The following is a 144179-nucleotide window of genomic DNA, read 5'->3' as shown; positions in this document are numbered from 1 at the left end:
GCACTTTTATAAATGGTTACTGAATAAAAAAGGTGAATGATGTACAAATACTTTATCCTTTGAGGTTGGTGAAGACATCAGAAAAAGAAAGAGATGAAGTAGCCTTATTAAGGAGGTGATGATGAAAAACAAAATCATTTTCCTAATTAAAAATGCCTTTGCTTCGATTTCGATTGATGGAGGAAATAAGAGAAACAATGATCATAGAAAGACATGCAACAAGGAGAATAGCAGAAGCCACAATCCCTCGAACAAAAAACTTGTCATATGTCTTCCTTGTAGGGTCACTCTTTGGGGTACCCACAGAGTCAAATATGTCATCAAAGAACTTTTTAAATTCCAAACACACTCCAAACCCTACACCAACTCCTGTGCCCAGAAGAACACAAATTACCTGCAATTTCACACAACTTTTAGTATTTAAAATAATTTTAATTAAATTTTTGAGGATATAGAAAACAAAAATAAGAAAATTTAGGACCTTGTCTCCATAGAAATCAAATTCAGGTAAGAATCCATTGCGTATCAACCTCTTCTGCTTTACTGCATAATATATGGCAAATGGTAGCTGCAGTATACAATATGCACCACCAATTATTCCAACCACTGCTTCATACCTGCATTTTTCAACAAATTAAGGTTATTTTCACTCACAAATTATTATATTAGAGTTTGGTTTATATGCATTTTCTAACTATTTATGCATGTTAGAAATTTACACTATAAGATTTATGAAATTTATTTTTTGCCTCTAAATTAAACTATGTATGTTTTTTCCCTTTCTGTATTTACGAAAGTTACGTAAAAAAATCTCTTAATAAGCTCCATATAGAATGTTTTTCATGTAATAAATGGAGTTTTACAGTAATTATAATATAATTTTGTTAAGAAAATAACTTTAAGTTTAATTTTATTTCACAAAATCGACTTATAAAGTGAGATTCGGAGTCATATACATATTTTAAATTGGTTTTATCTCTAATCGATACGTTCAATGCACTTGAATGCAGAATTCTTACCTGAATGAATAGAAATCTTGAAATCTGAGCTTCGTTCCATCATCAAATTTGACTTTGTTCGTAAACAGTAAGGCTACAGATGCAGCTGAGGCTGCAAGAGCAACAATCCTCAGAAAAAGCATCGAGTTGGCCACAGGTTTTGACACCATGTTTGCTTCAAATTAAGCTATTCTTCTTACAATCTTGTGCACTAAAAAATCCCTTTTATATGCAAAACTAATAACCAAGACTCGGTTAATTTCTTTGTCTTTTCTTCGTTAGCTCCAATGCCATTTGTTTTATATAATCTGCAAAACCTCATTTGGATGAATGTTGGAGCAAACAGCAATGCCAATATATATATATATATATATATATATATATATATATATATATATATATATATATATATATATATATATATATATATATATATATATATATATATATATTGTTCAATTAATCACTACCCTAATTTTTACAATTATTTCATTCAAAGATATTGTTTCTAGCTTAATAGAACACTTAAAACAGTTTTTTTTTTGACCAAAAAGCAAAACCTAAACACCATTTGATAATAGTACTGAAAATTAATAGTAGTATGTTGTAATCCAACACTTTATAATTGTTTAACCATGCAAATATAGGATCTTTATCAATAGTATTTGGATAAAAAAATTGAAGATTTTTTTTTCAAATTGATTTTAAAAATCAGATGAAAAAACATTCAAACCAAAACCTTTGATTAAAAAAATAGTTTTCCTTTGGGGGAAATGACAAAGAAAATGGATACGTGTTGTTTTCGGAAAAGCCGAGGGATTTCAAAGAAATAGTGGAAAATAGAAACATTCTTTGTGTTTGTCTGATTCCAAATTAATTTACGATAGGAAGTGATTTTTTGTGAGCTGTGCTAATAATTTGAATTTGTCTCTCATAGGACTCTGCCAAACATTTGAAAATCACTATGACTTAGGTTTTCACTCTATCTTCTTCACCACCACCGGCTAATTACGGCAAGTATTTATTATAATTACAAGTCAAATTATTATTATTTTTCTTTATATTTGTAATTTGTTGAGTATGTGTTGAAATTTTACATTAGATGCAAATGTGAAAAATAATATATAAAGAGAAAATATTGTTAAATTTATTATTTTAAGATTTCGAATTAAAAATGGATTTTACTCTCTTATACAAGTTATGCTCAAAGCAGAAAGAATCTAATAGGATAATATTTTTCAAGCAACTGCTGAGAAAGATTAATTAAATGGAGGAGAAAAAAAACATAAAAATATTTGTAATTTCGTGAAATTTAATAATGATTAGTTTAATTTATTTAAAATTTTACTATAAAATACTTTCTGTCTTTTATATCTGTCTTTTGTTTCACATATATTCTTAATATTATCGCTAAAATGTATTCAAGAATAAGTTTTCTACGTAAGGATAAAATTACATTCAATGAAAATTAAAAGGTGAAAATGACCCAAAAATCACTTTGACACCAATCACGTGATTCTGGATCAACGGCCCAAAAAAAAATTGTGATCCATTGTGGAATTAGTTCTACAACGTTCAGGCAGGTTCTTCCTGCACTCCATAAATTTCTTTCTGTACCTCATAAATTATTGTATTTAGAATTATAATCCAGAATGTATGTAAATTTTGTATTCTGAAGTATATAATTCGAAATACTTTTTTATTTTTTATTTTAAAATATAAAAAATGATATTTTTAATTATCCATTCTGAAATACAAAAATTTATGGTAGTGCATGTTGAAATAATGGAGGTAGAGGAAGAAATTGCTCAATTCGCTGCAAAATGACATAAATGGGCTTTGAATTTCTCACGTTGATTGGGTAGTAAATACACTGGAAAAAAATTGTGTATCCTAAGCTTAACATTCTTCTTAATCACACCCATATTTGTTTGTGCACTCCTTGTCGAATTTTTTGTATGCTATTGTAAATATCCTTTTATTCAAACTAATTTATAAAATGTTATGTTTTACTTTTACAAACAGTATCCAAATGAGTGTGTCTCAGTTCACAACACATTAAGTTCGTATAGGAAGACCCTATTTTAATTTCTATAGAATACATCACTAGAGTGAAAAAGACCACAATTATGGTGATAATTAAAAAGTTTCATGATTAGAACTATTTTTGTATGGTTTAAAATATTAATATATAAAATATAGCTAATTTATGTGAGATATAGGAGAAAAGGTACGTGTGAAGGGGGAGGGTTAACTTGTCCAAGTGAGTAAAGTTGGTTCCCACAAATTGATTATCCATGAATTGAATTAAAACGAATCAATTTAATTTGGTCCACTTTTTACCGAATAATTTTATTTTTAACCAAACTTAACACTAAAGCATGTGTTTCTTTTGACATGTTTACTATTCATGCATATAAAAGAGAGAATGACATACACTGCATCAAAAATATATAATTCTTTTGGGGCGTTTTCTAGTTGGGGTTTGAAAACCTCCAATAAGAAGTATACATAGTAGAAGTTTTTTAAATCTCAAGTTTAAGGGATTTCTTAAAAAATCCTCTGAAAAATTATTCTCACACTTATTTGTTTAATTTTTCAAAATTTTTAATTTGTCTACAAACTTTTTTCTTTCTCTTTCACGGTGTCTCTTTCTCTTTTTCGGTCTCTCTCAAACTCAAGGTTCATAGCACTCATTCTATCATTTTTTCTTTTGATTTCATCAACAAACTTTGTTGATTTCATAATCAGTAAAGAGAGTGTTACTTTGTGATTTCAATTTCGTGTCCTAGGAGGAGGAAGATGAAGCAGTTGTGGCTCATGTCGTAGGAGGAGGACAAAATATAGAAAATACATATAATACTATATTTTATACACACTAAAAGTACTTAAATTTTGCAAAACAAAATAAAACGAAAAATATGCATGTGTGAGTGTGAAGGTGAAAATGTGAGAAGAGATAATGTAATTTTCACAACATTTTGGATTCAAAATTAGGGTGAAAGGCCTAAGACATGAAGACGAGAAAAAAAAGTCAAGGCTTCCCCTCTCGTTTTTCATTCTCTAGTGACTATATAATAACGTGGCAGTAACAAGAATTTTGAGCAGTAGCGAGGGTTTTGTAAACTTCCAATAAATTGCGCTAGTTCTAGGGATTACTAAAAATAACCGGTAATCGGTTAGTCACGTTGTCTCTTTTAGAAAAAATTGCAAATCCTTGATAAAATCATTAGTAGGGGATTAATACCCCAGAAATGTCAAATTTAACTCCCACTAAAAATAACTATTTTTGTAGTGATACTTGTATGTTATAAGGTATTTGCACTTATTCGAGAAAGATTAGCTAGGGGATGAGAGTAAAGATTGATTCTCACAACAGCGAAAAAAATTTGAGGATAAACACTTTTTTCATCTGTGTAGTTACCAAAATATTTTTAACTTTTTTTCCAAATTCTATTATGCATGCTAATAATAATAATGAAAAAAAAATATTTTTAAAAATAATATTAATGAAAAAATAGTATAACATATAAATAAAATAGAAATAAAATTAATAATGATAATAATAATAAATTAATAATAATATTAAATTTTATTGTACTTTAATAATTAATTAAAATCATTTTAAACCAATTATATTTTATTTCAAACTAATCACACTAGTAAATGTTTTTGTTTAAAAATATTCATATTTTCTTTCAAATTTAATTTAATTAATTACATCTTATTTTATATTATTTTTAACTATAATGGTAAAATTTTAATCTTACTTTTTCATCTATTAAAGACACTTTTTTATTTATGATATCCATCGAATCGTTCAGAAACTCTAACAAATCTTACATTCAAATTTCTTCACTATCGTCTCTTTATCGTTTAAAATAAATAACACTTTCGGTCTCTCTTTATCCCCTTAAATTCATCTATTTTCTTTTCCTAAAATTCATTGCTTTAGGCAAAAAGATCCTATTTTTACTTTTACGAATAATGTTACGACTTGTGTTAATAGTAATAAAGCATTAAACAATAAAAACGTGTTGTATATTAAGCTATAAAAATACTTTACAAGTAATTTGATTTTTAATTCCAAATCACATTCACATCAAAACAATTAACTTATATCGAGGTTCCTAAAGCTACGAACAACATTGTAGTGATGGAAGACTTTGTATTTAGTTCATTAACATGATTTATCGGACATAATGTCTTTTTTCAGAGAAAAATAATGTCAACTATCAGTTTATTCGCTACTTTAGTTGGCTTATCAACTTGAAACTTGTAAGTTATCATCAAATAACTTATTAGATAATTTTGCGAAAACAAACTCCAAATCATATGTAAAATAAACAAGAATTAAATGTTGATCGATTACATGCATATCAATGAAGTATGAGTTAGCATGTTCTTGAAAGAACAATAAATAATAAAACTCTTATTTACTCTTTCTCTTAACCTCTAAATTGGATGTTGTGTTATGAAAGAACAATGGTATAGGGTTTGCATGAGAAGAGCAATGAGGAATGGGCAATGTTTGAAGGTATTGAATTCAATCCAAAGAAAAGAGAAGAAGTATAGTATTAGTGATTCCTTGGACACACTAAGGACAAATGTTTGAAGCTCCATTGTATATCCCCTGGACACAAAAACAATCCAACCCCTACCTCTTCTAAATCTTTAACAATCATGTCATCTTCACTTAGTGTTTTTCATACCTTATATAGTACAAAATTTTATTATTTTTCATGTATTAAAGTGCTGTGGTGAATAAAGTTGTACAACTTCTTATCACTATTCATAGCATGGCTTAAACAAGACAGTGACACAATGGCTAACTTTATGAAAAATACAGCAAGACAAATGGAGCCCCTCCTCACGTTGCTGTTGCCTATCATGTTTTTTAATTAATTCTTTCAAAACTTTATACTTCTGCATAAATGTTAACCAGCTTCACATTCTTTTCACTCCATAACTATTTTATATAGCACGTGGACTCTCAAGCCCAAACTTTTACTAGGGCTAATTTTCTGTTTCATGATCCAAACCACTAAGTTCAATATTACCCTCTTCACACTCATCAAAATAAAATGAAAAGAGTAAAACAATGTTAGGTTTATAGAGAGGGTTTCATAGGAAAATACAACACTAATGAGACTTGAGCCCAATCACATAAGACATCAACACCACTCTCAACCCAAAACCTTAAGGTAATGGGTTTATGGATCTTTATTCTTATATAGTGTTCTATTTTTTCATTTCTAATCAATGTGAGACTTAGACTCACATTTGAATTCCTAACAAATGGTTATTTTTTTAGGAAATTCATCGAAAAGATATAACATCAATGTAATATAAATCTAATCATATAAAAATCCACATTGATTTTAACAAAAAAAAATATTAAAACAATGAGTTTATGAGTATTCTTTCTAAGATCTGTTGACCAACTTTCTCATCTTTATTTAATATGAGACTCTTAAATTCACATAAATCATGACATTTTAGCTTTGTTTATGTGTTTGTGTGTATTTGTTTGTGCATTGTTGCAATGTTCTTCCTTTAACTTTTATGTTGTTATAAGCATTGTTGGGTATTTTCAATACATTTTTTATCATTAAGAAAAAAAAGAAACTTACAATTTAAACATCTATGTCCCATCTATGAATGTTGAGCTTGAAAATGAAAAAAAAAAAAAATTACCCAGTTTTCCCTTTTACTTGGTAATATGCAAAGTTTGGACCACATTGATTTTTGGGTGATGAAGGCATGGAATTTACTTAGAAATGTAGGCCTGATTAGAATGGAAAATGTGTACGAAAGCACTTGAATGAAGTAGGTCCAGTTACAATGATGACTTTGAGTATGGAATCCTTTGCACCTTCCTTCCAAACTATGGACCCATGAATAATATGTGTGTTTCTGCTTAATTATTGATTTGGATCATTCATTGCTCAATTTGGGCCTCATATCTCTTTTTTACAATCACACATTTTTTCTTTCAACCTCAAAATTTCCTTGTGTATGAAAAAAAAAGATTAAAATTTTTATGTGGGTGTTGGTTGGAAAATATCTTTGATATTTATACATTAAAAAAAAGAAGAAAAAGAGGAAGAAGAAGAACCCTAATGATTCGATCCAACTTTACCTTATGAAACCAACCATTTTGTAGAGTTATCTGATCACCAACCACTGAAATTTATTCCATTCCAGTGTATGTTGTTGGTTAACTGAATTTGATTGGTTTTGATTTTCTTTCTTTTTCTCCTTAAAGTGAAAATTTTGAAGGCCCACTTGATCTTACATTTACCGGCTAAACTGCTTGAGACATAACACTTTTTCTCCCTTTTTCTCACTAAAGCCACAACTCTAGCATTCAGCTCAGGCTTTTTGGATGGAGTCACAAAATAGCCACAAACTCAGTGCACTATGCTATCACCTATGATACATAAACCCTAGTCGTTGCTTTACGATGTTGGTTAGAAGTAAATTTTAAATCTAACTCAATTTTATAAAATTGATTTGTAAGATGAGATTTACACTCCACTTATATATTATGAAATTTTCTTATCTTTAGTCGATGTGAAACTTCCAACTATGTTTGCTTAATTATGCATATACTTTTTTTGTTGAGTAGTACATAATTGATGATGATGGAAAAGGGAAATATTCAATGAACATTTTTTTTTAGTTTTAATTACCTATTAATTTAGTATAAAACTTTTTAATTTTGGTGATGGAAAGTTATATCTATAGTTGGAAAAGAACCCTAATTGTGATAGAGGATATTGGATTTGGGAAATTTGGTTATTTAAAAAGACATATAACTAAACATGATAATCACATGTCAAGATCCAAATAACCAAACCTATATTTTTGTTTTGTCCTTCTTCCCATCCTTTAATTATTTTCCCTTTGTTTCTTAATCATTCCAACACTTTTGCATAGAAGTCAAGGCTCATAATACACTCACAATTCTTACCTTTCAAATCTAGGGAGATTCTTCTCTTGCTCCTTTCTTCATCAAGCTTTCAAACAGATAACAAATAGTTACCTATAACTTTTCCCTGTTCTTATCCCTACAACATATATATAATATAAACATTTTTTTTCTCTTATGTACAAACTATGGTAAAGAAACATTACAATGTGTTGAAAATCTCACATCGACTAGAAATAAGTCAATTTCATAATATATAAATGAGATGCAAACCTTATCTTATAAACTGGTTTTGTAGAGTTAAGTGTGACTTAAAGCTCACTTCTAACATGATATCAAAGTCATTTTTAACGAAATTTTTTGGACATTCTATTCCCCATAATATATAAGCCCACTGGTAAATTTCAGACAAAACTAAAACATAAAATAATTTTATCATCAATGAGTGTAAAACAATTTAGAAAATATGAATTGCTTCTCGTCTCCTTTTTTTTTTTAACAAAAAGTTCCTTAAAGCATAAAACTCAACAACTGTTTAATTTCTATGTATTGTCAATGTAAAATAATTTACATTGCCGATCAACCACAAATCATCGTTGATATTTTTTTTAGTTAATTATTGTAAAAGTAAACAAACATAAATGCTAATTTGTAATTAAATATTAATATAAGTGTTTTTTTTTAAATGTTGGAAGTTGAAATTTAATATGATATCAGTGTCTCAAATCCTAGAATGCAGTACATATATCTATTTAAGCTGAAATTTAATAAATACAAACATTTTTACTTGTTTATTAATATAAAGTTCAAAAATTATTATCGAAACGTGAAATAGATAATTCTTAAATCTTGTAAAAGTTTACGTTATTAATAATTGCCACTTTCTGAAACATACAAGTTAGATACAATTATTGATGTGAAGTTGGATCGACGAGAGTGATTTTTATTTTATTTTTACGTATGAAAATCTTGAATTTAATAGAGAATATTTTAGTATTTTTTATATATGACAAAAGGTACGAAATTATTTTCTATTTATTTATGTATAATTGGTGAAAACATTAAAAAGATTTAACAATAAATCTATAACACTTGCCTGGTAATTTGTGATAGATACTAGTGAGACAAGTTAATTTTATGGATTGAATTTGTTATAGGGATCAAAGGGAATTAGGTATAATATTTTTCTTTTTATAATATGATGAACCATAAGGTTGGAATTTCTACCAAATATATTCTCATATTTAGTGTTCAAGTGCATCTTCAAAATACATGCTTTGTGTCTTTTTTGGAAAAAGCTTTTTTCTTTTTCACATAGATAATAAAAATGTTTTACTTCATCATAATTTATAGAAAATTCAACTGAATGAATCCATATTTGATTTGAAATGATGTTACCTTTGAACTAGTGTAATTAATTTATTAAAAACAATAAATAAAATCATCCTTACATGTTTTAAGAGTGATATTCGACAGTAAAAAAAACATTTGTAAAAAGGGTGAATTAACTTATTTATTACCCAAAAAAAAAAATACTAACTTAAGGATAAAATGAATTTTTCGTTATCTTAAAATATCTAAAGCCAAGTTTTAGTATATTTAAAAACATTATATCTACTTTGGTTCTTCTAACTTTGTAATGCACAATTTTTTAGTCCCCTAAACACTATCTAAACTTCTTTATAACCCCAATGGTTTATTTAAAAATTTGAAGAACTGAAAATAGACAAAAATATTTTAAAGGACTAAAGTTATACTTTAAAAATTCTCGAAGAAGCAAAACCGTATTTTACCATTTATTTAGTTATTAAATATCATTTTTTTTTATTTCTTATTATCACAAACTACAGTTGAAAATAGTTCTATATATGTTTTATACCAATGGTTATGTTAATATTACCAACATGGTGTGTTTTTAGTTGATATATGATAATAAGTTTTTTTTTCTTCTCAGAAATGTAGTCATATTTTTATAATTCCTAAAAAAATGGTTGATTTTATATACCTGTAATGTTTTTTTCATATTGCTCCTTGTCCTTTTTTCCCTGTATTTTATTTTTGTTTTTTCCCTATATAATATGTAGATTATTTGCTATTCATTATCATATTTTTCAAAGGAATAATTCAAAATGGACACAATATTATAGGCTAAATACAAAACAATAAAGAATGAAAAAAAAAACAAAATTCAAATGTTTTGAGGGTCTGAAAATAAAATATTATTTAAACTATAATAATATTGTACTTAACTTAAGTAGTCTCTGAAGTTTCATATCATAATATGTTTATAATAAAATATTTCTTAAAAGAGATCACTGTAAAAAAAAAAAAAAAAACTTTAAAGAGTTTAATTATCCTTAACACATTTGGTAATAGATTATTTTGGTCCAGTTAAAAGAAACTGCTATAATTGGTACTTAATTAAAGGTTCAACATAATAAATATTTATTAGAAAATTTGTTCCTAATTGAGATATTTCACATGTTAATACTCATAACTACTCAAATCAATGAAACAAGTATTAGGTTGATTGATAACTAAATTCACTTAATTGATATGATTGATGGTAGTTTAAACCAAATTTAAGAAATCATTCGAATTAGCGTTGCATACAAAATTTGAATAACACTCATCACAATTTTTATAAAGTCATACTACAACATTTGAACGGGTCACAAAAAAGAAAAAGTGATACTTGATCTCAAAAGTTAGGTAAAGGTTTTTGACTAATTATAATCGTTAAAGTCAAAAAATTGATACCAATAATAAAACATGATGTGTTTATGGGTCTTTATTTTTGTATACGAATCCAATTCATATAAACAATCAAAATAATTGTGGTTTCATATGGTTATATGACATTAGTCTTAATGATATAAGACATTTGACTCCACTTTTACCTCAAAACCTTAAGGCAATGATGTTATGGGTCTTTATTCTTATATAGTGTTTAACTTTATCTATTTTATCTGATGTGGAACTTTGACTCACACTTGGACTATTTCCAACCGTATTCAATATGAACACTTCAATTTCTGTTATGAAAACAATTAATCGATATGAAAAAGAAAAATACATGGTATTGATGTTAACTCCATATATATGTGACAAGTTCATCTGAGTTTATAGTATTAAGACTGTGTGAAGGGATTTAGCCCCAAAATGTAATAGGATATCCTTGTTTTACGGGGTTATGTCAATGTGAAGCCAGGACAATTTTGGTGCAACAAAGCTGTATCCATGGAGGGGTCTTTTTCCTTCTTTTTTCTTATTTTTACCCTCTTTTCCCCTTCCATTATATCTATCTTCAGGTCCTTCTAAAATGCTCATTGTTCTTCTTCTTCACTACATCTTTATCCTCTAAGATCAATCATATCAAGACTTGTCAAAACTAAAAAAAAAATTAAAAAAAATATTATCAAAACATGCCACTTTGGAATATATTTTAAATCAATTTCATAAATTTGTCAAGGAGCTTGTTGTTTAAGAATAGAAGAATAGTTCATTTGTGACTACCAATCCAAGCAATGATTGATAAGCTGGAAAATAGAAAATAGAAAATGAAAAATAAAAATAAATAAAATAAAAAAGTAGGGTTTTATGTATGTGCTAGGTTTGTACATACATAGCACTCAATTAACCTTGCTTCAATTGTTTTTCTTTCCCTTTCAACTCTTTTATGATTTGTATTGTATATTGAGTAAGGAGCCCTAGCATTCCATGTATGTTTTGTTATTTTGGCTATGCCATACACATGATTGATTGCATCTCCATACCAAAGAATCTACACTCCACTTTTGTTTTTTGTTTGCTTCTTAAACATATGTCTATTATATGTTGAAATCTTAAGATGTGCTACTACCATCACCATTTATAAATAAGAACTGTTTTTTTTTTTCTTTCTTTTTATCAATATTTAAAAACTCAGATTTCTAAGTACGTAACCTAAAAAAGAAATATATTATATAAATTTGTGTTTAATCTTTTAATGAAGCATCTATCCTTTTTCTTTTGATGAAAAAGTACTACTTCTCTCCCTTCAAAAAAGAGCCTTTTCAAAAAAAAAAAATGTTTGTCACTTTTTAATTACAAGTTATTCAAAAATATTGTCTTTTTTATTAATTATTTTTCATAAAAAATATAAATGCTTAAAATTTTATCGTCAATAAATAATAATACTGTAAACACTATAAAATAATAAGATATATTCATATGAAAATTAGAAAAAAAATTACTTATACATAATATTTTGTACATTTTTTTTAGTTGGATTAATTCCTAAAACCCTTTGGAATTATAATTTTTTTATGTATCTATATTCGACTTTGTATATAACTTACGACATCTAAGTCTTTTTTTTATTAATTTACTTGTTATCACTGATAAAAAAATGTAAAAAAATAAAGGTAATATATGTTTTTCTAAAGTAAAAGTGAAACTTTTAACATTTAACCACCATTCTGGTGTGTAATTTCTTATAATTTTTGTGAACAACAACACATTTTAAATGAACACACACTTTATGACAGCACAGTGGTTGATAAGATTAGAGTGTGAAGAGAAAGTGGTGTAGTATAAGTACATGTTTGGAAGCGTTTTAAAGCTACTTAGACAATGGATTTGGAAAAAGAAGATGATTTGTGGAGTTAGAGTAGTGGAAGAAGAAGATGGTATTTTACCCTAGTTTTTTGTTTTTATTTCCTAATTGATCCTAGAAGAATGGGGAGAATGAGTGGGTTGAGATAGCAAAAAGGGTTTGAAAATCGAACTCAACCCACCCACTAGGAGACTTAATGTGAAGTGAGCCAGGCAAAGTTACACTAGGTCCCCTCAGCCAGAGAGACACTGCAACCTTCCACTTTCATAATAATTGTACAGCAATTTTGTGCACCAGCAGGTAATAGTGGAGACTGATATGTATGCTGAGGCTAGCAAGCAATTACATATAATCGCAGGAGAAGAAGAAGCACGTGGTCCAATGGGAAAAGGAAAAAGCTACACTACCAAAACAACATACACAAATTAATACACCATACCACCACCACCTTCACCCTTCTCGTCTTTTTTTGTACAGATTCTATTAACCCAGTTTATACATGGTTCAAATATGATTACAGGTTTAAGAAAAAGTGAAACTTGTTGAGATGTAACAGTGTAAAATATATACGAAGAAGAGTGAGACGTTGGTTATATATATGAGATATGAGTGTGACTAGTTGTGGGGATAGAAAGAACTGGAGTGTGTGTGTGAATGTGACAAGGTGTTGCTGTTGTCCTTTTGAAAAGAAAAAAAGAGAAAAAAAAAAATGGTTTTGGGTTTGTTAAATTTTGACAGTAGAGGCAATAGCTTTGAAAGTGGGAGGGTTTGAATGGTCTCTGCATATATGGAAAGATGCTGGTGGTTCTGGTTCTGCCTTAATTCTGCTGTGGTGCGCCCACTTGGCTCTGATTCTTATGCAAGAGACGTGAAGGTGATCATCATGAATGGAGTTTGTTTGTGTCTGTGTGCCTTTGAGAGGGACGACTGAGTCCCTGCACTGTCATTAACCCCTTACAACAGTGGCACTGAAAAACATGCAAGCTGCTTTTCATTCACATTTATAAGTCGCCAGAATAGTTGCACAGCCCAAAAGGAAGGACACTCTTTCTCTCTCTAAATCAATATATATATATATGTATATATATATATATATATATATATATATACATGCATGTAATGTATATATATGAGTGAGAGTGACTATGACTATGACACTGCCCTTGTATTCATTTTCTCTCTGAAGCATTTGGTCTCCCTTTTTATTTTTGTCAGTACACTTCTTTAATGCTCATCAAACAGTCTTCTCCGTTTTCTGCCCTACGCAACAAAGATCTACACATAGTCCAAACACAAAATCCAAAACAACCAAAACTTTAGGGTAGCAATTTTTCAGTGTTCGCCCTGACCCCTTATTCATTGCAGCAAAACCTCACTCTACGTATGTATATATATATATTTAAACTCAAACAACCTATATATATATATATACATTAATTTGTTAGTACAATGTGTATATATGTATGTACAATACTACTATACATCCACACGCTCACGCAATAATCATTACGCCACGGACGATGTTAAATAGTAATTAATATAGCTGGAAAGAAAGCACAGAATGAAAAGTTAATCATGTAGTTAAACCCTTTTATCATAGTCTGCATTTATACCAAATTTAATTAACAAATAACATGGCACAATAAACTGCAAGTTACACGAAGAATTACACTCTTTAATTTCTCCATCACGTGCGCTATTATACTCCCACTTACATAATCAACTTCACTCACCTTCACTTGGTATACCAATTCACAAAAGATATTAGCGGTTGCATTGGGAAAAAAGGGGTATTAAGTATTAACCCGTAGAAAGGAGGACATAGAAAAATAAAATACAGAATAAAGTTTGGTTTAGAGAGAAAGATGATGTTGATGAAGATGATTATCTCTCTCTAAGTAGAGTTAGTTGTTTTTGCCATGCTCTTTTCCATTATCGTTTTCGACTTCTCCTCCTTCTGTGGTTATGGCAGAAGACACGTAGCTCAAGACCAAGGAATTCTCGTCGGGGGTTGCATTTCGAGCTTGGAATTGTTGTTTGCAAGCGTGGCAAGTGATTTGGAGCATGGTGGAGTTGATTTGCTTCATTGCATGTTCTTTCAAGGCGTAGGCCTTGTCTAGTTCGGCTTGTGCCTGTTGTCTTATCCTCTTGGCGTTTGTGAACTCTTGTTCCGCAAGTTCAATCTGCCTCTTGGCTTGTTTCCTTGCTTCCTCAGCATATGCTTTCTCAGCCATGGCTATCCTCAAGTGCTCCCTAGCTTGCTCTTGAACCCTCAACAAGGCCATGTTGGACGGCTTCCCATTGTTGCTGTTGCTGCTCTTCTCCGATGAGTTCCTGTTTGATTCATTTTTGTCACTCACATCTGATGACCCAATTGAGAGTTGCAGATGGGTTGAGTGGTTCTCATGATGATGATGATGATCCCTCTTAGGTGATAGTGATGTTGATATGGAAGCATCGATGGGGTTTGCAGTATTTGAACTGTTGTTGTTGTTGTTGATGATGATGTTGTTGTTGTTGTTGTTGGTATTGGTGGGAGTTGAGAGTTGGAGATCCAAGTTGGGGTGGAGTTTGTGGTTCTTGGATGAGGTTTCAGCAGTGATGATATTATGAGCAGTAGGGTTATTCATGAAAATTGTGGGTGGTTCTGTTGGCTTTGGTATTATGATCCTTGTTGGCCAAGGAGCTGTGCTGAAATTGGTTTCGCTTGAAGGACTTGGGCTTGAGGCTGTTCTAGAAAGGCACGCAGAGGGTTGAAGTGGCTGAGATTCTGGCCTGAGCCTCCCCATGTTGCAAGCATCTTGGTGCTCAATGAAACTCTCCACCCTATGAGATGATGAGAAAGAATATATACATACAAACAGTTGTTAGCGTTACTATTATTAGCCTTGAACCACTCAAAAGGGTTTTGCATAATGATTCTTGTTTGTGGGTGTGGAGATGAGCATTATATAGAGCTATAGAAGAAAAAAAAAACATGTAAAAGGAAGAAGGAAAAGGAGACAAAGGAAAAAGTGGACATAAAAGGTGGTTGGAAAAGGTCTTTAAAAAATGGTGGGGGAAGAGGTTCCAGTTTCCACTAAGTAAAGGACAAAAGAAAGTCAAGAATTCATGCCATTTCTTAGATTTATGATGCAGTAGTGTGGTGGTGATCGAAGAAAATGCAACATGTTAATCGCACGAATGATCACACAAAACGCAAAAAGATGCTGGAATGCAATTGTAGAAGGAAAACTTTGAGCCAACACACAACAACAACAGTTAATATGTGTGCGACCAACGGAAAACGGAGCTTTGGAAACCGTGTTACCCCAACTGTCAATGAACAGTACCAGCTCGTGAAAAAAAATTGGATTGAGGTTCCATCAGTCAAATATATTTTATTTTCTTTTTTTCTTTTAATTATATATCCCTTTAGTTTTTCTACCTCCATTGTTCACTTTACATTCCATTCCAAAAAATATATTTCCCTTTTTTCAAGTCAAATCCCAAGTAAAACAAGAACCCTCGCAAGTTCTGCTCGATCGATACACATTCACGAGATTCAAAAATGGTGAAAGTAGAAAACAAAAAGCAACCTTGTACATATAACACATGAAATAGCTAGCTATAGATAGATAGATATAGAGAGATATATATATATAGAGAGAGAGAGAGAGAGGAGAAAATAAAGCAATGAAAATCAATCCCACCAGCACCCCCAAAGAGATAGATAGATAGATCAGTGTTTTTCTTTGACATACTCATTATCAAATTGTGAAAAGCATTTGGCGAATCATGTTAAAGAAATGGTGATATATGAGGAGAGATAGATGATGAATCAATAAGAAATCTTACTGATAATTAAGCAAACGAACCTTGAGAAAACGCGGCCACAATCACAGGAGTGGCCCCGGGTGCCGCAGGTTTTGAGATGTGCTTTGTAATCAGACTGCACTGCATAGCCTTTGGAGCATCTTTCACAGACCCATTGTTTGTGATTGCTGTGCTTTCTCCTGAAATGCTTCTTTATCCCAACAAGATCACCCAAGGCATGACAAGGGTCATGGTGCAAACAGGTTGGTTCAGGACACACAAACACTCTCTTCCTCACCACCGGTGTCTCTCTCTTCAATAGCTTCCACGGCACCTTGTGCCTCCTCCTATGCATCTGAAGGTTCTGGTCCCTCTGGAACCCCTGGTTGCAGATCTCACACACATAACGATCCGATTCCAACAAAGTCTTGGGCGAGAGGGACACCACCTCTGCATCTGGATCTGCATACACACAACAAACCATAATCAATTACCATCTGGTATATCATATATACTTGTTTCAGATAGAGATAGAAAGAGATACGGTAAGTATGAGTATGTGTTTTGGATTTGGTGTTATATATATATATATATATAACATAGGTGGTTTTGATGAAATTGATTAAAGTGAATATAAAGTGAGGAGTGAGGGATAGCAAAAATGGATGATAATTGTGCACCTGGAGTTCCTGCGGGCCTTCTCTTCCTTTTATTGGTGGCAGTGGCATTTTCAGTGCAGGGAAAAGGCTCAGAAGTGGGAACTGACGATGGAGATAAGTTATTGGCTAACATGGTACACTCTATGGGGAGTGTGGTTGATGATGTGGTTATAATATATGGTGTTTGTGTGAGAGTGAGAGAGAGAATGATGATAATAAGGCCTAAGAAGAGAAGAGAGGAGTGGCTATGTTGGTGTCTGAGGCTATGTTGGTGATAGAATTAAGGAAGGTAGAAGAAGAGAGGGAAGAGAGGGAAAGAGAGAAGAGAGAAGAGAGAAAGGAAAAGAAAAGAAGAGAAAAGAAAAGAAGAAAAAGGGTGTTTTTCTTTTTTCTTGTTCCTTTCGGTTTCCTCAGCTTTCTTTTAAGTTGCTTTTAAAGTTTCAGCTTTTGCATCAGCTTTCTTTCTTTCTTTGTATGAGAATGCTTTTTAGTTTCTCTCTCTGGGTTGCTCTCTTCTCTTGCTTGGTTCCAACCCTGATGTTGAGCAGGGATTGTCTGTAATAGCCCTCCTTAATAAACTTTCAAAAAGAGAGTGTGTGTGAGACCCAATCACAATGCTCCAAACCTGATCCCACAAGCACCTCAATGGGCTCCATTACAGAAAAAGAAATATCCCCACAAGGAAACAAAACCCTCATAATTTCCTCACACAGTAATTTTTTTTGCTTTGCATGCATAAATACAGGCCAAGCCCCCCAATACACACGTAAGCTTCCTATTCTGTCACTCTCCCCCTTTCCACACACACACACATTCTAATTCTAATGTAATCCCTCTTATCTAATTATTACAATCATCTAACAATGGAATTTCACTTCCACATACCTTCTTCAACAACCCTAATCTTTATGAAAAGTTAAACACCATAAACACATTCTTTTAAATTTTAGGTTAAAAGTATATGATCGATTTAAATCTATGTTTCATTCATATTCTTGAATTCTTCTTCAAAACATTCATAAATGAATACAAAATTTAGTGTTTCAAAAGTAATAAAAGGCAATTCAACTGGAATTAGTTTGTCATGTAATAAATATATACAAGTCATGTAAGAGTCAATATATGCAATCATATTTTCCATTAAATAATATATATATGTGTGTGTTTTCTCTAAGAATATATGTTCATAACTCTTCTTTTTTTCATGAGTAAGACACAAGTAGTTTGTAAATTTTGACCTATGACTAAAATCTAGTGAGGTGAGTAGTATATGGAGAAAGAAAAATAAATCGTGAGTATTAAATATGTGGATTAATCCATTAATGTATATAGTAGCATAAATGAAGGTTGTTGTGTGAATTAAATTGATACGAATGTATATCATTTATGTGTATATAAAGTTATTTTTGTCACAGTGCCAACTCATAGAGATTTAAATTATGAGTATTTAATATTTTGATCCTTAATTGAGAGGAGTATCTGTTGAAGATATAGACGAGAGTACCCATACTCGTAAGTGTGCAGAAGCTCTAATTAATTTCACTGGAAGCAGCTTTTATAAAGGTGATAATGAGGATGTAAAGTCACCCTCAGAGGGCATTGTAGTCAATGGGGGTCATAATTTTTTCTGCTCAAGATGCTTTGCTTTTTGGTAAAATGGTAGCATCAACTTAACAGTGCCAGGTTAAAATCCCCAACATTGTCTCTTCTAAATTCTTCAAATCTCAAATATTTACAATTACTTTCTTTTTCCTTCACTTCAACACCATATATATGGCCAAGAAAAACAGAGAGAGAAATAAAAGTGTACAAAAGAAACGATTTTGAGGTTGAAATTTATTTTCCTTTTTTACTTACTAACTATATTATAATGTGATATATATATATATATATATATATATATATATATATATATATATAACATTGGTGTATTTATATACATTATGCCAAAACGATGGTTGTACAATTTATACTTCAATACACTAACCTTTCAGCTGTGCCTTTATCACATTCATCTAAAAACGTGCTGAGTTTGATCCAAATGAAGCCAAATTCATACATTTTCAGGAACCTATTTTTTGAATGGTTGAAATGAACTTTAATTTTACGCCAACACCTCTGTCCAAAGTATAATTAAGTTCTTAGTGATTTTGCCCAAACCAAAACAAAAAAATAGTTAGTGAATATGTTCCGTACATATATATATATATATATATATATATATATATATATATATTGTTGCAGGTGACATCAATTATTACGTGATTAAAACTAAGTAATTCGAGTCACAATCGAATCGTGACGCTTGAACTTGTATTATACTCTTAAGTATAAAAAATTAAATTCTAACTAAAAACTATAGATTTTGATCTAGTGATAAATATTTGATCATAACAATTGATATCAGAAATAAGATCACAAAGATTAATTGAAGGTGACGTCCAAAAAAATACTGAGATAACAATTGATATATAATTACTTTTCACCATTTTAGTAGTGGTTAGGTTTATTTGACATAGTATTTGTATAAAAAATCAAATTGCTGGTATATAGATATTATAAAATAATAATATACTATCTCACATAATATTTTCTTAAAAGAAAGGTACCTAGTAATTATGCAAACAAAACAGTCCAATAATAACTCAATAATTTTCAAGGTAAATATTTCTCGTGGAATTAATCAGTATGTTTAATTAAAGTTATGTGTTGAGGTTTTCTTAAAATCTAAGCAATGCCATGAACAGTATGAATATATATGGACGAAATGGAAACCCCAAATAATGCCATTATTGTAAGTACAAGAGACTATAATTTTTCATTGTATGCATTATATAATAATAAAAAAAATGACCATATTTTGAGAAAAAAAAAAGTTTGAAGATGAAGGAGTTGCCTTGGTTGTCTCATTGGAGAAATTTCTATTACATCACTGTTACCTTTTTACCTTCTTTGTCCCATTGGAGAAAAAAAAATCCAAAATATTTGTTTGCATATTGTGGGAAAAATCAATGGAAGAAAACTGAAGAGATTGTTAATTAATAGCCGCCAAGGTTATAAATTTAACTCAGAATAATAATTGTTGCAATGAAGTTTGTGTTGGGTTTTGCATAATTCACCCAAACATTCGTGTGGATATATATCTGACACCATGTGCATCGTTGAAGAGGTTTTTCTCCTTAATCTCACAAACAAGAAAGAAAACAAATCAATAACAAAATCATTAAATATAAAGTACATTTAATTTTAGATCATTACAAAACAAAAACCTTTTATTTCATTTCTGTAATGAGTACAGTGCGGGATTCAAGGATTTTTTATTTAAGAAAAAACTCATAACATTTTTAATATATGATTTTTTTTTCTTCTTATATTTGTTATCAAATGACGATTTTGTCGCAAAGCATCATTTATGTCAAATAAAACAAGTATAATATGGGTCGACGGCGCCACCCAATGATTCATATACTTATTGATGCGTTTTATATGAACAACAAAACAACATAAATAGAATAAGAAAAATGCGTATGATTTTTGACATACACAAAGAAATTAGTAAGTATAATTCATGTGTATGGAAAACAAGTTGAAACCTTACAAATGAAATAATTCGAAAAATTTTGGACAATTTATGTGACATAAACAACTCAAAGGTCGTTTAATTAATAAAAGAATTCATATTTCCTCTAATTTTGTTTTAAAATTTTTTTAGTAAAAATACTTGTAAATTTTGTTATAGAAAAATTATAAGAAACTCTTACCAAATTCTTTTAGAAAATATTTTATATAAAATATTTTAAAAAATAATTATAAAAAATACTTACGAATTTTAAAATTTTGTAAGAAATAATTAATTATGAAAAATTTACCTGTTAATTAAGATTTTTCATTACTAAAAAAATTCATATTTTACCATTTTTGTTTTGAATTCTGTTTTAGGAAATACTTATAAATTTTGTTATGAAAAAAAAATTGCAGAAAATTGCTGCCAATTGTTTTGCAAAATATTTTGTATAAAACACTTTTCGCAACAAATTTTGTAGGAAATACTTGTGAATTTTATTGTTTTGTAGGAAATAATTATCCACAAAAGAATTACCTACCAATTAAAATTCTTAAAAAAATAGCAGGAAAAAATATTTTTTTACAAATTTTTTTAACAAATTTGAAAAAAAATTCCTATGTAACATGAGAATTTTTAATAGTGTTTGAAAAAAGTGATAAAAAAAGATTTGTTTTAGTAATTTTTTTAATAAATTTGCAAGAAAATTTTTATGTAATATAAAAAAATTTAATAGTGGAAGTGATTTTTGTAAAATTTTATGATTTAAAATGAAAATGTTTTCTCTCACATTTTGGTTTTCCTTTTTTTTTAAAATAAATGAGTTAAAGAAAAAAAAATATAAGTTTTGTTTTATATTAATTTGTTTCACAAGTTCAAATATAAACTTTGTTTACTCGAAATTTTTTACAAACACTTCTACGAATATTATTTCACATTGTTATACAACTAATATTTCATTTTATTCTTTATATAATTATCTAATTATTTTTCGTTGGTAAAATCTCATTATTAAATTTTACAACTTTAAAATTAGACAAGTAATTTTAGATTATCATTTGAGAATTGAATAGAATAATGGAATGGTCTGAGAGGATTTAAAATGTTTTTTAGATTATTGAGAATAAACAAGTATTGTAAATGCAAGTTATAAGTAATCTAATACTACTCATGGGTAAAGTTGTCCTGATTTAATTTGATGTGTTATATTTTTAAATGAAGTTGGGTGAACATATAATTAGTTTTTCAGCTTTTTAAGACTTCACAGTTTTATTTATGCTTAGGTTATTGAAGTCATTTATGCATATATATATATATATATATATATATATATATATATATATATATATATATATATATATATATATATATATATATATATATATGGTTAAATATGTTTAAGTTTTTTGTCGTGTCTAAAACTTTAATACATTTTTATCTTTAAACTTTAAAAATGAATGAATAGTTCTTTTAACTTAATTATGCCGAATTTTCTTCAAGTGTAAAATACATTGTATACTAGCATTTGAGTTGTTTGCATTTTTACACGTTCCTACTTCAATATCTGTTAGGAAACGTGTTTGACCCATCAAACAGAAACGTGTCAAGCAGTAAACAACTCAAATTCTAGCATGAAATGTGTTTAACACAAAAAAAAATTAACTTAATTGAGTTAAAAATACTGTATTCATTCATTTGTAAAGTTTGAGGACCAACATATATCAAAGTTTCGGACAGTGACGAGTTCCAATTTTGAGTCAAGGTTTAAAAACTAAAAACATATTAAACCCTTTATCTTTACACTTCGTAAGTTTTGTTTGAAGATCTGTTATTGTTTCATAATAGGTATAGTTTGTCTATGCTTCGTGAAATATAATTTTTATCATGCGTTTGGTGCAGTCCCCCATGCTTTCTATTATTTTATTTTATTATTATTTTTATTAAATTTTCATGTGATGACATTACAACAAAAACCACTTTAGGCTACAACATAAAACCGTAGCCTAAAGCATGAAAATCGTGGTCTAATCTTTAGGCTACGGTTTTTGTTCTTGTTCCGGTAAAGGTATATATATATATATATATATATATATATATATATATATATATATATATATATATATATATATATATATATATATATATATATATATATATATATATATATATATATTGTTAGGAATCCAAGTGAGTTTAAGTTTTCCATTGGTTAAAAATGAGAAAGTAGAACACTATATAAGAATAAAGACCCATAAACTCATTGTGTTAAAGTTTTGGGTTAAAAGTGGTGTTATTGCTTTATATAGTCGGGCTCAGATCTAATTGGTGTTTGTTCTTCTCAATGAAACCCCATCTTCTATAAACCTAACACACACACACATATATATATATATATATATATATATATATATATATATATTAAGAACTCCATTAATCCATATACATATATCATGTGCAAAGAAACAAATAAAACTAAAAATTGGATACAATAAATCACCTCCAATATTCTCACCCTTGCTATTAATAATATTACACCAAGAAAGTTCTTATAATCTTTTTTTTCAAAAGAGTCAATTATGCTTATCATATAAAAGTAACCCAAAATAAGGCAATTTGTTATCCCTTCTCACATGTTTTCTCAACCTTTAATGCTATATTTATATATAGAATGTCTAAAAGTGTTTGAAGAGTCAAACATTAATTATAACAGAGTTCTAACAATTTTAAATTAGTGATGTGATGATTTATTTCATTTGATACATATTTAATTTTTATCCTTAAAAGTAAAAGTTATTTCTGTTTACCATTATAATATATTCACTAAATACTTGTGTATTCAATGAAATGTTAAGCGATAAATTCATGGTGGTACCTACTAATACCATGTTAGTATATTATACTTTTATAATTCTTTTCTATGTTAAAATAAATGTTATTAATGTATTTGAAAAAATGAACATTAAAAACCAAAATATTGATTTTTTTTTATACTTTAAAAGGATGAACAAGAATTATAAAATTAAAATTCACTTATTTATAGAGCTGAAAAGCGTCCATTTCAAATGTTGAACGATAAAAAAAAATGTTTCACATTGGAAAAAAAAATCGTAATTTATTAGTTTTAGATAGATCAAAATATCGTTAATTCTAAAAGTATAATTTAAAATGATTTATAGGTTTTTTTTACCTGCAAGATTGGAAGATAAAAATTTACTTATTCATATTAAAAGCCACTTCTAGAAACAAAGAATTTTTTTCAAATTGAGAAAAATAAAATAAAATAAATTTAAATCTAAAAAATATAATTTAACATGATTTATACATTTTTTTTACTAGCGTGTAAAAAATATGTAGAGAGAATTTTAAATACGATTTGTCACGGTGGTTGAAATTTCTCACGTACACACACACACACACATATATATATATATATATATATATATATATATATATATATATATATATATATATATATATATATATAATTAATATGAAAGGTCATTTTCATTCAACTAATATTGTTACACCTTTTTTTCATCCAAAAATGCCTAAAATGTTGAGAACAAATTTTGAACTAAAATACTGAATAGTGAATGCAAAATTCTACTTTTGTCCTATTCTTCTACCAAGTACGCATAGCCCAGTCTATTTTCCATTATTAATTATGAATCTTTGATTTTTTTTCCTCAATTATGAAAGAATCTTTATACTATTTCCTATCCGAATATTTTATAATTTAAACTAGCATTATTTGTGTTCGTAATTTTGTTTCACTTCTCTGACAACAAAATATTCGAGTTTAATAATTGACATCAAAGTTGAATTTTTTATTAAAAAAAAACAGAAAAAAACATTTTACGTTCATCGTATCAAGTTTCAGTCTTTGAATACTGTATCACTTCAATTTTATAAAATAAAACATGAATAAATGTGTTTTTTTTTTTGGGTAAAACTAAATCAGTTATTTATCCTTAAAAAAGAAATTCTGAAAAGGTGGTTGTTTCGAAGTAATTTCGTAGAGTAGATTAAGCGTACATTATTGTCAGTGTGAACGTGTAGAAATGATTACTCGCGTTTTTATCAAAGTGCTATTGCAGCTATTCCTCAGCTTTTAACGTAACAAGGATTTGATGTTCACCACTAAGATTCACATAACCTCATTCAACTCAAGTTTTTTAGGGCTCACCCTATTGCAATATCAAAACCTCAATAATAAATTCTATTTTTTTACTCATTTTAATTTGCTTGGCTCATTAAATTAATATAATAAATTCATAAAATAAGTCAATTAAATATATAAATTAAATATTTATTGTCAAAATATTGAAGCACTTTGTGCAATAAAGTAATGGATTTATAATTTTTTTATCAATAATGTTGAAGATCTCTCATTAAACGAAGATATAAGATAAATTGGTACAAATTTTATTTTATAAATTAATTGTTTCATGAAATTAAATTAAATTTAAAGTTCGATTCGTAAGATGATGTCAGAGTTATTTAAAAAAATTTATCTTAATAAGATTCGTTATTTAATGTGTTAGAAATTGACTTTAAATCTAACTCAATCCTATAAATTTAGTTTGTGATGAGGTTTGCACCTATTTATCTATTATGAAATTATTTAATCTCTAGTTAATATGAGATCTCCAGTACTCTATCACGCTAGGCATATACATCTCGAGCATGAAACTGAATATAATGTGTGGTCTGATAGCAGGTAACACGATATGTTGAAAGTTACATAAGACAATTTCATAGTATATAAGTGAGGTACAAATCTCACCTTACAAGCCGATTTTGTGGGATTGAATTAGGCCTAAAGTCCACTTCTAACATGGTATCAGAATATTGTTTAAAAAATAAAAGTCTATCCAAGCGAGATTTCTAGGACATTCAGTTCCACCTGCTATCGGGTCGCTATCAGACTACCCATTAATTTCTGGTCTGACGCACGAGATGTATATAACTCGGCACCACCCATTGATTATGAACAATTTGATTTATTGAAAGTTGTTTTCGAGGTGTAAAATGTATTTTGTTTAATTATTGAAAAAGAAAAATTTTGTTTGGAAAAGCATGGAAAGATGGATGGATTAGGGTAAATGGACGGTGGTGATGGGTGTGATGGAGGAAAGTTAGGGTGTGGTGGCAGCAGATAGTATATGAAAGAGAAAGTGAAAGAGATGAAGTAAGTAAGAATAAAGGAGTGGAAGCCAAAAATGAGGGCTTCTGTTGTGTTTGGTGGCTGCTGGGCCAAAAGGAGTGGGCCCCTTTTCTTCCTTCTTTCACTCTTTACCATAATTTTCACTATTCTTTATCATCCTTATCTTTTTTCTATTCATTCCCTATTTTACTATTTATCACCTAACAATAACACCGTAAACAAAATAATATGCTTTAAATTTTATTTTTTTATTATTCAGACACTCAATTTTAAAATTTATGAAACTATAAATATTAATTAATGCGTACAATTTGAGTTAAAGAGAGTACTATTGCACATGAGTTAAAGTTTTTGGTGTTTACATAAATAAGTGAAGTTAAAGTGTGAAGGTACAAATGCAATTAAACTTATACAATCACGAGATATTCTCAAGAAAATAAAACGCCATTGTCGTTAAAATTAATGTAAATACACTTTTCAACAAATACCTTTACATAAAAAGAATTAAATTTTTTTTTTTGCATAAGTCAAATTTAATACACATACTTTTTTAAATTTCACTTTTTCTTATCTAGCCAATTTTTTAAAAGTAAAACAAGCCAAATAAATCATATAGTAATGCTGAAAAGAAACTTCCTATAATAATTTAATAGGTAATGAAGACCCCAAAAAAATCCATGGTGACGGAATATGTTCTTTCTCTGTTTCACATAGTAACTTCTTAACTAAGTTATATTATTTAAAGTAAAGACAAAAAAGTGTGATTAATTTATATAAGAAAATAACATTTAGGAGTAAAGCCCTCATGGTCTATGAGAATAAAATATTTACCATTACTATAGAAGCAAGAAGGACAAAAATTCAGACACTCAAATTAATAAACACCTAAAAAACCTGAATTACATCACACTTGGTTAAGCTTTGCTTTCATAGAATATAAATATATATATATATATATATATATATATATATATATATATATATAGCATTTTTGGAAATCATGATAAAAAGAATTACTAGCAGTTATTCTTTAATATTATAATTAAATGGTAAGTAATAATTAAGAGAAAGGTTTTTCGCTAAAAAAATATAGACTCTTGAAACTAGGAAAGTTCCCAAATAATTGACTTTATTTTATCACGATCCCTCTTAGGTAGAAATATTTATGGTTACATTAATAATCTCTTTGATTCGTTTTAACTAAAGAAATTGAGTCAGAGAATAGTTCAGACAATATTTGAACTAAACTTTATCTAATTTTGGGTAGAGGTATATTAGTTCAAAGTGGAACCTTAAAATACACGTAGACTAGATTCGTATAAAAAATTCCTTAAAGTTTTTCTATCATATTAGACCTACTTGTGTTGTATCGACATTAATATCACAATTGAACTGTAAAATATTCCAAAATGATCAAAATAACGACCCTTGTATAAATTAGTTATATACTATCGCAATTTAATTAAGTGATTTACATGGATATCCATTTAAAAAATTATAATAGGTTTATAAAATCTCCTTTGTTAATTCGTGTGGCCTCCTCTTAAAATCTACTTTAATTTAAAATACAATATACCGGCTATCCTCACTAAAAACTATAATTTATTACTCAGTTTATATATATATATATATATATATATATATATATATATATATATATATATATATATATATATATATATATATATATATATATATATATATATATATATATATATATATAAAAGTATAGGTTAATTTACAATCTCTCTTTCCGCAAACAATTGAATTGAACTCGTGATCTTGACTTTGATACTAATTGTTAGAATCGAACGCTTACCATTAAGTCAAAAATCATAGTCATTAGTTAGGAAGCAACTCTTTTAACTTAAGAATGTAACCGTCTAAGCGTCACAATTCGATTGTGACTCGACCCACTCAACATTCATCACGGGATAATTGATATCACTTACAATGGCTAGAATATGTATTAAAGATATGAATCTCTTTCAAACGAGAGAAGTGTGGTTTGTTGTTGTAATAAACCTTGTTTTGTATCATTGATTAGTTTGATAAAGTAGTTAATTAAGAATATAATAGAAGTAAGTGTGTATTAATTAATTAGGTCAAGAGAAAGTAAGGTTGGATTCGGGATCCTGAACACTTGGGAAAGATGATTGCAAAGGACAAGGTCTTAAGTAAGTTGCATGTGTTTGAGAATCCTAATCGCATCATGTTGAATGCTAAAACCAACTTTAGCAGCTTTGCTTTTTCTATGTGTTTTAATCATTATTCTATGCACATCATCAACAAAACATACGTATGAGTATGACACTATGCTTTTAAAGCATTCCAATTTTCAGAAACCACTCAGATGGGGTCATCAACATAAAAACCTCATTAATTTATATCAATTGATTCTCTTCTATATTAAAGATAATGAACCAAACATAATTAACACAAATCACCTACCAAACTTTTTTTCATTTCTCAATTTTATATTTTTTTTATTATATATATATATATATATATATATATATATATATATATATATATATATATATATATATATATATAGACTCGTAAGATGAGGTTTGCACCCGAGGTATATTCATTTTGTGCGTGAGACAAGAAATGAGTGGGTGGTCCGTCAGCAGCTCGATATTGGATGAAACAAAATGTTAAAGAAAGTTCGCTAGGATAGGCTCTAACTTGGCTTGGCTCTGATACCATGTTAGAAATGAGTTTTAAACCTAATTCAACTCCACAAAATCGACTTATAAGATGAGGTTTACACCTCATTTATATAATATAAAATTGCCTTATTTATAATCGATGTGAGACTTCTAATAAATTTTTTCTTATTATCCATGACATTTTTTTTATTTGTATTGAGAAGGAAGAAAACAAAAAAGGATCGTGTGCAAGAGGGGATAATAAATTGGTCTGCGAAAGTTGTTTTGTGGTTTGAAGTGGGCATTAATTAATCATTCTGATCCGCAGCCTTAGATAGGTGTGATATTATTATAATGTATTAAACAACATTAAATGATTAATTAATTAGTGAAAGAAACTTGTTTAGCACAAGTGAAAGTGATCCACCTATATATCTTTTTGTGTTTGTGATCATATGTGTCCATAATAAATAAAGGTTGTTCTGTTTTTAAGTCGTGGAAAGAGGAAAACGAAAGCTGATTGAATGAAACAAGACAATTAATTGATTTAAGGACGTTGTTTTATGCCACACACTGATTATTTAATAATTGTCTAAATTATTGCATTTTCCTCTCATTGTACTTCATTATTTTCTTTAAATAACCCCAGCATATTTATTCAAATATATATATATATATATATATATATATATATATAAATAAAAATACAAATATAAAGTGAAGAATTATGTGTGAACCATCGATTTAAAATAGTTTGAGTTTATAAATACTTGGATTAAATATGTTTTTAGTCCCTGATATTTGATGTGAAATTGAAATTTGTCAATGTCTCAAACTTTGATGCCATTTAGTTTTTAAACTTAAAAAAATGAATGAATATAATATTTTTAACCCAATTATCCAATTATATTAATTTTATTTGACATATCAAATGCATTTCTTAATTGACATTGAAATAAAAACTTGTCAAACGGTATAAATAACTCAAATATTAACCTGAAACACATTTGACACATTAAAAATATTTAACATAATTGAATTATAAAATTATTATATTCATTAATTTTTCAAAAGATAAAATATACCAAAGTTTGTGATAAAGACAAATTTTAATTTCACATAAAAAATTTAGGTCTAAAAACGCATTTAATCTTACATATTTTAATTAAGGTAGATTTTTCTTTTTTGAAGAAGAATTTACGATTTGTTAAGGATGTGAAAATTAATGTAAGCAATTTTTTTCAAGATTATAGTGTCTATTTTTGAAAAGTCAGTTTTGTCTATTTTCCAATTTTACATTTATTTTAATTTGTTACATGTAAATCCTAAACTTAATATATTCATTTCTGATATCATTAAAAATATATATGAAAGTAATAAAACACATACAAATATTAATATTGGACCAAATTTACATATTTTAAAATGCAAGGACTGAAATTATGAATTGGTTTAATCTTTTTTATGGGAATACAAACATGGATTAAATATCCATCAAATCCTAATTGATTTTGAAGATCCTTTGTTTAATTTAATTATTATCCTGCTGTACTCTGAACTCGTATCAACCACGATTCAGAACTAAGCCACTTAACAATGATAGCTGAATTAATTAAATAGTAACATTGCATTATTCTCTTAAGATATTCTCCCCACGTTACAATTTTATTATTGCTATCATTAACCCAAAATGAAAAAGTTAAAAGATACATTCATAATATGCATGCACGCCTTAATTTTATTTTTTTTCATCATGAAGTACTTAATTAATTAACTTGCAAAATTACAATAGTATCTTACGTTCACCAAGACTTCAAGTATACTCCTACTGTGGTTTTTATACTCCAAATTATACTAAAACAAAGACAAAGTAGGAATGTTCCACACATTATAGTTATAAGTAATTACAAAAAATCGTATTAAATTGTTAATTAATAGTTTAAGTTAGGGGTTAGTTTTATTGGAATGTAGCATGCACATACAATGCTTCAACACAAATTAATACAATAGCATGACAAGGTAATAGTGGTATTCACAAGAGTTATTTGTATTGTTTATTAGTATCCTATGCGTGTTTAGCATGGTAAAATTAAAATTAAAATATCATCAAATATTTTAAATAATAATATATTGGATCGGATGAATGAGTTACTGTGAAATCTGAAGCTGAGATATTAAATTGAAAATATCTGGTTCCTTGTTTCATGAATAAATTGTTTATAAAATTGAATATTTCAATTGATTATATAGTAATCAATATTAATATTATTTGTTTGATGATTATTGGTTGTTTATAAATTGTATTTCCGTGGAGGAGTGATGTTATTATTGTAAGATTGAAGTATTTCATAGTTGATTTGGATTAAAGTAGGTTTTGTTTTGAGTAAAAGACTGTTAAGGAGTATTATATAATTTTTTTTTTTAACTTGTGTGTTCTATTGGATGAAAGTAATGTTTGAATAATGCCTAGACAACAAAATGATAATAAATGATCATTTAAATGAAAAATTTTTTCAAGTGAAATATATCATTGATGTTGTATACAAATGATATTTCCATATTTTAATGATAGTTTAATTAATTGGATGGTATCCACTTTCGTTCAAATATGTCAATTTGGTACCCGCTTTTAAAAGTGTGTCAATCTAGTCCTAACTTTTGGAAAGATGTCTTAATCAAATCCCATTTAGACAAAAATTATTAAAGTCGTTAACTTAATTCATGACTTTTATCACTAAATTTTGATATAAATATCAATACTTAATTTTGTAAATCATTTTAAATATCAATACCGTTAACGGTGTTAATAATTTTTTTGCTGAAAGTGATTTAACTGAGACATCTTTTCAAAAGTTATGACTCAATTGACAACTTTTTAAAAGTGAATACCAAACTGATACATCTAAATGAAAGTAGGTACCATCCGATTAATTAAATCTGTAATAATTTATGTATGTTAATATATATATATATATATATATATATATATATATATATATATATATATATATATATATATATATATATATATATATATATATTGGTTACTACATAATAAGAATCCATTTTTTATTATAAATAGTCAATTTTTATGTTCTCTTGAGTAAAATAAATTGATAAAACTCCACCATACAATGTAGCTATAAAAGTTCATACATTGCAATTGTTTCTCTTTCTAGGGTTCTTGAAAATTCATCTCACCAAAGAATCATTTCTTAAAAAGACAGAGTTTGAAGATAATAAGAAAAGTGAATATTATGATAAAAGTGAGTTTGTGAAGTTAAATATGTGAAGTTGATACATAACTGAAAGTAGCATCATCTGATATATGATTTTGGGAGATTTCTCTGCTATACACTTTCTGTCAGTATTTCAGGCATGCTTGTGAAGAGACACTAATAGATTCACAGTACCGTCTCATGGATAGTGAAATCTTGATTTGACTTTAGCACCAATGAGTATATCTGAGGTGAAAATAACTCAAAAATTTATTGATAGTAGAAAAAAAATATATAACTTTAATCTATTAAATTTTAATCACGAATCAATTTATCTGTCAATCATTTGTTAAGTACACATAAAGCAATATATTTATTTAAATTAGTTTAGTTTTTAAGTGTAATAAAATGTACTATATTAATCATTTGAACAAAAATTATCAGTTAATTTTAATTTATATGAGAAAATGTGCTATTAATGAAATAGAGTATATACTAGTTACCTTAGGTATCAACTTATTGAGCAATAATTTAGACTCAAGTATTTTTACTTTTATGGAAAAGACTGTGATTAAGAGCAAAATCAGGTCAATATTAGTCTTCTAAGTTTTTTCAATATAAATTAGTGACCATTAAAAAAATTGACTACACTTTACACCAGTAATAATAATTATTTAACAAAATATACTAATAACCTTGGTTAGCTATATTAAATACGACTTCACTTAAATTTAGTTAGATTTTAATTTTAATAATTGATAGTATTTTCTGCTCATTAATCAATTGATAAATAATGTAGAGGTGTTTAAAGTAGAAAATCATTATTTTCTCCATTTTACAAAATAACCTTTTTTTTCATAAATTAAAAACATTTATTTGGAGCTTATTATTTTGATTACAATTTTTTTTACTCTCTTTCTCAATTTCTATAAATTTTTTTTTTAAGTTTGTAAATGTTTTCTTGAGTATTAGAAGGCAATAAAAAAAGCTTCAATATTTTGTTGATGATTAAAATTTCCGATGACTTTGAAAAAACTGATTGTTGAAACGACAATAACATGAACCGGTAATCATTTCAGAATACTTTTAACGAGTTTCAAACCCAAAAATAAAAAAATAAAAAATCTATAACTCAATTTTTATATTAAGTTAATTTCAAACAAGATTACTGATTTCCACATTAAATAACTTAAAATTGTGATTAATTCCAAATAGACGTGTATGACTATGTACAGTCAATGAAGTTCAATAGAATAATTCTTTAATAAATGTTCACATTAGAAGGGGTCTAAGACCCAAGAAAGTTTTATTTATAATGAATTAAAAAAATTAGAATTATGGAATTTAACAAACTTTTTACATGGCTAATTAATCACCACCCTTGGAAGGTGAGATCCCAATTCCAATAGAAAAAGTTACCAGAATAATTTCTTCCATGGCATCATAACATAAATATGCCACCACACTACACTTTATTCATTGCCACACAGTTAACGAATCTTTCAAAATTCATCTTTATCCATCTTAGTTATTATCTTCCATTGGTTTGATAGGTCACATTAAAAACCCATTCAATCAAGTTGTCAGAAGTTAGGGTAAGTATGTTCATTGTGATGATTATATTTTGGTGGAAAAATTGATCTAGTCTCATTTGTGGAAAATGTTAGGATCCGAAGTCCTTCCATCAATAGGTATAGTCCGTTTTGAAGTTTAGAGTTATGTTATGATTGATTTTTAAATAATATAGGATTATTGGATGTACCAAAACACCTCATTTGATATTTAAGAGATGACGATTTATCTCTTAATACAGGGTTAAGAGAAATCGTTTTCGTTGAAACCTAAAATTTTGTCACGATTTTATCTTTAAAAGGTACCTCAAAAGGTGGAAGAAAGAATACATGTTTAAACTGTTTTTGAATTGAGCTTCCTGCAGTCAAGTATTCAAGCTTCAAGTCATCCAAAAGCAGAAGTCAATATGCAATAACTTTGACACTTAAGTCAGAAAAAGATATTTTAATGTATAATGAGTATTAACTTAAATTACTCCATGTAATTTTTGGGGTATTTATAGGCTTTTCTTACATCTGTTAGTATAATAACTAAGATAAACTCAAAGATATAAAAACAGAATATCAAATATAATTATTGGATTTAATTTATTATAATTTGGAGTCTATTTATATTATTATAAATATCATTTTTCCTTAATTTTAAGGGCTTCAGTATTTTATATAAATCTCATATTTCAGTCTCATGCAAATTAGGTCATTTTGGATCTAACCATAATAATATATTTTAGGCTAGGTATGTACAAAAATTATTACACTTTTATGTTCGTTGGGTCATGTTCAACACACAAGTGTACTAAAACTTGATTATAGAATTTAATATATTGTATATTTATAGTGATTAAATATTATTATCTGTTTATAATTAACACCATAAAAAATTATTATATATATTATAGATGAAAAATAAACTGTAAAATAAAATTTACTAAACAAATTTTATTGACAAAGAAAAATGTATTGGTAAACTGAAATTTATTAATAAATTATAATGAGAGATTATAAAATTTTAATTACTGACATTAATATTTGTCTATAATAGACTCCTCAATCAAATTTGTTTAAAAATCTGTTACAAAATATGGTAATTCATAATTTTTGTTATTAATCGACTTTTTATTCGTAAATTTTATCGGTAAATGAGTCAAAGTTGTTACTTAAGGTTTTAACTATGTTATGATAAAATTTGTCAGTAAATCAATGAGTATTAGATTTTTTTTAAAATTTTATCAATTATTTTGTTGGTAAATTTATCGATGATTGCATTTTCTTAAAACTCATCAATAAAATCGTTAGTAATTAATTTTTTTTTAAGTCTATTAATAATTTTTGTGGATAAATCAATTCATAAAATGAGTGTCAATTTATTTGTCAAATTTGACAAAATATTTGTTATAAATAAAATGAAGATGAGTGAGATGAAGAAGAGAAGAAAAAAAAGGACAATGAGGAGGAAAAGGAAGAAAAGAAGGATTTGGAGGAAGAGGAGGCAAATGATGATGATAATAATTTCAATGACGGTCATGACGAAAATGATAAATACAACGATGAAAACAACAACATAAAATGAAGAGGAGAAAAAGAAAAATAAAAAAGAAAATGAATATGAGAAAATAAAGTCGGTGTAATAAATAGAATTCTTAGCAAATAGATTAGATGTAATAGCATAAATAACATTTAGAGGTTATCTATCATTCTATTGTTTGTATGTGTATACACATTTGTATAAAATATAATCCAAATCAGTTCTTGTTGGAATAATTAGTAGGAAAATACCTTTCGTAAAAGTTTATTTAATCAAACTCTATTTTCTCTCTTTTATTTCCTTTTTATAGAATCTTATAAAAAGGTTCTATTTATTTAATTTCCTTTACTAATAAAAAAACATTTATGTATATTTTTGAAAAAAAAAAGAGTATTTAAAAAATTCTCAAACATTTATAATTCAAGACAAAAAACAGGAAATTTTACTGAAAATTTGAGCGAAAAGTTACTCTTTTTATACTAAAAACTCATGGACATGTTTTGATATAAGTTTGGCATGGGTAGAAGATGGAAGTATATGTGAAAAATAGATAATTTGAAAAGTGACCTTTTAGTATTTATTTGAGTTGTTGTTTTATCTCACCAAATCCAGCACTACCACCTCGTAATCGATGTCGTGTTCGAAAGGAATTTTACAACTGTAGTGTCTCCGAAGTTTTAGATTATGAATGAATTAATTATGTCCATAAAACTGTGTGCGAAATAAAATAAGAGACGAAAGGGGGGTTAAGAAATGAATTAAAAAAAGAAATGAGATGATATGATTGTGCATTGGATGAGATATTGGGATATGGAGAAGGTATGAATGTTGGGTGAATAATGGTATCTTTGTCTGCTTAATAATTTGGTCATGGGTACGCAGAGTTGTTGGGTGCCCTTACCACAGTTTTCACTATTCCCTGATGCTTATTTGTCCTTTATGTATTTGTCTGTATTTGTAGGCCTCTACCATACACTTCCATACAAACAAACACACCCTCTTCTAAATCTTCTACATATACGTCATTCATATTTATCTAAAAGTTATAAGATTGTCTTAATGGTAAAAATTAGGGTTAAATACGCTATTGATATCTTAACTTTTAGTAAAAATTGAAATAAGTAATTCTTCAAAATTTTGGCCTAATTTTAGTTCTTCAACTTTAGAACAATATGGATTTAGTTATTTTAACTAAATTTTCTTAAATTTATTTAACGTTTCAAATGCGTTTCATGATAGTTTTTTAGCTAACATTGAAGCGGATATGTCTCAAATGGCGTAAATAATTCAAATACTATTATGAAATGAGTTTAAAACGTCAAATAAATTTAACAAAATTTGGTTAAAATGACTAAATTCACACAGTTCTAAAATTAGATGACTAAATTAGACTAAAGTTTTAAAGAGAGACTAATTCCAATTTTTGCTGAAAGTTAAAGGACCAAAAACATATTTAACCCTAAAATCTATAAGAAAGGTGAAAGAGATTATGGATTAAACTTCCATCATTAACGTTCGAAAGATATAAAGTTTGTTTGGCGAGTTTAAATGATAAAATGAAAAAGATTGTGAATGCAGCTCTTCCACTAATAAAATACTAACAAGTTACATTTCCTGATTAAAAAAAAAACATGCATATCTATCTAATTAGTACTATGTTTAGGTTTCATAATCATATACACACATGTACTCAACATAGAAAATGTTTATAATTTTTTTATTGAACTCCCGAGACATGGAAAGCACTTTGCATTTTTTAGTCCCTATACCATATTAGAATCCTTTTATTATCAAGCAGTAAATTTACCCTTTTTTTTTTTATGGTGCGACTAATGTGAAGTATAGGAATTGAAAAGCTATGGTAGAAAGTAATTGATGCATAGGTGGGAATGAAAAAGAAAAAGCAGTGCATAAAATTGGTGATGAACATTTGAGAACACAGAATCTTGTTTGGAGTGTGATAAACAGTGTAATTATGGAAGTGCATGTTGCAGATAGTGATGAATAGCCATAGAAGAAGACATGGAAGGTTGCATTAAGACAAGCCAAAACTAAGGGCCGTGTCTGTTGGCCGCCCACTGACAATGATTTTGACAACAACTTCTTACCCTAGATTGGGGGTGAACATTGTTCAAGGTTATTGCTTTTTGTTTTCTTATATTACTTCTTATTCCATCCAAAACAATCCTACAATTTCAATTTCTAGATAACTTAATCATTGCTTTATCATTAGTTATTAGAATCACCACCACCTGCAAATATTTTGGATTAGCTCATAATTTTGTTCAAAATTTTATATCGACCAAATCATATATAAGATCAAGTTATATAATATCAACGGATGTAAATTTTATTTCACAAGTTGGTATATATTATAAAGTTCAATGAAAGTTAAAATTTACCTTTTATATAGTAATATTAGAATTTATTATAATAAAATTTGTTATTCGTGAATATGTTATTACATCTATATTCGATCATCACGTATATTTAGTCGATTAACATAATATTAGAGTAATGCTAATGTTTATCACTACTAGAATTTTATAATAAATGTTTTTTTTTGAGTTTTAATTGACGGATTTTTTTGTAGATAATTATTTCTTACAAAATTATAACTTTACAAATATTTCTTATAAAAATTTTCATGAAAAATATTTTGTACAAAAGAATTGGTAACAATTTTTACAAATTTTTCTTTTCATAACAAACTTTTTTTGTATTTTCTACAAAAAAAAAATTCAAAATAAAAAATGTCAGGAAATATTTGTTTTTTTATAATGTATAGTAAAATTTATTGTGTAATGGGTATTGTCTCGCCTTTACCATTATTAGATCATCCATAAATATTTAGTCTTACGTTCAATTTTATACAAGTGAAAACAAATATCACTTTACAAATTAGTTTTGGAAGGTATAGTTTAACTTTAAATTGTCTTCCTAACAAATTTGTTGCATTATTTAAATATTTTTGTTTGATTGAAGAACACTTTTTAATATACGATAATTAAATCTTTAAAGCTTCTACATGAAACTTCTCTTGTGCTTTGCAAATTTAGTGTGATTAGAATATGAAATATAAGAAATATATATATATATATATATATATATATATATGACATTTTTAAATTTTGAGACTCCAATTAAATTACAAATGTGACATTTTTAATGTGAGCGAAACTTTCATTTTTCCTTACTTTACATAACAAAGTTATATATCAAACCTTTTTGTTTTCACGCGACATTTTTTACTTTAACAAACCAATAATGACAAATGTTTTTTTTTTTCTTTCTATTTCCTGAAACTTGAGTTAAATTTTACCCGTTACAGATATTCCCTGTTCTTCAATGGTGTTTGGGTTCAGTTGAATCGTCTGTGAACTATATATATATATATATATATATATATATATATATATATATATATATATATATATATATATATATATATATATATATATATATATATATATTACGAAATGTTGATTTTAATTTCACGAAGATAAGAGTCAATGATCTCTCATTTGACTACTCTCAAGTTGTACGAATTTACTTTTACATAAGTAAAGGAAATAGAATAAAGTGTATTCGTGTGAATTTATTGTATTTAAAAATTGAAGTTTCATTTTCTGGTTGATTTTCCTAGGCAGAAGAAAACGAAAATGTAAACATAGTGGTGTAAATGCTTTATAATTATAATATTGATAAACGTAGAGACACATTTTGTAGCACACGTGGGAGTGTAGAGTGCGTTACCGACATCAATATCTTTGAAGACAGGGTGTTCCACTGGCCACCCGTTTTTCTCTTCCACATAAACCTAATACATAACACAACATCACTATTATTTCTTTAGTATATATTTCAATCCAAAATCAAGTATACAAATTTATTCAAGAAATAACTTTTCATATAATATAATTTTCATTTAAATTTTTTAAGATATTGTTTCAATTTTATCATTGTATTTTGATTTTACTCTTTTTTTTCTTTTAAATTGAGATAATGTAATACTTTTATAAAATTCATAATGATAAGATTATTATAGTGATATAAATTATTTGTGTTTTTTTTTGTGTGTATACTTTGTTTTTCTCAATAACATACTAGTATTCAATATAGTGTAATGCTTTTGGTAGTTTCAATTTTTTTGCTAAATTTTATGTGCTATTTTTCTATAGTATATTTAAAATACGTTGATAAACATTATCATGTTTTAAAATATATTAAAAAATATTAATATTTATATATTTTTTAGAGTTGTCAAAATAGGTTGGAACCCGTGAATCAACCTGTTTAATCCATCAATCCGTGATGGGACGGATTAGATTCGAATTTTCTTGGCTCGCCAATAAGTGAGCTAGGTAGGATTGGCTCACTAAGTGATCAACCCGTAGTGGATCGAGCCAGACCGGGTCAAGTTACCCCTTTTGACAACTCTAATATTTTTAATACTCAATAAATGATAGTATGAAAAAATCCAACAGAAAATCTGGATCATGTGTTTCAATGTTTGTATGAAGCTAAAAAATTAAAAAGGAAAAACTACTAACCTATTTTTTTATTATATATGGAAGAGACAAGTGATCTATGATACGAAGAAAGACACTATATCTCCTTTATGGTCAAAAACCCACTACAAGATGCCCTTGCTGGTTAAAGTTTTCTGCTAAGTAAGTTGAATAAATGATTGCCTCATGTTCCACACTTATTATATACTATAATTACAACCACATACGTCACCTACATTATATGTAAACACTTTTTCTTAACCTTTTTATAACGCATGAATGAATGTGTCGTAAAATATTAATGGGGGAAGATGAAAACTAGTGATGAGATTTGAGTTTTTGATAATGTATGTGTTTGTTGTGAGCTTGCAGGTAGATAGATAGTGAATAACATGGCTACGTAATGTAACAACTTATTATTTGTGGATAACTAGAGTTAATAATGCAATCAATGTCTTCTTCTTTTTGTTTTAGTTTTATTGGTGTCTTTCTTTTGTCTTGCCGTATATATCAAAAGATGTATGAGTGTTTCGCATGCCAAACCAATGGTGTCCACATGTTGCCACCAAAACCACTTTCACTTACTCATATATCATTCACTTTCTTCTTCTTTCTAATGTACAACTTACCACATGTTACCTAGCAAAATCATATTCATGAGTAATGGATGGTGTTATTGTTGATCTTTCATACGTGTGTTAGAGAAATACAATACTAATGAGATATGAGTTTAATTTATACATGAGACTAATATTATGTCTAATTTAAAATACGAAGACAATAAAATTGAAGATCTTTTTTAAATGCTCAATTTTGTTATTTTCATTCAATGAAACTTATACTAATATGTATTTAGATTTTTCATAATTTTAATATCAATATTTACTAATACAGAAGTAATCATTTATATTACCTAATTCACATTAAATAGCAGAGAACCCACATAAAAAAGTGCAGTGAGAATTTTGTAAAAAATGTGAAAGCGATTACATCAAACTTTGTATTGTTCAAAGTAAAACATGTTATTTACGAATGTGCGACGTAAATAATATAATTTAATCAGATGATCAGAAGTTCGATGTAAGTTTTTTTATACATATTTGATACATGATTCTCCTCCTCATTTCTCATTGTGCGAAAAGTCGTATAAAATGCTCTTGTAAGTTAAGGTTTGTTCTTAAGTGATGAAATGGTGATGGTTTATGGATTCATTTATTCGTCGTTGTTGGCTTTGCTTCACAATTGAGGCTTGTTTCTTAAACTTTGCATTTTTATTTATGGTTGTGATTGTTTATAAGGAACCCAGTCATGGCTTTGCATCAACGCTTTCTTGTTTTGTTTGTTGTGTTTTGTCATTCTAAGAATATGTTATAATGGTAAAATAATTTTAAATTTTTTGACTTTCATGAAATCGAACCTCATTTCTCACATTGGTTCGTTCATTTCTACCTCTAATAATAAAAACTACAATAAAATGGATATTCCTAAACTTGTTTCGGTGTGAGGTGTTGCGTATCAAATGAAAGATTTTTTATAAAATTTAAAAAGAGTTAGTGAGTAGAAAGGTTAAACTTAGGACAGAGGTTGGACCACTCAGAGAAAAGATTGAGTTAGAATAAGTTCAAGGGTATTCAATATCTGTAGTTACTTGATAAATCTGTAGGTAATGTTTGCAACAACCACTTTACCTACATATTTTTGTCTATAAATAATTCGTAGGTAAAACTATATTGCCTACGAATTTTGTGGATTATCTGCAGATTTTTGCTAATAGGTAATGATGTTTTTTCTTGTAGTGCAAGGGTACTAAATTTGAACTTGTACAACTCAATCTTCTTGGAGTGTGGCACAAGTTCTGTCCCAAGTTTGACTTCTCAATTTACCAACTCTTCTTTAACTTTATCAACAACATTATTTGATATACAACATACTAAACCGAAACAAGCTCATAAATGTTCATTTCACTGTAGCTTTATGACAAATTTTTTTACATTAAATCTGATAATGTCCGATGTAAACTAACGCATTTACGTTAGATCCTTATAGTTTGACATAAATTTACATAACTTATTTTGCATGTGACGTAAACTTAAGTGTCCTGCAATAATATTGAATCTAAGATTGACATAAAAAGGCATAAATAACTTAAAAGTTCTTCGCAATATTAATGATTATGACAACAGTAATTATTGTTTACATATGAGCAAGGTTTTCATAGTGTCATTGTATTTTGTAAGACTTAAACCCGTCGTGAAGATATGCATGCACAACTTTGTGATCAAATATATCCTCCATATTTGTATCTACTTTTATATTTAAAGAACAATAATAGTTGTAATAGTTATGGAGATGGCATATGAACTAAACATTTTCGCACTTACAAAGGAAAATTTGATAAGTAATAAACTAAATGTTTTTGAAGTTGCTTAAGACGTTTAGGGACATTACCATTTGTTAGATCAAATTCAAAGTGGTCAAGTAAAATAGATACCTAATCAAGGAAAAAAGATATTGTGCTCTCTATCACCTTTCAAAATCACCAAGTCCTTTATATATGTTTCTGTTAATCCCGTGAGTGAGCTTATTCCATTATGGATATTACCATCAATCAGATCATTATCTTCATCCATATCACCATCCCTCAAATGATCAATATTTATTTAAAATACTTAAAATTCATATATTTATAGGACAATGATGATTAAAATCTCAAGTTATATATTTCTTATTTTAAATATGTTGTCTAACCTGTATTCTAAACTTTCTAGCCAATATTGTATTATGAAAGGACTCCTATAAAAGATTTTATATTTTACGTGAGAGACTGTAACTTATTAATTAAATATAAATGATAAAATATTATTTGAGTTTATGGGAAATCATTTTCTAATTATAATGACTACGATGAGTTTAAGAAAAATAGTATAATTTATGTTAAGGTTTAATTAATAATTTGGTTCCTAAATGTTCGAATATGGTTCACTTTGGTTTTTTATTATTTTTTACTCAATTGACATTAACGTCATTTAAAAGTATCACGTGTTAAAATCTGAATTATTTTTGACTGTAGAATCTTTCCTTTTTTTTCTCCTTTCACCTTCCTCGACCTCTCACCACCTTCCTTCACCTGACCTTCTTCCCAAATCTAAACCTCAGAAAAAAAAACCATAATTCATACATGTTTTTCAACTTCGTACAATTCAAAACTCTAACATTCTAAAAATGTTCTCACTTTGGGTATAACTTATTACTTGGAATGTTTTCTTCGATTTCGTTGTTTAAGGAGTACTAGAAGGTTACTTTGGTGGTAATTGTCTTGATGACTTTGTTTTAGTGTTTGGGTTTTGATTTTGTATGAACTTAGGTGTACCAAAGGTGGAGGGAAGTGGATGAAGGTGGTGGGAGGTTGAGAGATAAATAAAACAATAAAGATTCCAGCCACATTTTGGCATATGACATAACATTTTCAAACAGTGTTGATATCAGCTTATCGAAAAATATCGAATCAACTCTATTTAACAAATATTGAGACTCAGTTGATTTAAAGGATATAAAATTCAAAGTGAATCATAAATCGAAATAAAAGAAATCAAATTACTTAATAAATCTTATATAAATTATCAATCCAGAAATAAAGTTTTTTTATTCACAAGTAAGTTTTATTTTTCCTTTTATTTATAAATAAAATAAAAGATGATAAAAGGTCAAAAGAAATAAAATCTTAAATTGACATTCATCTTACTCTACAATACAACCATCTCTTAAATAAAAGTTTATGTTTAGTCTTTGTTGAATATTTATGAGAATGAACTAATTTTAACTTTTAATATTTTTGCAGTTATTGAACAACCCTTAACACTTTATGTTATGGTTTTATTTGATTCATAAAAATAGATAAGTAATTAAATGAGGAAGTAGCTGGTAAAAGTTAGTAAAGAGTGAGACATGCAAATAAACTTGGTGTCCAATAGTGTGAGATGCTACATGAGTTGCAGTTCATGGGCTAGCACCAGCCTTGCGGGGACCCTAAAGTGACCATAGAGTCATAAGCCTATAAGATGAGAGGGACCCTACTTCTGCTTTTCAACTTTCTAGCTTCCTTCACTCCTTTCCAATTTATATTCCCAACATTAACATTAACATTAAGACGCTCTCCTATATATGTTACAACAAGATTATAAATCGAAATGTTCTTAGATATCAGTACGTGTTTGATTTCCTAATGTAAACTCAGTTTTGATTTCTAAAATCAATTAAAAAGTAAAAAAATCACGTTGAATGAAAAATAACTAATTCTTGGTTCTACGTTGGAGAATTGATTCATCTAGAATCAATTCTCCAACGCTCAACCAAACACACCTTTTGATTAATTGTCGGTTGAACATGGGTTAAATCTTCCGCATTCTATGTTTCACTATTAAACCATTTAAGATATAAGTCAATTTGAAAATTTTTATTTTTATTTAATAATTAAGAATAAATAAAAATGATAATTAATTAATTTTAATATATATATATATATATATATATATATATATAATGCATATATAAACTTTTAAGTATTATATTTCTTTTTCGTCAAGATTAAGGAGAAATTAAGTATCTCTCATATCTAAGTAAATGAAAAGTTAAACTATATTTGAAGGGATCTCACATTAGATGAGATATGAGCGTTTCTTACGAGAGACATATGAAATGTGTTCATCATAAGATTTTTATGAATCCTAAATTTTGCAATACCAAATGAAAAATAAGGAGAAGAACATTAAATTAATTGAAGCAATACAAGCTATCAACAAAATGACTGTTGTATTATTGAGGAACCAAAGGCCTGAGGAATCAAAGGCCTGAAGAACCATTAAGTCACAAGGTTTATTTCAATTTAGAAAAAAAAAAAAAACAAACAAACCTCTTACAAAGGTTGGATTATAAATTAAGAAAATGGAGAAAATATTTCAAGTTGTGAATTGTTCTAAAAATAAAAATGTAAATTATGTTGTGCTTATGTTATTAGAAGAGACCACAAATTGATTATTAGATGGAGGGAGAATATCATAACCTAAGAAGTGGTTATAAAAATTTCTTTTTGTGGAAAATATTTTTCTAATGATGTGAAGAGAGTCAAAGAAATAAAGTTTATACAATTAAAGTACGAGAGTATGACACGAGAAAAATAGACTTCTATATATCACCCAAATGAGATAATGAAGTATATAAATTTAAGAATAAATTTATGCTTGAATTGAGAAAGGCATTGAAACACTAAAATTTAAGAAAAATATACTTCTATATATCACCCAAATATACTTTTATGTATGTAATTTTGTAAGTGTTTTTATATTATACTAAACCAGTACGAAACACTAAAACCCAGTTTAATTAATAATATCCGAATAAATAATGTTGTTGACATTATTCGACGAATATGATATCCTTGACGTACAACAAAATTCTTTCCCCTTTAATTTGGATGCATGTTTATACGAATAATGGGAGGGATCTACGAATTAATGATGGTGGTTTATTTTTTCGAATTTCGTAATTCACTTTATTTATATTCCTTAATTATATATTATTAGTATTATTATTGAGAGGAGCGATGTTGCCCAAGTCTTTATTTAATTAATTTTGATAATGATAATGAATATATATTTTTTGGATAGAATATACACTTGTGAGTTGATAGTTGAGCATAGCTAATGCAGCAATCAAGGTGAATGTCGTGAGAATAAAACAAATAAAAAAAATTCGATGAAATGCATATGAATGATTCTATCCACAGCAATATTGGTGAAGAGTTTGGTCACTGAAATAATTGGAAAAGACATCATCATGAATATTGAAGAATTTGTTTTGAAGTAATTAGAAGAATTAGGCCATTAGGTATCTAGCTACACTACTACTTTTGAATGAGAAAGACAATATTGTCTAATCATAAAGAATCCCAAAGAATGAAATGAATCACCTTCGTATAATCCACTATCTAATCAATCGGATATTAACACTATTTTCTATGAAATTGACTTCACATTACAAAGAAACAAAGCATCTAATATTATATATAATTAATTAATTAATAATAATAATAATAATAATAATATTCTCCTTAAGTAATATCTCACAACACAATTTTTTGAAAAACTCATTTGGTTGTAAAATAGGAAATATTGTTTGTTTTGGAAGATGGGGAAAAAAGAAAAAGCTAAATTGAGGAACATTATTATTATTATTATTATTATTATTATAATATGTGTAGGTTTGATTGTTAAATTGAAATGGGAAATAAAGTGGGGCTATGAAGACTCCTTGTAGGGAAAAGCTTTTTGACTTTGAAGATTGTTTATGAGGCAAGTCACCATTTTGGGTAAGAAAAGAAGCATGGATGCATGGTAATAGTAATGTTATTTCTTCTTATCAAGAAAGGAAAATTGATTGATGAAGAGACTAATGAGCTTCATGAGGGGAAATTAAAAAAAAAAAGAAAAAAAAGGGAGACATGCATGATAAAATTTGTTTAGATTTTACCTTTTGATTGCATGTATATGTATTGTAGCTTTGTTTAGGTGATCAATCAAGTTTTGACCAGTCATTATCACTAGGGTTGAAATGATGATAATGGGCAGAAAATGAATGGGTGGAAATAAGAGTGTGGTGGGGATCACAATGAAAATGAGTGGGGGTGAGATCTTTTCAATGTATTATATATTCTTAAATTGTCTTTGTCTCAATGAGGGGGAAGAGGGGCCTATATGCAATAATATTATTTTATTTTTTTATCCAACTAATTGTTATAATTATGCTGTGTGTATTATATCATTGTTTGTTGCTGTGAGGATGTCCTGATTTGAAGCCACTTGTCTTCTCATGTTTCAAGTGTTTGATAATAATGAGTGAATGGTATCCCCTTTTTTTGTTTCATTTAATTGTTTGAAATATGTATGGACAAATATAAGAGACTTCTCTGAATTCCACACATAATCTTGGATCTTTTAATCCCTTTGCACAAGACAAACATATCTTGTTCATCATCGTATCATAAACCCTATAAGGGGGTGTGAGATGTTCGCTACATCGCCATTTACTTCTTGTCTATGTCCTAATAATAATAATCATCTATTCATGCTTCTCATTTTGCCTCAATCCAAGCTGTAACCGGATTGTGTCTATAAAAGACACTCTAATGCTCAAGTCAGTTTACTAGATGATAATAAATATTATAATAAAAAACGTTATTAATGTATCTAGTAAAATGTGTTATTTATACTATTATTTGGGGAACCTTACTTGAATCGACCTCAGTCACGTGGCTTAATTACTTGTTAATTTTGTTTTAATCCTTTCTTCTTAACTTAATCATAATTTTTCAATATCAACCATTTAGTCATATGATTATTTTTTACTGAATGTGTTTGGGTTGAATACATGTCGACTTAAGTGATTGAGATGTACTCAAACAGATGCGGTATTTATACTCGAATGATTGAAGTGTGTCTGAATATATATAGTAAAATTATATTATTAGTTATCAAAAAAAATAATATCACAAAGATAATTTGTTCTTCTGAACCAAAAGAAATTTGTAAAAATTAGATTTTGTTCATTAATAAATCTATTGTAATATGTTATCTCTAAAATGTCCTATGTATTATATGACTTTATCTTTGTTTTGTATAGATTTCATAAAATGTATGATATTCTGTATGGTTTTATATTTGTTATATATAGACTTCAGAAAAGACAATACATATTTTAGATAGTATTTTTGAATTTTTTTTTCTTTTTTAAGTTTATAAGTTGTATGCCAGTACATTAATTTTTATGCGAGATAATTTTGTTTTTATAATATTAGTATTATTAGAGAATGAAAATATAAATTTGAAATCTTGTGTTTATATTTATTTTCTGATATTTATAAACACGGATTAAAATATTTCTAATATCTCATCATTTAATGTTATTATAGTTATTGTCCTTAAATTTTTTTTTAATATTATGGATCAAACAAAAACTTAATTTAGATTAAAAATAAATACATATTTATTTTCCACGTCATTCAGTCAATATGAAAACTTATAAAATATTTGACCACTAATCAGAATTTAATAATTCATTCATGCACATGCACCTAATGGATCACACTGTAGCTACCTCAAACGTTTCAATCAGTATTGGAGGGACTTCTGATTAATTGTGCATAAGATCATGATAATTATCTTTTCGAAGAACTGTGACAATGACAGAGCATAGTGTTAATCAAGAATTGATTAAGAGAATCATAATTAAATATCTAGCTTAATTATCAAAAGCATGACAAAAGAGTTGTTTTATACTTTGTCTATTAAAATAGTAAACACTAATTTTGTCATTAGTGCTTCTCAATAATTCTTATCTCATGTTCCCGGCCAACATCAAAGAAAAAAAAAGTAAGTCATATATTTTTATCTCCTTTTTATTTTTTTTCTTTACTTTATTATAATTAAGAACGAGAAGTATCATGTGTGAACAGTTTAGTATTTTTTTTTATTGTCAAATGAAGTAATATTATATAAAAACAAAAATAAAAAATATATATTTTATTTCTCGGTGTATTTTTAAAGATACAACAAAAAGAAAAAAAAAATTAACATCTCACAAATTTCTAGTTGTGCTTCAAAACCTTGTATTCTTGGTTTTCTGACTTCTAGTTAGAGTATGAACCTATATGTGTTATATAGTCTTTGCCTAAAAAATATTAATATAAACATTGCAATTTTGTACTATTCCTTCAATATTTATTCACTGTCTATGAAAAACAACTGTCACTATCAATGATTTGTAAGTAGTATTAGATATATAGCTTTGCAATTAAAGGAAATATTACAAAAAAAATCAATAATTTTATCATATATAATAATCTATTTTTTATCTGAAAATTAAGTTATAATTAAATTAAATTTATGCATGGCACGAATAAAAAATTTATCAATAGTATATATCAAATGTAATTATGAATTGCACTGTATATTAAAATGTTAATTCGTATTATTTCTGTTATAGAGAATTACTTTATTATTAGAGACAACTAAGGTTGGACCAATTTATGGAAAAATTCATAATATATCTGAAATTTTTTTTAACTAAATGAATTTTATTGTCTATTTTTGAAAAAAAAATATATCAGTGGAAAATAGTTATTTAATAAACCTATCAATTCCTCCATCACTGACGGATGGTGAAAAAAAAAAAGCTTTTGAATGCAAATTATTAGCAGTTTGGATATTATCACTTCAATAGAAACAATTATTTTTCAGCAAATTCACTTTGATTTTCCTATAGTTTATGGATTTTTTTTTTCAATTAACTGTATATATGGATATGGTTCAAAGCAAAATTAGAGAATACATAAATTTGTTTCATCTGATTAATGAATTTGGTTCAAAAGCAAAAATCAGAGAACTCAACTTGTAGTCCTTCTATCTCATTTGCATATCAGTTAACATGCTTACAATAAAATAAAATTTTCATCTTTCAATTAATTGATTTTAGTCATTTTAATATTTCTATAGATTTTTCGTTCTTATATTTTGCATAAAATTAACATGAATTTTTTTTTTGTCTTTAATAAGTGTAAGAACTAAATATAAAATATATCCAAGGAGAATCAATACCATTTTATAAAACATTTTAAAAAATAAAAATTATGTCTTAGCCATAAATACATAAAAGAAAATATTGAAGATCTCACATCAATTATAAACAAGATAAGTTTATATTATATAAGCATATACAAATTTTTACTTTATAAGTCAGTTTTGTAAGACTCAGTTCTGTTTAGAATTCATTTCTTAATATAATATCAAAACCATTTAAAAGTTTATCATGTTATCTGTTGTCGAGTCACACCGTTAAATCGTTCATAAATATTAGTTCTACTCTTGAAATGTTAAATATATACATAAAAAAAAGAATAATTAAAGTATTAAGGGGTTAAAAAGTAAGTTGGGAACATATTTTTAGTAGAATTGATGAAATGGAAAGGAAAAGTAGAAGAAGAAGATGATGGTGTTGTTGTTTTCCAATATTGCACAGTGAAGCACAAAATAAGAATGCAAAAGTATGGGATAAGAAACCCAAATTGGAACTTGGGTAATATTCTTGTCTTCCCTTTAAATTTGTGGAAGGGTATTTACTATTCAGGAATAATGGTGGGACGATGCAGCTGTGATGAGCACATGATTCAACTTTTTATCCACACAAAACCATTGGAGCAAAAATTATAAAAATCATGCATCTTTAATAATGAGGCCAAGTGTTTAAGAATACAATCATGAAAATAACTACTCAATAACACAAAGGGTGTTGTAATATATTTATATACATAAGATGCAAATTGCAATTAGATAATTAGATAAATGATTTCATCACTTTTCTTTCTTCTCCCCTCTAACATATGTCAAATAGAAAGTGACACACACAGCAAGAATTCCAGTGAATTCCTTGGAAATATTAATTTGTCAGTTTTGTGAAAAAAAAGGTGGTCTCTACTTGGATTTTTCGTACCATGGTTTGGTTTGGTTTTGGTCTACGTGATTCTTTTATGCCCTTACATTAATCGATATCTATGTTATCTTCTTTTTTTTCTCTTTCTCTTTCACTATCTAAGTGTCTCTATAACACATACCCATACACCCAACTCAGGGACAGGGTAGTGTTTGATTCCTTTATTCTTCCCAACGAGGAGAAAATGAATGAGAGTGTTGAGGAGAAGCATTATCTAGTAGGACATGGGAGCGTGGGTTGTTTTTACCTTTTTTTAAAAAGAAAAATGTTTAAACCTATTTTATTTTCCTATCTTCTTTTCATCCCTTTTCTCTTTTTCTTTTTGGTTGTAATGTGTACTCTTTTGTGGGAAGAAGACCTTTTAGTTTCCATGTGCCTCTCCATCACCTTCAACCATCATGGTGCCTGGATCATCTCACATGAAAGACAAAAGCCCTAAAAGTATGGGTTTATGATCACCCATGGGTGCACCAAGGAGAGAGAGAGAAAGAAAGTATTCTTCGTATAATTCAGATTCTCTGTTGAATTTTTTTTTTTTTTTTTGTATTGTTGTCTTTCTGTTACATATTCAAAATACACCGATGTTTAACATATCAATGTATTTTGAAAATTGAACAGAAGAACATTAGCGAAAAAAAAAAAAAAAAAACTCTTGGAATTTTGGATACACGAAGTGCATGGAGGTTTGGTGTATTGTAGGGTGTGAGAGAGCATTTTGGGAAAGTAAAACAAACAAAAAGTAACGAAAAAGAAGTTATAAGTGGTAACATGTCACACACAATGGAAAGAATAAAGATAAGGAAGGTGTTATTTACAACACAAAAGGGGTTCCAAGAATTGACACATGCTTTGCAAGGAAGGATCTAAAGGTTCCATGAATTTTGTTGTTGTTGTTGTGAAAATATGATTTTTAGAAGTGTTGATATGGTAAAGTTATGTGTGAAGAAAAAAGAAGAAAAAAAAGAGTTTAGGCAACAAACCCTAATAATGAATTTGGGTGTTGGGGCCCTTGTTAAATTTGAGGCATCTGTTGTGAAAGAGAGAATTTTGTGTTGCAAGTTGAACAGTGATAAGTGATGAAACAAAGCATGTGAGTGGGGGATACCTATCTTTAAATCCAAAAAGAGCAGTTTGCTTGTGCTAGTCCAAAAGTCAAAGCATCAAATCCCAAACATCAAAAAACTCCCATGCTTTTTACAAAACAAAAACTATCTTCATAAATTATCTCTTAATTCATTCTTTAATTAGTTTTTTTTTTCTTTTTCCTACACAGTAAAATTAAGATTACACTCCCTTGTCGTCGACCCATCCATCTTTCCAGATAAATACATACCAACTATCATCATTCTTCCTTCTTCTTCTTTATTTTTTTTTCCTCAACTTTTTGGTACTTATCAAAACCTATCTCTTTATCACTATTCATTTCAATTTTATAATATAAAATTTACATTCTTATTTCTTATCTTTAATCAATATAAAATCTTTGACAATTTTGTATTTTGATACATTCGATGTTTTAAATTATTATATAAGTTAAAATATGTCAAGCGGTATAAATAACTTAAATACTGATTTGACCTAAAATATTGTTTGACATGTAAAAGATATTTAACGTAATTGAATTAGAACAACTTTTAAAGTTACTGACCACAGTATATTAAAGTTTAAAATATAAAAAGAATTCCATGTTAAATTTAAAAATTGAAAGATATATTTGACACTGAAAAGATTGTGCTGGCTATACTCTTGTTAATAAGGTAAATCAAAGATGATGGTATTATCGAATGAACACATGCACACATCGTCGACATCTGTACACATTTCTAGACATTATTTTTCATATATATTTTATGATTTTGTAACATGGATATGACGTTTTTAATTAACGTGTTTTTGCATTAGTTCACACTCGGTGATAAGATTTTAATTCTTGTATATATATTCTATGATGTAATTGCTTAGAAATTATTTTAAAACACGATTTAGCATTTTATTCAAGATTATTTATTGTAAAATAGTAGTGTAAAAAAATTTACTTGTCATTCGTGTTTTCGTTAAGTTAAAGAAGGATTGTTTGAAAACATATATATATATATATATATATATATATATATATATATATATATATATATATATATAATCATTAATTTTTTTTCAGATAATATATTTAGATTTTTTTTTCAAGTTTTACTGTAAATAATAACATGACATTTTGATGTGTCATTCATAGTGGGGTAGTATTTTTTTTCATGAGTTTAATTTGTATACCCAAAAAGTTTTATACTTTGAATCAATAAAAATATAATAAATTTAAATTTTCATATAATAATCAATTTAAAATTTAAAAAATATATATATAATAATTATGATTAATAATGATATAAGAAATTACATTATTTGGGATGTGAATGAAGATAGGCAAGTAATGTGATGCATTTGATTATTAGGGCAAGATTATTTTATCGAAGTTGAGTTTGTTGTGTTTATGGGCATATATACTTTATATGGAAGGAAAAATGGTGTTTGATGTTGCTTAAAATTAGTAATATAAAACACAAGTTAGTGGATGCCACAATGCTTGGAATTTGGTCATCTCATACACTTCTTAACCAATGCTTACATACAAAGTAATTTAACTAACTCAATGAATTAATTCAACCAAATGTTGTGATATATTGGCAAATGCATATTCTAGAAAAAGCACAAAATTATTAGGCGCAGAAAGGCATTTAGGTTAACCAAGCCACCTTTCATATGATAAAGCACTTTAATTTCAGATTCAATTAGTCCATTTTTTCAGCTACCAAATTGTTCTCTTTATAGTTCAGTTCGAATTTGAATTTTCTGCAGGAATTTGTTGTGTTGTTCCTCTATTATGCTTTCATAATACATTAATTATTATTAATTTTGACGTCTTAAAATATATTAAAAAATATTTAAAATACTAACACAGTGTATTTTTAATACTCAGTATAGGACAACACAACAAAAATCAGTAGATTTATGTGTGTCTCATCTCAACATACTTTTTCAGATTTTACAATGTTTATCCTCAAAATTCCTCCAATTCATATGGAATGTAATATTATACTTGGAAAATTATCTTTAATGCCCTCTTGAAAAATGGATTAAGACCAAGCAAGTTCATAGAAAAAAATTATATTTGAAAGGGGTTTACGAGTATTAAATTATTTTCTATTATTGGTTTGTGATTGTGTTGTTGTTTCATTTGCACTTCTCATTTTTTGGGTGATTTTTCTATTTCATCACTTGCGTTATGGTTTGTTTAGGTTTGGTTTCTGGATTCAGAATTTTCTTTATGGCCCATTTTTTAATTGCCTTGTGGCAATTCCGGGTTTATTCCATCTAAGAGGTCATTTTTTTTAGACTTCTTCCTGCACCCCCAACTTTTCATATCCTTCCCATTTTGCCCTTAAAAATTATATATTGATTGGATTGTGTAGTTCAATGATAATTTTTGTTTATCGGATTTTGAAATCCGGTTTTGTTCCCCGGATTTGGTAGTGCTATTCGGATTTGAGATGTGATGCAAACTGGATCATGAAATGTGGCAAAAAAAATTTGGGAGTGTAATTATCGGATTTTAGAATCCGATGGATCCAAGAAAAGCATATCAAATATAAAAAATCCGATTATGAAATCCGATTTTTGTGAGTGTTCACCGAATTTGAAAATTTGGTTGAGTTAGAAATCCGATGAATGTGTACCGGATTTTAAAATCCGATATTGGGATTGTTCACCGAATTTTGAAATTCGATTGTAAATTTTGTATGGATTTCGAAATTTGGTTACGTGAAGTTATATATGTTTACCACATTTTGAAATTCGATTTTATTTGTTGGTTCCGGATTTCAAAATAATATTTATTTAATTATTTAATATATAATTTACTGTAGGGGCAAAATGAAAAGTAGCTAAATTTGGGGTGCAAAAAGAAAATAATGGGGGTGCAAGACGAAGCCCATTTCTTTACCTTGTTGCTAAAAATTAAAAAGAATCAAAGGTTTGGGCTTTTCTCAATTACGCTCAGCTTATGCTATTTGCAACTTTCTCTTACTCGTTAGACCTCCACTTTTTATATGTAAAAAATACTCTTACATTTAGGAGCCTTAAAATGGGTTCAAATATGTGAGTCAATCACCAATTGGGTTGAAAATATATAATTTTTTTAAAATTTAGGACAAATTAAACATTGTTCACTTAACCAACAATTTAAATGGTTTTTGATACAGGTTCAAAGTAGGTTAATCTAACAATTACCTTTTATAATTTTTTATATTATAATTATTTAGATTCGTAATTTTTTTTAAGTATAATCTTATTCAATAGTGTTAGAATGTTTAGCTTTTTTTTCTAATTATATAAATTAGCACTTTGATTTTTATTTACTATTTTTATAACATATTTTCCTTACCATACTTAATATTTAGTAAAATAAATGAACACCTTTGTATTATTATAAACAATAATTAAATATATTTTTGGTCTCTTACCTTTTAGTAAATTAGTAAACATTGAAGTGAAAATATATTAAACAATGTAAACAATTGAAGTATTATCATGAAACACATTTGAAACATAAATAAAAAAGTTAACAAAATTTGTTAAAATAACTAAATCCATACATTTATAAAGTTTGAGGATTAAATTGGATTAAAATTTTGAATAAAAAATAATTTCATTTTTTACTGAGACAAACACATATTTAATCCTATAAATAAGTTAGTTGAGTCCATCTATTATGATTTAATGTAATAAGATGTATGGAAGAAGTTACAAAAACCAAAATCTATTTGAGTAAGTGTGAGTAAAAAACTAGTTTGCTCAATCTGGTATTTTTCTCTTTTTCAGCTGTTGATTATCTATTTTATTATATTATTTTTTATTCATAGTTTGTATTTTATAATTTTACTAAATCAAAATCTATTTTAGAACTCGATTCAATATTTGAATCATGATTTAAATTTTGATTAAAATATTTGAATTTAAATTTAAAAAAAAAATTAAACTAGTTTTACAGAAAAGTATATATAAATATAATATTTGACCCAAATATTTGAATTTGAAATGAATTTGGATTGGATTTTTAAAATTTAAATCCATATCTACCGTTATTCATGAGTTAACTCATTAAACTTAATTTCAAAATTATTAATAATTTTTATTACACAATTTGTAAAAAAATTATTCATTTGAGCTCATATTATTATGTAAAAAATATAGATTTATTAAAGCCAACTATTTAGCGTTTTTGAAAGCAATAAAAAATTCCAAGAGAATCATGAAGGGAAAAATTTAAAAAATAAATTACAAAATTTAATAGGAAAAGATTGTCACATTTGTAATAAGGAGTTATTATGAAAAATTCTACCTGGTTAGATGCTTGTGATCAATTACTTTATATTAAAACAAAAAAGTTAAGCATTGACTTTTCCTTGTGTGTTGGATTTTCTTTTTAAGGAATTTGTTGTGTTTGTTTCTGTAAAAGGAGAAGAAAGAAAAAGTAAAAAGGGGAGATTATGATGTCGGAAAAAGAACGAAACTGAGGTTGCTGTTATGTCATTTTAAAACAAAAGAAAATAAATATTATCATATAAGCCGAGATTACCGGTGCTTATTTTTCAGTTTTTCTTTATTTTATGTATTTATCTCAATTTAAATTATATAAAAAAATATAAATTATTATTTCTATTTTTTAATATTCATTTACATTTTTTCATGTATCATCTGAACAAAATGTTGGATAAATTTTTGAACTAAAACAATATACTAATACTTTCTTTTCTTTTTTTACATAACAAGTGACAGATCTTAATCATTAATTAATTAATGTTGAAGGAGCCAAGTTAATATATATTCAAAATTTATATATTTTATTTTTATTATTAATATAAAAAATGAATTCATAACTTAAAATAATTATATCTATAAAAAAAATCACATACATCATAGTTCATATATTTGAAACTTGAAGTTTGTTCATCTTATTCCCAATATATTTTAAATTCTTTAGAGCGCTTTATAAAGTGAATATATAAAATCTATTTTAGCTTTTTTTTGTTCATTATAAGATAAATAAATAAATGTTTGTTTATAAATAAAACTAATTATAATTTTAAATATTATTTTCGATTCTTATATATATATATATATATATATATATATATTAATTATGATATATAATTTTAGATTAGTATTTTTATTTTCATCACAATTATTTGATTTATTTATATTTAAGATTAATTTTATATTTAAAAATGTGTATTTATTTTTTATATTTGAATTCTTATTCGCTAATTTTATTTAAAAGAATTTTTTTTGAAGATACTATCAACAAAATATTGTGATATAGTACTACTAGGTGTGGTGATAACAATGTTTAGATTGCAACCATGACAATGTTATTAGATATATAAATGAAGTTGACAAAATCAACAATGATACTAGATAATGTGATAATGATAAAAGCGTAAATATAGTTAAAATAATAATAATAATAATAATAATAATAATAATAATAATAATAAATATGTAGCTTTATTAACAATGAAGAAAAAAACATTATCAAAGTAATAAGAGGACATCTTTCTAATATTAAAAAACTAATATAACAGTTTTTTATTTTAAAAAATATCTAAAAGTTGTTGTGAATTAAGTTAAATATGGTTAATTTTTTTAAATATGTTTTATTTTTCTTAACAAACATAATTTATATTTAAAAATCAAATATAAAAATTATACTCATCGTAAATATTATCAGGGTCGACGAAAACAACGTATTTTTGAAACATTTCCGAAATTAATTATGTATGTTCCGGAAAGCAAAATCTGGTTTGATGGGGGTGTTGGAAGAAATATGATGGAGTGAGGAAGAAACAACCTTCACCAAATTCATATAAATATTTTTAAACTTTTTTATTGATTAATAATTGTTTTAAATTTGTTTTATTATAATTAATAATTAAAATATAATTTGAAAGTGTCAATAATCTAAATCATTAAAATTATTATATATTTATGTCATTATATTAGAAGTGAGTTTTAAGCTTAACCTAATCCCATGTGTGAATTGACCTTATCTCTAATTGATGTGGGACTTCTAAGACACTTCCTCGTGCATAGAATAAAAAATTAGTAGATGGTCCATTAACGACCCAATATTGAGTATAACAAAATATTCAAAAAAGTTAGCTAGAATGCAGATTAGTCCACAAATAATCTATTCCTTCCCTCCATTTCATGATAAGATAAATACATTAGACTAGAATATGTTCACGTGTTAAAAACACTAACTTTACTCATCAAATTTTAATCTAGTAGTGGAGGGTTTAACCCACTTTTTAACACCTATGAGAAACATCTCATGAATCACTCAAATATAAAACCATTCACATTCATTAAACATTCAAAATAAAAATAAATCACTAAACATTTAATCCTCTTATTTTTCTTCTTTTGAGAACTCCAATTTTGTTTTTCTTATTAAATGGATATAAAATTAACTATTTGTTGCAGCAAGAATCATATACTCTTTATATATTCCTATTGCCTTCGAATTACAATTTACAACTTAAAATCCATTGGTGAGTAGGTTTTTAGTTTTCATTAATCAATAACAAATGTACAACTTGCATATTACAATATATTTTTCAATAATTTTTTTATTATCGTAATAAAATGAAAATTTGACTCATCATGGTATCTGGTGTACTAAAATGGAAAAAAAAATTGAAAACACATTTAAAATGGGGCAATTTGCAGACGAAGAGGAAAGAGGGATGCGACTAAGTAAATAATTATTTATGCTGTGCTGACTGAGTATTGGTCACTGCAATTTGCACATTTTACATTTGAATACAATATTTTAAATATTACTTTAATATTAGAATCTCATAATTTTTTTTTTTATTGTTAAGATTAGATTTTAAGATGGCGTGCAGACATTTTTGTTCCTTTGCTCTCTTCATTTGCCATTCGTAGACGCCAAGAACCCTAACAGGTACTGCTCCCTTTTCCCTTTGCTCAAACATTCTCTTGCCCTCTTATTTTTTCTTCAAATCATTGCATGGCTTCACATCAAAGTCTATTTTTTCTCCCATTTTCCCACTTTCATTTTAATCTAAGATTTTGTTGATCTGTTTGGTTTTTACCTCAGAGATCTGATTTTTGCTTACTCTTTTTTTCATGCTAAAATGGATCTTGATCGAAACCCAGAAGCTGAAATATTTGGGGGAGGAGGTTTTGCATGTGTGCATTTATGGGATTTGGATAATCTACCCCGTTTTCTGGTTCGACTTTATTTGAGCTAAAACAAAGGTGAGTTTTTAGGTCAGACAATTGCATTATGCTGTTTTTGTAGTTGTAGTTGTTTCACTTTCTGTTTACCGTGTTCAATGCGTTCTGTTTTGGTTTGTGTTGGTTTCTTAGGAGAATGCAATGGACTTGGATAATCTGTGAGGATATTTAACATAGTGTACACTCACTGCATTGTATACCTGCAAATAGTTTCATCATTTGGTGTTGTGATGGATGGTGATAATGGTCTCAACATCCGCAACTGGGGTTACTATGAACCGGCCACATCGTTTAAGAGCCACCTGGGGCTGCAGCTGATGTCATCCATGCCGGAAAAGCCTTTAATCGGAGGGCGCAATGCGGCAGTTTTATCTGGCACAAATGGGGCATTTCACCACAGAGACATTGGTATGTCCCACGCTACATACCCTATGGAATACACGAGGGATGCTTGGATTAGTAGTTACAGAGACAAGTATATGAATATGATACCTACAAATCATAACTATGGTGGTATTCCGGAGACATCTTCGGCACATCAAATTCAAATGATTCCACCGCCGGAGTTGCCGAAGGAAGAAAGGGAAGTGGAAGAGGAACCTGTTGTTGAGAAGGTAACTGGGGGAACTCGTAAGAAAAGACAGAGCCCAAAGGTGCCGAAATCTCCCAAGGCTAAGAAGTCCAAGAGGGGACCTCGTGTGCCAAAGAATGAGAATGCTCCCACAGTTCATCGTGCAAGAGTTCCAAAGAAAACTACTGAAATTGTAATAAATGGAATTGACATGGATATTTCAAGTATTCCAATCCCTGTTTGTTCATGCACAGGAGCATCTCAACAGTGTTACAGATGGGGTTCTGGAGGGTGGCAATCTGCATGTTGCACAACAGGCATGTCAGTGTATCCTTTGCCTATGAGTACCAAGCGGCGTGGTGCAAGGATAGCTGGAAGAAAAATGAGTATAGGAGCATTTAAAAAAGTTTTGGAGAAACTTGCTGCTGAGGGTTATAACTTTTCTAATCCTATTGATTTGAGGACTTATTGGGCAAAACATGGCACCAACAAGTTTGTCACTATTAGGTAGGTCTGATCTATCGTCAACTAGCTTCTTATTCCTTTCGATCTGTTTGTCATGTACATATATGTGTATTTGGCCAGAGACTGAGGCTTCTTAGGTGGTTTGTAGTACCAGAATTTTCGACGTCACAAGACATTTCCTGTTCTTTTCTGACTTTACTGTCACCATTTCTTTGGATTGAGTGCCTGGGAATTCAATCTTTCGGTTGGTGGGTTGGTCCTGAAAGGAAACTAGCTGATAGCATCTTGTTTTTATTGATATTTAGAAGTAAATTTTATCAGTTCATGAAATTGCTGGTGTTTGAAAATGTTACATCCATCTCTTTTTTACTTCCAACTGGCTATGTGAGTTTAGTTGTTTAGTGTTGTATTTTTTCTTATAAAGAACACTAGAGGTGTTCATTCCAACCCTTATACAAAATCTATGCCTGAAAAAATTTTTGCAGCATAAAGATACATTATTTTATACTATTAAGAGTATAAATAACTCATAAAAAAAGCCGTATTCCTAGATTCCTACTAGACCATCACACCATAAGCTTGCAATAATACAATATTCCGATCCGAAAGTGTAATCCAAGAGCAACTTGATGAGTTCAGAAGGTCTGCACCAGTATTAGATTATGCAAAGATGAAGTTACACCTCATCCATAAATTTATCACTTCTTTTCTGTGTATCCTACCCTTGTCCCCCTCTTTGCTTCTATTCTGCTTGAAGAATGTTGGGTCCTGCAATACAGCAAGATATTGCAACCTGATCCTTGTTGATGCTGAAATAACATTTTTAGCAGCTTTGGTTTGTTATCCTGAGTCTCTTCTTCCAAATTTCACATTTCAAATTAGCCATCAAGAATTTGAACATAGTTTCTGACAACGATGGAAGGTATATCTGCACAAAACATACACAGTGAGCACCCAGAAGCCATTCTAGCTTCACTGACTCAACTTATCAGGTAGGCACTGTTAATAGCACCCTCATGGGATATCACTAAAACTGAACTCTCATCCTATATTATAAGCTTGTTTAGGATCTCTACTTGAAAACACTGCACACTGTCATAAATTGCAATGTGTTTTGAGATTGTCTGATTCCACGAATGATTCAGTTTGTTTTTGAAGAAATTGACTGGTTTGAAGTGGTAAAAGCAATATTCAGTGTTTTTTCAAAACATTTTTCCTTTTTACTGTTTTTGTTTGTAAAATGAATGACAGTGCTCTACTTCCGAGCACATGTAGTTCAACAATTTGATTGCTGCATCATTTATATGCTATTTTGTGGTAGATGCAGTTCAGCTTTTAGAGAGTCTGGTTTATTGAACATTTGTCCAGTAATTATACTTATGTCATATCTTTATTTAGTATTTATTACATATTTAAAAAATTATAATTATAATTAAGGTAACATGGTGTTATAAAAATTGTAGAATAAAAAAAATGCATAATTGTTTTCTTTAATGTCAAATAATAAACAAAATTTATAATAACATAAATTTCAAAAGAAAATATAAAATAAATTAAAAATATTTTAATAATTTAAAATAGAGACCAACAAGACTTATGCATTATATCCCATTTGAAATATTATACGTGTATTCTCATTAACATCAAGATACATTTCACTACACAAATTTATTTGACATCTCTGTATTTTAAACATGATTATAATTTATTTTTTTTGCATGTATCATAATTCGTATTATAATGAAGTTGTAACATCTTTACATGAATTTCCACATGTTTGATAATAATATTATAAAGTTTAGATTTAATCAAAAATTAGTATATATTGTAGTAATTAATTTTTCTAAAAATATTTTTCAAATAAAACTTATTTATTTTTAATTAATTTTGAACTGTTCGAAATTCATTTTAGACTCCTGCAAATGGAGAAACAACTAATTCTGTAGATTGTTTTTATATTGACCTTAAATTGGATGAGAAAGAATTTTAATAACATACTCTTTAATGTATTTTCATTTATCATTAATTAAAATTAACTTAGTACTCTTAAATTATGCATAAATCTTATAACAAAAGAGACTCGTGAAATTTTTTATTTTTAATAAATCTCTGAAAATGTCAGTCAAATAATGAATTTAAAAAGTATATGTTAAATGTGTTGTAAATACTTTTTTTAATGTGTATAATACATTTATTAAAATTTATAATAATTTCTTTAAAAATTAAATTTAATGTAATTTTGTATTCATTGACATTTTATTGAGAGCAATGTGAAATCATGGAATATATATTCTCAGTGAGGACTGCTTGTAAACTACTTAAAATTAAGTTTTAAATAGTGTTGATATTTTAATATAATATATACTTTCACTTTAATGGAAAATAAAAAAAACAGTTCTTCACGTGTACATATATAAAAAGTAACGTTTCTGTTTTTCTTTATTTTTTCGGAAATTTTGAATTTAGAAGCTAAATAACCGAAGACGAAAATAATAAATCATTCTTTATGAAATATAAAAGAATTTATTGCTCATTAAATTTGACAATGAAAGTTCAAACCGAAAAAAGTTGACAGATCAGAAATTGTTTCTCTCATTATTGAACAATTAAACGCATAAATTAAACTAATATATATTACGCAATTATTACCACTTAAATAAGACAGTGACATAACAGATAACTTTACAAAATTCAACGGCATCAATGAAAACCAGGTCTCACAATTGTTGTCGTCTTATAAATTTTAGTACTATTGTGTTTTAAGATTAATTCAGAAAGTTAGTTTTTGTTTTCTTTACATAAACTCCAAAATTTGACTATCGCTTGGGCTTTTCGTTATTGGGCCTTACTGAATGTTCGATCCAATCCAGCTGAAAGGAGAGAGGGATGAAAAGAAAAGACAGTTTCTTCCTGCACCTCTGTATTAAAGTAACATTATTCCAATTGGTCTCTTTTAATATATATTCATAATTTTGAAATATACATTTAATGCTTAAAATTTATTGTGTAGATGCTATAAAGCATTTTAAAAAACTCATTTTAATTCTAAAAATTTAAAATTTAAAGACTAAATGTATTATTTTAAATTTAAAAAACTATTTTTTTTTAATTTGAAAAGGAAAAACCAAATGTATATTAAATTTCAAAACTAGAAAATAATTTAATTCAAAACTCAAGATCATTCTATTTCAATCCATTTCATTCTCTTCCATCCATGTAAATTTGCCTCATGGTTATTATACAAAAGCTTTTGTCTTTTCACCATTAGAAGATGCAATCACCAATCCTTTCTCAAATAAAATTTGTTCCTTAACCTACAATTCAATCAAAAGGATGGAAAAAACCTACAGATTTGTTTTCTTCCTGCAATTTTTGTTCCTTAACAGTAAGTACCATTTACTTTCAGATTAATCCATAAAATTTCTCACTTTATGTCAATTAGTTCTTCAATGTCATTTTAGTCATGAATGTAACCACATTTTACTATTTTAGTAGAACATGTTTGATATCTTGAAGGTACATTGACATGCTAAAATTACATTAACTGATTTAGTAGATACTAAAATGACAGTAAATGATTATGTTGAAGAACTAAGATGACAGTAACTTAGTAAGTGAATAAATTCAAATACCAAAATGACAAAAAGTAACAAACTTAATGACAAAACTGAACTGACAGTAAATTCCAATTTCAAAGACTAAAGTGACTACTTACCAAAAATAAAACTAGGCCTTAAGTCTTCATTTTTAGAGTAAACAATTCAAAACAAGAGAAATATACCTTATTTTGAGTTGTCAAATTTGTAATAATAATAATAATAATAAGTACATACAATTCCAAACAAGAATACAAGAAATTCATGTCACTTGTCAAAGGTGCATATTATCCCAACTTGTATACCATGATAAAGAAGAAAAGGAAACATAAAATAATTCAGCCTTTTTTTTTAGCTTAAACTAATTCTCACCTTCCTATTTGAGACACAATATCAAGCTGCAATTTCTCATTTTTCACAATGACAGCCATCTTATCTTATCTTCACACAATGTTCAATAAACATGTTTCTCTAAATGCATCTATCACGAAATAGTATAAATGATTTAGCAATTAAATTGTTGAAAGTAGAACACTGTCAGTCATTTTATAAAGAAAAACAGTAAAAAGGAAAAATATATAGAGAAAGCAGTAAATAGTGCATTTACTACTTCAAACCAGTCAAGCTGAATCATTCACTGAATCAGATACTATCAAAACACATATCAATTTATCAGTGTGCAGTGTTTTCAAGTGAGCCTAGTTTTCACAGTCATTGAAATAGGCACATTCTAACTAAGTATGGATTTACACAACACTGAACAACTGAACTCACATAATTAGTTTGAACTGAAAAAGATATAACTTTCAAACACCAGTAATCTCATGAACCAATAAAATTTTACTTCTAGATATCAATAAAACAAGATGCTATATATCAACTACTTCCCTGTGAGGACCAACCCACCAACCACAAGATTGATTTTTCCAATCCAAAGAAGTGATGATAATAACATAGGAAGACTTGGAAAAGAACAGAAAATGTCTTCTGACCTCGAAATTTCTTGTACTACAACACCTAAGAAGCCTCAGTCTCTGGCCAAATACACATATATATACATGACAAACAGATTGAAAGGAATAAGAAGCTAGTTGACGATAGATCAGACCTACCTAATAGTGACAAACTTGTTGGTGCCATGTTTTGCCCAATAAGTCCTCAAATCAATAGGATTAGAAAAGTTATAACCCTCAGCAGCAAGTTTCTCCAAAACTTTCTTAAACGCTCCTATACTCATTTTCCTTCCAGCTATCCTTGCACCACGCCGCTTGGTACTCATAGGCAAAGGATACACTGACATGCCTGTTGTGCAACATGCAGATTGCCACCCTCCAGAGCCCCATCTGTAACACTGTTGAGATGCTCCTGTGCATGAACAAACAGGGATTGGAATACTTGAAATATCCATGTCAATTCCATTTATTACAATTTCAGTAGTTTTCTTTGGAACTCTTGCACGATGAACTGTGGGAGCATTCTCATTCTTTGGCACACGAGGTCCCCTCTTGGACTTCTTAGCCTTGGGAGATTTCGGCACCTTTGGGCTCTGTCTTTTCTTACGAGTTCCCCCAGTTACCTTCTCAACAACAGGTTCCTCTTCCACTTCCCTTTCTTCCTTCGGCAACTCCGGCGGTGGAATCATTTGAATTTGATGTGCCGAAGATGTCTCCGGAATACCACCATAGTTATGATTTGTAGGTATCATATTCATGTACTTGTCTCTCTGACTACTAATCCAAGCATCCCTCACGTAATCCATAGGGTATGTAGCGTGGGACATACCAATGTCTCTGTGGTGAAATGCCCCATTTGTGCCAGATAAAACCGCAGCATTGCGCCCTCCGATTAAAGGCTTCTCCGGCATGGATGACATCAGCTGCAGCCCCAGGTGGCTCTTAAACGATGTGGCCGGTTCATAGTAACCCCAGTTACGGATGTTGAGACCATTATCACCATCCATCACAACACCAAATGATGAAACTATTCGCAGGTATACAATGCAGTGAGTGTACACTATTCAAATAACCTCACAGATTATTCAAGTCCACTGCATTCTCCTAACAAACCAACACAATTGAAAACAGAACACGTTTAAGATGGGAAACAAAGAGTGAAACAAAACTATAACTACATCAACAGCAGAATGCAATTGTATGACCTAAAAACTCACCTTTGGGTGAGCTCAAACAAAGTCAAACCATAAAAGGGGATAACTTATAAAAATCCCATAAATGCACACATGCAAAACCTCCTGCCGCAAATATTTCAGCTTCTGGGTTTTGATCAAGATCCATTATAACATGAAAATATGGTAAAAGAAAAATCAGATCTTTGAAGTGAAAACCAAACAGATCAACAAAATCTAACACTAAAATGGAAGTGGAAAAATGGGTGAAAAAAGAGATTTTGATGTGAAGCCATGCAATGATTTGAAGAAAAAATAAGAGGGCAAGAGAATGTTTGAGCAGAGGGAGAAGGGAGCAGCACCTGTTAGGGTTCTTGGCCTCTACGAATGGAAAATGAAGAGAGCAAAGGAACAAAAATGTCTGCACGCCATCTTAAAATCTAATCTTAACATTAAAAAAACATTTATGAGATTCTAATATTAAAGTAATATTTAAAATATTGTATTCAAATGCAAAATGTGCAAATTGCTTAGACCAATACTGAGTCAGCGGAGCATAAATAATTATTCACTTAGTTCCTCTTTCTTCTTCCTCTGCCAATTGCCCCATTTTAAATGTGTTTTTCCATTTTAGTACACCAGACATTGTAGAGACGTGATCATGATAACTCAAATTTCCATTTTATTTTAGTGCTAAGAAAATTACTGAAAAATATAATCGTAATCTGCAAGTTGTACATCGGTGGAACATGTTGAGTATATGCTTCTTGTTGCAACAAATGTTTAATTGTATATCAATTTCATGAATCACAAAATTGGAATTGTCAAAAGAAATGAACTAATGAGGATTGAAAGTTTAATGAACTTTTTGTGGAGTATTTGAATATTTGAGTATTTTATGACATGTTTAGGATGGTTATATGTCTTTTCGTATTTGATTTTCAAAAATAAATTTTAAAATAAAGAGTTAAATATGTTTTTCTCCCGTGTCTCAAATTTCAGTGAATTTTGAAATTAGTCATTTTTTAAAATTTTATATCAATTTAGTCCTCCATCCTTATAAATGCATGGATTTAATCATTCTTATCAGAATTTGTTAAATTTATTTAACATTTTAAACACAATTATGATAATATTTGAGTTAATATTGAAGCGAAGATGTATGAAACGATGTACAACATTTAAATATTATGATGAGATGCGTTTAAAACCTCAGATAAACCTAACAAAATTTAATTAAAAGACTAAATTCACGGATTTTTAAATATGTAGGATTAAATTGGTCAAAAATTTTGAAAAAGAATTAATTTTAACTTTCACTGAAACTTGAGGAACAAAAATATATTTAACCCTAAAATAAAACATGTTTTTTAAGGAAAATTAAAATATAATATAATTTTCGGTTTTAGAAAATTGTCCTATTATTTCTTTACGGTGGTTTTTTTTTTTCATTACTAATAAATCTACATTTTTTTATTATTAATACTGTACTTTATCTACACTTTATTATTATATTAATTTAGAATTTAGATTACTTATTAATTTTTCTATGCTATTTTTTTATCGTGTTTTGAAAATACACATGACCATTAATTTTAATATTTTAAAATATATTAAAATTATTTTTAAAGTATTAAAATAATATATTCTTAATGTTCGGTCAAAGAAAAGAAAAACTAATTTATTTACTATTATTCGTACCTCCAGCACAGTATCATTTATACGATGTTATGAGTAGAACCAGTATTACCATTATCATTGGTTAGTATATTCAACTATATTTATTTTTAATTAAATTAATGAGCAAATAATTTATAGCTGAAAAAAAATATACATCTTTAAATATAAATTATTTTTTCAAAAATACAAAAAAAATAAATAAATTGTGAAGAGAGTTATCATAAAGTATTCTATATTTTGAAACCTGAAACTCTTGTCATAATTTTGTTGTCTCAGATCATTGAAAGAGAAAATTATATATAAATTTTCATTGGTTTTAATTTGTAAACGAAATAGTATAAGATCGGCTAAAAAGTAAAATAAGTAAATATTCATTTTGAACTTTAAGAAAAAAGTCTTAATTTTTTTTAGTATTAATATATATTTTTTAAATTAATTATATAATTATGTTTAAAATAAATTTATATTTATATTTTATTATTAATATATTTCTATTAAACTAATTATTGAACATGTTTAAGAAAAAGCAGACTCCAATCATAATTTGAAAACTAAAATTTTTAAATAAAGAAACTCATTTTTAAACTTAGGTCTTTTTAATTCTTGAGCTGCATGAATATATATAAGTATTATTTAGATATTAAAGAAAATGAAGTGAAAATATATATTTTTTAAATTGAATTTATAAAGCTCTCTTAAGAATTTAAAATATATTGGGGATAGAAAAACTTCAAGTTTCAAATGTCTGGAGCGATGGTAAATGTTTTTATTGTGTGTAAATTGAACTACAAATGAACATTTCATTCTATTTTATTATTATAATTTTAAATGCATTTTATTTTATAAGATTATTAGTATTTTATGCATCCGAAAAAATTCCATTGATAGCTGACCCACTTGCAACAGGCTGGGCTGGTTACAGCCTTGGGTTGGGCTACTTAACCTTATTCAATATTTCACACTTAATTCTTCTAAATCCACAAAATATATAGAGTAAAAAAAAGAGTTATATGTTAATTTTTATGATAATTATCTTTAAATTAATTTTGTACCAATTAATAATACAGATAAATATATTAATTGTACATAACCATCAAAACTGGACTTTATTAATACTACACACATAACCATCAAATCATCAAAAAGAAAGTCCCACACACAAGAAAAGTCAATGCTTAACTTTTTTATTTTATATAAAGTGTTCGTAAGTATTTAAGAATATTTATTAAAAAAATTTATTGACTATAATTTTTCAATAATTACATATTATAAAATTAATAATAACCTTTTCTTATTAAATGTGTGCTTTAATTTTTTTTCCTAGACAATTCTTCTGGATTTTTTGTTTTAAAACTACTAAATAGTTGAATTTTAATAAATTTATATTTTATTTACAGAAGAATATTAACAAAAATTTAAAAATATTTTACGATGTATTTAATGATTATTTTTAATAATTCTGAAAATTAATGTCAAAACTCTATTAATACTTTCCATGAATGACCTTGCAATACCAATTAAAAAAGCATTAAACATAAAAATGTATATCAGTGTTAAACTAAAAAAAATAAATTTGAAATAAAATATCCATTTCATAATTAAACAATGTTTCATTATTGTTTTTAAAATCATTGATAGTGAAATATATCTTTCTTTGATTGTATTTGGATTGAAGAATATAAATCTCTCAATAATTTATAGATATTATTGCGACTGGTTGAATACTCTATGGAAAAAGAAAAGAAGTCAAAGCCCAATTATTTTTTAGATTTTTTTTATTATAGTACCTCTGTGAGAAAAATGTAAAGTAATTGTCACGTGATCATTTAATTTTTTTTACATGAATTGTATAATTAGTTTTTTTTTTTTGTAAATTCATTTATATTTTCGAATTAAAAATTAAATCACTTTACTTTTAGTGTATTCTCTTCTTTCTTAATATTCTAATAATGGGAAGACTTTGATTTGAGTATATTATTTAACACCTTTTATTGCATACATAAAGTCTTTTAGAGAGATTCTCAAACTTAGATTCAAAGTTATTTTCCTACCATTCTTCTCATTTTCACTTTGTAAGACTGGGCTTTGGCCCAGTACCCTTTTCTTTAGTTTGAATGTTGACTTTCTTTTCCTTGTCCATAATGTAACTTGTTCTATTTCTACCTCTAAACCTTTTTCCTCCTTTCCTGATTTTTAATTTTGATTTTTGTTCGAATTATAATTAGTTGTCCGACAGCTATCGTTAGAAACAATCACTGCATTTTCGAAGTATTGTCCGCTTTGGAACGTTTGAGCTTCGTCACGGTTTTGTCTTTAAAAGACGTCTCGAAGGGTGGAGGGAGATATGAATATTTAAACTTCGTTTGATCTCAACTCTTAAACAATGTGAAATTTATTGAGTGTACCAGAACAATTCTCATAAATAGATCCTACAGAAGTTAACAAATTATACAAAAAATTTACTCAATTATAATTTAATTTGGAATAACTTTTTTTTTTACACTAATATATCTGGATTGTTTCTCTTTTAGTCTATTATTTGAGGATTTGATAATTTCACCAATTATGTTGTAGTTGAAAAAGTTGTTCTATGAACTATTTTATTATACTTGCCATGAGTTTCGATTTGTTAAATAATATTTCTAAGTTTCTAAAAGTGTGGATGCTTTATCATCCTTAATTTGATTGTTGAAAAAGTTGAACCTTGGAATTTATCACTTTCTTTATTTTATTCTAAAAAGTTAAAACGTAATCCCATCAAAATGAGAATGTTTTAGTAATTAAAGTGAACATTGAAATCCACCTAATCACAGTGACGATGTTGTCTATGTCATGACATTAGCAATGAATGATGTCACAGTATTTTACATTTTTTTTTTTGGATCATATATTGAGGTATAGGTTTATGATTAAAATTCATTGTTCAAAATCATAGAACAGTGAGAATAATTGACTAGTGTGATCTTGGCATGTTTTATCTGAAACAACAACATTGAGTTTGAGAACTGAAGATAAGTCTCCATCACTTGGTTGCAAATATCATGCACGTTCGATAGTCACGAACAACTCTTCAAAATCACACTCTAAATCTCATCAAATTGTATCAATGTTTACTCACACAAGACTAAATTTTAAATCAAATATACACTTTTTCGTCTAGACGAACGAAAAATTAGTGTTCATTGATATATTTTAAAATACAGTAAGAAAATAACAACAAAAAATCTAGCGGAAAATTTAAATTTTATTTAACATATATATATCTTAAAATACTTCAAATTGTTGAAAAAAACTTGGTTATTAGTAAAGTTTAGTGAAGGATTGTGTATAAAAAAGAAGAAGTAAAGTAATGGTTTGAACCCTAATTATAAAGAGAAAACACACCTTATAGTAATTATGACCATAGAACAACTAACGATAAAAGTTGTATAAATATTTTATCAACTTCAACTGCTTTTATGCTTGAGTTGGCATTGCAAGGTCAAGAATTGATAGAGGGTAGTGAAAGTGATAAGTATTTTTTTATCAGAAAACAAATGTATTAAATAAGGATAATTTAATTTACAAAGTAATATGTAAATAAATAAAGGGTTAAATAAGTTTTTTCTTTCTTGACTTTCAGTGAATTTTGGAATTAGTCCATTTTGAAACTTATTAATTTAATCATTCATCTTTTGAAATACGTAAATTTAGTCTTTTTTATCAAATTTTGTTAGGTTTATTTGATGTTTCGTATGCATTTCAAGATTGTATATTTTAGTTATTTATACTGTTTGACACATTTTTACTTTAACGTTAGGTCAAATACCATTATGAAACGTACTTGAAATGTCAAATAAACTTAACAAAATTTGATTAAAATGACTAAATCCATGTATTTCGAAAGATGAAGGACTAAATTGATCCGAAGTTTAGAAATGGACTAATTCCAAAATTCATTGAAAATTAAGGGACAAAAAACATATTTAACCCATAAATAAATAAATAAATAAATTAATATGAGAGGACGATTAATAGTTGTCCTGTAGAGATTCGTGAAGCCTAACAATGATAAGGCAATGTTTGCAGAGTGTGCCAGAGAAGGTGTTTGATTCTGTAAGCATAATCAAAGACTATAGTTCTGCCTTTTCCAACCAAAATGAGTCAAATGTCTCACAAGAACACAACACTCTCGTACTTGTTTTCCTTTTTCACATGAATATGTTATTTTCGTGGAACTTATAAATTAAGACTCTACAATATTAAATTAAGAGCTTCTTCTTCAACCTTTATAATTACTATCCAAATATATTATACTTAATCAAACATTGTTCATATCTAATATATATAAATATGCTATTTTTACTTAGCACTCATAAACACATGGTCAAAATGTGAATCAACTAAACTCTTATAAACTCTGAACACCTTTATTTTTATCTGTGTGTTCTTGAGGCTGTCTACTTAAAATATATGAGTTAAGTCGAGTTTAGGGTTAGATGCATGCAACGAATCGGTAAAATACTTTAAGCACATGCACACATGCTATTGAACCATCACAAAACATGATTTTTAATGCAAAATGAGACATAAACATGAACCACAAGACATTGTTGATTTATTATTGAAGACAGTGTATGTCCAAGTGAAAGGTTTCTAGACTAAAACTCTAACTTTTTTTTGTGATCAACATCAAACAAACGATAAGGTAGAAAGAAAAGCTTTGACTATATATTATATATATACCTCATACTATAAACATGGAATAAAGTGATATTTTGTTTGATTAACTTATCCTAACCAAGAGTGACATACAATGTTGTATATATTTTAATTACACGCCTACTAATATTCGAAAGAGAATCATAAGCCAAGATAGTTTCTTAATTTATAAACAAAACGCTGATTAAGTGTATAACTAAACTTATTTTGGAAGCTTGATTCCCAAATTTTGTAATTACCCATTTGAATTAAGGTAAGGGCTTATTAATTTCCTATGAAAATTTAAGTCATTAATTCCAAATGAGCACTACTTATTTCTAGCAATGACAATGCATTCGTACACAATCTAAAAGGTTTGAATAATTAAGGGTATTTGAAAAAAATCACTTTATCACAACATTAAGTAGGGTTTGGTAAATGTTGGAAATAGAACAAAGCATTTTTGTTTCTTCCATTTTCTTTCCTTTTTATGAGATCAACCGAGGAGAAGAGATTCACTGAAGAAACACAATGTGACCTGAGTCAAATTATAAAAGGGAATGATATCACATCTCTAACTTAAAATCTTAAAACAATGATTTTGTGAATTTTCTACTTTATATGTTACTCAATTTTCTAAGTTATCAGATGTAAAACATAAACTCACGTTTGGATTTCCAACGACTTTCATTCTTCTAAGTGTAAACTAAAATGAGCCATTGCATTATCTTATATTCTTTTCCATTAATTCATCCTTTTTTTTCATAAAATATAGAGATTAAAACTCATTTAATTTTTTTAATCCATTTTAAAATGTTCGTGAATAAATCACTACCTTAACCATGAGACACTCTTAACCACATTAGAGATTCAAACTCTTTAATTTGGCGATGAATTGTTTAATTGCATGATTATGAATTTATTATGAAGCAGGATGAGATAAGAATTTGTCTTGCATCATCACCTACAAGCTTACATTACAGCAAAGCATGTGTCCTGAAGAAGTACTTAGAGATATAATTAGGAAGAGAATAAGGTAGTTTAATGCATAATAAGGAAGATGTTTAAGGTAGAAGCGACACTTGGATAATATTCTAAGAAAAAGGTGGCAGGTTCATGAACATGGATTTGGAAATAGTTGAAAGATGGAAGAGGGTTGATGGTGGTGGACATGGATGCACCATGCTTGTCCCTAGACCTTCCCTACAACCTAGAGTTAGCTGGGTTATTTCATTAACAGACAATGCTACAACTATCACATAGATCTCTGTGTTTAAAACAAACTTCACACATATTTGTATAATCAGAAATGCATATATATATATATATATATATATATATATATATATATATATATATATATATATATAGCTTCTTCTTCACATGTCAATGACAACTTGTAAGAAAATAAATACTCAAATAATCAATGATCTATATAGTGATGATGATGGTTTTAGGTGCCTCATCCTTGTAGTTGATTGTGATGGATTTTTTAAGAAAGGATCATGACATGAGTCAATTCACATATAAGAGATTACACCACTTTTAACTAAAATTCTTAAGACGATAAGTTATAAGTCTTCATCATTCTATGACGCTCAAACTTTCTCGATTTTACTTAATATATATATATATATATATATATATATATATATATATATATATATATATATATATATATGAGTCGTAAACTTATACTTGGACTAGCATAACATATTTTCTGGAAATATTTATATACAAATGCAATTTAAATTACACCTAAATGTTAGTATGAGTTAATCACCAATTTAAATTCAAGAAAAATGATATTTTAATCAATTTTTTTGACTCGTTTTTAATCCTTCATTTGAATCACTCCTAGATCATCACATCATACCACTAAAAAAAATAAAAATAGACAATTGAAGGGTGATTTGGAATAATGACTTAAAAGTAGGTTAGAAAAAGTGGGTTAAAAAAATTAGGTCAAAATATCATTATCCTAAATTTAATTATTTTATATTTTTTTACATAGAAAAGAGGGCAGAATCAAAAGACACTTTCAATGTTATTAAGTAATTGGCCAAGAACAATAATAAGGTCTTAACTTGCTAATCCTTGGATCTTTCTAGGGCAATTATTCACAAAGTGAGATTTTAGTTCTGTGAGGAAATCTGCATTTTTGTTGTTGTTTCTTTCTAAATTTTAATTTAATAAAAAACCATTGATTTAACATTATATATATTCAAGTTTTATTTTGAACAACCATTTACATAAGTGAATGAATATTAAAGTATATTTTGAAAATTTGAAAATTATGAAGTAACTAAATATTTTAGTTTGTGTATATCGCAAAAGATAAATATTTATTTGTATATAATTATATTTTATGATTAAACAAATGTTTGAAGTAAATTGGTTATATTATATATAATTAACATTCATGAAAAATTGAATATATGGATTATATTTTAAGCTTTATAATAAGTCATTTAAAATTGTATTATAAAATTACTTTAAACTAAAAACGATATGTGATTAAGAATATAAAAAATATGTGAAGATAAAATAAGGGTATTATAAATGGTCAAGAAAGATAATACTTGTGGAGAAATCCTCTAGAAGATAAAAGACAAAGATAAGTTTGATCACAAGAGTAAAAAAATAAGATTCTAAGTATTTAAATTATCTATTCTAATACTTACAAAAGAATTAGTAGCATTTTTTGTATAAATTATTATTCATGATAAAATTTATAAGTATTTTTTAAAAAGAGTCGAATGAAAATGTGTGTACTTTTAATAATGAAAATTTTCGACTTAAAAAGAAATAATGAAATTAAATTTTTTCATTTTTAGCTTATTAGATGATAACTCATCCGGAATCAATTATTCTAAATTTATTTCAAAACTGTTTAAAAACCCACTTTGTGTCAAAATTCAACATATTTTGTAACCTAAGACAAGATTTAGAAAGAGAAATTCCTTGAGCACAACAAAAGTTGAAATATTGTATAATTCTGAAGATAGAAAATGAAATTAAACATTGAAGAAACAATTATTATACCTTCAGCTTTTTCCATGAAACTTTTGCAAAAATTACAACCATGTACCAGAATTTACAACATAATTAAAAAGCAGTGAATCATTATTTCTACCACAATCATCGTAGCAAATTAGAGCAGCTTTTTTTTTTCCCTTTCTCTGTGAGCCACAAGCTGAAACCACCCTTTCAACTTTTTCTTTTGCAACCCTTGTTGTTGCCTTATAGTATATACATATTTCAATTTGCAACTTGTTTCAAGGGAAATTTTAATCATCATTTACTGTAATGTTTTTTTTTTTCTGTTGCAGGTATTAAATAGAGAATTTTGTGATAAGATTAAGTAGAAATTAATGAAATTTGTTGGAAGTCAGTTCCGAATCAACTAGAGATAAGACAATTTTATAGTATATAAGTGAGATGCAAACCTTACCTTACAAGTTGGTTTTGTGGAGTTGAATTAGACTTAAAGTCCACTTCTAATATGTATCAGAGTCATTCTTTAAAAAGAAAAAAGTCTATCCTAACAAGTTTTTGGACATTATGTTCCACCTTCTATCAGACCGCTCATTTTATAAGTCGATTTTGTGGGTTGAGTTAGACTTAAAATCAAGTTCTAACAAAATTGAAGAAGATTTTGTTGTTGGAATGATGAGAGAATAGAGAAGTAAACGAAAAAGAGCGAAACAGAGGAAGGTGATTGTGCACCAAAAGTGGGATCTAGCTATGAGTAGGTTTGTGGGTGTTGTTGTGTACTGTAGGAAAGGTCACATACTACACTGACTGCACACTGAATGGAGAAAAGGAAACAAAGCAATTTGCTTCCTAAAAGACACTGAAACATTATAATTATTTTCCGACACATCAAGTGTTTTTCATCCTTTGCATTCTCAATTTCCGACCCACCTATTATATTATTCACTCCACACTTCTCTACCTATTCCCCCATCCCCACACCATTCCTTCTATCGCCATTATCAATGGTAACACAATAGGTCTAACAAACAACAAATCTTAGTTAGAACAAGATTCAGATGATCCTTATACCATCTTACGAATTATTTAAATTTAGTAGACCTGAAACCTCCAATAACCACTCATCTCCAAATCCATCATTTTCCTCAACAAAAATAAAGTTAATACTAGTGTTGTTAGTGATTCAAAAGAGTGCACTTGTTCTATATATTTGTTTATATACAAGGTAAATGTGATACTAGAGAAAGATAAACTCCTTTATTACTTGTACATACATAGAGAATTAACTATAATACATGCTTTGCATGGATATTGGATATTAATTAACACTAAACTTAGTTTGAAAATATTATTTTCATTCTTTAAAATTGTTGACCAAGATCCATCACTAGTCTTCCATATAGTTATATAGTGAACATAAAGTGAGTGATAAAGTGATTTAATGTTTCGAAAAATGATAAGGTGATTTAGTGTTTCGAGGAGTGATAAGGTGATTTAGTGTTTAGATGGAAGAGAAAGGAAGGAAAGGCCTCGAGTTTGATCCCCTGTTAACAATTTGGAGACATAAGGTTGGTTTAGTGGGTTTAAAAGAGAGAATGAAAGAGATTGTAGGTTCAATTCCCTTATTATAGAATTGAGAAGTGTACCAAATCGCATAAGTAATAAAATGGGAAGTGTTTAGAGTTGAAAAATGATTGAGATTTGGAAAGAAAGGAATTTGTTAATTAATTTGTGTTGAAAGTGCAGAGAAAATGATGATGGAGAAGATCTTGATGTGTGACATAGATGTTTGTGGTGTGGACAAGCATATATTCTGATTGAGTTGTGTGAGTTAGTTGTTGTATGGGCAATTTTTGACTCTTTGGAGGCTCTAACATGGGGCATCTATCCAATCTGTCACCCAATATATACTGATATTGATAAACACAACACAACAACACACCATAACTAAAACCACCATGTGCATGCCTCTGCACCATCACGCGTCCTTTTCCATTCTTCACCTTTTCTATTCATCTTCTTCAACTTTTACTTTACATCACTCTAAATTCTAAATTTACCATTCAAAATTCCCTTTTTATCTTCATTTTTTAACTCATATTCTACACGAATCAAACTAATTACATACATGTCACAACAAAAATAGTTATCAATAAAACTATTAGTTAGAAGAAAAGAAACATCAAAATTCATCCAACTATAAAAAGAAACATCCTTTTTTTTTTAACTAGAACTAAAATAAGAATAAGATGTATCCATACCAAATAGAGTTAATTTATGTAACAAGTCAAACTTGATAAAATGATACTTTTAACATTTTTTTTATGAGCGTTGAATCTTATTAAATTTTGGAAAAATATATAAATCATCAAATTTACACATTTTCACATAATTTTTGGTATTCCAGTGCCCCCATTTATTTTAATACAATGCAGATTCTAGCATTGGACTACATATTTACAAATTATTTATAATGTAATATCATATAGCATCATAAAATTCATCTGTTTGACTCATAAAATTTAATATTTAAAGAAGTTGCATCCAATACGTCATTTCACTAGTTTTATATCTTATATATATATATATATATATATATATATATGTATGATTTATTTTTAAAATACTGCTTTATATGAAGTGTGTGTGTGTGTATGAGATATAATATAATAATAAGAAGAAAAAAAAAGTTGTGGCTGAGGAGTGAAGAGAAGGATTTTATAATTTGCAAACAAACAAACGAACACGTTTCTGGAAATGAATAGTATTTGATTGCAATTTGTGGTGAATTTGATGTTAGAGTTTGTGATGGTTGATGTGTTTGTTGATAAGGGTTTATAGAGTTTTGTAAAAGTAGAAAATTCAAATTTTAAAATTATAGGTTTTGATTACATTAAAGTTTGTCTCTAATGCTTAGGAACATAACGATGTGAAGATGGGAACACTAATGGTCTTATTAGAAAAAATATATGTTTTGTCATATATCGGATATCTGTTTATGAATATGACGAATTAGTTTATATTCATAAATGTTTTTACTTTTTAAATCTTTAAATAAGAATATACCGAAATTATTTTTTAAAATATAAACTCAAATACTTTTTATTTATTTTAAAATCAAAATTTAAATAAACTGAATTGTAAAATATCGATACTATTTAAAATAATCTTTTCAAAAGTAGATTTAAACAAATTGGATAGCATATTATAATTATAAATTAATTTATATTTCATATCTAAATAACATACATAAAATTATAAAAAAAAAATCAAATAAAAATGACTGCTATAAAAATTTTAACAATTGATGAAGGATTGAGATTTTAAGAAGGCAATTGTTAATTGAATTCTTGATATGCTATCTGAAATTATAATTGTATACTTTAAATAATATTTTTTATTAGTAAATATTAATTGTTATTATCTTGTTAGTAAAACTGTCACAAGTCCCACATTGATTAAGTGAGGTGCAAATCTTACCTTACAAATCAGTTTTGTGGGATTGAGTTAGACTTAAAAATTTATTTCTAACATGATATCAAACTGTTAATGGATCACTCTTTCTTTTTTTTGTTCCACGCACGTGTTATTAGTGATTGAAATGCATATTTAATGAGTAGATGTGATGTGATGAAATTTAAATATGATTGCTTCTGATGTAAAATACATTTAATTTCCATATATCTATATTTTGTGAGGAACAATTTTTTACCGTAACAATTTTATTAACTTTTTCTCCAAGAATTCACACCATGAATTTTCTGGTTCCAAAAGTGAATTATTTGGCCCACACCGTTACCGGGGCCACTGGGCTTTCTTCTTATTTAGTTGGACGAAAAAGCCCCTGTCAGTGATTGAAAATGACAATTAGGGGACTGCTTTAGGGGTTAGAAACGAGGGATTTCTCTTACAAAACCAGACATATATTTATGTTTTCAGTAATTTGAATGGCCATTTGATTCCTTAGAAGATGCATGCATGTGTCTCAAACATCTTTCAAAATAATAGTTCAAAGTGAACACTCTTATCTCTCATTCTTTTATACAAAACATACAAATTTAATTCATTAAAATTCACAAAAAATAGCTCATTGTTATTCAATACAAATTAAAATTCTTAATATAAAAGTAAATGATATTTTCACTACTAAATTTTGACAAATTTCTTTTATAATATGAAGTATCATCTTTTAAATGATTTTGAAATATTGAAAATGAGAAAAAGTATTATTTACAAATTAGAAATTGAATTACCTCCATAGATTGAACTTAAAAATTGAATTTTTCCTTTCTTTTATCCCCTTATGTTCCCTACACCAATGTACCCTAATTTTGAAGGGAAGTTTTTGAACATTTTCCTTTGTTGTTTTTTACTTTAACTAGATGTAATGTTATCTTTGGGTACATATTGTCCTATGAAAAGCTTTATGTAGATGTTGCCTAGTTGTCTAGGACGCTAGCATGTCCACACAACGGGGAACACTGTAAATATTCTCTCCAACCATGTCCATTCTCGTCATTCTCCCACCATCTTCTCTTCACCTATACACACCAAATAAATACTCAAACCTCCACCCTTTCACACACACTAACATCATGGAAAACTCTTCTTCATCTTCATCTTCAAACTCTATCTATCGAGAGTGTCTCCGCAACCATGCAGCGAGCCTCGGCAGCTACGCTACTGATGGTTGCGGAGAATTCACTCTCGATATCGACGTCTCCTCTTCTTCCCTCCAGTGTGCTGCTTGCGGTTGTCACCGCAACTTCCACCGCAAGGTGACGTGTCCCGGTGTGATGGAAGGTCTGCAGACTGGAGGGAGTGGAGATATGATGGAATATTCGGGAGGAGACGTCGGGAGAATGGAAATGGGGGAGAGGAGCAGCAGGAAGAGGTTCAGGACGAAGTTCAGTGCAGAGCAGAAAGAGAAGATGCTGGCGTTTGCAGAGAAGCTGGGGTGGAAGCTGCAGAGGAAAGAGGTGGATGATGAGATTGAGAGGTTCTGTAAAAGTGTTGGAGTCACAAGACAGGTTTTCAAGGTGTGGATGCATAACCATAAGAACAACTCTAACTCATCTAATTCTTCTGCTAATCTTTCTTCCCTCACTCAGTGAAACTTCTTTCTTTAGTTGACACCATAACTAGGGCTTTTGACTCTCCAATATGAACTCAGAATCTGAACAAGTTACAGAGGGTACCTCTTGAAGGGTTGTTTTTCAAATGTTATTTTCAGAAATTGATGAGTGTTAGAAGGAAGAAGATAATGAGGTAGCTGAGATGAGAGATGAGAGATGAGAGAGGAGTGTTGTTTTATTTATTTATTTTGTTTAAGTTGAGGTTTGGATGTAATAATTTTGTAATTTATATGTTGTTGAATGTGTTAGCATATAAATTTGTTTTTTTTTTTTGGGAGTTTTTTAGTTGAAGAAGGAGAAGATTCATGTATGTGAAGTAATATAGAGAAAAATAGAATGAAATAGCAGGTAAAATAAATAAATAAAAATGTTGATGAGGTGAACATTATTTATCACTTGATTCTTCTGGTATAATTGACTGTGTGAAACAGGTCCACATATTTGTAGAATATTGGATTTATATTAGTTGTTACTTAGATTTTTGTTGTTCAGATTTTTATGTTTGACTTATATATTCGTATGTAATAAATAGAATTTTACCAAAAAAATTCTGAAATTAGTAGTCTTCTTTTACCTTATAAAAGATGTGTCTTCTCTTTAATACAAGTTTTTGTTTCTCAAAAAATGGCATTTGACTGCTTCACAGTTTTTTTTTTTTTTTTTTTTTCAGTGAGGAATGTATGATCTAATTTCCTTTTATATATTACTAGATGTGAAGTTATGTCTTTTAAATTAATATTATATTTTACTGCTTAATTGTTATCGTTTTTTATTTTATTATTTATATTTTCATGGTACTTTTAAATTTTTACATATTTTATCGATTTGTTACTTTTGAAAAAACATAATTTTATCATAATTTTTTTGCAAAATAACGTCTTTTTTTACACGTTATTCGTTAGGAATTAAATGGACCAACAAAATGGACGAAAATTGAAAAGTTTGATGGTCAAATATGAAAAAAAACAGAGAAAAATTTATGAAATAAGAAAATTTGAAAAGATGTGTAATATATACCCTTTTTATTAATATTTAAACACAAATTCTATACAAATTATTTTATATATTTTAATATTTTTAAATAGAGAATTGTATCTTAGCTTTTATGTAATATATAAATTGAGACTTTTATTAATCAGAATAACAATTTATATTTCATTTAAAATATTTTCATTTTCTTACATTTCAATAAAAAACGAGATTATCATTAATTTTTTTTTTGAAAGGATTAGGCAATATTAATGAACATGAGCTCAGTCCAAATGAGTATGAGAGATTAATATTATTTTAATAAAAATTATAAAAAATAATGATTTTATGAGTTTTTTTATTAGGTAATTAATTTTCATATCTCTATTCATTATAAAGTTTAAACTCACTTTAATTTTGAATATGTTTACATTCTATATCATTTTATTAGAATTTTGATATAAAAAATTGATATATAAATGAAGAAAAATATTAAATTATTATACTTTCAATATAATTTTATATGTTACTTATTATATTTCTTTCACGTTTATCCCTCTAAACAATTTTCATTACATAATAAAAGTAGAAACAAAGATATAATTCAAAAAAGTTATATTATCCTAACATTTTTCATTTAAAAAATAACATCATATTGAAACAAAAATAACTAATCAAAATCATTTAAATATAATATTATTTGTAAAGTATTTATAAAGTAAATTCTCTTATCACTGTGAATGAAAATCTATGAATTCATGCCAAGATGATACTTTTTGCACATTGCAATGAATACTTTCAACTCATTTTCATTCTTCATACATAAATGTCAAAAAAAAAAAAAAATACCCTCTACTATTGTAGTTATCAGAAAGAAAGAGAGAAAAAAATGATATTGAAGTTTTGCAGCTTTGAAGTAAGCAAGAAGTTAATGGATTGAAGAGGAATGATTGAATATGTTAACTGTTGCATGCTGTGTTGATGACATTATTAGAATGAAGGGTAGGGCTTAAAATGTCAGAAGAATAAGTGGTGATAAAGAATCTTCTGCACAACTTTCATGGACCACATTCTGACCCTCATTGGATTCAATTTTTACCTTCATTTGTACGCAAATCCAAAAACAAATTCAAAGGGATGTTCATGTCCCTTCTTCCACAACAAATCAAACTTAGAATCACAGATTAAGGTTAATGGCTCCCACCCCTTTATAACCTAAGTTCACACCCATGTGAACCTAATTTGTTGTCTTCAAGTAACTGGAAATTTCTTTTAATGTTTTGTAGTCACTCATATATACTAGTTTCATGACACTAATGTTGGTTTGAATAGTTTTCAAAATAGTATTTTTCTTTTAATCTTGATACTGCAAGTGTTTTATAACTTTTCTACTTAGTTCATCGAAATAATGTCGTTAAAGTTAAGTTAATAAATATATATTAAGTATTCTTTATTTTTGTAACATGGTATTTTTATCGTGGTTTTATCTTTAGACCAAAGTTAAAATAAATTTACATTTTATAAGTAAGTGCAAATCTTATCATACAAATTAATTTTGTAAGGTTAAATTAAGTTTAAAGTTAACTTCTTAAAATAGTATTAGAATCATCCAAATATTAATTCTTACAAAATTTGTTATTTATTAAACCTATGTATAACACTGTTATCGGACCATCATTTAATGTTCAGTTATATATTTAAAATGTATATATCTCGATATGAAAAATATATCGAAGATCCAGTGTGTGTCATTGAAAGGTTAGACTTGTGTTATATTTGTGTTATATTGATAAAATAAAGAAGGGTATTTTATGATTGAATACTACTAGCATTGATTGAAATACCCTAATGAAAATTGAGATGACCTTATTTGGGAATTGGATGATGAGTGTGTAAAAGGCAAAAGGGTTTGAATGAAAATGAAATTGAAATTGAAACATTTGCATGGGTAGAAGAAGGTCATAGACAAGAGCAGAGTTTAGGTGAAAGCACCTGGCATGTTGGCAGTACTGAGGTTGTGGTGTTGCAATTAGGGACAAAAGAAAAGACAGCACATGCACTTCCAAATTGCAACCTAACCACAACATCTTCACAGTTTAATTCTCACTTTACATATAAGCCAACTTTCATTAATTACTGCCACACATTCATCTCTTTTCCAATGGACTTTTCTTCGAAGAGAGTATCCTTTTATATAACAAATGCATGCACGAACTCATAGCCCACTAACATCACAAATGGCTAAGTTCGCAAGACAACGACCCATGTATCAGTGTACTATGCAGTTTTGGTGGTTTTGCTCCACTCCTTTCCACAATATTCCAACAAAATAAGGAAATCATGAAAGTAATCAACAAAGAAAAGAACGATGGCACAATTTCCTATATGAAACAATTTGCTAATAATCTCATTTTCCCACTTGGATTATTCCAAACATATCATTATCATAGGATGACTCTACTTGCTTACACCTCAATTCTCACCCAAGCTTGTTTCACCTATACAACATATTAGCGCCATTTTCTTAACCTCAACTATCGCTTTAAAAATTCATTTTCTCTTTATTTAAAAATTAAACCAATTTTATTATCTAAAACAATGAGACCTGTTTAAAAACTAAACTCTTGATCAATTCACTTTCACAAACTTTTAAACATCCTTTAATTAATTAAATATTAAAAGTAAAAAAGTGACCTAGTTAATGATCTTTAAAGAAATTCTCACAATAAATATATTAAGAGTGTGCCAAAATATACTAAATTGAACTGTTTATAGTTTTAAACTCACATTCACTGTGCTGCACTTCCCATTCAAATTGTAAAACAGTTCAAATGCGGCACTAAATTCATAACAGCAGTTAAACTGATAAAAATGAAGATAGGAAGCAAGCAAGCAAGCAAGCAAGCAAGCGCTAAATTTACAACGATAAGATGAAATTGAGAGGGATATTATTCTCGATTGATTGTATAATGAGAAAGTGTAAAATTTACATCCACTTTAAAATTTGGCGTGTATATAAAGGTAAGTGACTGACAATGGCTCTCTCAGCTTTATGCAAAAAAGGCATAGACATAAGCGGAGAGCCTAAATGGTTGGTTACAGGAGTACAAAATTCGTAACAAAACTTGGCTATATCCGCACAAACAGGAGATTGTAAGAAGAGTTATGTATGTCGAGTCGAGGCTTAGCTCTCATGTTTTGCCTTCACAGCTAAGGCCGCAGCTCTGAACCATGTCGCCGCAGCCATGGCACCAGGATCGGGAACTGTTGAAAGAATCTCTCCAGAAATGTATGTTGAACGACCAGCCTGCATATGCATTGCTACCCATCAGATATACATTAAAACATGCACATCATTTTCATACCATTTGGATTCATACTCTGCCAAAAAGGTGTCTACTCTACAGCTATCTCATATTGTACTCTGATTTAATATTACAGTGATGTAAATTTACAACCATGGACGGATCTTCGTTCCTTAAGGACTCAACATGACACTTTAGTTGTTTATAGTGAAAAATATTTAACTGCCGTATAAAAGCTTCAGTTACTACACTACAGAAGGTGGAACTCTCTGCACTCTCCCTAATAGTATAAAATATAAGTAGATTAAATACAACTCTTAATAAAGAAGAAGCTACACCACAAAAGTTCTCTCTCTTAAACCATTAATAAGCAGTCACCTGTGCTTGCATGTCTACAGTTGACTGAGCTCCAGCTAATGCAACTTCAGAGGAGAGAATAAAAGCGGTGCATGGATCATCACCAGAATTTAATTTCTGTAATGCCAAATCATTGTAAGTAACAGTAAACATGGTCATGAAAAAATAATGGAAATTAATAGATATTACCTCTTCAAGAACCAACGATGCTGGAATAAGGGCATCTAACAATGTTCTATAACCAGCACTAGCACCCCCATATTTACTTACAGCAGCAATGGAAGCTTTAAGTGCTTCAGCCCCTGAATCAACAAAATACTCATGAGGAATGGAAAATCCAAATTAAAAAGGTTTAAAAGGGAAATATTGTAAAGTTCTAGTTGAAAGTAGCTTGATTTGGAGAATGTTCTCACATTGTTTTGATGTGACACCAGAATGAGAACTTGCCTTCAAATGTGAATGTGCTGCCTTAAAAAATATTGTATAACTGAAAAAATAAATTGAGTGACAATAGTCAGATCGCATAAATGATTTAACTTTAGAGGCATAGGAATGGCATATTACATGATCCCACTTGTTCCTCCCATGGATCTTCCAATTGATGAGCCAATTTCACCGAGAGTTTCAGCAGCATCATTTAGAGGGTAACTGAACATAAAATAGCAGTTTAGGTCAGACTGCTATCACAAACCAAATTGACATTTTTTCAGCAACCACGTTTACAGTTCCTCAAGAACAAAAAATACTTACAATCCAATTAAGAATAACATTACAAATAGTCCATTAATCAAATGGGAGGGCTACAAGAAACTAAACAAGAAAAACAAAAAATAGGCAATGCAGATCATAAACTTACTGTTTGATGTCCTCAAGAATTGCTTTTGCACCTCTAGACATCTGCAAAAGAAAAACCATACACCAAGTAAGCACATGATTCATCAAAAATTTAAAATAAACAAGTAAAAGATTTATGGATAAGACTCACAGTTGATCCACAGTCACCATCACCAACTTTACCATCCCATTCGTTTAGATTGTCTTTAAGATTTAAAATTGCATTTGCAGCAGCTTCAATGGCTATTTGAAGAATTTGGCCTTGCTCATTTAATTGTTGAGGTTGACTTGGTGGCTAACACAAAGCAAATTCGAATACAAGATTTTATAAATCATTCTAAGCCACAAGAAAACTCATGGAAAAATATAGCAAAGCTAACTACTAGTACTCAATTCCCTTCAAGAGAAACACGATATCAATTCCCATAAAGTGAAGGTGCTTTAAGGCTCATTGTTTATGATCATAATTACAAACATCATGTTGTGAAATGGGAAAAAAATTCGCCATAGCATGAATCAATAAGCCAAGTTTTAAGCATCATTATTTATAATTATAGTAACAAACACCATCATCTCAAAAGGAAAAACACTCTCCACAGTATGCATGAATACACTGAGTTGCATAAAAGAGCATAATTCACATATTAAAATTGGAATGAATTCTTTTATACATACTACAGTAATTTACACTATAAAAACTGTGGTGATTACATGACTAGCAGAGGGATTCAATCACAGCTAGATTGAACTAATGCCAACAACTAAAAGTCACCATAAAATCAACTAAACTAAGAATTCGATTGGATGCGAGGCTCAACTTATTTCTTCTAGAATAAACTCTGCAAATGGCAGGAATTTCTTGTTGCTGACCACTATAAAACCCTTAACACCAGACTTTTAATTTTGAACCCAATCATATGCACTTAACTATTGCAAGGTGTGTAAATAAAAATTATTAAACCATTAAATAGATAAACTGCAGCTAAGCACACCGCGCTAACAAAGCTAGTTTGAAATGCAACACAATCAAATGCTAGTCCAATTTCAACAGCTAAAATATAAAAAACTACCAGATAATGTCATCAGAAATTTATATGATAATTTTCATACGCTTAGAAATTGCACCTATCTTTTCTTACTTAGATCAAAGGACACAGAACAGAAATGACATCTAAATTCCATGGATATACCTCATCAGTCTTGGCCGATCGAGATCCCGAGATTGGAACAGGAATCTTAGCAGGTGGGTGATTACCTTTGAAAAGAAAAATCAAAAGTTTAATCAATGAAAAAATTAATTTGCTCCAATCACATTTTGAAAATGAACATTTTGATGGTAAGTAAAACCTTGTTACAAGAAAAGTACAGATATAATTAAAATTTTTCCATGAAATAAAATTGATTGATAAAAAAACACAGAGCAAATTACCAACCATCAGCAGCAACAGGCCAATAAGGAGCTTTAGTCGGAGCATCTAATCGTTGAAGAATGGCAGGATCAGCCTTCATGATAGAAATTGAGAAACCTATAAAAATGAAATGATGTTAATCAGAATTGCTTAATGAATCACAAAAAAGCTGGTCTTCATTGGCTGTATTAACAAACCTGCCATATCAAGAGAAGTCATAAATGACCCTGTATAAACTCTATCAACAGCCAGTCCATGCTCCAGCTGTAATTTTGGAACTGTTTTTCCAGCTGTAATCATCAGTTCCATGGTAGGAGTGCCACCTAACCTGCATATGAAGAATCATCTAAAATGTAAATAAAAATTCTACTAAAAAGGAAATAATAACATCAATAATCAATAAATATCTGGTAAAAAAAATCCCAAACATAATAAATATCAATAATCAATAAAATAATTGAAAGTATTTTCAGATGTGTATTTGAAATTCCAGATTATGGGATGTTAGTTAGGAATATCTGAAAACATTTAAAAAGTAAAATCATACCACAAAAAATGCATATTTTAAATATAAAGTATAAGAATTTACAAAAGCAAAAGACAGATAATTGAAGGGGGGGAGCTTAACAACCCTCAAAGAATGCACAAAGAAAAAGTTAAAATGATAGAAGAATTGCTAATGCTACCTAAATAAAAGGCAATGTATTTTCAATTTGAAATACATCAGGTTAGACACCTTTTGTCAAATAAACCTCTTGGTGATAAGCAAAATCTATTTTCTTTTTCCTAAATTCTATAACGAGATCTATGGTACACAACTTTAATTCTCAGGCAAATATAATATTCGTGAACCTACCCATTGACCATGAGAACCACTCTTTCTCCTCGAGTTATTGGAACAAAGTTTGTTTCCTGCAAACATTACCAAGAAAAAGGATAGTGACCCACTTCACTAGAATGATAATGACATCCCCAACAAGGATACTAACAGTTATTTACTTAAAGCAGACTCATTCAAGAAAGAGTAAATTGATAATATGCACTTTTGTGATAAATCTGTAATATTCCCAACCAATCTCTGTCCTTTCTAAGAAGATATTGGTCTTATATTTTACATGCAGAATAGTCCATTTTGAATCTTTATGCTACTTAGGGAATGGCCCTTTAATGGATTTTCTTGGTTCAATATTTGTAGGGTCAAAGGGTTCAATTTTAATATATTTTCCAATTTAATTTTAATTTCTCAGTATTACTTTTGACTCAAATCAAAGAAAAAAAATGTTCAAATAGTGCATTTTCCTTTTCACTTTCCTATTTATATTCTAATCTATACTAACATAACTCACAAAATATTTGTTGGGTCTCTACAGTGCCTCCAATATATAAATGAACCTTACACTAAAGCTTAGACGTTAACGTTAGCAGGTGACTTTTATTGAACTAAAATATTGGAAAAATTGGATACAGGACTGGGAGATTTTCTATTTTCTATAGTGAATACAAAAGAGAAAAAAAGAACTGAAAACACTAAAATTTATCAGCCTCAGTTGAGTGTCATAAATAAAAATTTTCCTTGAACAGTCAAAGGATGGGCATCAAAAGTTAGTTGATTTTGCAATGTGCTCGTAAAGTACATGTTAGAAGGGCATTTCATTCCCTCCTAAGCATCATAATCCATCAAAAGATTTCCATGCAATTTCAATACATACCGTTGACAATATTTGTTGCAAAACATGAGAAACCACCACATTTACAGGCTGAATATCAACCACCGCTGCACCAGGTTCCCCATGCTGTAAAAGAGCATGGCATATGAGCATAATTCAGAACTTTAGAAAATATCACAGAAAAGACAGACTTCAAGCATTAAGGAAATAAATATCAAATAACCATTGAGTAGTTCTTGCGAAAGAAAAATGTCTTAAAAACGAGAAGAATGAAGAAAAAAGAAAAAAGAGCTATCTCAAGTGCAGTGGGATGAATACCCCAAGTTAAATAACAACACAAGAGCTTATTTAATGTTAAACATAGATTGACAGATCCGCAGTACTGCAAAATAAATTCTGAGATTTATATATATTATTGTTGAGGGGGCATTGAACCAAAGACACTTACAATTCCAAGACCAAGTTCCATTTTTCCAGGCCCCAAACGGTCTGATGTCACTTGACCAGGAATTGTGCAAACACTCAAAGCAACACCCATTGTTCCCACTATTTCAGATGCATGTTTAGCTTCAGCAGCAACATCATTAAGAGAAAGACCAGCAGCAGCAGCAGCTCCTGCAACCTGGCTCAGTCAAAACAAAAATATCATGAAACGTGTAGATATATAACAACTAGGAACCATAACATAAAAATTAAGTACAAAATTCTTATGTCATAAGTATATGTATAATGATGAATTCAAGAAACGAAATTTACATTAATACAAAGGCCAGACAGTCCCATCATGTGTTTGTATGAAAAGGTGTGGTCAGAGCCTTTATATGAATTGGCAACAAAATGAATGCAGAAAGAAAAATGACTTCATGTATTAACCTTATGAACCAGAATAGTCCCAGCCAAACCTCTTCTTCCAGCGATCCCTCGTGGTGGAGGTAGCGCACAATCATCCCCAACAATAACAGTCTACATAGAAAAAATACATGTCATACTTTACCTGCATATTAAATGTTTAATCATTTGAAGTACAATGAGAAATCAATAGCCAGCTAGACATACCTCTACTTTATAACCTTCAGATTTTGCTAGCTCAGCAGCCAAACCAAAGTTCAAACGATCACCAGTATAGTTCTATCAACACCCAAATTCGAACACTATGAATCCAGAAACAAAAGCAAATCCTAATGACTCATCATGAACTGACCATACTAGTGCAAAGCCACACTATCTTATACGTTGATTTCATAAGAGGTAAAGTATTTACAAAAATGGGCACATGATGCCAAGTATTATAATAGAAGAAACGTTAATTATAATTTTCCACTATTTTTTATCTAAATCACAGCAGAAAACATTTTCCATATATGCGACTCTAATATGCAAACTGATTTCAAAGACCAATGCAAAAAATCCTATACTTAGGATGGCAGAATGCTAAAGGAAAAAAAAAAACAAATAATACCTTTACAATCAAAAGACATCCCTTAGGACCAGTTACAGCTCGTATTCCCTAAATTTAAGATCATAATAAGAGCATTAGAAGTATAAAAAACAGTATGCCTAAACTGAAAAAGTGAAATACATTTCAATTCTAATATTATGAAGTAAGCATACAGCTAGAATTGAATCAACGGGTGGAGAAGAAAATATATCTCCACAAATTGCTGCTGTAAGCATTCCTTCTCCCACAAATCCAGCATGGGCAGGCTCATGCCCACTTCCCCCCCTGTAGGGCAAAATATAGATGTACACAATTTTCTCAGTAAAACTTCCGCAATTATTAAACAAATAAGGCTGCAAAACCATCCTAGGAAGTTTCATTTTACATGTTTCCTAGGGTGAAATATTCTATATTTCCACCCACCATTTTCTGTATCCTATTCCAACCTCTTGCAACTTCTTTTTATCAAATCAATTTCCTAAATTAGCATAACAATGCCTACAATTTGAGTAGAAAACTAATGACACATCCTGAAAAAATGAACTGTAAGGCAATACAAAGCATCCAATGGATGGTCACACACCTGATAAGACTGCAACCTTATCATATGTTGCGGCTGAAACATCTGCCCGTAGCACAACCTTTACCTACATTTAAAAACAAACGCCAAAAAAAGTATTCAGCAACTATCACACTAATCAACAACTTATGAATGCGTCTGCACGAGGTCGTGTGATCACCAGAGGAAAGCCATCTAAATACTGCAGTCCAGGATAAGTCTCCACAAGACCTTCAATGAACTCAGTCACAACATCTGCAATCACATTTAAAATATATACATATTATTCAATTTCCAACACAAGACTACTACACATTTCCTGTCATATAGACAATACAAGCATACATAAAACATATATATATATATATATATATATATATATATATATATTCAAATTAATTGAAAATCTCTAAGAAGAAATACTACATAATTATAAATGCAGTGCTACTAAGGTAAAAATACAAAAAGAAATAAAACCTAAATTGGAATACAACTCTCGCCCTGAACCTTAATCTTCAAACTAGTACAGCTAGAGATTAGCAGAAAATCACTATAATAAAGTCCACAATGTTTCGCATCAAATTTTGGTGACACAAGCAGCGATTTCCGTAAGTCAAAGACTAATGTTAAAACATTCGAGGTTCAAAAATAGGAAAAAAAAAGTCAACACAGTGCATAGAATACAAACAGTTAAAAAACTATCGAGCCAACGGTCCCGAACACAGAACCACAGAAAGAACATTGAGAGCGCAGCAATTTTTGTTAAAGACAGCAAAGATTAGCGGCTAATTTGGCAGAGAGGGGGAAATTGAGCGGAGCAAGGGGTGATGGAGTGGGAGAAGAGGAGAGGGAGGCGCACGCACCGTTAGGGTCGTCGATGAGCTTCTTCGTCGGAAATGCCATGGCTAGGCGGTGCCGGAGGAGGGGAATTGAGGAGGAGAATGACGGAAACGGAAAACCCTAGAAATGGTTTTGCATGAAACAGTAGAGAGAAGAGAGAGAGTGAGAGGGAAGAAGAGTTGTTGTTGTTGGCTTGTTGGTTTGATGGTGGTGTGGGAGTGCCTCTTTATATACTACACAAGAGAAGGAAAGCGAGGGAGTTGATAGTTGGCTTCTTCCTGCACGGAAAATTAAAAAATTACATTAAATAATAACAAAAGAAATATCTTCCTCATCCAAATCCCCCAACTCCAAATACCTTTCATTCACTATAATAATTATCAATCTCAATTTTTCATTTTGAGTTACTAATTTTTATTTTTAATTAAAATATGTAAAGGTTACAAAATTTGAATTATTAATATAAAGTATCATATACTCTCATTAAAAGATAAACTGATTATTTTTAATTTAATTGTTTTTGTCAATCCAATTTCTTTACTGAAAGATAAAAGAATAGGCTTCAGCATCATTCCGATCTTCACCATGGAAATTATGAATGTTAATATATTTAATTTATATGGATAATCTGTGATTTAGTGAGAATATAAAATTATTTTATATTATTACGTATATTTTTTTTCATTTTTAATTGTCAATCAAAATTTTTAGATAAGGGTGACAAATTATATTACCTGCTACAACTCTTAAATGGTAGTCCATGAAAAAAACACACATGTTAATAAGTAAAATGATGGGTTCACAGACAACTCAATTAAATTATAAAATTGGAAAGTTTAATAAATACAATTAAGCTCACAAACCAAACTTTTGGATTATATTTTTCTTATAAAATGATAATAAATTATTAAAAAATATTAGGATAAAAAATAACCATCATGTTGACTCGTCTTACCTGTAAATTGATTGATTGAGTAGGATCCTCTGACTTAACCTCTTAAAATATAGAGAACAATTTGTCATCTTTAAAGAGATTCTTAATTAAGTCAAATAAAGTTAATTATTAAAAATTAAATTATTTTAGAAATAATATTAACATATATTTTTTTATTGATGGTAAAACTCCTAACTCTAATAAATATAGACATTTATTTATATTTCAAACTTAAGGTCATTAACTAAACTTGAATGGTCTTACATTTAATCAACCCCATTTTCATTAATATCTGTAAGAATGTATTATCACTATTAGATTTAGCTGTCATTTAGTCGTGCAAGAAAACATCACCTTTTAGGTTTTATTTAAAAAAGAATGAGTTCTTATACATATTATTTTTAATTATTTTAATCCAATAAATTTATACAGTATACACTAAAGATAGTTGTAAAAAAAATTAATTATAAAAATTATAAATATTTTGCAGTACTCAGCTCCATCTGTTACCTAACCAATAAATGAGTCAACCAAAATACTAATATAATGTAAGTGTGTTCCATTTCGATTAAAAAAAATACTCTTCTTATTTATTCATGATTTAGCTTGCTTATTAGAGTAATTCTTTTTAACATTTTTTATTTTTTGGAATTTTTTTTAATTTAATAAATATCCACGTCTTGCCCTAGATTGTATTGTACTTTTTCACTTGGTATTACCCATCTTTTCTGTTCCACTCACCGGCCATGGAGTCCGAGACTCTGCAACGACGCCGTTCAAGCAGTGCCACCTGCAACAATGCGCCTATCAGAGAGAAGAGGCCGAAACGCAGCGAGGTGAGTTGTTTCGGTTCTCACTCGCTTCTGAGTTTTTCGTTTAATTCCGAACGAAGCCTGAACCTGAACTGTCGTTACTCACTTGGTTCCATTTTTCAGGTACTTGCCAAGAAGAAAACAGTTGAAGAACTCATCAAAACAGCGCGTGCTCAAAAAGACCACCTCGCTCCTTTTCCTGCGTTTGGCCATTTCCACGCAAAGGGTAACGTTTAGAATTTGTTAGATTTTTGTTTAATCAAATCAATTACGTTTAATTTACTCAGGAGGTATTTGTCAACAAAATCAGGGTAGAATGGTTCCTAAAAGTGTAATACAGTGTCACATTGACACTCGAGCGAAACTAGGAAATTTAAAATATGACTCTAGACTTAATTACTTATAATCAATTTAATATTTAAAATAAATAAATATTATCATTTGACTTAAAAAATTTGCAAAATATAAGTGATTGACAGATTGCACGATTACTGTTTTGAATGTTCTTGATTTCAGGACTAATGTGAGAACATTGTACATTTTTATCACCCAAATGGTGTTTTAGTCTTTTATTCATACAACAAAAAAACTACATATCATTACCGAAAGTTTGTAGTTTTCTCTCTTCTTACTGGTATTGGTATAATTTGTTGCATGAGTTATTGTACAAATTCCATTCCTCGAGAATTATTGGATGAATAAAAGTTGTATTCACAACGGACTTGGTAACTAACTTAACAAGTTTCCCAACAAATTTATTGCATGTTTGTATTAATTTGTTTGTTGCTGTTACATGTACTCTCTTCCCCCAAAATTTAAGCTAAATCAAACTTGCACTGATTATATAATGAGTCAATGAAAGAGGTACTAGTGTGTGTTTACATTTCAGTTACAAAATTAAGTTGAGTTGAACTGGACTGGAGCAGAAAAACACATAACTAATTACAGCTTTTAAGTCAACTGGAGTTTAAGATGAATTTTTTTTTTCTAACTGAATCTGAAAAAAAGAATGTCAATCCTGTTGGCACAGTGTTCAATAGAAATTGAATGTTGGTTTAGGTGTTTCAAGTGGAATCCAAACACCTTTAGTATTTGATGATAACTCTTGAGATGTTAATGTGTAATTCTCAACATGGGAATGTGATAATGTTGATTGTTGGGTTTGAATTTTTTTGGTTGTTGTTCTAAGTGCCTATTTTAACCTGATTTCTAGGTCTCTCTTTGTGTTTGAAGTCAGGACATGGCAATAAACTTTCCTCGACTGTTAAGACTTATATTCAAAGTCTTCTTAAGGTAGAAAGAAAACTAGAAATTTAGAATGTGTGTGTTTATACTATAATGCAAGGGAGAATCTGTCATTGTCCCCCTTTTTGTTCAGCTGGTTTTTGTTCTGTTACAAAAATGTATCTAAGGTAGAAAGAAAACTAGAAATTTAGAATGTGTGTTTATACTATAATGCAAGGGAGAATCTGTCATTGTCCCCCTTTTTGTTCAGCTGGTTTTTGTTTGTTACAAAAATGTATCTAGCCAATTCAGTGAGATATAGTGAATATTAATTTATTAAAACAATGAATTTTTTTTTTTTCTGTTTGTTTATGTTGTCATTTGTTGATGTGATATGAAAAGATAATCTGTCTTTTTTTGGGTTCATGTTTGGTTCTTTTTGTTATCTAGTTGAAATGAATGATCTTGTGAAAATGTCTGATTTGTATATCCCCAAAACTGCAGCTAAACATGGAAGGACCATATGGATCTGAGTGGCCAGAGGAGGAAAAGGTGAAGCGCAGAGAAATGGTTGATCATGAAGCACATTATGTATTTGTGCATGAGGTTGCCAATTCAAATGCTGATGGGATGACAACAATGCTTACTGCAGCAGATTCTTCAACTTGCTGTCTGAAAAATAGTGGCCCCTTGGTTGGATTTGTACAGTTCCGCTTTGTGTTAGAAGAAGAGATACCAGTGCTGTATGTGTATGAATTACAGCTTGAGCCTCGTGTTCAGGGGAAGGGATTGGGGAAGTTTTTAATGCAACTTCTAGAGTTTATGGCGCAAAAGGTAATCTGAGTTGTTTTTCACATCTTACTCTTTCATTGATGAAAATTGAGAATTGGTGGTCCACTGCAAAGGAAACAGCTCTTAAGCTGGGAAAAGATGGTGGAATCTTGAACATTATGATCTTTCAAGGAACAATTTATTTACTTTTATTATTAATGTACAGTGTTCACAATTTCCATTAGGAAAGTCCTTATAACCCTCAGTTAGATGTATTGACTAGTGTACGAGTTTTATGTTCATTGAACATGGTCTCTTATCTATTATTTTCTGTGTTTTTATGTCTTTTGCAGAACTGTATGGGTGCTGTCATGCTGACTGTTCAAAAGGCAAATGTATTAGCCGTGGATTTCTATATAAATAAGCTTAGGTAACATTTTCACTTGGTATGCAGCTTTCATCAAATTATTTTCTGTTAAAAAGACGAACATGTTAAGTTTGATAGAAATGAAACGGAAGAAAGAATTTCCTTATCACCATTTGCTCCGGTTCTGCTACCCTTACTAATTGTATGTCGACATAAGACATTGATTCCGTGGTAAACATATTTCTGTCTGCTTTTGAGCAGGCATACGAGTTTAGGATCTCCCTCATTTATTTTTTCAATATGTTGATGTATAGTTAGTTTTAATGTCTCTGTTTTATGCCTTTTGAACATCACCTCATTTGGTTTTATCCATGTTATCAATGTAGGTGACGTCCCAATTACTTTCTACGTTTTGCTAATATCCCCTCCCTTTTGGTTTTTGTTTTGTTGAATGATGAAACATTTACAGATACATCATATCAGCTACTTCACCTTCAAAAGTCAACCCAATGGTATGTATATTTTTCTTTCCCCTTTTCCTGTTATCTTGTGAAAACGTTCTGATATTAAGTCCTGCTTTCCCCTTAAATGCAGATGAAAAAGAGTTATGAAATTCTTTGCAAAGTATTTAATGATGAAGCCAAAACTATTTTTGGAGGTAATGCGCCCCCAACTCAGGGCTCTTTCTGATTGATTTTCCGAAAATATGCCACTAGTCGTCACATAGCACCTTTCTTTGTGAGCAATTTTCTAGATCAATCGGATTTAAGGTTTTTAACATCATACGTTTTGCACTGAATTTCGTAAAACACATTCTGATCTTCCCCATTTATCTGCGTGTCTATATTAGTTATGTTCTTAAAATTCTATAATTTGAAGTTATCAAAATTTTTTTATAAATTTCTAGAATTTCAATTTCTTTTAAAGAAATTTATTCAAAAAATATATTTTATAGTAAGCATTTTAAAGTTCTCCGTAAAAGTGAAATAGTATCTAAAAATTCTCTATACAAACTAACTGTAAAGGTTTTTATCACCATGACATTTTTATGCTTCACATTCTACACCATCTGCATGATACCAGAAGAACTGTTTTCTAACATTTGTCTGTTCAAGGTCTTGCCATACTTGTGCCAATGATGGTTTCTATTAAACGAGAGCAGATTTTGTTTTCTCTTGGAAGGGAGGGGATTTGCCTATATTAGTTGAACTGAACTCTCTGATTGCATACTAAATCGGAGCCTGTGCTACATTTAGTTGGCGATACCATGATATATTATTAATTGCTAGCAAAAGCTGTTCTTGAAATACTTTAATACTTAACATACTGTCCTTTCTCTCCAAAAGAAAGATAGTCTGAGATTAGTGCTCCCATTGTCCCTTTATCCTTAGCTTTTCTCTGACCTTCACTTTGCTGAAACAAACATTAACCTCGTTTTTTTTCTTTTTCGTATTCATCATCTTTACTTATACAACCTCCTTTGTTTGTTTACAGATAGAGAAGATGAATAGGTGCGCAGTTAGAGAAGGATGGCTCAAGTTGTTAGTCCCATTCTCTTTACTGTACCAATTGAGTGGCCTTCTTTATTGGGTTCTTTTTTTTTTGTCTTTCTTCTTCTCTTGTCTGTCCATGTAGAAGAATTTTCTTTTGCCACATTGTACTCACCAACACCTCCAAATTTAGAAAAATAAATTACTCAGGAAGGGTGGGTTTCTACAAAAAGGAAAATAAGAAGCTAATAGGAAGCAAACATTTGAACACCAACATTTGAAAAGTTACCAGGAAACAAACTTCAATAATTATTTGTGCATATTTTTCATAATAAGCTAATTTTAGTCCATGAAAAAGAAAATCATGATACTTTCTTTTATTAAAAGTAGTTTTAGATAAATTTATCCTGTTGGACTCATTTGAGCCTGACTTATCCATGCCCAAATGTTGATGAAACACAAACCTTTATCATTCAAAGTATGGCAGAAATTAAGCCAAAGTGAGGACGTGTGCAGACAACAATTTTATTGGTAAATAATAGCCAAATGGTGTATGACAGGGCTGCTTGTTATGTTCGAGGGAAAAACATGATTCTGTAGGATAATGTTCTTTTTATCTTAGCGCCTTTTTCTAGTACTTTTAGTTGTATGTGGCAGATTATATAATGGGAATGTAACGACAGAATCCATTCATCACGAATGTCAGGCACTTTGCTTCTGCTTTGTGCATTTAACATTTCATCGCAAATATCAGCTCTTTAAACACTGTAATAGATAATTTAGGAGCCCTTTAATGTGCCAGACCTTTTCATGCGAGCTAAGATGCATTGTATATTTGATGCCCCACTTTTCACATCGAAACGTTATCCAATGTTCTGCTGCATCTTTTCAGTTAGGACAACCTTATCTCGTATGTATTCATGGATCATACTCAACCAAGAGGACTTTTGAACATTTTTTTTCCATCTATTTTATGATGCTTTTAGGCTTTGCCCTGCTTAAATTAAACCAATATTGTAAATATAAATTTAAAGTATAATAGAATCATTTAGAGCATCTTCGATGCTCTTCGTATAAGCAATACACTTGATCTACTCGATTGATACTCTGATGTTCGCTTTTATTAACAAGTTGCCTAACTTACAAATAATATATTTTACTTCAATATTTCATATTCTTTCATACTTAATACAATATTCAATACCTTACGAAGAATAAATATTTATGTAAAAACTTACACAAATTTTAAACAATTCAAAATAGTATATCCCACAAATATAAATCACTCTTGCAATATAACTGAATATTTTAGCTTTTCTTTTTTATTTCTCTCGATTTTAAGTAAAATTTATTCCTTTTTCATATCTCTTTTACTCCATACAATAATTTTAAAACAATTTACGCATTCGTTTATCGTACAATTAGCTTATCAAAATAAATAATTAAATACATGTTTTTTTATTCTTGAAAAGTAATCTTAAATTTCAATTCTTGTAAGGAATCTTAAATAATTTATTTCTTGTAAGGAATCTTAAATAATTTATTTTGCCGTATTTTACTCTCAAATTTATTAAACCGATAATTTTTTTAAGAAATTATGAATACGTCTTTTTCAAAATAAAATTACAATTATCTAAATTTGTAACTTTTTAAAAGTTGTCCATTTTGATAAATTTGAAAGTAGATTGTATTGATAGATTGAAAAATAAAATGTTAACGAGAGAAGATGAATGTTTTACTACCTATATTTAAGTCTTTGAATATGTCATGTGTCAACATTAAAATATTTTAATATAAGAAATAATCCTGATTTTGATACCTAAATTCTAAATTCTAGATTTTGCATCTGACATTCCCTAATTCAAATTTAATAAAAGGATGCATTGCATTTTTTTTACAAAATTAAATATTTAATTGAATGAAAAACAAATATAAAAACTAGAATAAAAAATTTAAATATAAAAACCAAATTATTAATTATACCGTAGCGGCAGATACCAGGCTATGTCGTTCTGCGGGTTTCTCATTCCTCCCTCCATAGTTTGAAACGCAAGCTCGCCGACTAGCATGTTATGGTTTGAAGGAAGTCTCGTTTCGAGCCAAAGATGAAGACAGCGTTACGGCTATCTTCCTTCACGCGCCAGCTTAACCCGCGTTCTCCCCCACGTGCTGCCGCGTTCAACCGAGTGCTCGCCTCCCTCGCCAGGGCTAAGTCCTTCCCCGCCGCGATTTCTCTCTGCGCCCAAACGGAGTCCCGCGGCGACGTCATCCCCTGCCATGTTACCTTCACCATCCTCATCAACTGCTTTTGCCACGTCGGCAAAGTCGCTCTCGCCTTCTCCGTCTTCGGAAAGCTCCTCAAGCGCGGCCTCCCCTATGACGTCGTCACGCTCAACACCTTAATCAAAGGCCTCTGCCTTGACGGCGCCGTTTCATCGGCGCTCAAGTTTTATGAGGAAATGGCGGCGGAGGGGTTTGAGTTCACCGAAGTCACCTACGGAACGTTAATTAACGGACTCTGCGATGTAGGGAAAACAGAAGCGGCTATTAGATTGTTGAGAATGATGCAAGCTTGTGTTGCTAATGTTAAACCTAATGTAATTATGTATAGTAGAATTATCGAGGGTTTGTGTAAGGAAGGACTTGTCAATGAGGCGTGTGAGTGGTATTATGAGATGGTTGGTAACAATGTTGAGCCTAATGTGTTCACTTACAGGCCTCTTGTGAGAGCGTTGTGTGTGGCGGGCCGGTTAGACGAGGCGGTTCGGATGGTGGAGGAAATGATTAGGAAGGGCGAGTACATTGATGTTTATGTGTTTAGTGTTTTGATCGATGCCTTGTGTAAGAAAGGGATGGTGGTGGAAGCGCGGGAGGTGTTTGATGAAATGATTAAGAGAGGTTGTGAGGTTAATGTTGTTGTGTGCTCGGCCTTGATGGCGGGGTATTGTTTGAAGAACGAAGTGGATGAGGCGAGGAGGTTGTTTGATGCAGTTGTTACGCGGCCGGATGTTTGGAGTTATAATGTTTTGATGAATGGGTATTGCAAGGTTAGGAGATTGGATGATGCAATGAAGTTATTAAATGAAATGTGTGGGAAGGGTGTGGTTCCGAATCTTGTGACTTATAATTTGTTGGTTGATGGTTTTTGTAAATGTGGGATGGTGGCGTATGCTTGGCAAATTGTGAAGGCAATGTGTGAGAGTGGTGTGGCACCGGATGTTGTTACTCATAGTATCTTGTTGGATAGTTTGTGCAAGACGCAACGTCTTGATGTGGCGGTTGTGATGTTTAACAAGCTGTTGAAGAGGGGTGTGGAACCTGATGTTTGGAGTTATAGTATATTGATTGATGGTTGTTGCAAGAATCAGAGGATAGGTGAGGCCATGAATTTCTTGAAAGAAATGCATTTTAGGAATTTGGTTCCTCATATTGTGACTTACACTTCTCTTATTGATGGCCTGTGCAAATCTGGGAGATTGTTGTCTGCGTGGAGGCTTCTGAATGAGTTGCACCATAATGGTCCACCCCCTGATATTACTACTTACAGTACCTTGTTGATTGCTTTATGCAAAAGTGAACGTCTTGACCAAGCAATTTTTTTGTTTAACCAAATGATTAGGAGGGGTTTGGCACCTGATGTTTACAGTTACACCATCTTGATTAATGGACTATGCAAGAGCGAAAGGATAGATGAAGCCGTTAATCTCTTAAAAGAAATGCATGTAAAAAATTTGGTTCCTGATACCATAACTTATATTTCTGTTGTTGATTGCTTGTGCAGATCTGGGAGAATCATGTATGCGTGGCAGCTTCTTAATGAGATACATGGCAATGCTCCATCCCCTGACGTTGTCAATTACATCGATGCACTTTGCTTGCACTTGCATCTTCACAGCAAATGCCTTGCTTCAGCTTACTGTTGACAGAAGAGCTGGTTATTATGTCCTCGCATAACGATACTTACCGATGGTTTTATGAAATTATAACACTATATATTGCACAGAAATTTCCAAGTATCTTTTAATTAAAGGATGTTGTTCACGTGTCCATAAATATACCATTGATGAATGGACTTTGTGTGAAGAGAGATTGTTGGATGAATAGCGAGCTTGCTTTAAAAGCTGGGAAAATTCTTGCTCTTCTGAAAACAAGACCCATCTACAACAATTGTTCAGGGTAATAATTCTTTGTTCTAGTGAGTTTATTCTGTGAAGAGATTTAATGAATCCTTAATGATGGCCTGTTCGATGAGAAAACATTTTTTATTTTAAAACTGCTAAAAATATTGCCAAGTTTTCTTTGTTTCCTGTTGTCCGTGATTTATATAGGAAATGTTGAAAGCAATTGTTTTGTTCTTTCTTATTGCCATTTCGTATTCATGTGTTTGAAAACATGAAATAAAGTGAAATAAGGTGTCATTTTTTGTCATTATTTTTGAAAATAATGCATGAAAACAAAAAGCACTGTCCCAAACCAAACCAAACCAAACAGGGGGTAAATATTTCGTTATTGCTTGTTAAAAGTTTTCATATATTGGGTAGTTTCCCTTTCTTGATGACTGTTTCATCATCATTATGTCTAACTAGATTGTGTGACATTCAGAACTGCAGGTACTAGTTAGTGGAAGTGACTTCTATGCTTTCCCACGTCTTGATCCAAAAAGTGAAAGAATGGCTTGGATTCAGTGGAGTCATCCATATATGCCATGGGATAAATCAGAACTTTGGGTTGGCTATATTTCTGAAAAAGGGTGAGTAGAACTCTAATAAAATTGAAACTTGAAAAAGTTAAGTTTTCTTATCATGTTGGTCATGTAATTGAAGTCACAATGAAATATTCTTTAAGTTCATGTATTGTATGAGCTTTTATTTTCTTTGTGTTGATTACTAATCTATTTATGATACAGTTTCTTTTAATATGAACAGCTTATATTTTTTGCAGATATTCAGTTCTTTTCTGAATTACACAATGCTAATTTATCACTCATTGATTAAATTGATACTCTTCATAATTTTCATGGAATTTTTTCTGTTATGATGATTCACAGATTTTGTTTCTTCCGGAAGATTTTTCCTGTAACCATCTATTTCCGACACTTGTTCTGGATCTAGTTTCCTAGTTCCATATTATAGTTGGAGTGGCTGTTTTTGTATTATATGCCATGTTTCAACTTGAAGCATAGTCATGTTATGGTTCTATGCAGAGAGATCTACAAGCAGGTGTGTGTTGCGAGTAATGATCCTACACTTGTGGAGTCCCCAACTGAGCCCAAGTGGTTTTCTGATGGTACATAAACTAAGGAATGCTTGTAACTCTCCCCCATTCCTCACCTCCTTCCTAAAAAAATAAGGAACTTCTGAGTTTTATAGAACCAAAACATGACTTTGTAATAGTAGTTCTCAAGGTTTTAATTTTTGTTTTCTCTTAATATTAAGTCACGGTCTCCGCAGATAATGGGATAGGATCCTTCATCTGATTAATTTATGATATCTTGGGGCATTTACTTGCGTTTTATTTTTCCTTTTCTTATTTTTTTTACTTGTTTGAATCTGTTTTCAAATATTTGGACAGGAAAGGGAGAAATAATAATGTTATTTTAGTGTTTGTTTTTCAAATAATTTATGGGTTCTGTTGTCATTGAATGTTAATAATTCAGAGTTTACCCATTGATTTGAATGGGAACCTTTGTTATGATCTATCTGTGCATTGTGGTTTATTTATTTTGAATTGAACAAGGGAGCTGTTTTTCATTGAAGTATATTTTCGTGGATTTGATAGCATAGAGTGAGGAATTAACGAGAAGGCATGATGGTGTGTAACAGGGGGGACCAACCATTGTGAAATACGCTAGCTGGGTGAAATGAAAGCTGGTGAATGCTTTTGTTCATTAAATTGAAGATCAGAGAAAGTGTGTCGCATAGCATGCAAGTTGGAGAGATTACGAACCCTTTCTTTAGTAAATTTAATTGGAACTTCTATGAATAATTTTTTCCCTAAAACGTCTAAGTTCTATAAGCCAAGCATTAACTAACTATAGGGATTTTAGTCAGGACTCAATGAAGTTTTGTATTCTAATTTTTTATCTTTACTATGTCATACTAACAAATAATTGTTATAAGACATTGTTTTCTGTGTTGTCTATTTACTATTATCTTAATAATTAGTATTAGTATTAATTGATATTGACTAGTCTATCCAAAACTAGCTGGCTGCTACAAAATATTATTTTTGTTGTTCACAGGTTGGTGATATTGTTATTCTTGACATCTCAGCAACAACCACTAATCAAGATGAATCAAATGTTCAAATTATTCCTTCTGCTGAAAGCAAAGATCTGGTGGTGTGCTTGAAGGATGATAATGAGCGGATATCTCTTTTGTGAACCTGTTGTGACAAGTTAGCTGAACAGGAAGCATGTTTATGGATCTGTGGGAGTCATAGTAACTTAATGAGGAATAATAGGCTGTTGTGAGTAACTTTATTAAATGTGCCCTGTCAACCCTTTTATTGAACCACATCATGTAGATGACAAAATAAAGTTTTATCATTTTCTTAGTACCATGTTAAAATTGAAGTTTATTTTCTCTAATAGTTTGTGAGGTTAGACGAGTTTATCAAACTCAAGACAAGATTTTGAGAAACTCTAGACAAGCTTAGATACTCTATCATTTTGGTATTGTATTGTATTTTAGTATTCTAAACATGAGCAGGTTGAGACATTCACAAAAACTGGACAATGGGAAAAGGCTGGTGATTGAATGATTTATTATCTTTTCTTTTAAAGAATTTCCTGAACAAAATGCTGAGGATTCATTGATATTTGTCTTCTTTCTCTTTGGCTTGGTCTCTATGCATGGTTTCTTTTGTGTTAATGTGAAGTGAATAAGCACAGTTTTTCCCACAATGAGTTCTAGTTGGCTTTTCTTTCCCAACCAAAGAAATTTATAATCTGTAATTTAGTGTACTCTTTATTTTGAGTTCATAGGTCAGCAAGATATTTGTCTAAGAGTCACACTCCAACAGCGGGATCCATCTTAGCACAGAAAATGGCATCTACTACTGCTTTAGATTCAATACAAGAGAGCTTGCTTGGTTCAGCCATTGCAACACAATCTGCACCAGCTTCAAGGATGAAGAGTACTCTTTGTTTGGTAAACATTCTAATTCTACTACTGTTGTTTTACAAACTACAAGAGTGCCATAATTGAAATCTAAATCCATCTAGTCTTTGTTCAGGTTTCAACATTAACTTTTCTCGGTGCTATCAATCTGCTTCAACCATTGAGTAAAAATATTAACCATATGGACTCAAACCCACGACAACAATTTGTGATTCATGTTGGGCGAAAGCTTTTTCAGGTAATGCAAATCACAACTTTGATTATCATATTAGAAATTAATCATCCTGTTTTGATATCCTGTTAACTGTTTGTAATATAGTTTGTGTATATCCTATAAGAGTATGAATAACCTGAACAACAAATAAAATTTATTTATTTTTATTTGTGATTTGAAACATTTTGGTTATTGCTAGCCAATGTTAGGTGATTGCTGCATATTAGTTGCTTATGAGTGAGGAAGAATAACAGTATTTCTCTAGATGACTAAAGATTCACTTTAAGTAGTTCTTAAGGTGTAATCGGTTCCAAATTTTTATACATGTTAAAAGGAAGAACAAAAAAGATGAAATTTACGTTTTCCTATTTCTCATCAGTTCATTGAGCACTTGCAGGTTGGCGATGAGCAGTTGCTAAATACTGATGTTTCTGGAAGCAGTAGCATTGGAACCTTCCTTGGTTGGGCAATGACATTTGTATATTTCGGTGGAAGGCTGCCTCAAATTTGTCTAAATGTAAGTTATATAATTGTTCACTCCATGGTTGAATTCATTTAGGACTATAGGTTGGAGTGAAGATTATGTTCTAAGAATCTTTTTGGTATCCCCTTAAAATTGAAGTTAAAAATTCAGGACAAAATTTTATATACCTTTTCAAATAAGCTTATCCTCTAAACCCTTTAAATCTCACTTTTAAGGATATGCCTACCTAATCTTAAGTAAAGTCAAAACTAGGAAAGCAAAGTTTCAGGTTCGAGATTAGTTTGAGTACATGCTTTTGTTCATTAGGGAAAGGGAAGAAAACATCATCAAATATGTTGATCGACACAATCTCAATGTAAATTTCTATTTATTAACAGATTTTTAACAGTTATAAGTAGGAAAATGAATCTAACTAGCCTGGGTAGTCCGTATACACACATGCATGGGATGAGATCCATGTGCTTTTGTCTATCTTGGCTACTTAGCATGTATACGTGATAGAAATTCTTGTTCAACTATTCTGATACAATTTATTTTCCACTACAGAGATGTCATCCATCCGCAACTGGGGTTACTATGAACCGGCCACATCGTTTAAGAGCCACCTGGGGCTCCAGCTGATGTCATCCATGCCGGAAAAGCCTTTAATCGGAGGGCGCAATGCTGCAGTTTTATCTGGCACAAATGGGGCATTTCACCACAGAGACATTGGTATGTCCCACGCTACATACCCTATGGAATACACGAGGGATGCTTGGATTAGTAGTTACAGAGACAAGTATATGAATATGATACCTACAAATCATAACTATGGTGGTATTCCGGAGACATCTTCGGCACATCAAATTCAAATGATTCCACCGCCGGAGTTGCCGAAGGAAGAAAGGGAAGTGGAAGAGGAACCTGTTGTTGAGAAGGTAACCGGGGGAACTCGTAAGAAAAGACAGAGCCCGAAGGTGCCGAAATCTCCCAAGGCTAAGAAGTCCAAGAGGGGACCACGTGTGCCAAAGAATGAGAATGCTCCCACAGTTCATCGTGCAAGAGTTCCAAAGAAAACTACTGAAATTGTAATAAATGGAATTGACATGGATATTTCAAGTATTCCAATCCCTGTTTGTTCATGCACAGGAGCATCTCAACAGTGTTACAGATGGGGCTCTGGAGGGTGGCAATCTGCATGTTGCACAACAGGCATGTCAGTGTATCCTTTGCCTATGAGTACCAAGCGGCGTGGTGCAAGGATAGCTGGAAGAAAAATGAGTATAGGAGCATTTAAAAAAGTTTTGGAGAAACTTGCTGCTGAGGGTTATAACTTTTCTAATCCTATTGATTTGAGGACTTATTGGGCAAAACATGGCACCAACAAGTTTGTCACTATTAGGTAGGTCTCATCTATCGTCAACTAGCTTCTTATTCCTTTCGATCTGTTTGTCATGTACATATATGTGTATTTGGCCAGAGACTGAGGCTTCTTAGGTGGTTTGTAGTACCAGAATTTTCGAGGTCACAAGACATTTCCTGTTCTTTTCTGACTTTACTGTCACCATTTCTTTGGATTGAGTGCCTGGGAATTCAATCTTTCGGTTGGTGGGTTGGTCCTGAAAGGAAACTAGCTGATAGCATCTTGTTTTTATTGATATTTAGAAGTAAATTTTATCAGTTCATGAAATTGCTGGTGTTTGAAAATGTTACATCCATCTCTTTTTTACTTCCAACTGGCTTTGTGAGTTTAGTTGTTTAGTGTTGTATTTTTTCATATAAAGAACACTAGAGGTGTTCATTCCGACCCTTATACAAAATCTCTGCCTGTCAAAATTTGTGCAGCATAAGGATACAATATTTTATACTATTAAGAGTATAAATAACTCATCAAAAAAGCCGTATTCCTAGACTCCTACTAGACCATCACACCATAAGCTTTCAATTATACTTAATAATGTTTAATTTGTTTGAAATAACGCCTGTTTCGTTTTGGCCAGAGAAATTGAAACACGGCGGTAAAATGTTGTTTTTTGTTGAAATGTGTTTTAACTTTTAATGTGTTCTTATCGCCAGACGATAACCATTTTTATGTTGACATGGATTTAATCCTTCCTTATTTCCTCTGTATTCTTGATATACCAGCACACAGTGTTTATGCAATCTGAGTGGTATGCAAACAACCTATATAATAACGCAACAAACAATGTAGTACTTGACATTGTTGCATGTTGTTATTGCCAATCTAATATTCTTTTTCGTTTATATTTTTACCAAAAATATTTAATGTTTGTTCTATACTTACTTCCTGGAAATAAGTTAAAATCAATATCTTGATTGCATAATTGGTGTATTCCTGTATTAAAATATCCAATGTAAATTCTTATAACCTACATTCTTGGCTTTACCCATGCTGGCAGATTTGACTCTTCATTGCTGATTGGCTACAGACCCCAAGACCCTCCAATGGTTATATCCAATCCAAGTAGTTCCAGCCACAGTATACTTATCACGCAGGGAAGAAGCTCAACAGCAGTGAGGTTAGATAAAAAAAAACCAATCATTTAAACATTTTTTACTCCATGTTTGCAGTTTGTGAACAAAATTATGTTTCGATTTCCAGGCAATAACCAGTAATAAGCCTTTGAATAACTAGTCAAAGCAGCATGTATGTAGTGACAAGGAATGACTCTCTTCTTTCCCCACCTTTACAATTTCCGTAGAAATCATACCTGTTTTGGAGTGAAAGAAATGTTAATAACGTTATTAATATGAAGATGGAAGAACACATGTGCTGCTATCAAAGGTCTCAAGAAAATGGAAGAAAGATGTTGCAATCTGGATGTTACAGCTTACAGAACAATTATGTGCAGTCTCTGGGAGGATAGCAAGGTATGTTATATATTTTGACAGCTTCGTGGACGGACTAAAGAAGGAAAGTTACAGAACGGGGCAGTGAAGGCTCGAGAAGTAGACAGCAAGCTTTTCTCAGCCCCCTAACCTTTCTATTATTATTGAAACGCTAGCGCGCCCCTTTCTTTCTCTTAGAGAAAGGGGCGTAAGCGCCCCTTTCTTTCTCTTAGAGAAAGGGGCGTAAGCACTTCACTCGCTAGGGGATGGGATTCATTCACTTGCATTCCTGCTAGCACTACAAAAAGCTCCGGTCTTAACGCCCCTATTACTGCTGTGCAGCCTTTCCTCGGGTTCGTAGAGTCGAAATGACTTGTAAACCCATTCAACCAAAATCTATTGCTTATCGTGGTAATAGTCTACTCTAATAAACTCGTCTGTTCTGAAAGGCATCTGTGGAGGGGAGGTGTTTGGAAATCCTATCTCGTCTGCCTCAGTGCTTGAGGTATGGGAAATCAGTGTTTGGAAATCCTGTCTCGTTTCGGCAATTGATTTTAAGATGAATTTTGACACTTTTTATGGTGTCTTTCATCAAATTTTGCAAAGATTGAACCCTAATAATTGATGTGTAAGATGGAAACATCAGGGTCCACCCCCGATGAACCATGAAACCTAGTTGTGCTTTTTGCCATAGAAAGCATGCCCTCTATGCAAAATCTATCAACTATGGCACTAAAAGTTTGCACATCTGCCATGATTCCCTTTCTGAAAACGTTACCCAATAGAGTTGCAGCAAAATTAACCTTAAAACTAATTGAAATTGAGCGAAATTGCTCAACAAATATAGTAACTCGCACCCCAAGAATTAAGGTAGATGTGAAGTTCCCAACAAAAGGTATTTCATTTAATGATTTACAAGGGCTGCTCACCAAATGCTGTAACTTACAATTCATTAATCCATTTCTTGGATGGCATGATTAATAATGGACTAAATCTTGATGTCGTCACTTGAATAACTCTTATTGGGGGTACCAAGGTGGGAAACCTGTAGCTGTAAGAGAATTTTTTACAATACGCAAGCATGACCAACTTCCTCATCTCCAAATTCATGCCATTATATTGGATGGTCACTTAAGTGCCATTTTTATGCTGAGGCTGCATCATTGTTTAGGAAACTTGAGAAGATGAATTTGGATCTTAATATTTGTAACTCGAGGTATTATGCTCATGGAATGCAGCTTTGGAAAGCTAAGTGCTGCAATGGATTTCTTTTCTTCTCTGCCTGCTAAAGGTTTGAAAACTGATGCTGTTACCTATAAGATAATGATTACTGGTCTACGTAAAAGAGGACTATTCAATGCTCCTGAAGATTTATTGAGGAATACAGAAAAGAGTGGTTGTCCCCTTAATAGCACACTTGTAATGTCTTTGTTCAGAGATTGCTGGAAAATCTTGATATTTCAATATCAATAAATAACTTCAAGTGATGAAAGGCAAAGGATTTTGTGCAAATGCTACCACCAAAAAACCGTTTATCAGCTACTTCTAGGACAATATAGGAATTAGTTGCATTTGCAGTGCTCTTGACGAAGTTTGTTTGAATATAACCTTGTATATTCAAAATCGTGAGGCCAGCCTGTTAGTAGAGTCTGGCTCTATACACTGGGGTTTGATACAAGTTTTTTTTTTTTTTCTTTTTTCATGCCAATTACGATTATTGTAATAATTTATAGTTCTTAAAGTTACTATCTCTTTGGTTCCTATTTTTTCCCATGCTTGGATGGGAGTAACATCCCTCAAACTCCCAATTTCAGTCTCAAGCTAGGTCTAGAGATGCAATTGTTAGTGACTCTTCTACCATGTTTTACATTTTATTGTTAATGATTACTGCTTTAGTTTCATATTTTACATGAATTTGAATGCTCAAATATTGTTAGACAGGGAGGGAGGCAAGACAAATGACGCCTAATTTTCCTTTTATACTGAGTGTCTACGTTGTAAGTTTTTGTCATTCAATAATTTATGCAGTTTCATCAAATGGTTTAATCTTGATGTATTCGGAAATAATTTATATTGAGTGTAGAAAATGGTTGAAGAATTCTACTATGTTTTGCTCTCCAATGCATAAGTGTTATAAAATTTACATTGGTAAATTTAAGGTTCAAATCTACTTGCTCCAAATTGCTACTTTTTTTAGACACAATTGCATAAACCTTATCTTTTATCCTCATAGCTATCTTTGATGCTCAAATTTTCTTAGTTTGGAACCAAGAGAAATTGAATCTTTGAGATTTAAAAATTTAATATTTGTGTTTAAATAAACTGCAATGTTTAAACACCTTTAACATCAAATATTATTTAGACATGTGAGATAAAGATAAAATCATATCAATAATGTGTTATTTCACCTTATGAAATAAATGGAAAAGACTAAATGCAAAATACAAGTTGAATTTATTTTTTCTTAACAAACAAAGAACTAAACTACCTTTCTTTTTAAGGCCAGAGAACAAAATGAATAAAAGTAAGTAGATAAAGGATTAGCCAAAAATAAAAGTACAAATAAATCTCACATATTTTTCATATCTCACCTCTCATAATTGGATATAGAAAATCATATCTCACCTTTAAAAAGCTAGTTAAAAGTGAATCTTTCAAAATCATATCTAACATAAACTTATTTTGAAACTTTAAATTACGAAAAATAATATATATATATATATATATATATATATATATTATGAAGTAATTTTTAGAAATTAGGTTAATTCTTTGAGAAAAAAGATTTAAAAAAAAAGTAAACTTACAATTATTATTTGACAGACTTCAAAAACTAATATAAATATAATTTTATTAAAAATAGGTTTAATTAATTTTTAAAATATAAGATAAAATTTGAAACTTTTCAATTTAGTCTCTTTTAAATTTTTATGATTTATTAAATACTCAAATAAATTATATTTTTCAATTGAATCTTACTGTATAATTTTTCATTTTTCCGATAAATAGGTGATGTGGTTGTTAATTAGATAATATAGTGGTTATTTAAGGATAAGGTGGGGTGGAAGAAGACTACCAGGCCAAAGAAGCTTGGAGGTTTAGCAGTGTTAGGCAAAGGTACTATAGTCATCTCTGATATTTTTTTAGCACATATTTGAAGAATGGAAGTGTTAAAGCTCCCGATTTTTGGGAAGATGAAATTAAAATGAAGAATGGGATTGGCGAGTTTGACTTCTGAAGATACTGCAGTCTACTGGATTTAAAGATTAAATTCTCGAATAAGTTGACGGAATATGCTTCACTTTGAGTTCTTTCTCACAAAAATAGTTTACTTCGAAAAAATAATAATAATAATAAGATTCTTCTAAGCCCATTGATTAAGTTGCACCATGTTAGGCTAACAAAGAAGAAGAGGCACAAAACTAAGTCAGATTCTGAACTAGACATATAAATAATATACCTAATACACAACACTCATGTAGTAGACAACAATACAAATGGAGAAATTGTGTCCCATCTGAGTTTCGGACAACAGAAAATAAAGAAAGGCTTGACGAAATTAGTACTAAGAAACCCTCCACTTACACCAATACAAGAATTGTTGTCCAATCAGTCTCCACTTGCACAACCCTTGCATCCACAATGAACACACTCAATCACCTTCTCCTCCCTAAGTTGCTTCGGAACTCTGCAAACACAAGTGGTGGCAAAATTGTGATCGCGTGGCTGCATGCACCTCAGGCAGCATAGACGTTCATAACCAGGCTGCAATTCGGACCAAAAACATAATGATTTAGGTACTCAACGTCCCACACAGATAAATTAAAATCTAAGTACCAGTAATACGATAATATTGTTTTTAACACTTTTTGGCTGAGAACCAAACACACCATAAAACAATTAACATCTTCAAGAAGGCACAAATGAGTACAGCATTAACATATTTCTCATTTCACAAGTACTCAATATCAGAATGAAAATGAGTTAACTTAATTTTGGACAATGTTGACTTTATAATGTTGTTTTTGATTAAAAGCGAGTTTGAAGCAATGTGATTTATGTATAAATTTAACCCATCTGAACAAAACCAGTATGTTTATATTACATTAGAATCATGTGTAATCACAAATTTCTGTTTGAAACAGACACAAGATGTTTTTCAGAACAAGTTTACAAATGACAAAATCATGGTTAAAAGTTTGAGAGAAATGCAAGCATGCAACCTAAAGCAGTGTAGCAGGATGGCTGCTATAGCAGTGAATGTTATGTATACCAGATAAACCATTTTCTACTATACACATAAACGCTAAAGAAGCCTAAAATTAAAGAGATGATTAAGCCTTCAATAACAATAAACGCCAGGGATGTAATGAATCTATGATAAAAGAAATAGAAAAAACAAAAGCTTTTTCAAAAATAGAATAAAAACATATTTTAGGTACCTTCTTCCACTTAGCAATTAGATTGCGGTCAGCATATCCTTGATCAAGACAGAATTCATACAGTTCTTTAGAAATTTCTTTCCTCCGATGGTAGAGGTCAAATATGTAGCGGCTCTTCTGGTGTGCAATCTTAAATATTGGCCACAGTGTCTCACATTTCCTTTTACCATCATGTGGATCATTCTCAGCTGCCACATAAAGGATATAAAACTATTAATTTCTAATTTCATACAACATAATATAATATAATATAATATTTGAAGGCAAGCACATGATGTAAATTTCCAACCTTCCCTCATCTTTGCTTGAAGTTCCCGGAGTGTAGGCTCAATTAACTCCCAACCCTCTGGGTATTTAACACGATTTGTCTTTACTTTTGGCATTTTTATATCTGTTGACGGAAACATGGAACCAAAGGGTCAATTTCCATACATTCTACTGAGCACTTCATACAGATCAATCACGCTAAGCAAATAGTTTTGTATATTCAATCCTATCAAAGCCTAATCGAAGACAGCCAACAATATCATTCACTCAAAGGAAAGTAAGAGAATCAGAAATCTTCAATTCTATCAAAGCCTAATCGAAAATCGTTCAAAAGAAAATAAGAGAATCTTAATACATCAAATGAGTTCATCAATTGCTGGATTTTACTATTCCGCGAAAACCTTAACCTAGGTTATCCGCTGCAAACCTAAAACATAGCAACGAAACTTATCAAGAATCATTGCACCTGGACATGAGCAATTACAAAATTCACAAAAATAGGACGGAGATGGAGAGCGAATAGGGATGAAAAACTTACCGGTGTTGCAGACAGGAATCAAAGGTAGAAGCTATTCGTCTGGCTGACTTCGCAGAAATTTTGTCGTCGTTTCGAATCGAAACCCTATGGATTAGGGTTTAAGAGGAAAAGCAACGACTCAAAAACTGGGAAAAACTACGGTAAGAAGCGGATGTACATGCTCCTAATCCATGTGTTTATACTAGCATTAATAGAGGGGATTATTGGTTTTTATCTGCACTAATTTTTATTATTTTTTAAGTAACTAAATTTTTAAACTAAGCAATTGTCTTTATCATTTTTATATCTTGGATTCAAACTATATGCAAACAGAGTGGGTCATCGACATGATTTGCAAGTAAAAATAATAACAGTAAAAAAAAAAAACACATGTAGAATCGCTGCTCATGTATATCTACAGGAACTTTCCTCCTGCAAAAACTTCAATTGAAGAATACAACAACAATTATCTATTAAACAAGAAAATTATCACAACAGATAACCCTGCAATATATAATAACATAACTGATTCAGTTCAGGCAGGTTCAGAAGACTAGCAGCAGAGTTTTATTTTATATGGAGAGCACATATAATGGGTCATAAAAAGCTATGTACATGGACTATATGCAAGATCTATACATTACATTCAACAAGAATAAAAGCTTTCCCTTCTATCAGATTAGGTTCCCTATCTTTCTAAATGCCCTCCTTCCAAGTTCAACGGACATCATCAATATGATTGTTGCTTTAAACCCCTGAATGTCTAGCAATGGAACAACCAAAAATTTCATTTACATTACTCAGTATTAATACAATAGAAAAAAGTGCAGTGGCCGAGGATAGCATATCCTCCAAAGCTACGAAATTGAAATTGGAGGAAAATTTAAGAATGAACAGCGATTAACGGCAGCAGCTACAGCAATTACGATTCACAGAATGGGTCGTAGTGGTCGGAAATCACAAAATCAGAAATTTAGGTTACGAAAATCAGGAATTTAGGTTACGAAATCGGGAGAAAGGGACCAGAACGCAAATTACGAACAAACCTGTCTTCGCGGTGGTCGTGGCGGTCGGAATCGTTCGCCAATCGCAGTCCGATGGTGGCTCTGCGTTCTCCGTGCACTGCGCTGTTTTCTCGCTGCTGCCAGCGACGTGGTGGATGTCACGGTGGAGGAGAAGCAGGTATGGCCAGCGGCGACGTGGTGGCCAGCGGCGACGTGGTGGCCAGCGGCGACGTGGTGGCCAGCGTGTTTCGTGGTGGCCAGCGGCGACGTGGGTGGAGGAGAAGCGAGTATGTGTGTGGCGCAGAGTAGAGAGCGGAGAAGAAGAGTTGCAGTCTCGCAGTCGCAGAGTGTGTGAGGCGTCTGGGCGTAGTGTGTGAGAAAGGAATATTAAAAAAATTGTGCACGTGGTCTTTGTTTTAGTAAGTAATACGGGCAGCGGGCCGACCATTTTGGCCCGCGGGTTGGCCCGACGGGCCAGCGGACTTAAGAAGCTGGGCTGTTTCGGACTGGTGGATTGAATTTCTTGCCATGCTTTTTCCGTCAGGTTCGTTAGGTCCGGCTCATTTTGTCATCCTAGTTTTAGGGGTGGATGAGTTTTAAGCATATAACATAGGAATATTGAATTTAATCTTAATACCAGTTTCTTGTATGAATTAAAATTACAAACATGACAAATTACTATACTTTGCATCAGCTGATCACCCTTTTCTCTGCTCCAAAAAATATTGACAGCAACTCTTTCTCAGGCCTCTTATGTATTTTCTAACACAAAAAGTAGGGCAAAAGTAAACCAAAAATATTAAAGTCTGACAATTGGCCTACCATACACATGTCTTGGATCCTTAAAGGATAGACCTCATTTGAGAAATGGTATAATGAGAAGTGAAATGTATTGGACGAAAGCTTTTGTTGTAACATTTTGAACCATATTCAATTCACTGCCACCTTGATGTCTGCTGTGAACATTGCTCGTACAGGTCTATGATCAGATAGTCTTGACTCACTCCTGTTGTATTGGATTTGCCTCATTCCCTTCCCAAACCATATTATTCTATCACACCTGCAATACCAATACTCTACACCATCATGTTCTTAAGGGACCTCAGAATCAACCAAATTGTTTGATGTATGCTTACCATGCTGGAGAACGCCCCATTTTGCTTCTATGCTGCTCATCACAACCTAGATAATCTTTAGAATTTGGCCGGTATTTGTATGTAGGTGGAAACTCTATAACTCCTTCATGCCAACCTTGGAACACATTGCCCTCCATCAGCTCCAGCTTCAGCTATACATAATTTGAGTGGAGTTTAAATTCTTGAACTCAAAACAGTAGTGACTAATTAATAAAAACCATTACCTTAAACGGTTTTTAATTTGAACAAGCATTACCTGATCATATTTCAACAAGGTTTCCCACTCTCTTCTCTTGATCAGTGATTGTGTTGTAGAGTTTGGCATATAAATCCTGTAGTTCAAGTCTCCTAGCCAGACTATTCGGCTGCATGGGACCAGGTACCCTTTTTAGATGAAGTTCTATTGAATGTGTTCTACTTGTATAAACTGATTATACCCAATTACTTAAATGTTCCTCGATCAAAACCAGTTTGAGGAACTGGAAATAGTTACATATCTCATATACAATGATAATATATCTCTGGTCTTAAAAAAGGTGTAAGTTTTACACAATCTAATATGCACTTACTCATGATCAATGATCTTTTGAGGCCTATCTTGCAGAGGCCCAGAGGGGAAGATTGTCCTGGACAAAATATCTGTTGCATTAACGTTTCTTTGTCTTCGGTCTGATTCTTTTCCACCAGATGCTAGATGACTACATACAAAGCAGAAACTTGTTTCATGCAAGTAAAATCTGATTGATACCGAACCCTGTATTTTAAGATCAATAAAAGAACTAAGAATTCATTTGATGTTTCAAAACTGCCATCTGCATTCTCAAACAGCTATTTGTTTAGTTAAAGAAAACAAAAACATGCATTCTATTTCTCTGTAACATGTCAAAACAAACCTTGTTTCCGAAGTAGCCCATGATTCCACAGCCAACAGATGAAACATTCAAGTGCCTGATTGTCTGATAGAGGTCACATCGAACCCATATGGTTATGAACATTCCCACCATCTGCCTGCTTATGATGCACTGAAAGTCTTGTTGATGTTCTCCCTCTGCACAATTATGTTCCTTCAAAGGATATATCTTCTGTGATTCAGCTATTCTATCTCCTTCAACCATCTTTGTTGGTGTTCTATTGTTAAGGGCTGCTCCAATTAGAGAATTCCATTTCGTACAAACTTTTCTGTTTTGGGGACCAAGTACATTTGCTGCATTTAGAGGTACAATTTCTTGGAACCTAGTACATCATAATGAAATAATAGGAATCCAACAGTTTAGTTTCTATGCAGTTAACTCTTACATATAATTTTAATTAACAAAAGCAAATGATTACCCCAGAACATAAATATCTGCTGAATTATTTTCTGTGTCAAGCCAGTCTTCCATATCTAAGTTCTTGGGTGGTGTAATGCCTCCAATATTCCAGGAACCAACAAAGATCCTTGTGCAAGTTAATTTCCAAAATCAGAGTTGCATCAAAGGTGATGTATAGCTAGAAAAGGATTAAAGTGCCATAGAAAAATTTGTTCAAGAATTTATATTACTATGACCTCATACTTTTTGGTTTGATGATAGAAATGTCTTCTTGAGTATGCAGGTGCTTGATTCAAACTAGGAGTTTCCTTTCTGGCCTCTGATGAATTCTGGTTTTCTCCTTTGAAGCTATCAATGTTTAATATCTTTTTCATAATCTTACTCTCCCTCAGCTTCAAGCCCTGCATGATCTTTGGATGAAACATATTATACACTCATAAAGCATACAGAAAGAGCAAAATAGAGAGAGTGAAAGCAACATAGGAAGAGAAAGAGATACCTACTTGCATCCTTTATGTGATGTTCTTGCCAATGGTTTTTTACTACAATTCTAGCAAAATATAGAAGTGGCATATCAAACCAGAGAAAAGCAAGAAAAGAAAGAAACTGCATCAAATATCATGAGAAGGGTTTATTATGAGTGGAAGAAGGGGATTTATAAGCATGCAGCTTAATCAAATTGATTAAAAAATTGGTTATGGACAACTTTTAGCCATGTAGGGACAGCAGAAAAAACCTGGGGTACCTCTCATACATACAGGATTTACTCTTTATATTCCTTTTTATACAGACATAACATGTTTCTCTGTGTTTTCTTAATGTTTGATCGCGTATGTTTATGTATTCCCCCACCCCATCCCTTACCATACTTTTTATGAACTTTTATTTAACTGATACTTTCTAGGAATCAGTGAAATTGAAACTCTTGCGTTTCTTAAACAAGTGAGATTATGGAAAATAGCAAATGTTAATTATTGTAAGGTCATGAAGTCAAACAAACACAGTTCTTCTTTCACCACTATCACTTTTTTTGCTGAAGGTGGTGGGAGAAATTTGTTTGTAAGTAGTTTTAAGAAGGAAAACAACTTCCTAAACTAAGAAAAATAAGCTTATGCAAATTGATTTGTATAAGTTATTTTCCATTAACTGCTCTAAAATGTTGTTTTTGACTTGGACATAAACTGGTTTTATTTTTCCTTTTAGATAGATATAGTTGATGAATTTCTTTCAACATACAAAAAACCAAACATATGATAAAGTCATTGGATAGAAATGTCATTTGCTCAATGATTATTATTAAACCTAAAGCTAGGTGCATGCATAGGTTTTTGACACAACATGCACAAAATAACTATATAATGATGACCCTATGTTTATGTTTGGCGTATGAATAGAATTGTTGGTCATTTTCATTGCACTCCTTTCAACTCTGCCCATGTGCAAACATAAACATCCTATATCCTTCATTTTAAGGGACAATACCCTTTCAATCATACCTATCATATAGACTTAGTTAAAGTTATGGTTTGTTATGCCCAAAATTATCATATATTTACCTTTTTATTTCACTGTCTAACAATTACACAACTTTGCATGCATCATAATTGATACAAAAGTTAAAAAATTATGAATTCATTGAATGGAAGGAATAATTGATTCCTTTATCTGCACACACATTAGAATATGTGTATGAATATGTTTTTGAACAAACGTCTTTATAAGCATTCCAAAAAAAATACGTAAATTAAATTTCTAAAATAAGATGAATTACATTTAAAATAAGATTTAGATATAAAAATTGGCCTTGAAATGCTTTGGAGTGTGAAATTGTGAAAAAATGTGCCAAAATTTATATGAGGAGAGTTCACGGGTTTCCATTCTTTGAGAAGAAAGATGATTGGTATGATATGGTTGATGTGATTAGTGTGATTCCTTCCATGTTAGGTGCACATTATTCCTCCAACTTTAGTAATAAACAATTTCTAACAATAAATTATTCTAACCTTTGATTCTTTCTATACTATAAAATGTTGCAAGATATACAAGTGTCAAATTTAGAGTCCCATTATCATAGTTATCATTAAACAAATTAAACAAAAGCAAGACACCATTGAACTATGGACAGAATTTTCTTCTCAAATCATGCAAAGACAAAAGTGGGAAATGAATCAATCATTCACGCAAACCCTTTTTTTCTAAACCCTATCTTTGATTTTGACATTCATTATAGTTCCTGCTACCTTCAATAATGGAATAGCACTATAAACTTTCTTCATCTTTTTTTCACTATGGTATACCTTTTTTTTTTCATTGGTACATACTTAATCCGTTTTCTTGTTCTATTTGGAAATCAATATCGTTGTTTTTAAGCATTGTTTTTTGAATTCGAAAAAAATCAAAGAAATAGGAAGAATAGTGAAGAAATAAATTTATTCTGAAAAGGTGTATGATTTATGTAAAAAAAATTGCGTGATCGAGGAGAAACTTTACTTTATGTGTGGATGAAATATTTTAACAATTCTAAGAAATTGAAATGCGCATTTGAAATTCTTGCAATTAAATTTCCTTCATTTTTTAAATAATTTGTTTGGATAGAGTAATTGAAATACCTTACATTTCAATTTCTTGTTTGGATAAAATAATTGAATTTCTCTTGTGAGATAAAATTTTATTTTAATAATATTTTTTTTAATATATTAATTTTGAAATTAAATTTAACAAATATAATTGTCAACTTAAAATATTTAAATTCGGTCAAATTTTGATTGAGTTGACTCGACCAAATTCAGCAAAATTTTGATCGACATAAACTTAATTCAATTTGGCTAAATTTAGGTCGAAGCCAACTAGGTCACATTTGGCCAAATTTCGGCCAGTGCTGACTTGTCAGAATCTTTCCAAATTCCCGTCGAGGTCAACTTTGTCAAATTTAGACGAATTTAAGACGGTGTTGTCTCAAGCCAACCCGTTTGGGTCGTCGAGTTGGTCGGGCCCATGTGGGTCGTCGAGTCGGTTGGTCTGTCTGGGTCGTCGGGTCGATCGGACCTATTTGTATCGTTGGGCAAGTCGGGCCTATATAGGTCGCCGAACCTGTATAGGTCGTCAGGCCGACCCAACTCGTGTATGTCGTCGGGTTGGCCAAACCCCTCTAGGTCATTTGGGTCGTTTGAGTCAAATTGACACATCTAATCTTGAACAATGGAGAATTCCAAAATTTGTGGAATTTCAATTTCCTTTCTTTTTTTAGTGAATTTCAAATTCTACTAATTTAATGATTTGAAATATCTTTTAAGAATTACTCAATTTCGATTTCTTTCTAATTTTTTCATCCAAATAAGTCATTTTACTTAAAAAAATTTAAATTCTCCAAATAAAAGAATTACTTTCTTAAATTGTTTCATTCAAACACACAATTAAGTGATAATTAATTATATAAAAACTTTCATTTTATTTTTCCCATTTATATACTGTATATAAAGAAATGTAAATGATATTTCCCATTTATAAAAAGTTATACAATTTCTTAACATATTTCATATCTCCAGGATTAATTACTTATGTATATTCTTAATTATGTAGCATTAATTAAGGATAGTCCTGAAAAAATATTTTATGAATTATTGGTTTTGTTCGATAATAAGTAATTTTGTTTATTTTTCTTTCCAAACGTCATGTTAAGTGAAACGAAGGTTGTAAATTAGAAGAAAAATGAATAAGACTTTATCTGAAATTATTTGGTATAAGAAAAAAAATGATAGGAAAGTTGAATTCTCTACACTTTTTTTAATTCAAAAGGGCCAAAGCAAATTAGAAAATGATACCAAGGGAAAACACAATCCCATTTCTATTATTCTTCAAAAGAAGTGGTTTTTAGTTACTGTTTAATTTTTTTTTATTTGCATGATTTTTTAACACAGGTATATAAGAAGGCTTAATTACCTCAACTAAAAAGATTCAAAATGTTTCCTTGTCGTATTAAAAACAAAATATGATAGTATTTGTTGTATTAAATTTACCATTTTTTTTTATATATTCTTAAGAGTGAAAGAATAGAGGGGAACTCACTTTTACCTTTTCGTGTATGAAATTATAGAAGTTTCCCATTTTTAGTCTCTTTAAATTTTCTCTACACTTTTGCACTTTAACTAGACATAGTATAATTAAATGGATTCATAACTTTACTCAACTTTTTTCACACTAATTAACTTATGGCCACAATAATTGATCCCTCTCCCATTTGAATTCCTTCATGTGCTCCTCTGACAGTATCTTTTTGGTTGTTTGGTTCTTGTATAAAAAAAAATCATTGAAATCATTATTAATACTATATATGTAAGTAAATGTGAGAAAAGAGAAACACAGAGTTCATCCATCACCTGGGTTGGTAAGCTGTCAAACATAAGAGCTAAATAATGATGATTAATTACATAACTAAAACACAATCTTTCCAAGTGCACTAACATAATAAAATATTAAGGTTTAGAATTTAGAATAATTATTAAAACAATGTATTAGGAATTCAAAGTGGGTCGATCATGGCTCATTTTAGAAAAGATTTATCCGATGATAATATTAATGAAATATGAATTCAATCAACATAAGATATTATGAATCTTAAACTCTAATCATGATTAATTACACAAATAAAATATAATCTTTCTAAGTTTAAGTGTACAAATATGATGTACAACATTAAAGTTTAAAATTTAAAATAATTATTAAAACAATGTGCTGGAAATTTAAAGTGAGTCACTAATGAATTTTTTGAGAAAGAATTTATCAAAGACAACGCTAATGATAATGAGACGAGTTTAAGTCATATAAAATATTAACACGATTTCCAATCCAAAATTTTAAAATAATTTATTTATTGTCTTCCTATATTTAACTTTTTTATTTTTATTTAATGTTGAACCTAAACTTATATTTAGATTTTCAACTATTAAAAATAAAATGAAAATAGGAGAACTCATAAAATTATTATTTCAAGATTTTGAATTAAAATAGATATTTTAACCATTTATATGAATTTGTTTATGTTTCATTGTTATTAAATTTCTTTGGTATCTTAATATTATGGTAATTTCAATTTGTCACTGTCTAGAAACATTTGTCCCCAACTTGAGGTGTAGACTAACCATACCCATGTGGTAATAAGAAGCCTAGAAGCTATAGATGTGGCAGATATTTGTTAACATATATAGCTCACCCTCATCTTAATTTGTTCCACTATCGTCTAAAGTCTAAGGCTAAAAACCCTATAGGTTTTATCATATTAGGAACTTTCATTCTCCCTACGGAAGTGAAGTGATGTATATACTCTTCTCTTTCTGTCAGCTAATCACAACCACACCCTTTGCAAACAAACTCTCAATTCTACCTCCATTCATTTCAGTTTAGATTAGCACACCAAAAATGGAATACATGCATAATACCATCGGTATTCTTACATTTTGAAGACAATGATATTAATGGATAATGATATTTTGATAACTAAATTTTGACAATTTTTTTTTATATTTTGATGTGTTATTTTTTAAGTGATTTTGAAATATAAAAAATTAAAAATAACACATCAAGTTATAAGAAAAAATTGTTAAAATTTAATTGTTAAAAAATCATTTTTCAAAATGTTAAATTCATTTGAAGCTGTTCACTTTCGCTCATTTCATCAACTCTCTTTCTTTCAGACCTTCTGGAAATAGCAGGTTGTTTAATAATGGATAGGGTTATCCTTCAAACAATATAAAGACTCATGGTTTTGTAGTCATATGGATTGACTTTTCCCTTCTATATGTAAAGAATATTATATGAACAACATCCTAAATCTATATAATGAGAACAATATCTTTATTTTTATCTAAGGAATATTCCAACAGATTAAAGATAAATTGTGATTACTTTATATAAAGTTCATTAAAATGACATTCACATTTCTTCTCATTTTAAGATGAGAACAAAATTCCATAATTAAATCACTGAATTGGTATTTATATTTTAAAGCTTTAATTTTCGACTTTCATAATTTATTATCTAAATGTTAATAAATATATATTTTTTATAAAAATAAATAAATCTAATATTCACTTTATGAAAATACTAAAAAGATGAGCTTCATTTATTTAAAACATAAAGATAAAAATTATTTAAAAACTAAAAAATAAGTGTCATTCGACATAATTTGACCAAAGATAAATACAACTTAATATATATATATATATATATATATATATATATATATATACACATTTTCTTGAACTAAATTATTAAAAATTAACTTGTAGATATTTAAACAAATACTTAATTTGTTGACTACTTCCAATTCACAGTCAATTCATAATTGATTAGAACTTCAAAAAGTATATGTTCTTGATTTCATTAACTGATGGATCGAATAAGTAAATACAATTCCAGAATTTATTAATGACTTCACAGTTTTGATTTTTCACGTTTGGATAAATTTCATAACATGCTATTTACCATGAACAAAAACCATTAACGAAACCATGCAGTAGCAGTAGCAACTCATCTTCCAACGTCAACTAAGATTTCATTATCATAACTTACAGCAAACCCACCAACTAAACATAAATGAGAGAATTCACCCCAATGGGTGAAAAATACTAAACACAAAATTGAGAGAGCATGTTACATTCTCACATAAAGGGAGATAAATTCCTATTCCTATGATTAAGATTTGAGATTATCCCTGGCTTTTGAACAACAAAATTGTAGCAATTAAGTTAGGTTCCACACAAACTAGAGGCACCCAAAAATGGGGGAAAAGGTAAAAAGTAAACAAGAAAGCAAAGATATTTAAGGTACATATTACGTATGAGAGATGGTGTGGCCCTGCAGCCATGTCTACTTGTGCGCCTTCAACCCACAAGACCCTACATGGATGGAAAACTGAGCCATAAAAAAGAACAAAGCAAGATCTAAGAAGAATCAAATTACTGTGTGTCTAAGGTCGTTATCGACGTCCTCTTCTACCGTTCCCTCGTTTTCCTCTCCCTTGGCCACGAAATGCTGGTTTCTGGGGCTTCAGCCCCAGGGATTGTACTCCTCTCTTCTTCCGGTGTGGGACTTCTTTATCTTCCTCATCTTCCTTGTACTTAGCTTTGCTTCTCGACGTGAAAGTGATTTCCCGTGATCCTCCTGGACCCTGCTTAACTCCATTTGGAACACGAGATGATTGCTGTTCATTTTTAAGAGCTGCAACTCTGTCTCCCATAGGAAGTGACTCCTCCCCTGCAAGTGATTTTCTGCTCCAGAATGCTTCTGCGTGCTGCTCATTCTTAATTTCATACATTCTGCATTTTATGGAAAAAGGCATATCAGCAATTAAGAATAAAAAGATACATAAGAAAAATAAGTACATATTTCATACACATGTAGCTTATCTTATAAAATATCAGATAAAGAAACGTTGTTCATTACAAAAGGAAAAAAAAAATCATTGAAATGCTCCACATATCGTATCAGATCACCACCCCATTTATATCCCACAAAGGAAAAGAAACCATACAAAATAATTAGTAACAGATTCTCACCTGGGGACCCGAGATTTGTCTTTCCCTCCGTTTGCAGGTTCGTCATGTGATGATGTTGATGCATCAGAATCACTTAGACTTTGATCATCATCTGACATGACAGGTTCAAAATGTTCCTTTAACAGGGATGTTTGCTTCTTAGAACCCATGGGATGTAAAGCCAGATATTCTTGTGAAGTATCCTTAATCTCAAAATCCTGAAACCACATAAGAAACTGTAAGAAAGAGAATCGTCTGGAATAAAGAAATAAGAGTCATAAGTCATAACAAACAATTACATGCATGGATCCTCCAAATTTCCCATTATATGCATTAAAATATTCTCTAGTTATAGAATAGAAGGGCTGTGGAGAGAGGAAAAAATCATTGGAAAGACTAACACAACTGCCATATTTCATAGTACAGTACCTCATCTGTAAATATTGCTTTAAATCGATCATCTTGAAGATCTTGCATGCTAAGACCTTTCTTTTTCTTGGATGCCTTTTTAGTTTCATCGTCATCCTCATCTTTCTTCTCATTTTCAGCTTCTTCACTATCTAGGAGGCGAGCAGCCAGGGCCCGATTAACTTTGGGTAACTTTTTCCTGACCTGCAAGGAGAATGATCGAGGCATACGGCAATGAATTATACATCATCAAATCATCCTACCTACGTAAAGTATGAACAGAAAAAGTAAAATGATCACTGACAAAATCAGTTTTACCGTGATTCGTGAGGCACGCTCAGCTTCCATCTTTTCTCGCTTCTGTTGTTCAATATAAGCTTCATATTCAAAAGGATCAGCCAGCGCTTTAGCCTACAAAATAATTTATGCATCATGTAACAGGACAAAAAATAATCCAGGGAAAGTAAAAACTAAGCTGAGGATCTGATATTCTCCAAAACAGCACATGTAAAACACAAAATAAAGGGGAAAATGAAGAAAGATAAAGTCTTTTTGCATGCAAAAAAAGCTAACTTCCTTGAAATTGCCCTGACTAAAGTACAAATCACAAATACTGCCCTATCCAAAATCAAATCTAATGGCCAAGGGACACCCTTGAAAATGTGAGAATCTGACTTCAACCAAAAAACACCATGGACATAAACCATACAGCGACCATTATGCTTCTTTTTTCTACCAAAAGCGCTGCAACAAGCCAAAATGGTCTTTGAAACACAACAGATTATTCCAAGGGAAATTTAGCCAATTTACAATGTCAAATTAAATATGGCTTACAGGAATAAATTTACACATAAGAAATGCAAGAAAAGGATCTCCATCATGAAGCTTTGCAAGTTCTTAGATTTTTGGACAAATAAGATGCCATTAAGGTAACATGTTACATTAAGCTAATATATTACATGGTTTTCCTTTACCAATTTAACAAAATAAAAATTTCATAAATAACTGAACATTCAGTTAGTCTCTTGGAAAAAACAAAGATATCAGCATTTCAATAAATCGAGAAATACATGTAAATAAGAAATTACACCAAATACCCACCTTTTTGTACAATGGATGATTAATAAAGAAACCATGCATGTAAGCTCTAATATATTACATGGTTTTTCTTTACCAACTTAACAAAATAAAAAGTTTCGTAAAAAAACTGAAAACACAGTTAGGCTCTTGGAAAAAACAAAGATATCAGAAGTTCAACAACTCGAGAAATACATGTCAATAAGAAAATACACCAAAGACAACCCACCTTTTTGTATAATGCATGATTGATAAAGAATCCATGCATGTAAGCTCTAAGTACATTGGTGCCAATAAGGTTGGTCAAATTTAATCTCTCAAGCTCCTCCTTTGTCAAAAATTTGTAATGATCATAAATAGTTGTTTGTCCACCCATGTCTAGCTCCTCCTGTAAAAATAACTGTAATGTCACAACAAAGATAACTAGATTAAAATCCAATCATTAAAACAATTACATACAGTGAAATTTTCCAGGGAAGAACACCACTTAGGTGCAGGTCCAAGTGAAGGTATGAAGTAAGATGGTATTTGACTACAGTCCAAGGCCAGCAAAATCAAACCACTGCCAGGAAATGTACACACGTCATTTATTGTTCCTGTTGTTGGCTCAATGCTGGTCAAGCCTTCTCCCTGGAAAAAGATTAATCTATCAACAACCCAGACTGATTAAAAATACAATCTAAATACAGTGATTGTCTAAATGTTTAGGAACAACAGATACAGAGCTCATCAAAACACAAGATGTATGCATATACAATTTAGTTTATATATTGCTAAAACCTTATCAACAGAAAACAAAATTATAGGGACGATAACAAAAATATTTGCTAAAGATATGACCATTAACCAACTACTTTGGATTTGAACTCTGCAACTCTGTGCACATGTACGTACAGTCTTAACAAAAACAAACACTAAACACAACAATTTTATGAATAAAATCAAGCATGACCAAGGTGCACAAATTAATTAGGAGAAAAACAGTTGAACTATTAATCGGAAATATGAAAGAGCCACAAGTCCAATACCGTTTGAGGATCCCATATCCTAACAACATGTTTATCACTGGTAATCAACATTGGTTGTTCATAGTTAAGAGTACGATGCCATTTAATATCCAATATTGAACTGCCATACCTGTAGAACAATTTTTAACCTACCATTAATTAAAGATATAACTATTTTCAAAACAGACAAACTTCTCAAATGGAAATGTCAACTTACATATGATCCTGTATCCGTAGAGGATGCGATGAGCGCAGATCATAAATGAGAACCTGCATACATGATATTAAATGTATAAAATATCCATGTTAAAAGGGGAGGACAAACATGGAGGCTTTGTTTAGAAAGCAAATATTGTGTTCTCGCAAAGAGATTGTTTTCTCTTAAAAAACATTTGCCTAATGAAAAGAATTTTGAAAAAAATACATGAAACTAATTCATCCTCCTCGCAGTCACAAGAAGTATGTCCTGTTTCCATTTTGTGTACTTTTTTGAATTAACTATGTTCTCCGAGAGGTAATAACTTATCTTCTGACTCAATGAATTCTGCACATATCTTAGGACTTTGAAGACTTTCTCCCTATAGAATCGAACCGCATTTTGAGCTCAGTCATAAACCTCCTATCACAGATATCAAACCATTCTTTGGACTTCCAATTAACAGGTTAAGCTTTTGAGACTTAGTCAAATTTCAGCAAAAGGTAAAGTGCAAACTTAGATCGTCATCATCTCAAACTCAACAGGCCGTCACATATTACAAGGTAGCTTTGAGAGTAACACTCTTACTTTTGGAGTTTATACTATATCCATAATTCATCACATTTTTTTGGAGGGCATGTTCTTCAACAGAATGGTGGATTTTTCTTCTTTTTCCTATTTATTTGCATTATGTCTACTCTATGTTACTCAAGAGTGTATGGAGTAAAATTTATGTAGAACTCCTTACCAGATAAATAAAACCATTCATCGAACTCCACTTAATAGCTTCAACTTTTTGGATAATTATCCCTTAAACATTGCCCAATTTATTAAATAAGTTTTTTCTTGTTTAAGACGTATACATCCATATATGCAAACTACAACCCTGAGATGAAGACAACCTTTCCTTAAATTCTATGACCATGCCTATTTCAATTCAATCACAAAGAAGCTGATGTAAAAAAAATTCTGCCAAGATCCTGATAATGACAAAAGTCACAACCAATGATTTAAGTAACACCATACCTTTCCTGCACTACTTCCAACAGCCATTAAGAAACCACCATCTTCATCAAACTCCAATGCAGTGACCTCCTACAAATATGGAAAGGTTAAGAAGATCTCAATTACACAAAGAAATATACAAAGAAATTTATACCCTCAATTTTGTAACTTATGAGTAAATAAAAACACAGTAAGTTACATATGAGATTTTAATGCTTGATGCTAGCTTTATAACAACAGCTTCAGCACATCAAATATAAAAAATATTGATACATTCTCACAGTATTCTCATGCCTAGAAAGACTATTGTGAGAGTGTAGAATTGCTACCTGGTCAGCATCACCACTAGGTCCAACAGCACCGATTCTTCCAACAGAAGATCTCACTCGCATGTCAAAGCATTCCACAGCACCATCTTCGCCACCGCAGGCAACTAATCCATGAATCTTGCTAAAATTTTGACAATTTATGTTCCAGTGTTTTAATACAAATAGCAAGGTATGTATACAAAATGTACAAAGCTTTAATAATTGGAGAAAATAAAGCACAGCAAACCAGCATTCAAGTTACCTTCGACACACTACATTCAATGCAGGGGACTGTGTGCTAAGTGAGGAGAGAAATCGGCCCTGAAAAAATAAAAAAGAGAAGTTTTCCATTTAAAGTATTCCTTTTTTTTTCGAAGCTCAACCAATAGAAAAACAAAGGTATCTCCGTGCAACTATAGATGTCTCCAAAACAGAAAGCTGTAAGATAAATACCTGCTCTAGGTTTATTCTGTACAAATCTGGGGATGATGCAGCACAAAGCAAGTCACAAGACCAGCAATCATAAGTAATATCTCTCCCCATCCTACCAAATGACAACAATAAACATCAATTCTACAGCACAAACCACACTTTAAACTCTAAGAGGAATCAATACACAAAAAGCCCAGAGAAGAAACCTTGGAATCCGCACGCTGTAGTGCTTTCCATATTTCGCATGCAGGTAAACAGAACGATCGGCACATAAAAATGCAAGTTTTGAATAGTCGTCTGTCAGAACCTACACCAGCAAAAGCACATTTACCTCAACCAACCAATCTCTCACAAAAAGATTGATCACAATTTTCACCACAAAGAAAAGGTTAATATAAACATGAACAAAATGGAACAGCAATTAATGGATTACAATTTACAAGACAGAAAATATTGATGAATGTCAATTCAGATTAAACCTAACTTTCTATTTCAATTGAAGGCAAGTTTCCTCAGCCAATCAATCCCCATGTAAAAGGTTGCTTACAATTTACAAGTAGAGAGACATAATAAAAGAACTAAATATAATAAAATGAGCATAAAAATTACTGGAATACAACAAACCTAACTTTTTGTACTTCAATGAAGCTATGCAGTAAGAGTTTGTTACCTCAACCAATAACGTACCCATAACTAAAATGAAGCACAACTATCAGAAGTCAAATATAAACCAAACTTCTTTGTCTAATTCAAGCTAACAGTTTCAGTTTCAATGTAAGAGATTGAATACAATTTCCAAACATAAAAAATATTATCAAAATTAATTAAATATAAATAAAGCTATGTGCTTAAAAAACCTAGAGGAACATATAAACCTAAATTTGAGAATTCATTTCAAATGAAATTAGCTTAGCTGTTTATCAGTACCTGAAAATCAACAATCTCAGAATCCAGGTGGCGTTCGAACTTCAACCCTAGCTCTCTCACCTCGTACACCTTAACTTGCGGCGGATAGATACCTGAAGCCACTATGTACTCACCGTCGGGAGTGGCCTTAATTTTGGTGGCCGCCGTGGTGAAGCGCAAATCCTCAAGCAGTTGCAGGTTCTGCGTGTAACCTAAGAGGCAGAGAAGAAAAAAAATGAATGAAAGAACCAATGAATGAATAGATGGATGAGAAAGGTTACATAGAAGGAGAGAGTTACTTTTAACGTTGCGATGAGAGTTCTGCTTCTTAGAAGGGAGCCAGGAAGCCAGGGAAGGTTGTTGCGACGCAATTGTGTACATCTTAACACCGTTAATCGACGTCGACTTCATGCCGCCGTCACGAGTCGCCATTGTTGGTTACTGCGTCTGTGATTGCTAGCTTTGGAATTCGGTTGAATTGAAGAGTGTGAAGGATGGTCCAAGGATGGAAGGCGAAGAGTGAAGAAGGAGGTCCCAACGGCGTCCTAGCACACACAGGTTGCAAAGAAAGAGTGAGGGTTTTAAGGCTAAGTTGGGGGAGAAGAAAGTCTCCTTTTATTTTATTTTCTTTTTTCTTTTTTCTTTTTTTCTTCTTTGTTTTTTCTTCCTCCTACAGAAAAATATAGTTTAGTGTACCAAAAATTATTTTAAGATAGATTTTTTTTTATTTCAATTAATCAACATTTTTTTAATAACTTCCTCTTTTCTAATTTTCTTTTGACTTGTGTTTGTATTCTTTTCTATTCATTTTTAAATAATGTTTTTTTTAAACAAAAATTGCTTCCATGATTATTCAAAGAAATTATCACTTCCATTTTCAAATTTATCAACAAAAAAGAAAGTGGAAATATTATTTTTCTATGATTTCCATTCATTTATCTCATTATTATATGTTTAACTCATTTAATTGTCATTTACTTTCTTTCTAATTTAAACAAAAAATTAAGCACGTCTAATTTACTATATTTAAAATTTAATCTTACAATAGTTTTAATATAAATTTTTATCATTTTTATATAATAATAACGTGTCGCGGCTTTATGTATGTATTTTTTCAATATGCGTAATATTATATTAATAGGTGGTAATAATGTAATATATAATGTAAAATAAAATTATATTTATTAAAGATTAAATGAAATATATAAGAAAAGATCAGAAAATAACGAATGATAAATAAAGTAAAAGAGAAGAGCAAAGATAGACGATTTTTAAAAAAAATATATAAAAATAATGATCAATTTAAAAAAAATTAATAAATAATTATATTTTAAAAAGTAAAATTGGTATTTAAAAATGTGGACACGAAATAGAGAATTTTCTCTTTATATATTGTTATACATAATGCACAAAATATATATATATATAGCACATAAAATTTAATTTACAGATATGATTTTTTATAATAAAGTTTATTACATAATTAAAAGTATCATTGCTAAATAATATTAAATATAAATATAACATATAGACAAAAAAATTATATATAAAGTAACTTTTATTTAGTTAATAGAATATACAATTAATTTAAAATGCCATTAATATGTATTTTTATTTTTTATTATAATATTTTAAACTTTTATCAACTAACTTATATATTTTTTTAATTTTATTTCAAAATAAAGAAATAAATTTTATAAAATTAAAAAGTAATATTTAAATTAGTTTATTAAATCATATATAAAACTTACAACGTATAAATATCAAAATTATTTTCATATCACAAAATAAGAACTTTAAAATATGATATTTCAACTGTTTTATTATATTCTTTTATCATTTCTACATAATATAATGCATATATATATATATATATATATATATATATATGTATGTATATGTATATGTATATATACTTAAAAACAAATATAATATATATATATACTTAAAAAAATATAATTTAATTTATAGATATGATAATTTTTACTAAAATTGATTATATAATTAAACTTATCAATGTTTAATAAAATTATATATAAATAATATATATATATATATATATATATATATATATGATTTAAAATGGCATTAATATGTGTTTTTATTTTAATTATAATATTTTTTTTATCAACTAACTTATATAATTTTTTAATATTATTTTATATGATAAATAAATTTTATGAAATTATAAATTTTAATTTAATATATTAAATAATATATACTACTTATAACATACAAATATCAAAATTATTTTCACATAATAAAACAAGAACGCTTAATTATTTTATGGAAAAGTCCAAATAATTTGTTGTGTACTTAATATATGTTAATCACTTGTAAAATATTCAATATTTATTTGTAATTAGTATCTAGAAATAATTTAAAAAAATAATAGATACTTGTTACTGTTTAATACAAATTATTTGGGGGATTTTATTTTAAGGAAACATGTTTTAGACAAAAATATATTTAATATATATATATAGTAAAAATAAAATAAAATAAAAAGTATATTATAATTTTCTTGCAAGAAAAAACTACTCTCGGTTAATGAGCGTGGATATTTTACCTTTTTATCATATCAATTTTTTAATCCGAGAAAATAAATGAGGAAATACTTTTAAATAAGATATGAAAAAATCTTACATTTACTGAAAGTCTATTTTAAACATGTTTTTATCGAAAACAATATCAATAGAAATATGTAGATGATAAAATATTCAGGAAAAGAATTTAAAACATTAAGTATAAAATGTTTTCTAAAATATAATTTATATAAATAATGTTGTAGTCATTATTTAAAGTAATTATTAATATTAATATTTTATTCATAATTTTTATTAATAACTTTGAATATAAAAATTCATTTTTTTCATATAAATTAAAACTTAAAGGTTTTTCCTACAAAATAATAAAACAAAAACGTACAAATTTATTATTAAAAGCAAATTACGATAATTTAAATGTGTTCAACAAATATACCGGAGGCCGAAAAGGTTTCTTCATGTTGTTTCAGTGACGTCTTAGAGTTCAAATTTTTTACAAGTGGGTTATATGGTGTTATTTTTGTTGGACAATAAAAATATACTATATTAATATTTTAAATATTTTTTAATATATTTTTAAAACGTTAAAATTAGTAATAATTTATGTATTACGAAAGTACGGTAAAACAAATAATCCAAAAAATAATAAACGAAAATCCAAATTCGATGTTGTATTACTCTTTCTTAATATAGCTTGTTACTTGAGGAAACCTTTGTTATGATCACTGTGTCCTTTTCCATAAATATTCGGATGTAATGCTTGCTTGAGGCTAAAGGACCTTATCCTACATCTCTAACACGTAAATTCTGGAATTATTAAATTTGAATGTTTTCTTGATCTATCTGCCATAACGCTTCTGGTGTAATTTCACCAATTTGGTCCAATTGCATTTTGCAAGATCGTAAACCCTAATTTTCAAGGTAGGACAACTATCCAATATTAGTACAACTTGAAAACAGTTCTTAAGATTCCAATCATTCTACACAAAAAGTCATGCTCGAAAATGACTTGGCCTTTACTTCAGCCATATTCATTTCATTGTAATCACCTTCATTCTAAATCATTTTTTTTTCTTACACGTTATAAAACCAACTTCTGATCAGTGAAATGTGTTCTGTTTAATGTGAAAGCAATTTGCATCAAGTAACTCAGATATTTCAAGAATTTGATCCTCTTTTCTACTAATTATCTTCTCAAATCCAAACTTTTCTAATTTTGTATGTTATTCTTCAAGCTTGTCTTGTCTTTAGCAATAATGATTCTGAGTAAACTCTTGGTCTTATGCTTCACCCAGTGACTTCAGATTATAAATTAAGAATCAGGTAGGAATCGTTTCAAAATTTCCAGTTACATTCATTCTCATTGTAAATAGTTTATAATTCTAAGCATAATCCTGAACATTCACAGATTATGCAGTTTGTTAAATAATAATGCTTCGTTATAGGATTGTTATTGGTCCTCTCTTCACAAATCCTTTTTTTTCTTTTCCATTAGATGCATCACTCTTTTATTTGATGCTTATCTTCCTCCTTTCCATAAAAATAATACTAATAAATAGTATATGCTTTCAATCTGATTAAAGTTATTCCTTTCGTAATTTTCCTGCAGAATCAATTGTGAAGTTCTTGAATGGCATTTAGCGATCAAGATTCACCGAGGGTTGAGTGACATGATACTTTCCTCCTCTCTACCAATGTCCTGACAAAAATTATTTTCAGAAGGTTGAAGAAGAAAAATATGTATAAATTATCATTGACCTTGAATTTTAACCAATATGAAACTGTTAAATGTAATACATCACTTTTTTTCTACTTTGTTAAGATGTTTTGTGTAACTCCTCTTCTTATCTAAATTCATCCAATTTTTTTCCATTAATACAATACAAATTTATTAATTAGAGTTGTCAATTTAGTCCCTTCCACAAGGTTAGTTTTTGACGAGTTCAGATTCTCTATTAAGTTTTTAGTGATGTCCTCTGTTGAGCATTAAAAATACATTGTATTGGTATTTTAAATATCTTTTTAATATATTTTAAAATGTCAAAATATTAATGTATTATGAAAACACAGTAGAAGAACAACACAAAAAAATTCAGCAGAGAATCCAAATTCGCTCTTGACCCACATGATTAGGGTCAAAAAAACCCACAATGTAAAAAAGTCCCTTATTGAAAAAGTTTATATGGCCAAAAAGTTTACAAAATACATGTGGGTTTGGGTTAGTCCATGGGTTTTCTTTTTAAACATGAAAAAATATATTAATAAACTTTCCATTTAGGTCGATTTGTCTCGACTTTCAGTCTAAATAGGCTTGTCTCGACTTTCAGGCTAAATAGGCCTGTCTCGACTTTCAGTCAAATCGACCAAAACCAACCTTCATCCGGGGTCGGTTCATCTCAACCTTCGACCTAGACCAACCCACCTCGAACTTATGCTCATATCAACCCGAGTTCCTTCAACCTCACTAGGGTCAGTCCTCTCGACCTTCAGCCTGGGCCAACCGTCTTGACCTTTGGCCTAGGTCGATCCATCTTGACCATCGACCCAATTCAGTTTGTCTCAACCTACGACCAAGGATGGGGCCGAATTTGGATTGGGGCAAACTCGACCGAATTTGACCAAATTTCAGTCGGGACAGACTCAATCGAATTCAACCAAATTTCAATTGGAGTCGACTCGGCCAAATTTCGAATATTGGTCAACTCTATCAAATTTAGACAATTTTTGGTCGATGTCGAATGGGCTGAATTTGGCCAAATTTCTTTTGGGATCAGCTCGACCAGATTTGGCTAAATTTCGGCGAGGGCTGACTCAACCAAATTAAAGTCTTTTAGTAGGCTAAACTCTCCTTAGTCCTAAAAAAGACTTACTTAAGGTTGGGCTATGACTAACCTATGGATGACAACAAGTCAGATCATAATGGATGATGTTTACCCGCAACAACAAAAATTCACTTGTTACCTACCTAATTATCTATCAGATACCCATTTAAAACATACTTACGGGTATCCATGGATACCCGTGGATATTTAAAAAAAATATTTTATAAATTTTTATAATAAAATATAGTTAAAACTACAAAAAAAATATAAAATAAATTTAATTTAAAATTTAATTTTAATTTAATTTAATTTAATAAAATATAAATTAAATTTTAGTTAAATTTAACTTAATAAAATAAAAACAAATTTTAATTTTAATTTTTTTTAATAAATACCAATTTTTCTTCACAAATTTTATCCATATATCCGCAAATACATAATCTTATCATCTCTAGATCGACCTATGGATCATGAATCAAGTTGACATTTGTATACATCATTGATCATCGATAAGAATAAATTTTAAATTTTGGACAATCCTATATTTCATATCGATGAAATTAATGATCAATCACTTTAAAATTGATGGGTTTGAAAAGTTATAACAATGATAAAATATAATTTCAAACTACACAAGAAACTTATATCACTCTTGATATAAAATCTTTTATATAAATATTTTTCTTCGTCAACTTTTTCATTTCTATTCTAAAGTAAAACTTAAGTTTCCATTTCAAACCAACAAATATGCATGTGATTATCTGATATTGCATCACCAAACACAATTTATTAAGAAAACTGTGATTCCCTTGGAAACAGGATTGTAGAATCTATTTATTATACTATTGGAATAACATATCTATGGTATTCCCATTCCAAGGGAAAAGAATAAAGAATGCGTGCAGGATTATATTGTTAAAGAAGATAATTTAAACATATTTGAAACTGTTCTATATACAATAATTGATAAGGTGACACGTAATTCAATACACATGGAAATATCAATAAAAAATAACAGCCAAAATTAATCAAATTAATAAAAAAGGAGACTTTGATATAATTATGCGAAACATATTAAAATAAATGGTTAAATATGTTTTTTGTTCCTTAACTTTCAGAAAAAATTGGATTTAGTTTCTCTTCGAAACTTGGACTTAATTTAGTCCTCCAACTTTAGAAATGTTTCGATTCAATCCTTTTAACCAAATTTTTTAAAGTTTATTTAACTTTTTAAACATGTTTCATAAGAGTATTTGAGTTGTTTAACCCGTTTGACACATTTCCGCTTCAATATTAGCTAAGAAATTGTCTTGAAATACGTTTGAAACGTCAAATAAATTTAACAAAATTTTGTTAAAATGATTAAATTCAAACATTTATAAAGTTGGAGGACTAAATTAGATCAATGTTTCCGAGAATGACTAATTCCAATTTTCAGTGAAAGTTAAGAGACCAAAAACATATTTAACCCTGACAAAAATATTTTGGCAACATAAGATTCACATAAGTAATTTTATAACTCAGTAGGTTAAATTGAGGCATTTAAGAGAAAAGAAATAAGGTGAATTGTTTTGAAAGATGGTACGAGGCATAAAAGTCAAAAATGGAATGAAAAAAAAGAAGAAAAACAAAGAAAAGGAAACTCAAAATGAGAGGTGCATGTTTGAGTGTTGGGAAGAGAAAGCAAAAGGTGAAAGATTAGTTGTGATGGAGTCTATGCCCTACAACACTTTTTATTTTTCCATTGCTGTCAAAAGGATGTTAAAAAAGAAATGCTTTTTTTTTTTTTATTTTCTCTTTTCTTTATCTTTTTCTACTCTTCAATCATAGTGCAATTGATTGCAAAATCATTTTTCCTATTCTGCTTCTTCATGTGTGTTGGTGCCCATGTTAATTGCTTTGGACTTTGCACCCTCTTCTTGGCTTTATCACCACTACCAAAAAGGATTTATTTATCTATAATTTATGAAATAGAAAATTAAATATCATAATAAATATTTGTATAGATTTTCTTTTAGTTTTATGAATTAAGTTCAAACAAATTTCCTACAAAATCTTCCGATTTTTTTTCTTTAAAATTAATGGTTGTACAAATTCATCAGACTATTACCAGTGAAAACTTAACTATTTCTTTTAAAAAAATTTACACACACTTTATATTCACTATTTTATCTTTTCATTTTTTTCATTTTTTTACAAATACAAAAATTAACTTTTCAAATAACAAAAATAACTTTAAAAGTAGATTGTCAACTTGGGTAAATGATGTCAAAAATATATATTAATTTTATAATATAAAAATAAAAAAAATTATAAGAAAAATACATGATGTTTTTCAACTGTTAAATAATCAATGGAAAAAGTTATTTTTTTTGTCTAACATGGAATAAAATTTTTTAAAAAAAATTCTACACTAGCCATAAATTTTCAAACACTTATTTATGTAAATATAAAGGTTGATTAAACTAACACATACAAAAATTAGATATAAGTATGTTTGAAGAAGCTTTTCTATAAAATAAAATATTTGTAGAATAAAAGAGTAACTCTAATAAAAATTTTCATATTTTTCAAATTTTTTAAAAGGAATTTACAAGAAAATATTTTATTTTATCATTCTTTTCTAAGAGTTTTAATTAGTAGGTAATTCTTTCGTGAGCTACAAAACTATAAAATTTGCAAGTATTTTTTACAAAATTTTTTGTAACAAGTGTTTTATACAAAATATTTTGCAAACAAATTGGTAGTAATTTCTTACAAATTTTTTCATAATAAAATTTGTAGGTATTTTCTAAAAAAATTAAAACAAAATTGACAAAAAGTGTGTTAATTTAAAACAAAATTCACAAAAAAAATATGTGTTATTTAGTAATAATAACAAAATAAAATGTAAGCATTTTCTTAAGTTAAAAAAACACCGTAAGTCAAAAATACCTTTTAGATAAATTAATTTACAAAACGATTTTATTATTTTTAATTTTTTCAGGTTATGTATAAACTAGTTTTATTTAATAAAAAATATTTTTATTTTCTCTTTTAAAAGTATTAATTAATGAAAATTCTTATCCAACATATCTCATACAATACTAAATTCTCATTTGTAAGAACTAACTTAAACAAGTAAGGTTTTACTCTAAAAACAACATAACTTCAAGGTAGATTATTAGTTTGTCTTAAAATTAAGTCAAACACAATTTTATGATGTTAAAATCAATTCGAATAACTTGTATTTTTCATATATAAAATGTAATACTATACTTGAATCATCATTCCAAACACATATATAATTACTCATGGCAAAGAATATTTATGTTCTAATAAGAAAAGAGTTATATGATTATGATTTAGGAAAGACTGAATTAAGTTTTAAATAAATTATAAATTTAATATTTTTAATTGAGTTGTTATTAAAAAATTAATTTGCTGAATATTTAAAATATTTATTTTAAGTTGTTTGTTATTTTATTGTCCGCAGATGTAGTTATTATTTTTGTCTTTATGTCTTCAACTTTTTAATCAACTTGTGCTTTTTATTATTTAATTTATTTCAATTCATTGATCAAATCACAAATCACACACATTTAAAAACGGGAAGTACCAAGTTGAGTTGGAGGAAATTAAAGAAAGCAAATAGAATTCATCTATAAATTAGAGACAAGTAGTCAGAAATCGTCATCTACTTAAGAATAACATCAAACAACGGAATATTTAGACAAAAAAAAATCTTTCAAACATTTCATACGATTAAAAAAACTAAATTAAAAATATTTTAAATTTGTGATACTTAAAACTTAATTAAATATTTAATGACAATATAATTAGAGCTATCAATTTGGTCTAATCCACAAGGCTTGATTCTGGTTCATGTGGGTTGGATTAAAAAAGTCTACAAAATCAAAAAAATTCACAAAGTCCAATAAATCAAGTTAGGGTCAAAACATGAATTTCCTTTATAAACATGAAAAATAGATTATTATTTTAAAGTATATTATTAAATTTTTTATTTAGGTTGACCTGTCTCAAGAATCAACCTTTGACCATTAGTCTCGTCAATCAGTTCGACTCGATTCGACAAATATTATATAAGAGAAATTTCACAACCTTCCAAAAATAACAAGGATATCACACAACTATCCATAAGTAATATGAGATTTACAAACCTATTAAACCTATTAAGTAACTGAGTTTTTACAAGTATTTGAAAAATACTAAAATTTTAAAAATCGTAGATAAATTTTGTCATTTTATAAGTTAAAATTTTTTTAATTAATATGTTAGGGACACTAACTTCGCAAGAGAGTGATAAATTGTAAGTAGGGATGTCAAAAATATTCATACCCGCAGGTATCTGCGGATAAAACCTGCAACGGGTAGAAAATTAGATATTCTAACTAAACAACCGCGGGTAACAGGTATGAGTATTTTTTATACTCGCATGTTAACGGCGCGAGATTGTGTATCATTGTATCCGTACCCGCTATACTTTAATTTAATTTTTTAAAAAAAATTATTAAAACATCAACATATTGATTTGAAATGGATTGTCTTTTATCAATTGATTTTAAAAAATCTTTGTTTATTTCTAAATTTTCATTCAATACTATTTAGATGAGTTATTTTCACTTTGTTTGAAATTCATAAAGGTTATGCATTGTATTTTTATTTGAATTTATAATTATTTCTTTTATTAGATATTTAATTTTTCTTTTGTAAATATTGCAAATATTCTTAGATATAGATACGGGTACGGGTACCTGCACGAATATGGATACGAATACGGGGCGAATATTTATCCAATGAGTAGGATATGAGAGAGTTATTATCTGTATTCTACCCGTCTTGTCGACATCCCTAATTGTTAGTAACACACTTAATATGGATTAAAACCTTTGGAAACACAAAATATAAACCATTAAAATTAATGTTTTTTTGTGGTAAGAATATCTTTAATCTCTTATAAAAAAAACTTAGTTCTTCTTACTTTAATACTGAATGATATAAAATATCAATTAATGTTTTTATTTGACAAAGCAAAAAGCAAATTCACAAAATTTTATTTAGAGACTGTTTTTCCAAATTTAAGAATTTTTAAATTCTATATGCTGCTGTATGTCATATGTGACTTCAATTCATTTATAATTTATATATAGTGAGTGAAGGTTAGAAAAAGCTACAATTCAAATTAAACATAAAATGATTTCAAATATGATATAGTTTTTAAATATAAATTATTATAAAAGTTAGGAAAAAACAACTTTTCCGCTTTTCTTTGCATGAATGAGCAGAAAAATGAAAGTGATGTGCAATTATTTGTTTTTCAATTTGCTGTATTGATTTTTGAACTATTATTTCAAATATGCGCTTCTAAAGTTTCAGTTCCTCAAATTTCAAGAGAGATAAAGCGAAAAAAATAAGTTGTGAAAAAACAAATGTAATATTAAAAAGTATTATTTTATTTTATTTTAAATCAACTGTGTATATTTGTATCCTTTTTTTACTTTAATCTAAGAACACTATTTCCCTTCATTTCTCATCAATTTTTGTTTTTTTTTCTTTAATTTGATTAATTTATTTTCTTTCAACTAAATAGACTTAATCACATGTTTTTTTTATACTGAGAATACATAAAAAAAATACAATACATCAAACAATGATTGGATATGAATAAAAATAATTATATATGACGGGATAAAGCTATGCATGATTAAAGAATTTGAATAGAATGATATGTTAGTTGTCATGTTCTTGATGGAGTTTAATTAAGGAATGATATGTTGAGTCAAGATGTTGAAGCCATAATGATTAAGCAATCCATTTCAGGAACTGATAATAGAAAAACATCACATATCATGTGAGATTAATACACATAAATGACTATAGAAAATTACACAATAAATCAATCAAAAATATTCTTGATGTGATCCATAAAGAAAATCAGATAGATTACTTTTTGTGTGCTATATATATTATATAAAATTTTGTTTAATTTGCTAAAAGGTATAATAGTAGTGAGGAAATAAATATTTATTTTACATCCGATAACAAAATTATACAGCAGCAGAAAAAAAAACAAATAAAAACTTTATTTATTTGTTGGGATACTCAAGACAAGTCAAGTAAATAAATAATTGATATCAATTAATTCCAAATTTTAAGACTTAAAATTTATGATTTTTTTAAAAAATTAAATATGCTTATAGTCATTAAATTTTAATATGAAATTAAACTTTATTTGTGTTCCAAAATTTAATATAATTTAGTTTATAATTTTAAAAACAAATATAGTTCTCATATCCTAGTTAAATTTTTTTGAGGTATCAAACATGATTTAGCCTGACGTTTGAAGTGCTTATATCGTTTGACATGTTCCAACTCAAAATACTAATTTAGGAATCTATTTAACACTTAAAAAAAATAAATTAAGATCATTTGATAAAAATTATTGCATCTTTTCATTTGTAAAAATTGAGAATAAAAATGTATAGAGTTTGAGACAATAACAAATTTCAATTTCGTGTTGAAGTTTAGGGCTACAAACATATTTAACCTAAATTTGTATATTACTTAATTTTATCACTTGATATAAATTTTTTAACTAATACATGAATTCTTAATAGTTTCTTTCTAAAGTGTAAGTTAAGTTTTATCACATATTTATTGTTGTTGTTAGAAGTGGGTTTTAAGCTTAACTCAATCTCACAAAACCAGCTTGAAAGGTGAGGTCTGTACCTCACTTATATACTATGTAATTGTCTTATCTCTAATTGATGTGAGACTTCCAATAACTACAAACACTACAAAAAATTTCATAATTGTTGACGAAGTTTTATTGAATAAAAAAATATCGTCAACAACTATTAACATATTTTATTTGTAAACTTTAGAACTTTTATTACCAACAAATATTTGTATGTGCAAGATAGTAAAATTTGTCATAATATATATATTTTTATTATAGATGAATATTTCGGTTGGTAGTAAACTTTTTTAGAATTTGTCGATAATTAAACTTTTTAAAAATCACTGGTAATTGAATTTCTAAATATTTGTTGGTAAATTTGTTAGTAGTTGACCTTTTAAAATATGTTAGTAATTGACTTTTTTTTTTTTTAAATATGTTAGTAATATGAGCTTTTTCGTTGGTGATTTTGTTTTACTGATAAAATTTTACTATTACGAAGGGATTTTGTCTATCGACAATTATATTTTTAATGTAGGGAGGATATGTTTCTTCCACCCATTTATTTCAATACGCATTCTTTGGTCCTAATTGTTGTTAGATTTTTACCATAATGAGACATTTTATCTCTTGGTTTAAATCACACAAGAATACAACCTTGTGTAAAAATAGCTTTTCACAACAACTTATTATGCTAAATAATAATCCACTCGGCATAATAAGCGTCACGGTAGCATTATTGTAAATATGAAAAAACTTTTTATGCCAGTTATCACTAGAACCGCCATAGAAAGTGAGCACAATGGCAATTTCATAATAAAGTAGAAGATATTTTATGCATGTTATTGGTATAGAAAGTGAGAGCGCCGACAACATCCCAATAAAGTATACGATTTTTTATGCTAGTTATACCTAGAACCGACATAAAAGGTGAACACGTATGTTATTTTAAATTTAAAAACAGGTATTATACCCATTTTTCACTACAACAGACATAAAATCTTTCTCTCACACTGACTCTCGTCTTCTCCCTCTCACTGGTGGCTCTAGTCTTCTCCCTCTACAAATTTCTCTCATTTTCGTTTTGTTCAACCTTGAACTGAAGTCTGTTATTAGTGTTGAATGATGTTTATTGGGACAATATCACAACGTGTTTACTATATTTTCTATGTTGATGCCAGAGTACTAAACCTCCTTCGCAAAGAAGTGTGTGATGAGAGTGGTATTAGAGGCGAATAAACGATTGATGAGAACGCAAACATCGCGAATGTGAACGAAAAGGCGGAGGAAGCGAAGTAGGAAGTGAATGGTAGTGACAATAAGCATGACGTCGGGGAGTGTGCTACCTATATGGTGAAATTAGGATTTTATAGAGAAGTTGAGAATGGAATGACAATGAGACTTTTTATGCCAAGTGTAGCATAACCAACATACAGAGTGAAAAATTTTCATACCGATTGTGACTATACCGATTCTAAAATTGATATAAAAAGTTTTTTTTTATCGACATAAAAAACCTTCATTGCAATTGCACTAATGTTAACATTCATGAGAAATGTGTAATGTTTAATTAGAAGTCATTTCAGCATGTATATAAAGATGTACACAAATTTTCTTATTTGAATTTTGATAAAACATATTCTATCTTTTAGTATATTATTGATGTGTTGTGGTGTGGGATGCATTATTTTGAAAGATGTTGAGAGGGAGAGAGAAGAAAACAGATAAATAGTAGAGAAGTTGCTAGGGGATTAGAAAGGAATATTTGGAAGAATGAAAAGGAATTAAGAAGGTTACAAAGAATTTGAAATTATTGAGTTTAGAATGACAAATATGTGGAAGCAAACAAACAAGCCTTTAGGCCCTCTTTCTTGGTTTCGGTGTCCCTTCACACATTCAGGTCAATGCCTCAATTATTCACCATTTGCTTAATCACTATTACACCCACCCTTCTTCATTAATTGCCAATCATAAAAATCACCCAAAATTGCTATCCAAATTTCATAAATTATCGTCATTACATTGACACGTGTCACGTCACTTTTTATAATAACATTTTAATTGAGCTTCTTAGATTATGTACCAAGCAATAAGAGAAAAAGGAAATAAAACATTGAAATTTTAGAATATCTACTTGCGTGTGCTATTAGTGGTAGCATTAAATTGTAGGGAAGAGTTTAACAAAAGATATGATAATTACGTTTTTGTAACCTACACACACCATAAAATTCAAAACATGTGAAAAGACTAACTAAACCCTTCGTCATTTCAAGAACTCATGTAGTCATGGTCAAAAATCACGGAAAAGTTTTTCTTTTTACTCACGAATAGTGATAGATGAATTTTAATTTTTTTTAGTGGGTTTCTTTAGGGTGATGACTTAATTTTTAATTTGAGTGGTACGCTCTCTTGGCTTGCAAAAATGGGTCGAAACAAAAAAGACAGATAAGAAATTGAACTTGTTTCCATCACTTTTTTTTATAATTATTTTAATTATATATATATATATATATATATATATTCAAAATTTTTAATTGATCAATTAATTTTTAATTTAATAAATTAAAATAATTATTACATTTACATATCAAATCATTCTATTATAATTTATAGTTGAAACTTTTATGTGTCAATGATTTAAGTTACAATACTGTTATATATTTATATTTTTAAAAAAATAATATGAAAAATTTAATAATTTAAATTATTTTTATTTTTATTTTTAATTAAGAAAAAGGATCTTCGACCTGTGGTGGACTAGCTTGTAAATTTGACAGTACGAGAATTAGGTAAATGGGTTGACAAGTTAAAAATTTTAACTTGATTCGTTCTATTTTGGTAGTCTAGTGCATGATTCATAGTTCATGATCGACATATTTTATAACTTATAATTATTTCTGCTATTTCTCTATTATACTTTTAAACAATACTCATTAACACTAATTTTAATGTTTTAAAATATATTAAAAAAATTATAGTATACTAATATATCAATGTGCTTTTATTGCTCACAAGACGACAACATATATATAAAAAAGAAAATAAAAGAAAACCTAGTGGTCGACATCAACTTAAAACAACAACACTAAATATTGTCTAGATTTTAGTTACAGTTTTGTCTCCTTCGAATATTAGAAAGTGTCTGCATTAATCTAAAGTAATATTTGGTTATGCAAAATGAACTGCTTCTTGAATGTCACAGACAACGTTTTTGTACTCAGAAAGTGATTATACATGGAGAAAGCATGAGCATATTGTTAACATCAGAATTCAACCCTAATAAATGCAATTATGATAATTATTGATTAAAGAGAAGAGAAAATTGTAACACAAAACTCCATCTTAAATACTGAAAGGGATATACAAGCATAATTAAAGCCCCAATAGTCAACTTTTTTTTTTTTAAATTAAAGTTTTATTTATTTTTTATATATAGTACATCCACTTATTCTAGCTTAATTAAAGTTGGGTTAGGTTAAGTAAGAACATATGCTACTAAATCCGTATGTCTGTGTCAGCTTTAAGCATCACGCAAAATATATACAACATTTTTCATAACAATCCTTTAATTTCTTTTCACTTTAGTTTAATTAATTTCTATGAACTCATCAGGTAAAAAAGTTTTACACTCTTAATTAATAGACAAAAAATGATATACTTAATGAT

The 144179-nt window shown here is 29.4% G+C and overlaps 12 protein-coding genes across 31 annotated transcripts; 5 read left to right on the top strand and 7 right to left on the bottom strand.

Moving 5' to 3' along the window:
• Positions 1 to 142: 142 nt before the first annotated feature.
• LOC114182030 (CASP-like protein 4D1) lies at positions 143 to 1168 on the bottom strand. Its single transcript, XM_028068771.1, has 3 exons — positions 1020 to 1168; positions 482 to 617; positions 143 to 394 (listed from the first exon to the last, which is right to left on the bottom strand). Exons 1-3 carry the CDS (start codon positions 1166 to 1168, stop codon positions 143 to 145), a joined length of 537 nt encoding a protein of 178 aa, XP_027924572.1.
• Positions 1169 to 14091: 12923 nt separating this feature from the next.
• LOC114180304 (zinc finger protein SHOOT GRAVITROPISM 5-like) lies at positions 14092 to 17513 on the bottom strand. The gene is made up of 3 exons (XM_028066592.1): positions 17005 to 17513; positions 16387 to 16786; positions 14092 to 15355 (listed from the first exon to the last, which is right to left on the bottom strand). Exons 1-3 carry the CDS (start codon positions 17114 to 17116, stop codon positions 14434 to 14436), a joined length of 1434 nt encoding a protein of 477 aa, XP_027922393.1. The 5' UTR covers positions 17117 to 17513; the 3' UTR covers positions 14092 to 14433.
• Positions 17514 to 57583: 40070 nt separating this feature from the next.
• Positions 57584 to 59412, top strand: LOC114180366 (protein BASIC PENTACYSTEINE2-like). Its single transcript, XM_028066669.1, has 3 exons — positions 57584 to 57750; positions 57966 to 58067; positions 58179 to 59412. The coding sequence occupies exon 3, from the start codon at positions 58277 to 58279 to the stop codon at positions 59126 to 59128; it is 852 nt and encodes a 283-aa protein (XP_027922470.1). The 5' UTR covers positions 57584 to 57750; positions 57966 to 58067; positions 58179 to 58276; the 3' UTR covers positions 59129 to 59412.
• A 4023-nt stretch (positions 59413 to 63435) lies between these two features.
• On the bottom strand, positions 63436 to 65281 carry LOC114180400 (protein BASIC PENTACYSTEINE2-like). 2 transcript variants are annotated; one of them, XM_028066713.1, is made up of 3 exons: positions 65166 to 65281; positions 64849 to 64950; positions 63436 to 64735 (listed from the first exon to the last, which is right to left on the bottom strand). In XM_028066713.1, the coding sequence occupies exon 3, from the start codon at positions 64636 to 64638 to the stop codon at positions 63787 to 63789; it is 852 nt and encodes a 283-aa protein (XP_027922514.1). In that variant the 5' UTR covers positions 64639 to 64735; positions 64849 to 64950; positions 65166 to 65281; the 3' UTR covers positions 63436 to 63786. The 2 variants fall into 2 exon arrangements, with proteins under 2 accessions (XP_027922514.1, XP_027922515.1); XM_028066714.1 differs by lacking the exon at positions 64849 to 64950 and having other exon boundaries at positions 65166 to 65270.
• A 13366-nt stretch (positions 65282 to 78647) lies between these two features.
• LOC114182488 (zinc-finger homeodomain protein 9-like) lies at positions 78648 to 79696 on the top strand. The gene has a single exon (XM_028069363.1). The coding sequence runs from the start codon at positions 78663 to 78665 to the stop codon at positions 79272 to 79274; it is 612 nt and encodes a 203-aa protein (XP_027925164.1). The 5' UTR covers positions 78648 to 78662; the 3' UTR covers positions 79275 to 79696.
• Positions 79697 to 83192: 3496 nt separating this feature from the next.
• LOC114182407 (putative 3,4-dihydroxy-2-butanone kinase) lies at positions 83193 to 90887 on the bottom strand. Its single transcript, XM_028069277.1, has 20 exons — positions 90697 to 90887; positions 90015 to 90088; positions 89858 to 89921; positions 89448 to 89560; positions 89296 to 89343; positions 88893 to 88964; positions 88710 to 88799; positions 88285 to 88458; positions 87879 to 87962; positions 87026 to 87081; positions 86367 to 86497; positions 86194 to 86286; positions 85951 to 86015; positions 84912 to 85055; positions 84783 to 84823; positions 84491 to 84574; positions 84340 to 84413; positions 84116 to 84228; positions 83948 to 84043; positions 83193 to 83571 (listed from the first exon to the last, which is right to left on the bottom strand). The coding sequence occupies exons 1-20, from the start codon at positions 90734 to 90736 to the stop codon at positions 83449 to 83451; spliced, it is 1779 nt and encodes a 592-aa protein (XP_027925078.1). The 5' UTR covers positions 90737 to 90887; the 3' UTR covers positions 83193 to 83448.
• Positions 90888 to 92288: 1401 nt separating this feature from the next.
• LOC114181581 (N-alpha-acetyltransferase 40) lies at positions 92289 to 97204 on the top strand. 3 transcript variants are annotated; one of them, XM_028068074.1, is made up of 8 exons: positions 92290 to 92443; positions 92543 to 92645; positions 93633 to 93712; positions 94148 to 94477; positions 94768 to 94844; positions 95251 to 95293; positions 95376 to 95439; positions 96276 to 97204. In XM_028068074.1, exons 1-8 carry the CDS (start codon positions 92354 to 92356, stop codon positions 96290 to 96292), a joined length of 804 nt encoding a protein of 267 aa, XP_027923875.1. In that variant the 5' UTR covers positions 92290 to 92353; the 3' UTR covers positions 96293 to 97204. The 3 variants fall into 3 exon arrangements, with proteins under 3 accessions (XP_027923876.1, XP_027923875.1, XP_027923877.1); XM_028068076.1 differs by lacking the exon at positions 93633 to 93712 and having other exon boundaries at positions 92296 to 92443; positions 96276 to 97201; XM_028068075.1 differs by lacking the exons at positions 95376 to 95439; positions 96276 to 97204 and having other exon boundaries at positions 92289 to 92443; positions 95168 to 95256.
• A 1062-nt stretch (positions 97205 to 98266) lies between these two features.
• Positions 98267 to 108682, top strand: LOC114181437 (protein BASIC PENTACYSTEINE2-like). 9 transcript variants are annotated; one of them, XM_028067895.1, is made up of 9 exons: positions 100292 to 100447; positions 100874 to 101021; positions 102513 to 102739; positions 103257 to 103422; positions 103508 to 103630; positions 104004 to 104123; positions 104637 to 105471; positions 106490 to 106609; positions 106693 to 108682. In XM_028067895.1, exons 7-9 carry the CDS (start codon positions 104639 to 104641, stop codon positions 106697 to 106699), a joined length of 960 nt encoding a protein of 319 aa, XP_027923696.1. In that variant the 5' UTR covers positions 100292 to 100447; positions 100874 to 101021; positions 102513 to 102739; positions 103257 to 103422; positions 103508 to 103630; positions 104004 to 104123; positions 104637 to 104638; the 3' UTR covers positions 106700 to 108682. The 9 variants fall into 9 exon arrangements, with proteins under 9 accessions (XP_027923690.1, XP_027923694.1, XP_027923692.1 ...); XM_028067889.1 differs by lacking the exons at positions 104637 to 105471; positions 106490 to 106609; positions 106693 to 108682 and adding exons at positions 101475 to 101557; positions 102094 to 102199 and having other exon boundaries at positions 98267 to 100447; positions 104004 to 104122; XM_028067893.1 differs by lacking the exons at positions 104637 to 105471; positions 106490 to 106609; positions 106693 to 108682 and adding an exon at positions 98267 to 99646 and having other exon boundaries at positions 100053 to 100447; positions 104004 to 104122.
• LOC114182029 lies at positions 100942 to 104165 on the top strand. Its single transcript, XM_028068770.1, has 6 exons — positions 100942 to 101021; positions 101475 to 101557; positions 102544 to 102649; positions 103257 to 103422; positions 103508 to 103630; positions 104004 to 104165. The coding sequence occupies exons 1-6, from the start codon at positions 100942 to 100944 to the stop codon at positions 104163 to 104165; spliced, it is 720 nt and encodes a 239-aa protein (XP_027924571.1).
• A 1647-nt stretch (positions 108683 to 110329) lies between the features above and the next one.
• LOC114181743 (protein BUD31 homolog 2) lies at positions 110330 to 113622 on the bottom strand. 5 transcript variants are annotated; one of them, XM_028068284.1, is made up of 6 exons: positions 113192 to 113475; positions 112167 to 112250; positions 111984 to 112055; positions 111651 to 111752; positions 111362 to 111549; positions 110330 to 110684 (listed from the first exon to the last, which is right to left on the bottom strand). In XM_028068284.1, exons 4-6 carry the CDS (start codon positions 111742 to 111744, stop codon positions 110529 to 110531), a joined length of 438 nt encoding a protein of 145 aa, XP_027924085.1. In that variant the 5' UTR covers positions 111745 to 111752; positions 111984 to 112055; positions 112167 to 112250; positions 113192 to 113475; the 3' UTR covers positions 110330 to 110528. The 5 variants fall into 5 exon arrangements, with proteins under 5 accessions (XP_027924085.1, XP_027924088.1, XP_027924086.1 ...); XM_028068287.1 differs by having other exon boundaries at positions 112167 to 112291; positions 113192 to 113389; XM_028068285.1 differs by lacking the exon at positions 111984 to 112055.
• A 9-nt stretch (positions 113623 to 113631) lies between these two features.
• LOC114181741 (type IV inositol polyphosphate 5-phosphatase 9-like) lies at positions 113632 to 116500 on the bottom strand. 5 transcript variants are annotated; one of them, XR_003603907.1, is made up of 9 exons: positions 116099 to 116499; positions 115839 to 116005; positions 115615 to 115722; positions 115179 to 115518; positions 114855 to 115039; positions 114542 to 114650; positions 114286 to 114437; positions 113972 to 114209; positions 113632 to 113722 (listed from the first exon to the last, which is right to left on the bottom strand). XR_003603907.1 is itself a non-coding variant. In XM_028068279.1 (8 exons), the coding sequence occupies exons 2-8, from the start codon at positions 116000 to 116002 to the stop codon at positions 114080 to 114082; spliced, it is 1188 nt and encodes a 395-aa protein (XP_027924080.1). In that variant the 5' UTR covers positions 116003 to 116005; positions 116095 to 116500; the 3' UTR covers positions 113726 to 114079. The 5 variants fall into 5 exon arrangements, 4 of the variants coding, with proteins under 4 accessions (XP_027924080.1, XP_027924081.1, XP_027924082.1 ...); XM_028068279.1 differs by lacking the exon at positions 113632 to 113722 and having other exon boundaries at positions 113726 to 114209; positions 116095 to 116500; XM_028068280.1 differs by lacking the exon at positions 113632 to 113722 and having other exon boundaries at positions 113726 to 114209; positions 115839 to 115996; positions 116099 to 116500.
• A 5620-nt stretch (positions 116501 to 122120) lies between these two features.
• On the bottom strand, positions 122121 to 129062 carry LOC114182169 (nucleolar protein 10). Its single transcript, XM_028068962.1, has 15 exons — positions 128766 to 129062; positions 128488 to 128678; positions 127767 to 127867; positions 127582 to 127672; positions 127391 to 127449; positions 127150 to 127270; positions 126842 to 126910; positions 125837 to 125889; positions 125641 to 125749; positions 125072 to 125242; positions 124842 to 125000; positions 123854 to 123946; positions 123557 to 123739; positions 123149 to 123345; positions 122121 to 122908 (listed from the first exon to the last, which is right to left on the bottom strand). The coding sequence occupies exons 1-15, from the start codon at positions 128896 to 128898 to the stop codon at positions 122569 to 122571; spliced, it is 2070 nt and encodes a 689-aa protein (XP_027924763.1). The 5' UTR covers positions 128899 to 129062; the 3' UTR covers positions 122121 to 122568.
• Positions 129063 to 144179: the final 15117 nt, after the last annotated feature.

This window comes from Vigna unguiculata, chromosome 4 (genome assembly GCF_004118075.2).
Source record: "Vigna unguiculata cultivar IT97K-499-35 chromosome 4, ASM411807v1, whole genome shotgun sequence".
NCBI lineage: Eukaryota > Viridiplantae > Streptophyta > Magnoliopsida > Fabales > Fabaceae > Vigna > Vigna unguiculata.
This window is presented reverse-complemented; position numbering and strand designations above follow the sequence as displayed.

What these genes read in the sequence shown, in the direction of transcription:
- LOC114182030 (XM_028068771.1), bottom strand. Translation starts at nt 1,168, where the DNA reads ATGGTGTCAAAACCTGTGGCCAACTCGATGCTTTTTCTGAGGATTGTT. An exon ending in CAAGATTTCTATTCATTCAG is followed by an intron (nt 618 to 1,019) that starts GTAAGAATTCTG and finishes TGAAAAATGCAG; the next exon opens with GTATGAAGCAGTGGTTGGAA. An exon ending in TTGATTTCTATGGAGACAAG is followed by an intron (nt 395 to 481) that starts GTCCTAAATTTT and finishes GTGAAATTGCAG; the next exon opens with GTAATTTGTGTTCTTCTGGG.
- LOC114180304 (XM_028066592.1), bottom strand. Translation starts at nt 17,116, where the DNA reads ATGTTAGCCAATAACTTATCTCCATCGTCAGTTCCCACTTCTGAGCCT. An exon ending in AAGGCCCGCAGGAACTCCAG is followed by an intron (nt 16,787 to 17,004) that starts GTGCACAATTAT and finishes GTGTGTATGCAG; the next exon opens with ATCCAGATGCAGAGGTGGTG. An exon ending in TGTGGCCGCGTTTTCTCAAG is followed by an intron (nt 15,356 to 16,386) that starts GTTCGTTTGCTT and finishes ATCATCTCATAG; the next exon opens with GGTGGAGAGTTTCATTGAGC.
- LOC114180366 (XM_028066669.1), top strand. Translation starts at nt 58,277, where the DNA reads ATGGATGGTGATAATGGTCTCAACATCCGCAACTGGGGTTACTATGAA.
- LOC114180400 (XM_028066713.1), bottom strand. Translation starts at nt 64,638, where the DNA reads ATGGATGGTGATAATGGTCTCAACATCCGTAACTGGGGTTACTATGAA.
- LOC114182488 (XM_028069363.1), top strand. Translation starts at nt 78,663, where the DNA reads ATGTCCATTCTCGTCATTCTCCCACCATCTTCTCTTCACCTATACACA.
- LOC114182407 (XM_028069277.1), bottom strand. Translation starts at nt 90,736, where the DNA reads ATGGCATTTCCGACGAAGAAGCTCATCGACGACCCTAACG. An exon ending in GATGTCTTTTGATTGTAAAG is followed by an intron (nt 88,965 to 89,295) that starts GTATTATTTGTT and finishes GGGTGTTGATAG; the next exon opens with AACTATACTGGTGATCGTTT. An exon ending in GGAGGAACAAGTGGGATCAT is followed by an intron (nt 84,414 to 84,490) that starts GTAATATGCCAT and finishes TTATTTTTTCAG; the next exon opens with TTATACAATATTTTTTAAGG.
- LOC114181581 (XM_028068074.1), top strand. Translation starts at nt 92,354, where the DNA reads ATGGAGTCCGAGACTCTGCAACGACGCCGTTCAAGCAGTGCCACCTGC. An exon ending in ATATTCAAAGTCTTCTTAAG is followed by an intron (nt 93,713 to 94,147) that starts GTAGAAAGAAAA and finishes CCAAAACTGCAG; the next exon opens with CTAAACATGGAAGGACCATA. An exon ending in TTCTATATAAATAAGCTTAG is followed by an intron (nt 94,845 to 95,250) that starts GTAACATTTTCA and finishes AAACATTTACAG; the next exon opens with ATACATCATATCAGCTACTT.
- LOC114181437 (XM_028067892.1), top strand. Translation starts at nt 98,377, where the DNA reads ATGAAGACAGCGTTACGGCTATCTTCCTTCACGCGCCAGCTTAACCCG.
- LOC114182029 (XM_028068770.1), top strand. Translation starts at nt 100,942, where the DNA reads ATGGCTTGGATTCAGTGGAGTCATCCATATATGCCATGGGATAAATCA. An exon ending in GGCTATATTTCTGAAAAAGG is followed by an intron (nt 101,022 to 101,474) that starts GTGAGTAGAACT and finishes GGTTCTATGCAG; the next exon opens with AGAGATCTACAAGCAGGTGT. An exon ending in GCCCAAGTGGTTTTCTGATG is followed by an intron (nt 101,558 to 102,543) that starts GTACATAAACTA and finishes TTGACATCTCAG; the next exon opens with CAACAACCACTAATCAAGAT.
- LOC114181743 (XM_028068282.1), bottom strand. Translation starts at nt 113,597, where the DNA reads ATGGTCGGCCCGCTGCCCGTATTACTTACTAAAACAAAGACCACGTGC. An exon ending in CACGACCACCGCGAAGACAG is followed by an intron (nt 111,753 to 113,191) that starts GTTTGTTCGTAA and finishes TTCCGTCAACAG; the next exon opens with ATATAAAAATGCCAAAAGTA. An exon ending in TAATTGCTAAGTGGAAGAAG is followed by an intron (nt 110,685 to 111,361) that starts GTACCTAAAATA and finishes TCCGAATTGCAG; the next exon opens with CCTGGTTATGAACGTCTATG.
- LOC114181741 (XM_028068278.1), bottom strand. An exon ending in TTCTATCATCAAACCAAAAA is followed by an intron (nt 115,723 to 115,838) that starts GTATGAGGTCAT and finishes AACTTGCACAAG; the next exon opens with GATCTTTGTTGGTTCCTGGA. An exon ending in ATGGGGCGTTCTCCAGCATG is followed by an intron (nt 114,210 to 114,285) that starts GTAAGCATACAT and finishes TTGGTATTGCAG; the next exon opens with GTGTGATAGAATAATATGGT.
- LOC114182169 (XM_028068962.1), bottom strand. Translation starts at nt 128,898, where the DNA reads ATGGCGACTCGTGACGGCGGCATGAAGTCGACGTCGATTAACGGTGTT. An exon ending in CTACGGATACAGGATCATAT is followed by an intron (nt 125,750 to 125,836) that starts GTAAGTTGACAT and finishes ATTGTTCTACAG; the next exon opens with GTATGGCAGTTCAATATTGG. An exon ending in AAGCAATATTTACAGATGAG is followed by an intron (nt 123,346 to 123,556) that starts GTACTGTACTAT and finishes ATGTGGTTTCAG; the next exon opens with GATTTTGAGATTAAGGATAC.